General features: G+C 32.3%; 13 protein-coding genes, 2 long non-coding RNA genes and 2 pseudogenes across 29 annotated transcripts; 7 read left to right on the forward strand and 10 right to left on the reverse strand.

Moving 5' to 3' along the window:
• Positions 1-1,795: 1,795 nt before the first annotated feature.
• Positions 1,796-7,888, forward strand: LOC122592761. The gene is made up of 4 exons (XM_043765059.1): positions 1,796-2,058; positions 5,317-5,675; positions 6,604-6,926; positions 7,318-7,888. Exons 1-4 carry the CDS (start codon positions 1,953-1,955, stop codon positions 7,430-7,432), a joined length of 903 nt encoding a protein of 300 aa, XP_043620994.1. The 5' UTR covers positions 1,796-1,952; the 3' UTR covers positions 7,433-7,888.
• Positions 7,889-12,322: 4,434 nt separating this feature from the next.
• On the forward strand, positions 12,323-18,867 carry LOC122593266 (malignant T-cell-amplified sequence 1-A). Its single transcript, XM_043765654.1, has 8 exons — positions 12,323-12,471; positions 12,913-12,994; positions 13,085-13,152; positions 13,268-13,365; positions 15,833-15,969; positions 16,119-16,186; positions 18,000-18,063; positions 18,394-18,867. The coding sequence occupies exons 1-8, from the start codon at positions 12,461-12,463 to the stop codon at positions 18,409-18,411; spliced, it is 546 nt and encodes a 181-aa protein (XP_043621589.1). The 5' UTR covers positions 12,323-12,460; the 3' UTR covers positions 18,412-18,867.
• A 4,702-nt stretch (positions 18,868-23,569) lies between these two features.
• LOC122592445 (epoxide hydrolase A-like) lies at positions 23,570-27,425 on the reverse strand. Its single transcript, XM_043764672.1, has 3 exons — positions 26,865-27,425; positions 24,778-25,022; positions 23,570-24,000 (listed from the first exon to the last, which is right to left on the reverse strand). The coding sequence occupies exons 1-3, from the start codon at positions 27,330-27,332 to the stop codon at positions 23,754-23,756; spliced, it is 960 nt and encodes a 319-aa protein (XP_043620607.1). The 5' UTR covers positions 27,333-27,425; the 3' UTR covers positions 23,570-23,753.
• A 7,081-nt stretch (positions 27,426-34,506) lies between these two features.
• On the reverse strand, positions 34,507-38,212 carry LOC122592522 (protein SREK1IP1). 2 transcript variants are annotated; one of them, XM_043764772.1, is made up of 6 exons: positions 37,918-38,212; positions 36,083-36,152; positions 35,932-35,997; positions 35,541-35,582; positions 35,253-35,309; positions 34,507-34,865 (listed from the first exon to the last, which is right to left on the reverse strand). In XM_043764772.1, exons 1-6 carry the CDS (start codon positions 38,100-38,102, stop codon positions 34,773-34,775), a joined length of 513 nt encoding a protein of 170 aa, XP_043620707.1. In that variant the 5' UTR covers positions 38,103-38,212; the 3' UTR covers positions 34,507-34,772. The 2 variants fall into 2 exon arrangements, with proteins under 2 accessions (XP_043620707.1, XP_043620708.1); XM_043764773.1 differs by having other exon boundaries at positions 35,932-35,994; positions 37,918-38,211.
• Positions 38,213-39,888: 1,676 nt separating this feature from the next.
• Positions 39,889-41,804, reverse strand: LOC122591752 (pectinesterase-like; the record flags this gene model as incomplete). The annotated part of the gene is made up of 2 exons (XM_043763998.1): positions 40,737-41,804; positions 39,889-40,652 (listed from the first exon to the last, which is right to left on the reverse strand). Coding segments are annotated over exons 1-2 (1,767 nt in total), but the record flags the coding sequence as incomplete, so codon positions are not given.
• Positions 41,805-43,712: 1,908 nt separating this feature from the next.
• Positions 43,713-45,917, reverse strand: LOC122593515 (putative pectinesterase/pectinesterase inhibitor 22). Its single transcript, XM_043765934.1, has 2 exons — positions 44,946-45,917; positions 43,713-44,645 (listed from the first exon to the last, which is right to left on the reverse strand). Exons 1-2 carry the CDS (start codon positions 45,889-45,891, stop codon positions 43,975-43,977), a joined length of 1,617 nt encoding a protein of 538 aa, XP_043621869.1. The 5' UTR covers positions 45,892-45,917; the 3' UTR covers positions 43,713-43,974.
• A 1,476-nt stretch (positions 45,918-47,393) lies between these two features.
• Positions 47,394-49,116, reverse strand: LOC122593820 (F-box protein PP2-B15-like). Its single transcript, XM_043766271.1, has 3 exons — positions 48,788-49,116; positions 48,541-48,659; positions 47,394-47,993 (listed from the first exon to the last, which is right to left on the reverse strand). Exons 1-3 carry the CDS (start codon positions 49,049-49,051, stop codon positions 47,531-47,533), a joined length of 846 nt encoding a protein of 281 aa, XP_043622206.1. The 5' UTR covers positions 49,052-49,116; the 3' UTR covers positions 47,394-47,530.
• Positions 49,117-53,511: 4,395 nt separating this feature from the next.
• Positions 53,512-55,447, reverse strand: LOC122594024 (F-box protein PP2-B13-like). The gene is made up of 3 exons (XM_043766500.1): positions 55,092-55,447; positions 54,843-54,961; positions 53,512-54,308 (listed from the first exon to the last, which is right to left on the reverse strand). Exons 1-3 carry the CDS (start codon positions 55,353-55,355, stop codon positions 53,846-53,848), a joined length of 846 nt encoding a protein of 281 aa, XP_043622435.1. The 5' UTR covers positions 55,356-55,447; the 3' UTR covers positions 53,512-53,845.
• A 16,437-nt stretch (positions 55,448-71,884) lies between these two features.
• On the forward strand, positions 71,885-73,790 carry LOC122590498. The gene is made up of 3 exons (XR_006322521.1): positions 71,885-71,988; positions 73,106-73,164; positions 73,752-73,790. It is a non-coding gene; the product is annotated as an uncharacterized LOC122590498 (long non-coding RNA).
• Positions 73,791-75,800: 2,010 nt separating this feature from the next.
• On the forward strand, positions 75,801-77,111 carry LOC122592645 (endochitinase). The gene is made up of 3 exons (XM_043764927.1): positions 75,801-76,255; positions 76,358-76,502; positions 76,602-77,111. The coding sequence occupies exons 1-3, from the start codon at positions 75,838-75,840 to the stop codon at positions 76,969-76,971; spliced, it is 933 nt and encodes a 310-aa protein (XP_043620862.1). The 5' UTR covers positions 75,801-75,837; the 3' UTR covers positions 76,972-77,111.
• A 127-nt stretch (positions 77,112-77,238) lies between these two features.
• LOC122591754 lies at positions 77,239-80,314 on the forward strand (annotated as a pseudogene).
• Positions 80,315-86,351: 6,037 nt separating this feature from the next.
• LOC122591756 lies at positions 86,352-88,675 on the forward strand (annotated as a pseudogene).
• A 476-nt stretch (positions 88,676-89,151) lies between these two features.
• Positions 89,152-91,968, reverse strand: LOC122592715. 12 transcript variants are annotated; one of them, XR_006322756.1, is made up of 7 exons: positions 91,806-91,968; positions 91,481-91,565; positions 91,051-91,099; positions 90,602-90,783; positions 90,045-90,123; positions 89,469-89,537; positions 89,152-89,381 (listed from the first exon to the last, which is right to left on the reverse strand). It is a non-coding gene; the product is annotated as an uncharacterized LOC122592715 (long non-coding RNA). The 12 variants fall into 12 exon arrangements; XR_006322759.1 differs by having other exon boundaries at positions 90,602-90,793; XR_006322754.1 differs by having other exon boundaries at positions 91,051-91,102.
• Positions 91,969-93,255: 1,287 nt separating this feature from the next.
• On the forward strand, positions 93,256-95,827 carry LOC122590755. Its single transcript, XM_043762931.1, has 9 exons — positions 93,256-93,417; positions 93,982-94,054; positions 94,177-94,243; positions 94,341-94,380; positions 94,454-94,586; positions 94,667-94,738; positions 94,833-94,913; positions 95,386-95,447; positions 95,555-95,827. The coding sequence occupies exons 1-9, from the start codon at positions 93,341-93,343 to the stop codon at positions 95,619-95,621; spliced, it is 672 nt and encodes a 223-aa protein (XP_043618866.1). The 5' UTR covers positions 93,256-93,340; the 3' UTR covers positions 95,622-95,827.
• Positions 95,707-98,451, reverse strand: LOC122590754 (probable protein phosphatase 2C 34). 3 transcript variants are annotated; one of them, XM_043762928.1, is made up of 6 exons: positions 98,311-98,451; positions 97,431-97,685; positions 97,051-97,347; positions 96,848-96,965; positions 96,251-96,474; positions 95,707-95,942 (listed from the first exon to the last, which is right to left on the reverse strand). In XM_043762928.1, the coding sequence occupies exons 2-6, from the start codon at positions 97,674-97,676 to the stop codon at positions 95,727-95,729; spliced, it is 1,101 nt and encodes a 366-aa protein (XP_043618863.1). In that variant the 5' UTR covers positions 97,677-97,685; positions 98,311-98,451; the 3' UTR covers positions 95,707-95,726. The 3 variants fall into 3 exon arrangements, with proteins under 3 accessions (XP_043618863.1, XP_043618865.1, XP_043618864.1); XM_043762930.1 differs by lacking the exon at positions 98,311-98,451 and adding an exon at positions 98,164-98,225; XM_043762929.1 differs by lacking the exon at positions 98,311-98,451 and adding an exon at positions 98,051-98,148.
• Positions 98,452-114,008: 15,557 nt separating this feature from the next.
• On the reverse strand, positions 114,009-114,518 carry LOC122591757 (zinc finger protein ZAT18-like). Its single transcript, XM_043764001.1, has one exon. The coding sequence runs from the start codon at positions 114,516-114,518 to the stop codon at positions 114,009-114,011; it is 510 nt and encodes a 169-aa protein (XP_043619936.1).
• Positions 114,519-116,677: 2,159 nt separating this feature from the next.
• LOC122591758 (zinc finger protein ZAT12-like) lies at positions 116,678-117,232 on the reverse strand. Its single transcript, XM_043764002.1, has one exon. It carries the CDS (start codon positions 117,230-117,232, stop codon positions 116,678-116,680), a length of 555 nt encoding a protein of 184 aa, XP_043619937.1.
• Positions 117,233-141,492: the final 24,260 nt, after the last annotated feature.

Genomic DNA, 141,492 nt, shown 5'->3' on the forward strand with positions numbered 1-141,492 from the left:
TTTAGGTCTCAAATTCAAGTCGTATATTAGGCATATTAGGGTTGGATATAAGTATTTAATTTCCAGTTATGGTGTTATGACTTATGAGTGGTTTTTACTTCTAAATCTCTAAATAGTATAATAAGAGTTCATAAGGTTGGGGATCTATTCTATAATGAACTTTTCTAACACAAACTCAATCAAGACAACATATGTCGGATCTGACGTCAATTGCGAATAATTCACAATTAAGATAAAAAGAAGATCATATTAACCAGATATAAAATCATGACTCTAACAATTAGGGGTGAGCTTGAATCGGTTTTGGTCGATTTTGGCCTAAAACCGAAACCCAAACTGAAACATTCAGTTTTTGAAAGCCAGAAACCATTGGATCAGTTTTTGTTCGGTTTGGTTTCTCTATTTCGCAGTTCGGTGTATGTTGGATTTTGGTTTCGTTTTGATTTTTTCTTTAGTCATTTTTCTTTTTATTTTTTTTCCATGAAAATTCAAAGGATATATGTGTCAACTAAGACTTAAAAAAAAGCAATGCACATAGCACTAAAAAGGTTTTTTAATTGGTGAAAAGAGCTACAAGCTCTATGCAGTGCAATTTGTAGCATAAACACTATGAATAGATAATAGCCACATCTATTGTATGTTTTATTATTATTATGTTAGAACAAGACCTTGTTTCATATATAAATATGTTTATTTAGAATCTTGTGACATTATATATATATACTAAAAAATAAAGTTGGAATGTGAAGGGAGTTACTGTAGCTAAAAGTACTCCCCTAGCATAAGGTACAAGCCTTTAAAGCATCTAATATAATTAATGAACTTAACGACGGTTAGGTAACAGACTTAACGACTGTTTAGGTGACGGACTTAACGACCCTTATTTTCTTTTTTTATTGTAGCTAAAAGCACTCCCCCTTTAGCATAAGGTACAAGCCTTTAAAGCATCCAACATAATTAACGGACTTAATGACGGTTAGGAAATAGACCTAACGACTGTTAGGTGACGGACTTAACGACCCTTATTTTCTTTTTTTTTTACTACATAACTTTTACTTTTTAAACTTTCCACCAATTTTTTTTTTTTTACATTTCCCCTTTTACCTTTCGTCACATAGCTATTTCTTTTTAAACTTTCAACATACAAACTTTGTTTTTAGGTATAAAGTTTATTAACTTTTGTACTTTTTTTCATATAACTTTGTTTTTAAACTTTGCTCTGAAAGTTTTCTTTTATTTTCTTTTACGATATAACTTTTGATTTCTAAATTTTATTACCAAAGTTTCATTTTCTTTACTTTGAACAACAACTTTTATTTTCTTAACTTTTGTCACGTAAATTTTGTTTTTCGGCTTAATGTTTTTGTAACTTTTATCACCAGAGTTATGTTTTTCTACAGGGGCAACACCCGGGTAGAAATACTAGTTATAAACAAACATAAAGTGTTGCAACAACTTCGTATAGAAAACAAAATTCTTATCTTTTAATATCATAAACTGACGACCATACCTCTATAAATATAGTGCTACAAAACTACAAAATATCCAATAAATCAAAGTATACATGGTTTTGGTTTGGTTCGGTTTTATCGGTCGGTTTTTGCGATACCTAAACCGATCCGTTCGGTTTTAAAAAACTAATGAGTTTGGTTTGGTTTTCGGTTTGGTTGGTTCGGTTTTATATATATATATTTTTTCCATTTTTCGGTTCAGTTTTTCTCCCAGCCACTAACAATTGAGGATCTAAAATTCTAAAACTTAATAAAAGAAGTTGGTCTTGTAATAAAAAATTTTTTGATGAGAAAATATTTTTATAGTTTCTTTCGCACACACCCAGTGAGACTTCCACACAACAAAGACTTTAATTAATGAAACCCTAAATTTTTATCATCGAAAATGAGATATTTTTCTTCATAAATTAACGCTTGAAAATAATCAGTATCAAATCAAATATGGATTTAATTTCACGAAAAAGGAGAAGAATTATAAAGTTGGATTCGTATGGAGTATTATTTCTTCTGTTACAGATCGTTTCTTTTTTAAATCCTTTTGCAGCTGGTACTTACTTCTTACTTATTTCATTATGTATATATAGATATACATATATGTCATCATTTTGATTGTTGGGTTTTGTTTATATATATATTTTTTGTATTATGGTTATGTAGTAAGCTGATGAGCTCCCTTAGTTAGTTAAGCGAAATACCCCGTTAGCTAGCGATGAATACGGGCCGGTTTGAGCCAGTTTTCAGCTCCATCAGTCCCTCTTTTTCAAAAAAAAGTTCTGTTAGGAAGGGAATTACGAGTAATACATACACATCCATAAGTATTTTTACGAGGAGTATAGTATGGGAGTATCGTATTTACAGTGTAGGATGTCGTTGAAAACATGAATTACGTGTATGCTTGAAAGCTCTATATAGTTGTTTATGTAGATATCTAGTTTGTACGTTTATATGTGATGCTTACCTTCGACATCTTGTCCAACATTCATTATTTGCTTCACCTTCTCGCTAACCCACTACCGAGGTGGCATAGTGGTCAATCATCTGGATGTTCTCATAAGTGGTCTGAGGTTCAAACCTTCCTAGGTGACATCATAGGGGTGGCTAAACGGTCACAGGGATACCCTGGTTAGGGCGCGTACATCTGAGTCAAAAACTCGCTCTCCTTAGGAAATTCTCATTTTACATGCTTATCTTCTTGCTACTTCCTTGTTTGCTTTTTTCATTGAAACTTGGCAATACAAATGGTTTTTTAAATCTCCACTCAATGTCAAACATCTCAATTTTCTCCCATATTCCCAATTTGTTACACCTTTATGTGTATATGTCCATGATCTCTTCATTTCACTTGTTGTAACTCTTTATACCAAGTCTTTGTATCGCCATATGACATAGAGATTTCCTCGTTAGTGATTCTAATTGACCATCGAACAAAACCATATGAAGCCCAACCCTGTATCTGTATGCCAGCCTTATAACACTTAAAAACTGTGAATTGTCATTAAAAAAGTATGTAGGAAGAAACTAAAGAGGATACTTGACATCATCATGCGGTGTTTTACTCTTTTGTCAAAGTATTTCGGGACGCTGTGACATTCATCATGATTTAAGCAGATAAAGGCCTTTCCTTCTCTAATTTATCTATCTATATGAAAATTTTCTACTAAAGAAATTTCTAGCTCTTCATCTGCTTTAGAACGACCCTTGTAAAGTATACCATTAACAATTCAATTAACTCCTTAGTGACGCGTCAAGTTCTCTGACTCATACCCTTCCTTATACAATGAATGAAGGTTAATATTCGTGTATCAAGACCTTTTGGTTAAAGGTGTGATTAACATAATTAGTCTTTTATCTCGTGCAAAATGAATTTAGCTTCTCATCTGCATGTATAGAATATGACTCTTGTATGTTTCTTTTGGACCTTCTACGTATTGGTGGTTATCAGTGTTGACATATGCCAAGATTCTGCTCCAGTGGACTTGTTTTTTGAACTCTCTCGCAGGCATTTTTAATGTTAGTATTTTTGAGTAGTTTCATGTGAATCAGGTTCTGACGTTATAAATTGTGATAGTTTCAACCTAATGTTTTAGCTCCCCTGGTGCCTTTTCTACTTCTATTTGACAGAAAAGTTTTATTTCTTCATGGATCATCTAGTAGTACTATGCCGTTCAAGGGTCTCTTTACTCCATAATGTCCATTTATCTTATGTATCTTTGAATCACTCTAGACCCTTGTGCTTTCAGAGTCTTGGCTTGCTGAACTCCATATATATGAATGTGGAAGCAAATGTATATTTGTAAATGCCGCTAAATATAAGATTCGTACATACTAGAGAAGAAACATATAAGTGACCGAGAAATCTTTAGCACAAGTTACAGCTTGTTATGATGTTTTTCCCTATGTCAATTCATCACAAGCTTTTCTTTCCTGAAAAGTCAAGTTGTGTGTCGTGCCATTTGGTAGCTCTTCTAATAGTGACATTTCTCTAAAGTCACAGCTAAGCAGTGAGTGTCTGTACCATTGGCATTGCAGTATTGGTATTACACCATTTGATACCTATATGAAACTCTCGGTGCACAGATGTAGTATATATGGGAAAAATGGCATGTGTTGGTAGTACAATTTTCATCCTATCACCCTGGTACCTACTTTCTAAAAGAACACTGGAAACTGAGGTACATTTTAGTGACAAGAGTTATCCTTTTAGTTTTATGCAAACTTATTAAGTTCCATGAATGGGATGTTAGGTATATCTCATGCATTTGACTTATAATAATTCCAGCATATTGATGTTCTTGAAAGAGGAGCTGATGCACAATGGTTTTAGGAGAAGTCTGTTTGGCAACTCGCCCTGGCTCTAGGAGAAATTTATATGGCAACCTGCTGGAGCCATTGTAAAACTTGGTCATCACCCAATTCAACCCAGAGAACCATAGTTTTACACAGATTGACCAGAATTCTAGGGATCCGGTTGACATTCCTAGGCCTAGCAGTGAGCTTATATCTTTGTGTAGTTGTACTAGTCAGTTATTTGCTAGATATAATTTTCTCCTTGATAGCATTCTTTTACTATTTAGCCAAAAACATAGTGCCCAAGTTTATATCTCGCAGTTGTGACCCATTTTTCTAATAAATGGGTTGATTCACATCATGTTAGATCTCTAACCAGCCTAGATGGTGAAATTAGAAGAGTAGCTTAAAATCAAACATGTCAAATGGGTAGAAAAGTCGCTCCAGCATAAAACCCCCTAAATCGTTCTATTCCATTGAAAAGGTTATGGGATATTATTGAATATAATTGTTGAGCCATATGTAACAGTTTAATTAATTATTCCCTACATCCCAAGTAATTATCCTAGACAAAAACAAACATTTCAAATAGAATAAATATTATTGGCATTATCAGTGTTACCCTTTTTCCAATTATTAAATGCTTTCTTTGAGTTTTTTGATGGTAATTTTAGTTAGGGATTATATAAGAAACTTAATCAAGTATTACCTATTTTTTAGAAGTGGATATATTTTGCAGCAAAATGAAATAGTGAGGTTGACAATAGTTTTGGGATGGAGGGAAGGAAAAGGCGTTTTGGGTCAACCAATCTGATTCGTACCTAAAGTTAACCCACTTGATCTGAACCTGTTTAACTTGTTACCGAACATTTCCAAACCCCGTCCCAATTTTGTTTTGTTGAGCTGTTGTGTACCTTATTGATTGATTGGTTTAAACATATTATGCTAGTCGGTTCTTGGTGTAAGTCATACTAGACTATACTAGAAGTATTTATTAACCGGCTCTTTGTTGGTGCAGCGAAATCTGGTGGAGTTTGTGTTTCTCCTGGTGGCCGGTTTCCCCCTTATTCTATCAATGGGAAACCTCCAAGAAGAGTTAGCAAGGGGCCCAACGATTTGACTCTTTGTAGGTTGTTCCGCAAAAAGACATGTTGTGATGTCACCCAGACTCATCCTGCTTTATTGGCAATTAGAAGATTGGCTTCAACTGGAGAGGCCAGTGATGAATGCTTACATTTATGGGAGCTTCTAGAATGTTCTATTTGTGATCCACAAGTTGGCATACAATCAGGCTCTCCAATCATATGTGCCTCTCTTTGTGATAGGATTTATGATGCTTGCTCTAATGCCTACTTCGCTATGGATGCAAAGAACCAGGTTTGCAATATCAGATACCATACATATGCTCCTACTTAGGCAATTTCAGCTTTTGGTTACTTTTTACCTCTGAGTTGTTGAATGGGTTAATCTAAAAAGAAAATAAATTGGTTACATGGAAAATTGTTGAATGTGTCGGTGAGAGTCAAAATGATCACAAGTCACCTTAAATATATTTAAAATGCTTAAAAATTCTTAAATTTATTTAAATCATTGTGATAGCAGTCTTTTAATCAGATTTAAAAGGGAATGTTGCACAAAAAGGTAATGGCATTGTTAGATTTCCATCTGGGAAAGTAAAGTTTGTTTGCACCCGCAAAAGAGATTGAACTTTCAAAAAGTTTTCATGTAGGGTCATCTTGTAAATTAATCAGTTCCAAATAGTCACATGGTCAATTTACTAAGATACATCGTCATTTTGACCGGGTCAGCTTCCCTTTCATCTAATCTGAAAGTTTTAAGCCTTGAAATTTCTCAAAAACTTATTCCCCCATAGAAAATTTTTTGACCAAAGTTTGTTACCTTGTATAGCAATTACCCTATTTAAAGCATCAGTTATCGGAATTTTAAGAAAAGAAACAACAAAATAAGGGTTGCAGCCTTGCAGGTTTGATAAATTCAATCTGACATGTTTTAAACAGTTTACTCATTTTGATTAGTATCCAATCCGCTCTACCTGCCCATTTAAGCACACTATTTAGAAGTGTGAACATAGAAACTAGTTTCCATTAGTAGAAGATGTTGATAGCTTCCTGACGTAGATTAGATAAATTTGATAATTTGCAAATGTGCTAAGACTACCTTTTTGTTCCAATAGAGTACATGACATGTGCTTGTGGAAATCTTTATATTGAGTACTTATTTTAACCTTACCTAAAGTTGTGCCAAACTTTGGTTGCTCATATTAATAGATCATATGATATGGTAGGTGCTTGCTCCTTGTGGAATCAGTGACACTGTTTGTGGTAGAGCCTCTGAATGGGTCTCAAATGGCACAGAGCTATGTAAAGCATCTGGCTTTTCTGTGAAGCTATCTACTGATTTTAAAGAAACATTTTGCTATGGTGGTAAAGCTAGTCTAGATTCTGTGGTGGATTCATGGAGGACTACACATTCTGGTGTTCCACGCAATGTTGAGAGTTCAGGATTTCTTATTGATTTTCAGCAGTGGGTGAGGGAAATGTCAATTAATGAGCAAGTGTCGTGGGCTGTTGGGGGATTGGTTCTTACAGCAGGGCTTCTCTTTGTAAGGTTCGAATTTCTGCTATTATCTGTAAGATCTGAATTAGAAATAGATAATCTTGCTGGTCATCTAATACCCTCTCAAAGATTTTCTCTCGAAAGTCCAATGGTCAAGCTAAACGCCTTAGCTAAAAAGGAAACAGATTGAATGGGTCAAATGTTATTTAAAGTGTATTCAAATAGATTACCTCCAAACCTGCCTTAATAATAATAAAGTAAAAAGTTTGACTGTTGCTGTTATGTTAGAACTGTAATTTTTGATAAAACAATGTTTATAATTGGATAAAAGGAAGCTTCTTTGGACTTTGGTTAGGCCTGTCCTAACTCGTTTTGACCCATTACCAACCCACAGGTAAAAAAGATATATAATTAGCTATACTCTCCCTTTAAATGCATGCAGCAAAAGGAAGAGCCATAATAAGCGGCAACGAGAAGTAGCAATACAACGTACTGCAAGGAAGCTAGGAGGAAAAATGAGCCCAAAGTATCCTGCTAGTCAAGCAAATAGAAAATGAAACTCGACACATTGTAGATGAAGATTTGATATACCCCTTAGTAATGCTAGTTTTGTATTATCAGTAGGAGCACAAGTTCAGATCTTATAATTATGGTCGTCTCAGTTTGTCCAAAGTATCCTTCTATTTGAGATCGGATACAAACTCTTTGAAACGTAGATTTTGAGAATCTATTGGGTTTTTATATTTGTATGGTATGTCTGAGTTTTAGGTTTCCTTAAAGCTCTTCCATATTGTGGCAAATTGCACTCAGATCTCATTTTTTTCATTTTCCAGAATGATTTTTGTGGCAGTTTGATAGAGATCATCAAGTTATCATGGCAACCCTGAAATGGCTATGCTGTTTTGAGGTTGTCAGGTTGTGCATTTAAGTTTGCTTTCTGAACTTATCTTCATAATATTGATACATTTATGTATAGATTATATATGATGTTTGCAAATTGCACTGTTGTGGTCTTTTGTTTCTTTTATTTTTCTTTCGAGTACTTTCAACCTTTTCCAGATCAAAACCTTGATGTATTAAACATAAATCAACACATGCATTGATCTTCATAACCATTTAACAAATAAAAACAAGAGAAATTATCACAAATCGTCCCCGTGGTTTGCTCGATTCGCATTTTCATCCCTGTGCTTTTTTTTTTTTTTTATCATTAGGTGTCCCTGTACTTTTCATTTTCATTGTCAATCGTCCCTAAGCTAATAGCTATTAGTTTTGCTCCGTTAATCCCCTATTGCACATGAGGGTATAATAGTCAAGTTCGTAACCACAAAGACTATTAGTAATGAAAATATTGGATTAAAAAAAAATCTTTGGATTCCTTCTCCCACACAACTCCGACCACCACTTCTGACCGGCCGGCCACCACCTGCCACCGTCGGAAAAGTTCACCGAGAACCACCACCCCACTATGGTTACCAAAACCGAAGAGAAAAACATAATAATCGAGCATGGTCAGATCTATAATGACCTGCATTGAAGCTTGAACGTCTCTTCTTCTTTCTAAACCGTCGTGAGGTGATGGTAGTTCGGTGGTGCGTGTTGCGAGAGAGAGAGAGAGAGAGAGAGAGAGAGATAGAAAAAAAAAGATTAGGGTTTTTAGAGAGAGGGACGAAATGGGTTTGTTTAGAAGATCGATACTTACGTTTCATACTTTACTCGGATGTTATGGAGTCATGTAGTGGTGGCTGGAAAACGAAACAACAACAACAGCGGCGGTAGAGTGGCGGAGCAGCAGCAACGACGACGGTTCTGTGGTTGTGTTTAAAGATGAAACCCTAATTGTTGTTGGGGATGATAGATGATAGCCGGAGTTTTTTATGGTCAAAAAGAGTGGCGGCAGGAGGCTGTGAGGGTGGCCAGAAGTTTGGGTAGTGGTGGCTGGAAGATGTTTTATCACAAATAGTCCCTATGGTTACAAACTGGACTTTGCACATGAGGGGTTTAACGGATGAAAACTAACGGTTGTTAGTGGCAGAGACGACTAGCAATAAAAATTAAAAGTATAGGGACACCTAATGATAAAAAAAAAGCACAAGGATGAAAATGCGAATCGAGCAAACCACAAGACTATTTGTGACAATTTCTCTAAAAACAATGAGGTTTTTCTAGTTCATGTTGTCCATGGAGGGTGAGTCTTTGACTTAGATGTATGTGACTTATCAGGGTATCCCGCTTTCTATACCCTTTCATGGCCTGTTTCATGAAGTTAAAAACCGGGAATTCTAACATTAGGTCACCTTGGTTGTGGTTAGCCATGTAACATATAAGTTCATATATAATCTCAAACCCTTAAATGAACTATATATTCGACACCTTCCTTATACAGTTGTGATTCAAAATTACATTTCCTTGCTATTGTCTGCAGAATTAACTTTCTACTGCAAATGATACATAAACGTCTAATTTATCGAAATGTACTATGATAGCAGGTTTTACGACGTGTATTTATGTTGTTTGATAGGCGGTTATCAAAATTTATCATAGTCATTATCACAAGAGTGGAAATTAAAGACGAAACTTATAAATAGATTGTCCGGGTATGTTGTTATTCTTATTTCCATCTTGAAGGCTTTCTTTTGTCTTTATTAGCGATTGTTTGTTGTCTAACCAGTCCCTATTTCGCAATGAACTTTGGAGAAAACCAATATTTAACTTCCACCTATTGCGAACCTAGGTTAGTTTTCCTCTCCAGATTTCAGGGTGATATAGTTTCTCATCGAAATATCCAGATGTTTAAATTGGGGATCTATACTACGAAAGACTCTTTAGCGCGGATCTGGTTAAGACAACGTATATTAGACTCCCGATATTTGTGAGTAGTTCAAACCATTTTTATATATAAAAGAAACGTAAGCATCACCCAATGCATTTTTCACGGGTTTTGGGTCCTAATACCTTGATAGTGTATAGGAAGGTTGAGATGTAAACAGTTTTACCACTATTGAGGTAGAGAGTCTGTTCCGAGGTTCTATCTAAATGATTATAAAGTACCTTCGACCTTTGCATGGGGTGAGGAATGTACCCTTTATCTCTATCTCTAGAAACAAGGGTGTTAACCATTTGATCCCATGCTATTTCACAAAAAGAAAAAAAAACCTTTTATCACAAATTTATTAAAACATAAATACTAATAAGTTATCAAAACAAAATATCAACATATGCAAAACACAAAACACAATAAGAAAATAGGTTCATATTGTTTACCCAAAATAATAGGTTTGTTCATATTCGTTCATTACGTTCGCCAACTAATCTATATTACTATATAAAAATTATAACCATGGGTTGAAAGTTTAGAAAATGTGAGACATGCGAATTAACCAAATTACCCTTAATGAATTAATTACCACCAACCATTAATATTAAATTACACCATTAGTATTCACTTATATTATAAAATATCTCTACTACCCCTTTATATTATAAAACATTTTGACATCAATTACTTACACCATTTGACACGGTCACCACCATCACCATCCATCGCTTCCATCACACCACCATCATCGTCGCAGATACCATGCTCGTATAAACGTATAGCTAAATGCATCATGATTCACATTCAACTTTATAGAGCATTCATCTTTTAAAAATAATTCTCCAACATTATTAATCATGATTTTAATATTAGAAACTCAACTATTTAGTTAATTTAAAAGAGTCAATACACTATTATTCCCAAATCTTCTCCAAAATACAAAACTATATGTTTTATTTGTAGCTTAAAACTTTTATTTTATATAGACTACAACTAAATATGATTAATTTTAGAGAAATTATCGCAAATCGTCCTTGTGGTTTGCTCGATTTGCATTTTTATCCATGTGTTTTTTTTCATTAGGTGTCCCTATATTTTTCATTTTTATTGACATTCGTCCCTGGCCACTAACAGTAGTTAGGTTTCATTCGTTAACCTCCTCATGTGCGGGCATTTTCGTCCAGTTTGTAACCACAAAGACCATTTGCGATAATATATCTTTGAGGTTTACACACTTCATCATCTTCCCCCACAATTTCGACCACCATCCCTGACTGTCCGGTCACTGCCTGCCACCCCAGGAAAAGTCCTCGAAAGCCGAGAACCACCACCAATGTAATTAACAAATAAAATCATATAAAAATTAACATAAGCCAATATAATTGGCTACTTATTGGTAAGGTTTTTGAATTTGTGATTTATCATCAGGGTTCGTTTCCCACTTAGTACATTTATAGAAGTGGATTATTAGGGGGAGGGTTTCGAAAGTACTGGCATGCATTTGTGTAATTTAGGTCGTAAGAATAGATTAATTTGTCGTTCAAAAAGAAAAGTTATACAAATAAACATAAATGAATGAACGTTTTTACGAACATAAATGTTCATATAACTAGACAAACAGATTAGTTTGTTCATCTTTTTTCAAATGTTCAGTCGGTATAATGGTGAAACCTTACATGCACCCTAGACAACGAGACGTTGACCATGAGCCGTTACAAGTATTCAGAAGGAAAAACTCCAAGATTTTGTCATCCCTAAGATCGAACTCAAGACATTGGGTAAACCAGGAATACCAAACTCAGATTAGTTTGTTCATATTCATTCAATTAACTAAATGAATAAACATAAACGTATTTCTCATCAAACACTTCATAAACAATTCATCAAACGTTCAATACGTTTACAACCCTAATTATATATACTATCATAAAAACAGAAATATGAGACTGCGTGCAACTTTTTTTTTTTACTTTTCTAATCCGATGGTATAATATATATATATGTCCGCATTTATAAACAAGAGGATGTCCAGTTGAGTTGGTTTGGTGTCTAAACTTTAAATTAATAGGTCCTTGGTTTGATTCTCCCTTTTTTTAATATTTCTTTTAGGTTTTTAATTAGACACATGTAGCTCCCATTCTACTCTTCCTACACATTTTCTTATACTTATACTATATAGGCTAAAGATATTTAACAATAATTTTTTTAATTTTTCACTTTTAAATACATGATATATATATGTTTAACTTTCTAATTTTTTTAATGATATTGGACATTTTATGTTTTGGTTTGTTTCTACTAAATTTATTTTAATTTTCTACTTACTAATTTATTATTCATCAAGATTTATATTAACTGTTATAAAGTTATTATATCTCAAAAATTTCTTTAACGTATAGTTACTTTTTCATTTAAAAAAAATAATGTCAATTCATTTTCGGAACCGTATTCGTAACAAATTTTATATGTTATTATCGCACACAATTAATGTAATATTTTTCGGGGCAACGCTCGGGTGACATACCTCGTTTTTTTTAATCTCAATAAAATATTTTCTATCTATGGAAATTAAAGGTTTATTTGGACCCGAATCAGTTCGAATAAAAAAAAAAAAGAAAACCTATCCGGATCCATTAGTACTTGTATTTGTGAAAAAAATTACCCGTGTGAGATAGATCAAACTGTCTCCATCCCTTCTTCTCCTTCTTCTGCTTAAACCCTACATAAAAACCCATTTTTATATATAATTTCTTCTAATTTAATTGAAATGTTCAAAAAGTAAGTCTCCTTACCCTTTTCTTCATATTTATTTTAATTTTATTTAATTTTAATTTCCGTTAGGCTTAATTGATTATTGATCTTATTATTTGATTGATTGTATAAGATGCAAATTTCTTCATTTATCTGAATCTATATATATATATATATATACTGTATATGTATTTCATCTAAAGTAACTTGCTTTTTTAACAAATATGTTTGTTTATTCGTTATATAAGCCCATTTGAGCTCAGTTATCGGGTATTCGAGATTTGTAAGTAATGACCATAGAAAGAAATGTTACTAAAAAGTAGTCGAAAATCGAAATTAGGTCATTTAAGAGGTCGTCTCGGCTTGACGGGACTGTGTTGTTACAAACTAATATAATGTGGGTTTATGTTCGAGAGTCGGAAAAAGTTTTTTAATCTTTGTATCGTTTTGCGTTGTTGTTACCCTTAGGTTTACCTCGGAAGATGTATCCGGGCAAAATCAAGTTAAAGCTTCTGTGCAAAGAAGAATTCGACAAAGTATTGCTGATGAGGTTCTTGGAAGCAATTTCGTTTTGTTCTTTTATAAAGTTTTTGTATCTATGCTTACTTGAACTGACATTGGTTGCCCGTGACTTGTGCAGTATCCAGGACTAGAACTAGTTTTGGACGATTTGCTTCCGAAGAAATCACCTCTCATTGTTGTTAAATGGTTATTCCTTTTCTACTGTATTAATTTGCTTCTTGATATGCACCTGTTTAATGGCAGTCTTATGGTCTTTAAATAGTCTTTAACGCTCCTTTTTGTTCTGATTGGATGTTGTTAGTCAAAATCATCTGAATCTGGTTGTCGTGAACAACGTGCCGCTGTTTTTTAACATACGTGATGGCCCATATATGCCTACTCTACGACTCCTTCATCAGTGTGAGTACATAATGGTTTTCTAATATATACTTTTACTTTTTATCTTGTACCTTTCGTCATGTATGTGTGTTTTTTATTCTGTTTTCACTTAGTTTGTAGTGTAATATCGTGTGTTTGTGTTATCAGAAGTGTGCATAAACATGTATTGTATTTAAGAAACATATTCAAGAGGAATGCACATAATTGGAATAGGCAGTTACAGAAATTCAATATTGATCATTATAGTTCTCTTGTTTACATATAAAGAACTTAGTGGTGTTAAATAATTAGTGGATTGAGATGCCAAATGGTCTTCATCTCTTTTGTTTACATTCTCGTTGCTTTGACGTTGATCCTTATGCAACAACTATCTATAGGTTTCCTTTGGTAGAGTCTTCAAAGCTCTTGCTTGTGCATCTTTCATCTAGGTTTCAATATGAATATCGGTTTACTTTATATCAGTCTAAGATTCTGATATGATCCCACATCGGCCAAGTATGGGATTGGCTGGTGGTTTATAAGCCTAGGTGTCCCTTCCTCCTTTGAGCTAGCTTTTGGGAGTAAGTTCTACACCTAGCTTGTGGCATGATACGAGCCTATAATGGGATGGGTTCGTATCAGATTCTTCCTTTGGCTTTATAAGAGTTCGCAGAAACTTCTTTTCTTTTTATTTTCTCTCTGTTTGTTAAACACAGTATTTGGTTTGGCATCTTGTATTTTGGGGTCCTTAATTGCAGTTCTGTCAAATATAGTCGGTGAATGATAAAGTTTTACATAATTCCATTTGTATTATAGGAACCACAATTATTTATATCTTTTCTTAGTAGGAAGTTACTCATTTCATCTCACTTGTCATGTTTACCAAATTACTATGATGTCTATGTACATTTTGCGCATTATCTTAGGAAGACATGTTGATGTGGCCTTGTGATCCCCACACACTGTAGGCAGTTTTTGGTGGTCCTGGTACTTAGCTTACCAAATTTTTGCCACATGGATGGGTATGCAAACTGTGAAATATAAGGTCAAGTCTGATATATCAACCGTCTAGTCATTATCCTTGTACGAGACAACAGAATTATTACATGTCATATAACCATGAAATAGCACAAGTTTGTGAATTGATTGAGGTGTAGAGTTCACTTTCCACTAGCAATTGAGATACAATACTGAGTTTAGTTCATGTTTCATAGCAAGTCTACATTAGTTTGAGTTACAAGGAACGTAATTAGAAGTTGAACTAATTCTTCTGATAACTTCCCACCAACTCATAGCCTACTGACAGTCTGAGACCAACTAATGGTGCACAATAGACCGTTCATTTTTTTAATTTACAAAAAAACTAGTAGGCTACCACAGAAACCTAAGATCATCTAGCAAGACTCATAGCTTTCAAAAAAATAAAGTAGCACGCTTCTAAGCATATTGTGTATAACTAGAAGATGATTAGAAAAAAATTACTACAGACATGATAAGTCATTAAGGGTGTGTTTGGTTTATAGGCATGGGATTATGGGAATGAAGAAATATCTTTCATTCCAATTGAAAGTGTTTGGTTGATAGTCTTGGATTACAAATAATATCAAACCCATTAAAATAGCCATAATTTAAACCCACCTGGGTGGTGGGTTTCAAAATCTATTCCCATTTAAACTCAAACCCATAATAATTCCATATTTACAATCAAATACCTACTAAGTTTTTTCTGCCTGTAACCATAGAAATTTTAGATGTACTTGTGGAACAAACAGACTTATTATTAAATATTTAAATTACAACTACGTCATCAATGACTAAAACAGTTAGTTTACGTGTAGTAGGCTAGTAGGATGTGAGAAGTTTAATTATGGTTAAAACAACTGATGTGCTTTGAATAGCTGCACTTGATTTCAGTAACTTATTTTTGTTTACAAGATTTCAAGTATTATCTTATTACTTATAATTAATATAGTCTGCTCATGAAGCTTCAGCTTTTATTGTCAGTTTTACCTTTATTCACCCAAGCTATAGAGTTCCTTATTCTTTTTCCTAGTAAGGTGTACTACAATAATTGATTATTTCACAACTAGAACTAGTGATCATATGATCTCAAAGGGATAACATATGGACTGTTTTTCTCCTTCCCAAAATGAGATAATTTCCTACTTCAGACTAATTGGTGACATGACATGTTTCATATTGAAACGTCTAAACCACCATCTAGTAGCTCGCAGAAAATAATTGTTGATCAACTTAGTTGCATGGTGGGATGTTATTTTTTGTATTTGCTGTTTTTACTATCTTGAATAATTAATTGGTAGGTGATGGAAGATCTTTTATGTGTGATTACATTAATACTGGCTTTTAGATCATGGCAATTAACACTCAACCTTGCTTGAAATACTATATCATCAACGCAACATGATAAACATCCATCGTCATATTACTTCAATTTTGTCCACTTAATCTCATAATAAATCTAATTTTGATTTTTTTTATTTGCATACAGATCCAACCATAATGAAGAAACTACAAGTAGATAGGGGTGCAATAAAATTTGTCCTTGCTGGTGCAAATATCATGTGTCCTGGTCTTACATCACCTGGAGGCATCTTAGATGAGGAAGTCGGTGCAGAAACTCCAGTGGTATGTGAATTAGAATCCTATTACAGTTGTTGCTCCATCTACCAAAATGTTAAACTTTTTTTAGTAACTGTTATTTTTTCTAATTTCTGAATTTAATTTTTTTAATTAGTTTTAATTCTAAAGGTTTTGTTGTTCATCTACTGTGTCAGGCAATAATGGCTGAGGGAAAGGAACATGCTCTTGCCATTGGCTTTACGAAAATGTCAGCAAAAGATATGTAAGTATATATTTTTGTCTAGTCAAATGTTAAGCATCCTTTTGGTTGAAAATTCATATGACTTGCAAAACTATTGAGCTGGTTTTTGTCTTTATATGACATGAAGGGCCCTTATGGTCTATTTCAATCAAAGAATGCTAGCTAATTGGGATCATTTTATATTGAGTCATATGTATCACACTGATCTTGAAAAGTAACTCTAATCTTAGCAAGGTTACTTAATCTTGAATCTCCAACGATTGAGAAACTGTGTAAACCATCAACTTAGTACTAGTTTATGTAGGATGAAAGCCTGGTAAATGAACTTTTGGAATTGAGAAGAAATGAACTAGGCTGCCGAAGAAGTCCTTGAGTCTTATGAAGCAGACAATCTGTATAATACTACGTATTGTTTAATAAGCATGGTAGAGAAATATTCTTCATGAAAAGCACAATAGCCTTGGCTTGTAACCCTATATGAAGCCAATTTTTAGTCTACAGTTATAAACAAGAAATGCGACAAAAGTTTAAACAACTACCAGTTTCTTTAAACTCAATAAAGTCTAGACAGTTTGGGTTTAAAATTTGTTCAGTCTCATACCGGACCTTATACTGAGTACAAACTTAGGGTTTTCATGATATGAATAATATATATAATGACGTTGTTTTAAGTTTGATAAATAGAAGTTATTATAAAAAACCTGGTTATGTACAGGATTGGAACAGACGTATTTATGTTCCGTAACGGGCGGGACCAAACTTATATACCAAATTGTGAACCAAATCGTGAAGCAGCCTTTTGAGTTAGTCAAAACCCAGAACAAAATTAAACATCTTCAGTACTGGCATTGTAGGTCCAATTCCATCTGATTCTTTTGTGTGATTGGTCTGTATTCTGTTGATACCCTTAGTAGTTACGATACACTTGTTAACCAACACAGACGAACGTAAATGAACACAACCAAACTGCAAGTTAAGTAGTTAACTAATATATAACCACTAACTAGAATCTTTACGTTGTAAATTGAACTTTACAGAGTATCCAAATTCCTAGGAAATTTTATAACAATTAAACAGTGCAAAAAAGAAAGTAGATGTCGTTTGGTTAAATGAACAAACATGAATCTTGCTCTCATTCGTTCATTTATGTGTTCATGTTCGTTCGTTTAAGAGTTGTTCATGAACGGTTTGTCGGACGTTCTCTGTCATCTACTGAAATGCATGTTAGCTTTCAAATCTTCACTTAAATCCTAAATATATGGGACGAGAAAGGAATAAAAGAATGTGGAGACAAGTTGTTAGTTTCTCCCCTAGATCAAGTTCAGCTGTCTTTAACTCTTTATATACCTTTATGAACAATGTATTATCCCTATATGTAGTAATATTAGCTGACAGAAATACTTGAAAGCAATAGTTTTCTAAGTTTATGTCTGTACACAGTATATCGTAATCGCTGATATGCATTTGATATTTGCAATTTGTGACATCTATCTATCTTGATATTGCATATCATATTAAAGAATCATATAACTAAAATGTAACGGAAGTATGGGGGACATGAATCACATGACTACCAGGATTGAAGGGTAAGGGTTTTACTAACGATAGCCCTAATGACTATGGTGTAAAAATTTAATAAGTAATAAACAATATCTATCCATATAACCATAACTTATTTGACATAAAACTCTGTAAATACTGTTAATAGGTTATAACTCCTGTCCTCCTACAATTTGAAAGTTTTTTGCTATCTCGAATGAATAAATGCCTTTCTCGATCCCATTTAAGATGTGTACATATTCATTTGCTGTTTTGTATTTTCTTACTTTTGCAGAAAGGCAATTAACAAGGGCATTGGTGTGGATAATATGCATTATCTTAATGATGGCCTCTGGAAGGTAATGCCATGTATCTTTTCATATCTGGACATCTTCTCTTATAGAATGCATGTCTGTAGAGAGAAGTTACCCCTTGAGCTAACAAATACTTGATCCTCTTATTCCATTTCCCCAAAATTACCAAGTGAAAAGTTGGACTTAAATGAAGCTTTTGACTTGTATCATAATCAGTTCACTAAGCGACTTTAGGTTAAAAAGTTGTAGTTAACGAGCCCGAATGTATTTATTTCTTATTCAAAAGGTTACTCCGACACTAATATATGTAGTTCTGGTTGACAAGACGAAATTGCAACGAATATGATCTAATAAAAGTATACGTTCTGTGTGCAGATGGAGCGTCTTGATTGAGCTCGAGCTGGAGCATCTGATGTGAAACAGTATTTCAACATTAAGACAAGCTGCATTCCTTGTCGCAAATACACCATGTCCTTTGATATCCTTTTGGGATTTTTTACTCCTTTCATGTAAGTTTATAGCAAAGCCTAAAAGAGGGTTGCCCGTATACGATTTGGTTTTTGAATTGCATGATTGTTTCTAATTCTCCCCTTTGTTATTGTGTGACATTGTGTCTCACTACGGCAAATTGCAACTGAGCCCTTCAAGCCTTTGGTATTGGGTTATAGATCATTTGGTAGTTATTTGATTTGTCTGGTAGTATAAGCATATAATTTTGCAACTTTGATTTTGTATCTAGAGTTCAAATGTTACAAATGGTATGATAGTAATCCTTGGATGCCTAATGTCCTGTAACGAGATGGTTAGCCGTGCTTTGCTGCTTGTATTGAAACATTGGGTTTTCATTCACCTAAATGAGTTAGTTTGCTGATTAAAATATAATACACAAAGTATTAGATGGTTTACAACTTATACATTATAACACGTTAAAACCAAAAAGTTATCAGAAAGTTGATGTTAATGGAAACACAAAGACAAGAGCAGTAAAATTGTATCTGAAATATTCGGTGTGATTATTTGTGACTTTAATCAAGAGTATAAATGGCAGCTTCAGTCAGAAACTTCGTTGGTATAATGTATTTGGTGAAGTAGCTTATAATTAGCCAGAGGACATCTAGGTGATTTGCATTTTATATAGTTTACATTTTTTTAAACTAATAGCTTATGGTTATGGCGATTATTGAATCATAAGTTACAATAATTTTTGGTACCCAAACTTATAAAATCATAAATTCAAGCTTCTATAAAATTCTTATATACAAACTGTCACATTTATACTAAATCATTTATAGTTTGAAATACGAGGAACCATATATAATGAAATTATAGTACTTATCATGTTTTACTACTTAATGTAAATGACATCTATCGTGCACGTCAAATTTTCAATTCATACTTATTATACTATACATTTATATGCATCCAATCTTCAACGGGTAACAAATTATGATACTTACGTGACAAATTTAATACATTTTTATGCACTTATCTCTATTTTTATGCAAGGGCTTCGTCCATGTTCTTGTTTTGCTATGTCATATTTTAGATTTAAAAAGAGTTTGGTGACAACTTCATGTAGAAAAACAAAAACTTTTAATTTAACTTTTGAAGAGTCTTTCGATTTAGCTAAAACGAAGGAGGTTTTTCTTATTCGGGATATTTAGAGATGACGGGTCATCATTTTTTGATTCGGATGAAGCAAACTTAATGGGGTTTTTTTTTTTTTTTTTTTTCGTGCCCTTTTCGAACCTTTTCCTTGTCACCATCAAGTAATTTGTCCAAAACAAGATTCAAACTAGTTATTGACCACGCATATTACTACGGGTATGTTTTTTATATAATAAAGTTTTGGCAAATTTATGTGAAATATTCGTACTCAAACTTTAAAAATGACAATTTACCATCTAGCAATAACATTAAAATTATTATAAAGGAATAATAAGTCGTATAAAAACACAAACAATAACTATTAATGCTTTAAATGTTTCATGAATATAAGACCTAAGTATGATGAAAATTATTATATATTAAAAACGTTATATATATGTATAAAAACAGAAGAAAATAATCAAAAACCAAATCTTTAAAAGTAAAACCATAACTGTGTGCAAATTGTATGATGAAAACCTGATAACCCAAAAGTTAACTAGTCAATAATAATGAAAATGAATTTTTTTTTTTTCGGGATACAAGTTAAAAGATGAAAATTTAATTAAAAGGAACAACTAAACGTGTAGCAATACAATAAAAATAATATAAAAGAATATTAAGATGTATAAAAACAACATGAACGTAAGACGTAACGATGATAAAAGTTATTATATATATACTAAAAACCTATAAATATACAAGTACTTTATACGTGGAATGTACAAGCTTTTAAAGTACATACTAATTTTAACTAAATTTCGTTCCAACCTCCTAAATTTTAACCAAATTTTGTTTTAACCCCCTAAAATTTCTATTTTTTAACATTTATTCCACATCAAAGTTTTTGCTTTCATTTTCGTGACACTAAACTTTTAGGTTCTCAAGTTTTCATCAAACAGCTTTCACACAGTTACGGTTTTACTTTAAACATTTGGTCTTTGATTATTTTCATTTGTTTTTTTCTACATATAACGTTTTCATTATACCATTATGATAAAAAGATATTGTATAATGAAAACGTTATATATATAAAAAAAACACATGAAAATAATCAAAGACCAAATGTTTAAAAGTAAAACCGTAACTATGTGAAAGTTGTTTGATGAAAACATGAGAACCTAAAAGTTTAGTGTCACGAAAATGAAAGCGAAAACTTTGATGTGGGGTAAATGTTAAAAAAAATTGAAGTTTTAGGGGGTTAAAACAAAATTTGGTTAAAATTTAGGAAGTTAGAATGAAATTTAATTAAAATTAGTATATACTTTAAAAGCTTGTACATTTTATGTATAAAGTATTTGTACATTTACAAAAGTTTTTAGTATATATATAATTTGAGAGCTCTGTCAAAAACAAGACATTTTACCGTCACTAGACCACTTGATGATTGTTGGCCTTTTTAATTTAGCTGATCAATTAAAAATAATAGCTCTTTTGTTCAATAATCTGTTATTTTGTTGTTGGGATCTATAAATATAAATGGGTTTTGATAAATAAAGCTTTAATGATTTTCGTTAAAATGCATTAAATAGTTATACATTTAATATAAAATTTAGGGATGAACTTTTAATATAAAAAGATATAACCTTTTTACGCACATTAACTAAAATGCGTGTTTAATTCAACATTTTTCATATAAATGTTACTTTTATTGCTGACATATTTCAAGCATTTTCGGTGTGTTGGTTGCTGATGACAACCGCATCTGCGTGAGTGTCATATTTGGTAGGCAATGAATATGATATCACGCACCTACTCCGTTACTCGTATAATTATGGACAAATGTACAACACCTATAATTATGGACATGTTGGTAGTTGCTTAATTATTTTTCTCATAATCATACTTGTATTTGGAAAGGAAGTAACATAGGTGGTTGCTACCTATAGCTAGTTTTTCTCATAATCATATTTAATTAAGCTTTAGGAGTGACAGATCAAAGATTTTTAAAAGACGGGCCTGAATTTTTTTTACCTTACACTAACTTAGGACATAGTATTTTAGTCGGGGCTTAATGCAGAAAAAAAAGAAGAAAAAATTATTAAGAAAATCTTGGTTAATGGGGTGGTGACTACCCTTATTGTTCATTGCATCCGTGAATGTGGGTGAGCATGTTTGACAACTAATGTAGATGGCCACACATTCATAAAACTCTTACTCTTATTTTATTTTTATTTTTTTCTTTCCATGAGGCTCGAACTCTAAACCTCCATAGAAAACCAGGTCGACAACCCACCCAAGTTTTGTTGGCAATAGATTGAAGTCTCTTCATTGATAATACAGTTTGAGTTTACTTTTCGGAACGGTGCTAAATTTAATGTCATAAATATAAGTAAAGACATTTTTCAAGGGGGGTAGTTGTGGTGGTGCTTGTTTGGCACTCATGGAGTCACTAATGTAATGGTTCAGCATATGTACAGGTCTAACTTAATGGTTTGGCTGACTTGAATTACACTTGAATGCAAATGAGTCATACATTCATATATACCTCTATGGGATTAGCAGCACATGTGCATTTGAACTGGTACAGCTCATTTTACTCCATATTTCTAGCTACACCACTAAATTTTAGGGGGAAAAAATTATCTTCATTATACTCCAAACTAAGGTGAATTGGGGTATTTTTGACAATTTGATCGCACACGAATGATCCTTGGTTGCAGTCATGAACAATGCTAATTAGTTATTGCCTTATTGGTACTTAATTAAGCTCACGAGCGCGTTGTTTCATAAAACGATAGGTGATTATGAATTAATCGCTAATTAAACCAACCTTGGATATTTTCAGTTACTAGTAAAATGTACAACAACAACAACATGGCTCAATCTTTGTAGCGGAATATAAGGAGGTGAGATGTAGTCAGTCTTGCTTCTACCCAGAGGTAGAAAGACTCAAATGAGACAAAAGCATGAGAGTGTAAAGAGTTTAATAACCATACTTGTCAGCCGACTATCACCTGACTACATTAAGAGCAGAGAAGAATATCAAACATACAATATAACATATTTTAGCGCAAATTCAACAATAATAGTAAATAGAATACTTGAACTTATTAAATGTCGATATAAAAACATAATATACATAAAACCAAGCATGTAGCTAGGATGAGAGTAACAATTATCATTACATGGTCACATATCTTTTGTCCAAGATTTCAAATCTGTATCGACTAAACTCTGAAGAAATGAATGTGCATAATTGAGGCTTTTTGAGCCTTTGATGTTGGCTCATTTTGGTACTTTGGATGATGATGTTTTACGTTCTTAAATTACATATCGTACTTTTTGTAGCACTTAAACTTGCGAAAAGAGACAACAAACTTTAAGAGTATGTACAACCTAATAAAGATATGAGGTCAAAAGATACAAGTTGGTTTTATAAAGTTGATGTCAGGCATATTGATTGGATGAGAAAAGCAATAGTACTCACTATTATGTTTCAATTCACCCCACCAACTGAAATAAATGTTACACACTTGTCAAAGTACCATGGAACCATAAGGATTTTTAGTACCCTTTTTAAGGTGATTGCCTTCCCATATAATGTCACACTTAGGATTTGACATGTCTTGAAGTCATATAGTAGATTTGTAAGATAATGACATTTATAATACTTAAATGATGCTAAATTTTATAACTTCTAAGTTATGTAGAGATTTTGACATGTCCTGCCACATATGTTAAACAAGTAACACACTTTTTTGTAAATTTTGAATTTGATGAAGAAAGAAGTTTTTTTTTATATGCCCCATTTCTAATTCTAGAAAAAACCCCGATTATGTTTGAAAAAGTCTATGTTTTCAGTTCGGTGAGCATTTTTAAAGTCTCAAATTCCTCAAAAACGTAGCAAGTAGTAACTAGTAAGTATTGAATTTTGGCATGTTTACCTTACTGTAAATTGAGATGGAAAATGAAATATATGACATAAATATCATCCTCAAGATAGTTGATCATAGGAACATTAATGTTCTATGAAATTACTAATACTTCTAGCTAATTAATTAAGTTTACAGATTTAACAAAGTTACAGAACCATTGACTTCATTCCCAACCATAGTTATGGAACTTCATAAGTTGTTGGTTGGTGATTAATACTTCTTGATGAAATCATGAATGATAGCAGTTGCTTCTTCAGGCTTCTCCTGGTTAAGAAAGTGACCAACACCTTCCAAAACCACAATTTTATCAAGCAATGGCACATCTTTCTTAAAACCGCCACCGTGCACATACTCTTTTAAGCCCGGTGTTGTGTATACCATGTCCTCGTTCCCTACTACGTAGATCACGGGTAAGTTCACCTGGGCTCCGGTCCATGCTGCCGTGAGCTCCCAATTCCTGTTTCAGATATGAAAATGTTTAGTACATATAGCAACATACACACAAAAACCAACTGGTCAAACCATTTTTAAGTCCAACTCTTTATCGAACCTTGTCCTGTTAGACGCTGTTGGACCAATGTTGAAACAGAAACCATGACCCACACGTTTTTTTTTAACGGCAATAAAACTTTATTAATACAAGATCCCCTAGCAAGATGCTAGAAATCACAATAATAAGTCTAGAGATACAAGAAATTATACAAACTGGAACCTACTCGGAACTTTAACTGCTAGTGTTGCAAAATAATGGTTAAACAAAGATGATTTCAAATAGTATTAAGGCTCATCTCATGTTTTCCTTCCAAGGTCCCACATAAGATCAACCCATAAAGACATCATGATCCTCAAAGTCAAGTAGCCAGCTTGACTTACATATTCCTAACATCCATCTAACCTATGAAATTATTTCTATACGTAAACAATAATAATATCTGTCTTTGGACAAATTTGGATAAAGATGTAGGTCCTATGTATGACCAGCCTTGACACAAAATTCAGAGACTTAATCATATGAGCCAACCTGGACCACTAAATTACCAAGGCAAAGGGACGTATGGTCAGGAGTTGGGTTTGGCATGGCCAAGATGGCGCCGACTGGGCTTGGCTAGTCTAGTTTTGACTTGCCTTGTATCTTCCTTCGTCCCAACGCTTTAGGTCCCCGTATACTATAAACAAACCATTTCAGATAAATAACAGGACTCGACTAGCTAGCTAGGATGTAAAGTATACGTACAAATCCAAAGCACGATAATAGTTCAGCCCGCCAGTGAATCCCGTTTGGTCAAACTTGTCAACGTTATACTTGATATCCTCTTCGGATAACCAACTTGGTAACGGTATTGGTCCATTCAGAGCTTTTAGCCCAAACGGGTCGGATTTAGGCAAACAAGGGGGTCCTGGAGTCCTATCAGTTAGAATTTTCTTAAGCACTTCAGCTGTTTCACAACTTTTAAATTCAGCTTCCATAACTCCAACTTCCTGAAAAACAAAATAAGCAATATATCATATATTATTTTATGTCTACTGTTTTTGATAGCTGTCCATGTTACATTTAAGTCACTCGCATGATATTGCTGGTTTCTCTGTTTTTCTTCTTTTAAATGCATTCATACCATTAATTCCTATATCTATGCTAACAGTTTCTAATTTGTTTTTTCTATAGACGAGGGCTTAAAACCCGTCCGGGATGAAGGAAAATTTTTTTCATGATTAAATTGATTGGTTTTGTTGAATAGTTAAATTATACCAAGTAAATGTTTAGTTTGTCTACCTAACACAAAATGGTATAAACAAAGGTTCACTATACTTTCTTTCAACTTTTGCTACCTTTCTCATTGATGAAGTTAGTTTTTTAAGACTGGGATCGCAAGGTCATAATGGGGAAAGTTTTGGTGTGTTGACTTATTTATAGACTCCATCAAATACACAAACCTTAGGATATACACATGAAAACATTTCAAAAACTGTCATTATCATCAATTCTCATTAATAAGTTATTTTATATAATCAACAACTCACGTACTCACATTCCCTCCAATGATTAAGCAACCCAAACACTATCTCTATTAATATTTTCAACTAACTAAAAATATAATATGCATACACATATTATGATATATCTGATAATAAATAAAGTATTGAATAAAAGGACCTATCGAATTTCAAAGAAAATAAATCTATAACAATACATATATATATATATATATATGTATGTATGTATATATATAAATATAGATACAGATGCATGCTAATATGATAACTTTAGGAATAAAGATTAATACTCTTGGTTTTTCAAAACGTTTTTTGCAAGTCATTAACTTTCCTATACACATATATTTCCTTTGCATTGCAAGTAATCAACTTTCATGCATATAGGTAATTAACTTCCCTCCATACATAATTAACTTTTAAGATTTAGGAAGAAAGATTAATACTTTTGGTTTTCTAAAACAACTTTTGCAAATCATTAAAATTTCCTACCAATATAATTTTCATTTTGCATTTCAAGAACTAATTAGCTTTCTTGTACACATGTATTATAGGCTTTTCAAATTCATTTAACACATAACTATCATTAAGTATTTTCATAATTAACTTTAATATTAATCATAATTATTATGAAGAGAGAAATTAAAGTTTTAGAATTGATTTCAAAACTCAACTTTTATATTATATATATAAAGTCCAAAGTGTATATTATCTCATAAAACATTTCTGACCATTTATATCTATCACCTTATATAGAATGTGTGATACATATTTACAAACTCATTAGAAAAGTTGAAATGGACAACTGCACACAATTAGGACCACCATAACTTAAAAAATCAGAAAACCAAAAAAAACAAAACACATGTTATCATTAATATATTAACATATATATAGATATAGATATATATCTCAGTATTTTGCCTATCTTTTACTTGTGTACTGGTCCATCTACTGTCAATCTCTCATTATATTGACTAACACATATTAAAATTTAAAAAAAAAAAAAAAACCCCGGTGAATCGACCTTCATGGTGGGGTTTTTTCTTATATTTTGGATTAACTGACATAAATTTTTTTAACCTTTTGCAATCTTAACAGTTTAAGTTCTAAGATGGGTAGTCTAGACTCTTTATAGTGTTGTATTTCTAGATCTTGTGCATTCCAACACTAGTATCTTGCTAGAGTATTAAGTTTATTTTGTAATTGTAATTGTAGATATATACAACTCAAAATAGAACACATAACAGGACAAACAAAGTTAAATATAGCAAAAACGGTATTTCGATTCTGAAGAAGATAATTTAGATAATAGACAAGAGAAATGAATACCTGAAATCTGCACATGTAATAATCTTCACCAAAAAAAGTTCTCATAGTTTCAACAGGTTTCATTTTTGGAATTCTAGGCCGGTAAGGAACCGACATGCATGCGTATGCCTTCACTTTTTCCGGCCTAAACATACACAAGTACCATCCAATCATGGCTCCCCAATCATGAGCCACAAGGTACACTGGCTCACCACCCAACGAGTCAATAAGTGCAACCAAGTCACCAACAACATGGAAGCAAGTATAACTCGTTTCAGAGGGTGGTGCGTCAGTGTCACCATATCCACGTAGGTCTGGGGCTACGCAGTGGTAGCCCTGGGCTGCTAAGGCGTGGATTTGGTGACGCCATGTGTACCACAACTCAGGAAAACCATGCAAAAAAAGGATTGTTGGGCCTTCACCTTTTTCAGCAATATGCATGTTGATTCCATTCACTCTAATTGTTCTATGCTCAATGGGTTCTTCCATGATGTTGAAGTTAGTTGAGATATTGTGATGCAAAGTTGGGGCAAATTATGTAGAAGTGAAGTTGGCCTTGTATTTATAGAGGCTATATATAGAGTCTAGCTAATCCAAAAAATATATATTGTGTGGATCTTGAATTCATGATGTTGTATAACTATTTTTACCTTTAATTTATTTTATCAACATATATGGAGTTTTTGTATTTATAGTTTGAGACAAAAATGGAAGTTACTTAGTGTCGATGGTTTTAGCATTTTCTTTATTAAAAGTATACTACTTAATAAGTAATAATAAAAATTGGAGTTGAAGAAGATCGGGAACATTAAAATCAAGGTTAGACCATATTAGAGAAACAAGCCAAACCTATCATGAATATTTATATATAAGTCAAATTTCTAAATCAATTGATGTAACTTTTATAATGTGTTACTCATATATAATGTGTACGTATAATTGTATAAAGATGATAACATTTTTTTTATTATTCACATTTAAACATGCTATCGTACATTTCTTTAATTAAAGCATAGACAAAAATCTTTTTAGACGTACATATATTAAAGATTAATAAGTATATTTAATAAATTTTGATACACGTATTTCATTAATAAATGGATACATACTTCGACTAAATGTTTGTTTATCACTTCTCAAATAAGTTTGATCTTAATATGTTTTCTCTTGTCAACATGATTGGAAGATGATAGTATGTTCAGCAAAACTTATATATTATATGAAAAGGACTTGATAGCTAGGTTAGGTTGTCTAAGAATTAAATATTGTCATTTGGTGAATAATGGCATGAGAAACTTCTATGGAGGTAGACATTTCGTGTTAATATTTTTATGAGTATTTTTTTTTCTTTTGTCAAGTTATAAGTTTTGCAATCAATAACTAACCACTGATCGATATATGCACACTACTCGTGTATATAAATCGTCTCAAATTAACTAGTATTTATCGATGATGGTAATGTGCTTTATCTATAAAAACATGACTAAGTTTTCTTTCTAGCAGGGAAACACATGTTTAATTAAGTCTATAACAACGTGAAGGGTGAGCTAATGGTGTGAGGCTGCCACTAGTTGATCCAACTAATCTTACAATGCCAAAAGCCCAAAATACAGTTACATTGATTCCAAAATTTTTTTTTTTCAGAAACTCCGTCTTGTTAGTAAAATCTAAATATTTTTACCATGCAAACCATAGATCATTCACCATGATTAGGGCTCATTCTTTCCTTTAGTAATTATGTGCTGAATATATTAAATGAGTGAATGTATAAATAATGTCTGTATATATTAAATAAAAAACAGGTAATTGACAGTTAATTTTGCTTATTAAATTAAAAAAACCATAAAATTCAACACAGTGAATTAAATTTTTAATTATTAAGTAAAAAGAAACAAAGTTGTACAAAAGTCAAGATATGAGATATTCAATCACCACTAATAGTTCATTCTAGCAAATAAATTTTTTAACCCTTCAAAAATTCTATTATTATTATTATTATTATTATTATTATTATTATTATTATTATTATTATTATTATTATTATTATTATTATTATTATTATCTCTTGGGACCATGATGTATCTAAAGAATCACCGAAATACAAGTGCAGGTGACATCTATTTCTGATGAGTTATTAAATGTTTACAATTTACGGTCAAAACTCTAACTTTGCCACCACACTAGGGTAGTTGAAGGGAGTAAATACCTCTACACCTTATAAATCCAATTTAATTTTCTGTATAATCCTTTAAAATATATATTTACGGTATATTAATTTTAAAAACCAAATACTACGAGTTGTACGATAGTATTACGAGTGGAAAGTGGATGTTATTTTAGTCGTACCAAAATTTTCTATCTTCTTAGTGCTAATTTGGGTCAGATATTAAAAAAAAAAATGATTAATCAACCTAACTCATATGCCTAAAAATCTACTTAAAATCTTAAGAATTTGACATATGGATTCCACTAATTCTCTTTTCTAATCTTATCCTCTGATTTTTCTACATGTCATCATCTTACTATTAAACATATCTTTAGACACACCAATTAGGTTGATTTATCATTATAAAAAAAAACAATTTTTTTTTATAACTTAGATAGTATATATTCTAGTGAGTATATATAAAAGTCGAGCAAAATAATGCAATGGGTTAAATACTCAATTTAATAGCTTGATTTATTACTTAAATTAAGAAATCAAATTTTGTCATCTTCTATACACTATTACATTATTACATGCAATGGTTATATACTTAATTATCTTGTTTAGTTTAAGTCCTTTTAGGACAAGACATTGATGATATCTCTTGCCCATTATGCCTATATCAGGTTGAATCAATCCAACATTTCCTTTCGTTTTGTATGTTTTTTAATGAACTGGTACAACTCATAAGCGACTGAACACCGATTGACATTGTTATTGCTAACCCAAAATCGACACTAGAATGGATTCATGGCTCTCTTTTCCCGTCCAAGTTTAAAAGAATTTTGGAATCTATTTGTTACGCGTGGTGGTGGCCGTTGTGGAAACACCAAAATCATGTGATTCACCGGGAGATTGACGACTCAAGTATTGTTGTATTTCACTCTATTGTTTCTATTTCATATTGTTGGATCTCTAACTGTGATAAGAAATCTAGTATCCCATGGTCAGTATGGGTGACGAGTCCTTCATTTTTATTGTAATTTGTAGTAGCTGATTTATTGCCTAGGCGTCTTGCAGAAGCAATTTATTATTAATAAACTTAATGTTGTTCAAAAAAAAAAGTCCTTTTAGCTATTTAAAAAAATGGAATTAGAGAGGTAACCACATAATTTGACGATAATATTAGGCTAAAGATAGCTTGTGGTGTAGCTAATTATACAAAGGAGATAGTGTGTGTAGTTTAAGAGTTAATTAGAAGATAATTAATATAAATAAATAAGAGGGCACACTGGTTAATTATTTCATATATCCACAAAATTTAACTTTTCAACATGAAAGGTATATATATAAATTATTTGTTATGTAACTTTGGGTTAAGTTATATATATGTATTAGTGTATTACCAGTATAATATAAATAATCTTGATAAATTATCACCAAATGGTTAAATACTTAAATGATATGTTTTCTTACAAGAGATTTTTGGTTCGACTTATATGCAAGACATATTTGACGACTGACGTGACCACATATCTTTAATTTTCATATATGGTTAGCCTAGGTTAGTTTTCCACTTTTCCTCCACGGATCTTTACGATTTTTCATAAAAAAAATTTTAATCAAATATTTATTTTATGAGGGAGCTCTCTATAACAAACTAAGGTTAAACAACATTTATTAAACACTTTGATATTTACAACTAACTGACGCCGCTAATGAAATCGCAGTAATGCAAGCCTGCTAATTAACCCTATCAAATATCATAGCCCAATGCAATGTGTGAGAGAAGAAAATCTTGTGTATTCATTTAAGTACACAACGGTTATAGCCCGGTTGGGCCCCATTTGACTTCGCGAAAGTTATATACTGATCGTATATATATTTTTATCACATTAATTAGCAGTATTTTAAACTTATAATATTAATATTTAGAAAGGAAAAAACACGTAACCATGTCCGTAGAATTTCTCCCATTTGGCCACCTAAGTTGGAAGTCTAACGTTAGTATCAATAAGTTATGGTTTGTCATGTTTGTATGTTGAAACGCCCGGTTTTATAAGTTGAGAGTTGATATCCTACGACACAAATTATTCATTCACAATATACGTATATATTATACTACACAGTATACAACTGTGTAAAACATTGATGGTACGTTGTGGATGGCTAGTTAATGGTATCAATGAATGTTAAAAAAAAAAAAAGTTAATGGTATCAATGGACAACTTAATGGAGTAGTTACATATATTTACGAGTAGTTAATATTCAAAAGAATATTTAAAGCCCACCTCTTGCTACAGTCGAGCAGTTATTTTTCTTTACATAAAGGGAAACATTATAACATAGGAATTCAACTACACAAAAAGACTTCTTTAAATAATGCCGAATACGATCCTACGAATCATGGAAATTAGGTACTCCCGCCAACCTTAACATGCCATTTATAATCATGTCACCTAAATTGGTATAACACACAAATATATCGATCATAATTATGTGATTCAAAGAAAAAAGATACGAGTAGGTTTTTAAAGTAAGATATTACATGTGTTATAACTTGGTGATAGAATATCATTTAGCAATTATCATTAGTTGTATCGATTACCATATTGAAGAAGCTAGTTTCTATGATACCAAAAGTATTTATATATATTATTGTTTTTTTTAGTGATAGGCCTTTTTCACAAAATCTAATTATAGTATTAGATGTGGTTAAGAAGAGGTTCGTCAAAAATGGTCACAAGATAAACAAAAAGAACTATATACCTCCAAGTAAAAAAACCCGACTTCCTCAAAAAGTGGATAGGAAAAACTTCAACAAAAAAATAATATTAAATAGAGTTAATTACTGAAATGGTACCTAACGTTTGCGCCATATTACTGGTTTCATACATTTCCTTTTGAAATTACGCTAATCATACCCAACGTATGCGAATCTCCACTTAGACCATACTGGAGGCTAAGGCTAAGGCTAAGTGGCTAACGTCGTCACGTAGCCGTTAAAAACCCCTCCATGTGACTTGCACGTGAGGGGTAAATATGTAATATCGTGTTTCTTAATTACTTAAATGGTACCTAACGTTTGCACGATATTGCTGGTTTCATACCTAATGTTTCCTAATTACTTAAATGGTATGAAAATATTTCATACCATTTAAGTAATTAGGAAACATTAGGTATGAAACCAGCAATATCGTGCAAACGTTAGGTATCATTTAAGTAATTAAGATACACGATATTACATATTTACCCCTCACGTGCAAGTCACGTGGGGGAGGTTTTAACGGTCACCTGACGGCGTTGGCCTCCAGTATGGTTCTAGTGGAGATTTGCATACGTTGGGTATGATCATCGTAATTTCGAAAAGAAAGGTGTGAAACAAGTAATATGGCGCAAACGTTAGATATCATTTTAGTAATTAACTCTATTAAATATTTTACATAATTGTTTGACCATACGTAGCATATATTGTGTTACTTTCTACATGTCGTATATTGATAAATATTAATTGTGTGTAAAGAAGAATAAAGTCATTGAGTTAGGTATGACAAGACTTCAAGACTTTGTTAGAAAAACTGTTTTTTATAGATGGTTTATCTTATTTTGGCTAGAGATCCTTATAAAAATAATCTTTCTATCTCTGGGTAATATGTAATTATGCAAGTTTTGGTGTGGATATATCATATATGCAATTAGTGAGAATCCACATTGAATCCGTACGTGTAACCCGAATAGGCAATCCGAAGTTTGAATTCCTAATACAGATAAAGTTAACCCATTGCCAACTGAATCGGGAAGATTACTCAGTTTTGGATTCGATAGTTTCCCGTTTCCTAATAGCAGCAATTATTTGTTACATAGAATAGGGATCGATGTGGGTGAAGGCAAGATATGCAAACTACTCCCTCCATCTTAATTTAAATGTTTTGGTTTGAGTTTTTGAGTCTTTTACTTTCAAATTTGACCGTAAATATTTTTGTTTGTGTTATATAACACTTGATATAACATATATGAATTGATTGAGTTTTAAATGTACTTTTCATTGGTATAACTTTCATTAACTAATCTATAACACAAACAAAGATATTTACGGTCAAAGTCGTATGAAAAAGACTTGATCAGTCAAAATATGCCAATTAAGATGGGACGGATAGAGTATATGATAATACGTATTATTATTCGAGAACGTTACCCGCGTGATGCGACGGTGTAATGGGAGTGGTGGTGGTGGGGTGCGGTGGTAGCAGCGGTGGTGGAAGTGGTGGCGGCGAGTAGTAGAGGTTATTAACTTAACGTGATTTAGATGTATTGTACATTATGCATTAACATGTGTACATTGATGAAAGTTGAATGTTAGAGAGTTGAAAACCCTATTTACTTTATAATATAAACATCGGTAGAAAGTATAGATAAATATAGATAGTTATACATCGGTGACCTCGTACGTTACGAGGGCGAGAAGAACACTTCATTCAATATGGACAGTTAATACCAATGGGCAATGGTGACTAGTTGTTATAATATAATATGGGGTTTTTTCTTCTTTAAAAGGGTAAAGTACGAAATAAAGAGCAAATTTAAAAGCGTCAAAAGGTGGTGAGAAATTAAGATATACTAGTAGAGTAGACAATTGACCACATATCGTCTTACTGAATCTTGTTTTCAAGTCCTAACTCCTAACGATTGTAAGTAAAAAAATATAGGATTTTTTTTAGTGATAAATTCACAGCAAACTTTTGCCATATAGGAGGCCAGTAAAATATACGAGTATATTCTTACGTAGAAACTTTAAGAGATAGGAAGATACAGGGATAAGTGGATAACTAAGCACATATTTAGCTGAATCAACAATTATTCTTTTTGAACAATAGTTAGCGATTGGACTCAGCGACATTGTCTTTTCATCATCCGGTAAAGATCGACCACGTCACTAGCACAGTCAATCCAAGGGCGTAACTGACGGTAAAAGTCCGACTACTAATATACATACAATGTTTAAAAATATTTGATAAAGTTGAAGATATGGGTTGAGGAAAACACCATATATAGTTCTCATAAATTGGTGATAGAGCTAATATTTATATCCAATGTTTATAATATGCATTGTGATTCTTGAGAAATCAAGTCAGTTTTAATTTTCCAAATAAAAGTAGATAACAGATAAAATGAAATAGGGGATAACTAACCAAGGACCAAGGTCAATGAACTAAATCCTGGAGAAAAACAGTTGATCACCACGCTGATGGTCCATATCGGGGCTTGACTGGAGACGGTGGCAAAAAAAAAGTCACATTACGGTTATTAGAATCGGTGCATCCAGGACTAATTATTTTGCAAATCACTATCATGGTACATACAAGATAACCTAGCTAAGATAGGAGCCTTGTTGATTACAGATTTACAGAAACACAAATGACAAAACTGTATAGGCCTAAACAAGCATAACATGCCAAATAACAACAAAGGATGGCCTATCAAGAAAATAAAAAAAAATGGATATGACACCACTTAAGATTACAATGAAAGACTAGGCTTAAAAAGATCAAATGTCATAACAATCCACCAGTATCAAACTTCTACCAAATATAACCAAAATCCAGTTCTGAGAAGATCCAACAAAATGAGAAAACCGAAATGTGCAAACAAACAAATAGGTTGTAGCAAGGGTATAGGCCAACAACAAACATACATTTTGCCCATTACAAAAAGGAAAAATAATATAAGCCAAATGGGCAGATCAAAATCTTTGATAGATAATGTGGAGCAAATTCACCATGGAATCAGTCATAACTGGCATTCAAGAATTTCAGCAGCTGGTTCCGATTATTTTCCGCCTCCTTATCCTTCTTTGTCTTTTCGAGCTTTAATAAAATCTACGGATCAAAAGACAAAGAAGATGCGTCAAGTGCACTCTTTTCAAGCAATTAACTTGTAAATGGGTCCATTTGGTCTACATTTTCTACTCGAATTGCTAAAAGTCACCCGATATATTAAAATGCATGAAGCCTCCTCTCCGATAACGTACAGATTATGGTTAAAAAATTAAAATCACAAGTTTTGTAGTAATATTTGGCTAACTATATTCTTGTAAAAACTTCTAGAAAATACTAGCTGTACAATGAGTTCTGTTGTCAAGCTGGTCCAATGCCTAAATAATATGTTCAATCAAATCCAATTAGACCAGTAACCCAACCCGCCCATTTTGCCATTTTTACTGGATAAAAAAACACATGCCAAGTAGAAAGTTAATAAAAATTTACCTTTTTACCAGATACAGCACTGCGACGAACACCATCATCTTTATCACGGCCAAGAAACTGCAGAAGGTGGATGATTCAGATAAATGCAATACAATAACATGTGTCTGTGTGGCCTTTTACACAAGGACCATACCTTTTTCTTTTCTTTCTGTTTTTTCTATTCGTATAATTTTCTAGCAGAGAAAACTTTCAGAGCACAGTTACCAATGGATCAAAGTTTATTAGGTGTTTCGCTCGGATATCTATCAGTTCACGAGATGATTTAGAGAATATGATCAGAAGACTTACCTTTGAGAGTTGGACAGGGCCACTGCTTCCATCCTCTTGGTTCTGTTAAATCTCCCATTGCCAGAACACAAATCCGAGCCAGAACAACATCCAGACATGCCAAATTAGCAATCATTCATCATGTCAGCCAGCTCCAATTTCAAAGAGCCAATTCATGGAAAAAGGCAGAAAATATTATAAGCACCTTATATATCCAATTTACACTTGATTAAACTAGATACAAAGATCATAAGTAACGTATCAATATTCACAGCACTATGACTTGAACAGCAGAATAGTCAATAAAACCAAAAAAAATGCCTAGTAGTTATATTTGAATGCGATAACATTGAATCTACTATCATATGTTAAATCAACTTTCTATGCGGCTAATATTAACGCAATGGCCTACCTCCTTTTCTTTTCGTTTATCCCGTTTCTTGTGATGCTTAGCCTTCCCCTTTTCTTTATCCTTCTGCTGAGGGGAAAAAGAACATCAGACAAAATGACACAATGATTAACCATAACTGTGGCGAGTAATTCAATGCTTGTAAAAATCCAACCTTTTTGTGTCGATTTTCGTGCTTATGTTTCTTTGAGCGATTGGATGGCCCATCTTCACTGCTGGATGAACTGCGGTATGAATATATACACTTATTTAAAAGTACTTGGATAAGAAAATTTGTAAAGAGTGTCATTATCATGCTTCTCACAAGTGTTTAGCACCTTAAAGCATAGTTGCAAAAAGCATGACTGAAACGCACCACGCACCAAAGCCCCGAGAACCATGGTGCACGAGGCCCAAGCAGTTGGGCTTAATATTAAGTGGAGCAAGACACATGTGAGGCCCATCTAGGCGCCATGCCTAGAGAAAAGTTTAGGTCTTTGGTAATATTTCGGTGACAGAATATGGGCCTTTCCATCAAACTAGATTTCCCAACCAGAATGTAACAATCGTCTATGTAATCAAGTATGCAATGTGTAGTTCTCTCTTTCGTTTTCATCATTGTTAAGTCTATTCATGCAATACACCTATGGATGAATTTTTTTGGACAAGTATGCAATGTGTATGCAGCTGCTGTGTATGCAATGTGTTTTCATCATTGTTACGTCTATTCATCTAGGCGCCATGTGTATGCAGCTGCTGTCCATACTACAGATTTGATAAGCTCCAGATGATTATCTAAAATCCAAAATAAACTACATTGTAAAGTGATAGGTATGTAGTCACTATATCAATCTCCATAACTACGACCAGTACGCATTATATGTAAATGTATGTGTGTACGTACTTGGTTCAAGACCAATGTTTAACAATGTCAAACCTGATCGGAACTCACGAGTTACTCGAGAATCAAGATTGATTCGAAATTAGTCAAGTCAAGCTTCAGCCAGTCGGGTACAATTCCAGGTTGAGCTATTTTATAATGTTATCCTTTGTATGTTATATATTCTTGGATAATTATCTTACCACTTAATGGAGTCAAGCTCAAAGTATTGAGTCCATTAACCCTAACATTAAGTCATGCTAAGTTTGATCAAACTAATACTTTAATGATGATAACTGAGTCTAGTGGAGTTGAGCTTAGCGCAAAAGTATATGTAAACTAATCGAGCTTGAGCTTGAAAATAAAAGCTCGTTCGAGCTAAAGTCAAGTCAAATAATATAACCTATACATGCCAACCAGAAGAAAAAATAACCACAAACACCCTTTATATCCTAACATAATGTGCAAAACACATCATATTTCAACTAAGCAAATGAAAAAAATAAGTTTTCCTGCATAAATAAGCTATGATAACACAAACCATACACCTTTACTCGCAAAAGTATTTCCTAACATGTTATAATATTTATTTTTAGAAGATTCTCACTATATAACATACGAAGGAGCTTATGACCGCTTATTTATCTTCTGATCATAGCTATTAAAGCAATGATTAATAGGTTCATACTCAGAGCGATGGTAAATATGGTCGCGACTCACAAGCTACTCGAGAGTCGATATTGGTTCACAATTAGTATCATCAAGTTAAGCTTCAACTACTCGGGGTTACAGTTTCAGGTCGAGATAGAGTGTTAAAGATACTCAACTCATAGAGCTCACAACGCTATTTTAAAACTTTATCCTTCGTATATTATATATTCTCGCATAAACTGAGTCAACTCGAGTCGAGCTTGAGCTTAAAAATAAACGTTCAAGTTTCAAGCTTTAATTCACTACATCGAACTGAGTCGGTTTGATCATGCCTCTAAATATGGAACTTAATATCATTATTTTCATATCTAGATCTATTGTATATTTGTATTTCTATAATAAAATAATAAGTAAAAAAAAAAAAAGAACAGATAATATATAAAGATAATTGATGAATATATAAAAATAAATAAGAATACCTGTAGCCATCAGATGATGAAGAAGAAGGGCTACGTCTACGACGTCGTTTTGTATGTGGGCGGCTTTTTTTGTTGATTTTGAGAGAATCTTTTTTGTGGGATTTATTACGTCGACGAGAACGACGGTCACGATCTGAAGATGAAGATGAGGATACATCTGATGACGAAGATGATGAGGCGGCCATTGTTGTGTTGGAAAAAACACAGATATCTCAAAATCAAACCCGTATAACAAGCCCAGATGTTGGTTTCGAGAGCTTTACCTCAATTTTGTTTTATTTAAGCCAAAAGTGTTACGACAGTTGTGTCTCTCGGGCTAATTTTTAGTACCGGTGGTCCGGTTCGGGCTCAACTTGGAATGGCCCGACTTGAAAATGGGCTATGTGGATAGTACTTGAATTTGAATTAATGTTAGGAAAACTGAATTTTATTTTAAGATGTTGAAAAGTATATGGTTTCTCTTGTTTAAGTTATGTTAGAAAACTGAATTTTATTTTAAGATGTACTTTTTTTTAAAACATTCGGTAGGATATCATCTCTTAGATTACAGGAAAAAGCCCGGAATAACTCGTTAAACGACACAACAACTAATTGAGATAAAACTTATGCCCTCTTCAAATTCGAACCTATGTCTCCCTATGCCAAGCCTTCGTAGAAGGGCTTTGGATGACATGAAACCATTGGCTAAGATCTACGGAGTATTTGGTTATAGAGATATTTTCAAATTAATTTTATATGCTCATTTTAAGATGTTTATAAAATGGGTTGAAATTTGAGATACTATACCAAACGGACCGGTAACAAAGGTCACTTTTGTGATTTTATGATAACAAATGTTTTAATAACGGATATTAAACCAGTCAAACACATTTTACTTGTCAGACCGGTTGACTAGTCACATTGGTATACTGAAACTTGTAAACATCATAAAGTTCAACACTTTTAAGCTTTATACTCAATCATAAACATGTAGAACTAAATAAGAAATTGCAAGTTTATGTCAATTGTTATACAAAGTATAAGTTGTGTATGCATAACAGGGAAAAACACGTATCCCGTTGCTTTCTGGTGAGTTGCTATCGCTCCTCTCCTTTCAGTTGATTCGGTTCGTGTTCAGTGTGCCCTTCGCCCTTAGCTAGTTGCCTTCTTAGCCTCTAGCCCTTCGCACCATATATACTAGAGAGATAACAGATTGAGTACGTTTAAGGGGAACAAGTAGACAGTAGAATCTCAAGTTGCAAACTATGAAAGCTTTCTGTTTGAGATTCTTTTCCCGAATCAGTGATCAAAAGAGTGATCTGCCAGTTCCGGTTCAGATACATGTATTCAGGATTGTACCAATTTATATGTGCACAACAACTTATTTTTATATATACATGTTAGTATAAGATCACATGAATAACTTTTAATCTACAAATGTAAATCAACGTAACTTTCTAATCACAATCCACGGGTGGCACCACCGTCGTTTGAGCTAATAAGAACTAATACACACTAATTCTGCATCTAGTGACTAGGTATAAAAATTTTTCCAAAATATTTCTTAAAAATAGATTTTCTTTTGGCTTTTAGGGATACTTCTGGAAATGGCGATAGGCTTGAAGCTGGTGCACTTATTACGCTCTCAGGTATATGGTTAGGTATAATACCAGGACTTTCAGCTGGGGCTTCCGGTTTATTAAGATCTGGACTTATAGCTGGAGCTTCTGCTTTATTAGAATCTGGACTTTTAGTTGGGGCTTCTAGTTTATTAGAATCTGGACTTTTAGCTGGGGCTTCTGGTTTATTAGAATCTGGACTTTCAGCGGGGGCGTCTGGTTTATTAGAATCTGATTCGGGTCCATCTTTGTCTTCCTTAGGTTTCTTCTTTTTCTTTTCGTTGTCGTCTTTGTTTTTCTCTTTAGATTTCTCCTTGTCATCTTTCTTGGATTTGTCTTTCTCCTTTTTCTTTGATTTGTCTTTCTTCTTTTCTTTCTCCTTTTCTTTCTCTTTATCTTTAGATTTCTCATCGTCGTGGTCTTTAGAATCATCTTTTGGCGGTTCAAACATGAAACTTGAAGTGTAAGGCACACCGGTTTGTGGGATCCATGAATCACCGATGATGAATTTTCCTGGTGTGAAACGACTTACTCGTTTCTCTGTTAGCTCCTTGATACCGGGCCATTTTACACGTTCTAACTTAGAAGATCCCGGGCCATGGTTATTAAACTCACTATAAAAAAGTGTATCAAAAGCAAAAGATTCATTCCATGGCAACCACCCTTGAGGTTGAATCAAATCATCAATGAAGGATTCCATTATAATTGTTCTTGAATACTGTTTCCATGGACGCCCAAGATAAGATTTCAATTGCATTCTCACGGGAAAGTAAACAGGATCAGCCATAATGCTGCAGTTTTGCAGTACAAGCCCAGTTGGCTGTCGAATTTCCTTTCTACCTTGAGCCGTGACAATGCAATTCTGGTTATCCATTGGTTTTCGGACAACCATGATGCAGTTTTGGAACACGGCTGCACTATCACCAAATACAAAGTCAATGGTGCCAGAGATGGTGCATTCACGATAAAACTGGCGGTAGGTGTGTGCATAAAGGGTATCTTGGTAACCGTCCATGCAACAACGGTAGAAAATTGCTCTATCTGCACTAACCCGCAATGCCACAGCTTGGTGCTTTTCAGGACCTGCTGTGTTCTCAAACCCAATGTCCCTGGCCATGAAAAAATCTCCAGCCACAGCTGCATAAAGTGTTTTAGACCCTGTTATTTATCACATTTACATAACTTATCATAAATTTTCATACTTTAATGGTTATTACTTACCAACAGTAGCGGTGTGGTAAGTGCTAACGCCATCTATAAAGTTCAAGCTTCCGGTGATTCTTGTTTTATCTTGGCCATCTCCGATTACCAGTATATGAGTTAAGTTTTTCGGAATACGGACTATCTCATTGTATATGCCCTCTTTAATGTACATCACAAACGTCTTCTCCCCTTTGACAGGAACTAGTTTCAAAGCTTCATTAATTGATACGAAGTTTCCACTCCCATCTTGCGCAATAGTGACATCTGGTTTGATGTTCGTGGGTGCTTCCTTCAGAAATCTCCGGTCTCTAGAATCCACCCATTCGGGAATATTGTGGTCATTATTGAATAGGGAGAGCAAACGACGGTTAGCAGCAGCCTGTGGTGCGCCAAATGATTGAAACATTTGTGAAAAATCTGTGACCAAGGCAAGGCAGTTGCTAGTTAACTCCATAGACTCGTTTAACAACTTTTCCATTTTCTCACCCGAATCTCCTTCTGTTTTTTCAAACCCATCTAGGCATGTTTGTTCATAGGTTATAGCGCCGCTCATCCATATCTTCAATTGTGTGAGAGCTTGGCCAATATCATTAAGATTGAAAATATTGATATCCTCAAAAGATCTCTTCAAATCGCTAACAGCAAGGCCTGCAAGTTCCGTGCAACTCTCGAGAGCATCATTTGTTCTTGGGTCTGCATGGATTTCTTTAACGAGCGAGGAATTTTTAACCGCAGCCTCAAGTTGCTGAATGGTGACCTCAAAGATAGTTTTTACATGGTCATAAGGATCGGTTGATTGGGTGTGTGCTTTTGTAAGACTATTAATGCAAGTTTTCTGGTAATCAGTATTCTCACAAACCGCTTTAATGGAGGCTTTAACATCATCATCGTGTTGCGCTTTTTCATCTTTTGGCTCATCAGAGTATCTGTGTGTCATGACAATCAATGCAACCGCAACGGCAAGAAGCACCACAAAAGCCATCGTGAGTATGGCAAGTTTTGTCCTTCCTTTGCCATCCATCTTTAATCCTTGCCCCCTCAAAAATATTGTTAGTTTTGGCTCCTATCTCATCTATATATATATCCCCTATAATTTGTCTATTTATATTATTAAATTTTGTATTGATCGATATTATGAAAATGCTAATGATTGAGAGAGGGCCTATAATGTAAGATTGACCCTCTCCCTTGTTGAATCTATGAGACGAAGGCCGCCTTCTTGCGTTTTTGTTAGAGTTTAAGGAGACCTTTAATATTTTTTGTTAAAGGTAGGAACAAAATATTGTTTGACTAGAGATGTATATAGGTTGGTTCCTTTTTCTGGTAGAGAAGCTGAGGTTTGGAGAAAAATAGGAGTTCTGTGCTTTCTATTTTTAGAAGAAAATCACAATTTTTCTAATTTTCAAAACAGTTTACATGTATGATTTTTGAGGTTGTACCAAATGTTTCATGAATTACTACACAATGATGTTTATCGCGCGAGAGCCTCATTTCTAGGGCAAGCAAAATTAGCTATTTTACAGCCATTACTTTTCTTTGTTTTGTTGTGTTTTGTGTGATTATCGAGTTTCAAATTATTTAGAGTTAATTTACCTGCATTCCTTTCTAAGTTTGCCAAAGTATGAATTACAATAGGATGATCTTTTTTTTTTGAGCAAATTGCGTGCACAATACATCTAGAAGTGTTTCACATTGGTCATGTCATTGTATAATTTTTAGGGAATATTTTAGATTAGCCTTATATATATTAAAAGTGTTTGTAGTGTACCTATGGTCAAGAGAATAATCTGTAAACACAGTACACCAGGAGCTGCCAAATCCAAACTATGCCAATTGCCAAAAAAACAAAGGCCGGAATTCCCAATTTCGGGTTATGCCTACATGTCACAAAGATTCATGATGTACATTTGTTGCATAACATCCAGTTCTGAGAAGACCAAAAGAAATGAGAAAACTGAAACAAACAAGTAGCTTGTAGCGACTAGCAAGGGTATAGACCAACAACAAACATACATTTTGCCCATCACAAAAAAAGGAAAAACAATGTAAGCCATATGGGCAGTTCTAAATCTTGGATAGATAATGTAGAGCTGATTCACCATGGCATCAGTCATAACTGCAGTCAAGAAATTCAGCAGCTAGTTTTGATTATTTTTTGCATCCTTATCCTTCTTTGTCTTGTCGAGCTTTAATAAAATAAACCGATCATAAGACAAAGATGTGTGAAGTGCACTAGTTTCGAGCAATTTACTTGTATATGGTTTCATTTGGTCTATGTTTTCTATCTAATTCACTAAAAGTTACCCAGATCATATACTTAATGCGTAATACCGCCCCTGCCATAACTCACAAATTATCGTTGAAACTTGAAATCACAAGTTTTGTAGTAATATTTGGCACACTATGTTTTTGTAAAATTTTCTGAAAAACAATAGTTGGACAAAAAGAGTTATAAGGTCAAGCCGGCCCAATGCCTAAATAATGTTTGTGTTCAATTAAATTCAGTTAGACCAGTAACCCAACCCACCTATTTTGCCTTTTTTACTGGATGAAATAACACATGTCAAGTAGAAAGTTAGAAACAATTTACCTTCTTACCAGATACAGCAGTGCGACGGAGACCACCATCTTAATCATGGCCTAGAAACTGCAGAAAGTGGATGCTTCAGATTACTGCAATAAAGTAACATGTGTCTGCGTGGTCTTTTCGATAGTCTTTTTTTTTTTCCTTTCTGTTATTCTTATTCCAATGATTTGTGAGCAGAGCAAAATTTCAAAGAAGAGTTACCAATAGATCAAAGTTTATGGAGTGATTTGCTAGAATATCTATCAATTTACGAGATGATTTAGAGAATAAGAGGGAGGGGGTCACTGCCTCCTTCGTCTTGGTTCTGAACTACAAACGCATTTAAAATATGTACATATAATCCTAAAAATTCAATTTCTTGGACATACCATATTAGTAATGACACTTCATATGGTACGCGAATAAAGAATATCAATCCCCAACCCTATAATTGAAACATATGCAATCACACATTGTACATTGTTGTATATACGTAAAGGATCTCCATTATTTTTCCTTGTATACATAGAACATATTTTAAATCATGTATGTGTAGTACATAATTAATACAATATGTCAATATGACTAAATTAAATCTGAATTGGAACAATTATATAACACCAACTCAAGGATAAAATGATGGCATTGGCTAGAAACTAGCCATGTTTCAAGAAATCAATCAATATCAATCTAATTAGATAAACCAGCTGAAAATGTTACTCCAGTTGCTGGTAACCATGCTAACCCATCAATAAAACGTCGAACAGTAAAAGAATCAGCCGTTGATGCATCCATAGCCATGTGGTAACCAGGCCATCGAACCCGACCTGACAATGCTGCCCCAGGACCATAATTCCTATACTCACCATACCACAATGTGCTCAATGCAAAGTTCCCATACCATTCTAGCCACCCTTGTGGCTGGACCATTGAACTCATGTATGTGTTCATGAACACGGTCCTAGAGTATTCTTTCCATGGCCTTCCTAAATAAGTCGGCTTTGTTGCATAAACAAAGCTATCTTGGATTGAAAACCCGGTATTCTGATTGGGGTTCTTACGGCCTTGAGCCGTGATGGTTACCTTTTGTAGTGGCAGAGGCTCCCTGGTGTAGATTTTGCAGTTTTGAAGGACAGCTGCACCATTTCCAAAGATGAAGTCTATAGTTCCAGAAATGCTGCATTCACGATAGAATTGACGGAGAGAATGTGCATAAAGAGTGTCTTGGTAGCCTTCCATGCTGCACCGATAGAATGCAGACTGATCCGAATCCACACGCAGTGCAACACCTTGGTGGCTCTGCGGACCAGCAGTATTCCGGAATGTAATGTCTCTAGCTATAAATCCCTTACCCGAGACAGCTATAAACCATAAAAAATAAGGAATCCGGTCATATATATTGTAGCAAGATATGTATATATAATACTATAATTGTGTATTAGAAAGACTATATACAGGGGCGGTACCAGAGAAGGCCAAGAGGGGCCAATGTCCTAATGAAAATTTAACTTTTGCCATGACTTTTAAAATTTTCTTGTGGATTTTTAACTTTTGTCCTCTTTTGGAAACAAATTTCATGGATTTTATAAGTTTACCTCTTTTTAGATTATTTTTTTTTCTAGTACTGTCTCTCTCTATATATATGGGATAGAGTTTCTTACCAACGGTGGCTGTACGAAATGTAGTCCATCCTTGCATGAAATTTCGATCTCCTGTTATAACCGTGGCTCCAATGCCATCACCTATGAGCATTATGTTGGTCTTTTTCTTCTTCATATCTATATTCTCTTTATAAACTCCTCTTTTAGCATATATCACATATCTACGTATACTATGATCCGGTGCATCATTGATGGCTTCAGAAATGGAACGAAAACGTCCAGACCCATCCAACGCCACCACCACGTCTACGTGCATCCCTTCTGGACTTGCAAGCATCAGTTCTTTGTCGCCTTTCGTCATCCACTTTGGAAAGAAGGTATTAGTTTGACCCCCATAATTTCTAGGTGGTTTGAAGGGTAGGATATGTAGTTGAGTATATAAAGCCAATACATTACTAATTAGTTGTGTGACTTGTGTTAAGCTTCCTTTTATGAAGGTCTCAAGGTGTCTATTTGTCCCCTCAAAACCTTCAAGACATGTATCTTGATTGCTTAAAGCAGCACTTAGCCATGCTTTTAGATTTCCTTGGGAATGAGGGTTTTGAGACCCGGCTCGAATCTCCTTCATTTCGGCTAAGGACCATGCAAGCTCAGAAACCGAGAAATCTAGGAGTTCCTTGCAGTCCTCAATCGCGATTTGCTCTCGTGAAGTTGAGGATAATGAGGCAAACTTGGTAAACTTTTGCATGGCTAATTGTGTCTCATTAATTGTTGCCTTAAGGGCGGCTCTCAGGATCGAGTCAGGCTTTTGGTTAACCACGTTATGGTTGTCGAGAAATGATTTGAGATTCGCGAGACACGCGTTTCTATCTCTAATATTGCTGCATGCTTGAAGAATCAATGGGTTTTCTATGGTTTGTTCCTGATGGCTTAAGGTTTGAGATGATACAAGTATGATAAAGGGTAAGAAAATAAGAGAACAAACAAAACTATGAAGTGGTGTCATAGTTACAAATGAATTGGGAAATAGTTACAAATGAATTGGGAAAGTTTTAATTTATGAAAAATATTTAGATAGAAACTCATTTATATTGTCATGAAATGAACATTAGTTTATTGGAATGTCTATTGTTGAAGAAAAGGTATGATGTCTTCAAATAGAAATATATTCTTTAATTTATGCCAAGAGAAAGTTGAAAGTTATGCTTTTTGGTAGAGTAACTTGCTATTATTCTTGGGTATGTTCCAACTCCAAGGCAGAACTTATTTGCCAAAATCTCTCTCTCAAAAGTGCTCCTATAGTACTATGTATAGCTTTCACACTGTTTGGTATATACAATAAATAAAAGGAGAAAAGTTAAGTAAAGTATGCAATCCCTATCTTAGGTAAAGCAGGGAGATTATGTAAAATTTAGGGGGTTATGTAAAATTCATGGGGGTTGTGTATGTTTATCAAATTCAAATGTTTAATTTGTAACTTTTTTTAAGTGGTAATACATAAGGTTAGATAAAGCTTGCGGTACGAATCATTTTTCCTAAATAAAAATGAGTAAATAAATAAAATGTGCACACACTAAAAAGTAAAAAGTACTTAGTAATTATTTATCCGGGCCTGCAGTTAAACCCAACTCATTCAGGAATTGTTCTACTAGACTACTACTACTACCATTTAGGCTTCTCCAAGGTCGGGCCTGAGATGGCCCATTAAATTCAACAAGTGGGACTCAGCCTGGCGACAATGTTGGAGTCTTTGTTGGATTGTGCAATTATTTTTCAGTTCATATCAAAGGTCAAACAACCTTGTATATTCATTTTTATTTAATGTGCACTATTTTATTTTTATTTTTTTTTTTTCTAGTTTTACACTATCAAACGATCTTTTGTATCCATTTTTTAGGATAATAGAACACTATATAATAAGGTGAAACACATGTACGGATTATCGCTTTTAAATTTAATTATCCCAAATCAAATGTCTAACCAGAGACTTGAAAAAACAATGTCAATAAATATTGACTTTTCGAAACTCTTTTCACACTATTCATAATACGCGTAATAGTACTAGGATTTGAATATACAGGAGTATTTTTATAATTCGTTCAATGTTCCTTCCCCGAGTTGATTTGTATATTTGTTGAACCTTTGGTTTAGTTATTTTCTTAGAAGGAGCCTAACACTACAAGAAAATAGTCTTTTAGCAGCTCTCTAACGTTCAAAAATGGCTTGAAATGCAGATTAGGACACATGGTAGCGAGCTACCATCGTCAAAAAAATGATGTTTTTGCGACATTTTAAATCAATCATTTGCAAATGACCTCGCGAACCTTTTCATTTCCAAAATGCATTTTGATTTTCTTTAATCATGTTTTACAAGTACAAGTAGTAAAGTACATTACAAGTTTACAACAATCGAAGAATCTTTTACTAGGACGTAATTGCAATATGCTCACGCTTTATGAGTTGTAAATTTACAAAACAAATAAAGAATCATTACTTTTCCACAACGAATCAACAATATTTGATATGCTTTTATAATTTGTTAACAAACAATGTTTGAGTTAGTTTAAAGAATAAAGTTTTTTTGAATAAAAGTTTAAAGAATAAAGATTATGAATACTGGTATTTAATTAGTAAACTAATTGTTTTTAGTGTTTAGGCCTAACTTCAATTCCTTCAATGATAAGTCCTCCTTTTAGTTGATGACCCTTAACTTCCATTAAACTCATTTTAACCTCTTCACTTTTATTTCCAACAAAGAATTCACCAAGTTCAATTTCGATCCATCCATCCTCTCTCTTGCTCGGACGACGGCCTTCTCCCTCGACCACCACCCGTTTCTCCATCATTCTCCTCCGGTTCATAAAAAACAATGATTCAAATTGTTGCTTTTTGTTATCTAGAGGGGTTAAATAAGCCGTGTTTTTAGTTGAGCATTCGTTCTTTGAGACTGATATCTCACATGCGATAGAATCCAACCCGAATGCACGATTAGAAACGTTGATAATGAGATAAGAACCATATGTCGTGTTTGGAGATAAATCATTGGTGTTTATTCTTCCTTCGATTTCTATGTTAGATGCAGATTTAAGCTCGATCACATTGGAAAATCTGTAAAGAATTTAAGCAAAAATTACTTCAAATATTCAAATGTAACGTAGCTACTAATATTCCAACTAAAAATAGTAATTGTACAAGATTATTAAAAGGGAAAAAAAATGTAACTTAACTTTAAATTTAATAATCTAAATGTTGTATTATATATATATATATATATATATATATATTTAAACAGCAAAATCAAAATATTATTGATATGAAAATCTAACGAAGTTCCTAGAGAATACATATTGAGGTTCAAAGAGTTACAAAAGAGAGCAAAAAATTAAAACATCACCTGGTCCCAGCCAATGGAGTAGTTTTAATTTTTAAATGCTGTACTTTTAGTTGTTCAAATTCCAACATTGATATTGATATAAATTATAAAATATGTTCATAACAGGAAGTTTTGAAGAGTCGTAGATGATGATGTTAATTAAAAATAATATTATACGGATTTAATATTAATCAACGAGGTTATTATTTATAGTAAACTTGAAATGAAAAAAAAATATATATATATTTGACTAGAAGGAAATTAAGTAAAACTTTAACTAACCTTGATGTAGAATGGGTAGTCCATGTCCAATGATTTGGTTCATTGCTTAAGGATATGGAAAGTGTCTTTGCTGATAAAACACAACATTTTTTCCCACTAACTTTGTTTAGTGAAAAACTCTGCATGGATAATAATTAAACAAAACTTAATTAAATCATTACTTGCTTAAATACAATGCTAATTAGTTATATGAACTTTTAATTCTCCAAAGGGGAATAAAAGTAAAGATGGAATGTAATTCACTTACCCTAAGCCCACCATCAATGAGAATGGAATCACAAAGCTGAAAATACAATTCTTTTCTAGAAGAAAAGTTGATTAATTGAGTTTGTGATCTTTCAAGAATCCGAGAAAGATCCGATGGCAAGAATCGTGCCCAAACTAAATCGGATTCAATAGACGAATGCAACGTAGAAGAAGCAAGCATTAATCTACATGCATCCGGTGGAGATGTTAAAGATACAATTGTTGAAACACAATCTTCTGGTAGCATGTTCAATGTCATGGCCATATTTCTTAATATTTCAAGCTAGCTAGATTTCTAGTGTTTTTTTTTTTTTTTGGGGAAAGAAATGAAAAATAGATAGGATAGGATGATCGAGTTAATGGAAATGCGAATGGTGTAATTAATGGGTTAGATTGCGTGGGTTATATATGAAGGGTTTTTGGAAATGGGCATTTCTGGGAAGGTAGCTAGCAAGCCCAGTGGTGCAAATGGGTTGACTACCTTAGGTGTGGTCATTAAGTCTTATACCAAGTGGTGTGTTTTAATAACGCCGTATTTGGTTGATCAGTTTTTGAATGAGATTCAAATTTAATATGTGGGTCATATATGTGCTCGGCTTGGTATAGTACTTAATTTTGTCAAATAGTAAAAAGTCACAACAACGAATACTCCGAAAGTCCGAATAGAAAAGAGGATACAATTAATTAATATAAAGGTCTTGTTCTAGATAAAGTTATTTTGGCTAATATTATTTTACGCTTGTTAAAGACTAATTAAACACACGTGTGATTCTTATCCAGATATTTGGTTCATTGCTTTAAAATCCTGGTATACCAAATCGAACCTGTAGTTTTGATACTATATGTTAGACCCGTGACACAGGGTTTACGATACTATCAATATTAGATTTTTATACATTTAAATTATAAAAACTTATAATTTTAAAGGTATACGGTTCCAAGTGTCATACTTTGCAAGTTATAGGACAATAATCACATGTTCGTCAATGTCATTATTAGCTGAGACAAATTGATGGAATTATTTGTCGTAGTCATTTTACAAAACACATGCTACATTAATTCCTTTATTATACAATTTTTTGAAATCAGTGTTACTCATTATGTTATATTATTATAAAAGATAACTAAGAATTAAAATATAAACAAACTTGTAATCATGTACTTGACATTCAAGTATATGTCTTTGATATGATGCAGACCCATAACACGAATATGTTTATTTTCAATCACTTATCTTATGATAATTAGATTGTTTTCATATTCTTTTGATTGTCATTAATACTCTTGATTTGATTGAAAATTATAACTTTAAACATTAATACGCAAAACTAAAATATTAAAAGGAAGAAAATTTTGTATCTTTTTTGATTGAGAGATAAATGTATCTTGAATGAATTTTATATTGATTTGGATTTAGTATTCAAGGAACTCTCTGTTGTAAATCGTGCTTTGTTCTGTAATCGTCCCAAGATCGTCTCATGTTTAGTATTCAAGTAACCATCCGTCATTATGTTTGGAATAGGTATTTATAGTTCATTTTGTGTTTATGCTAAATATTAAATTAAACATTAATATTTATAATTATAAAAATCTAATCTAATATATTTTTAAATTAGACGACATTATCAATATTGTAATGGGATACCAATGTACAACATTAATAGGTATCAATTTATAATATTTTATAATATTTTCTTATAAGTTTATATTTTATCTTTAGTCATGTAGTCGATATTGATATTTATATGTGTAAATCTATATTTGTTTATATAATGAAAAGTCAAGAAAAGTTAAAACTAAAAAAATTAAAAATTGTTTCAAGTTGATGGGTAAAATTAAATATTCAAGGCTAAAAAGTGTAAATTATATTAATGGAAAACATAAAAGGGTAAATTAATGAGATTTTTTCACAAATATTAGATTGAGTGATTTGATTTGTTAATAAGTGATTAGTTCAACTGTCTTATAGTATATATTAAAATAAGATTAAAATTCACGATATTTTAAATACTGGGATCTAAAATCTTGTATTGCAAAAACAAATTAAAAGAAATAAAGTTCTCTTCAATTATTCAAAAAAAAAAAAAAAAAAAATATATATATATATATATATATATATATATATATATATATATATGCATGTTTTTTTATTGAAAAATTAAAACTACAATTCATTTTTTTATTGGTTAAACAATTTTATTATAAAATTTGTAATTTTAAGTATATACGATAATAATAATCTCTATCTCTATAATAAATAAATAAGTTATACTGTACAAGTATTTTTAGAAAAGTTTTAATGTGGTAAACACTTTTGTCTTAAAAGGTTGTTTTTTTTTTTAATTATTATGTCATATAGACTTTATAATACTTTTAAACATAGCTTCTTAAATATTTAATAAAAATACCAATTATTTATTGAAATGAGAAAGTTTAACAAACTTTACATATATTGTTTTGTTAAAAATTATCATCATGTCCGAGTTAAATCCGGATAGATTAACCAATATTCTTTTTTAAAAATATAATATGCCAAAAAAAATTCACATATAAATACAAAATAAACTTTGCCGTTAAAATAAATAAATAAACAAAATAAAATAGGCCGTGAAGATTAATCATAATTCACTTGAGCCGATTAATTAATCATGATCGAACAACACAAGTACTAAGATGAATGTTATACAAAAAATAAAAATGGAAATGATTATAACTTTACCAAAAGATGGTTATATTTTTAAAAGCTCTTTAGCTAATAAGCAATTGAAATTTCTCCAACGCCAAAAAATTTCAAAGTCGGGTAGAATTATATATATTTTTTTACACTTAGTCGGTATTCGACATCAGGGGACACCTCACTGTATAATGGTGAAGCCTTATACGTACCCTAAACTACGAGATGTAGACCATAAGCCGTTACATGTTATTTAAGGAAAAATACCTCCAAGATATGTCAATATAAAGAGTCGAACCATGACTTAAAGTAAATCAAGTATAATTTCAGCTAGTTGATCTAGCCTTCATTGTCGAACCAGGGTAGAAATTATCTGAAGCAATTTTCCCACTTATTAAAGGAAGTTTAACTAAATACATTGCTCAAACTTTCAACTATGTTTAATTATCATCAATCAAAAAATATTTCTTAACACTTAAAATATTAAAGGAACCATATCCTAACAATCCAACCGTAATCAAAATAAAATTTAATTCTCTTATTCCAATATATCTCCATTTGTACGTTGATGTTATCGATTCATAAACATACTAACAACACTTTAACATAAAAATAAAATATGATATAGACATTATACAAAAATAAATATTATCTAATGACCAAATATATTAAGGAAAGTGGACCATTTATTCAAATATTACCGAAACTGGACATTTATACAAATACTTGGGCCACTTAATATCTATATATTCGACACGAGAATGAGTTAGGTGGTTTACGTTTACCGTCGTTGGAGCTTCAAATTAAGAAAGAATCCAATTAATTTTAATCGGGCTGAAGAAAACACTATTCAAATGTTAGGATTTCGATTTTCTTTTTTAAAGTTCAACTCGGTTTTTTGATTTAGTTACCGAGTTGATCAGAGGAGTCTTGATTGCACCTGATGATGTTGACCGAGGACAAGTAGGTGTGAACAATAAAACACTTTAACAAACCTCTGATTTCCAAGTACTAGGCCGAGTCAAACACCTTAATTTATGACATCAGGTGTCAAAATACTAACTTGTTTTTTATTACTATCGAGGCAACAAATAATTTTTAAACTTTCTCAATTGAGATATTAATTAAAAAAAAAAATTGTGCTAACCAATCCTTCTAATAACCTTCTTAATATTTTAAAATCATGACATGTGTAATCAATTACTTTTCTTTCCTATTTTCATCCTTTGATTGTATCATGTGGCATGATCATACTATTAGGAGGATGTATTAGGAAGATTAATCATTTTCAAAAAAAAATAAAAATGTGCAAATGTGATGCTTATTGTCCTTAAGTATTAGCCCAGTGATTGAAATGACATATTTCTATTTAAAAGGTCTTGTTTTCAAGTCTTGAAGTGAACATAAAAAGTCCCTCTATGATAGTTTGGTTTGAGTATACTCAGGTTTAAGCCTGAGGGGTCAAGGTCTACTCATATTATTTAATCGTCATGCTTTGAGGCAAACTAGTAGGGTTTTTCCCCACGGGTATTTAAAATAGACATTTCTATTTTGAGGATCTCTCTAACACAGATTCGGTTAAGACAGCGCATGTTAGACCTTCTACTGTCGAATTATGACACAAAATTTCAAGCGTAATTTATCTTTAATTTTTTTTTAAAAAAATATTGTGATGCTTATTTTTGTGTTGTCATTTATTACTTTGACTTTGTCTACATTAAAATTAAAATCATAAAATAAGTGACAGATGAAAATATTTTATCAGGCTATTGGTTGGAGGAAGACACTTAGAGCGCGTTTGGTTTACGGAATGTTTTTGTAAGGAATGGAATTTGTCAAAGGATTTAGACTTCGATGGAATGAAATTTGATGGAATGAAATTCCATCCAATAATCCCAAACAATGTTGTCCAAACAATGTAGATTTTCATCAAATAATGGAATGTTTACATTACAATAGAATGAAATTTAATTATTTTTTGACAACCAAACATATTATGGAACAAAATTAAATTCCAATCCATTGAATTAAATCAAAATCTGTGAACCAATACAACTTGAACGTAACTTAGACCTCTTATAAAACGATTGAAAATGTTAACCACTAAGTCACCTTAAAGATGGCTTGCTTTATATTTGAATCATGCGTTTTTCTTATTTTACCTCTCAGTCAATCAAGAGAACATTTTCAAGAACAATACATTATTTCTCTTCATAAAATGAATTGTACGTCGTCTATAATACATTATAGAAGAAAAGAAAGAAAGAATGAGGTATGACTTTCCCGATAGAATAACAAATGGTTAATTACTACTTATATGTTTTTATCTAATAAACTAAGTTAGCTTAAAGATTTTGAATAATATATGGTTTGAATTATAATTTATCAACATTTTGGCCTGATTTCAATTCCTTCAATGATAAGTCCCCCTTTTAGTTGATGACCCTTAACTTCCATTAAACTCATTTTAACCTCTTCACTTTTCTCTCCAACAAAGAATTCACCAAGTTCAATTTCTATCCATCCATCCTCCCTCTTGCTCGGACGACGACCTTCTCCCTCGACCATCACCCGTTTCTCCATCATTCTCCTCCGGTTCATAAAAAACAACGACTCAAGTCGTTCTTTTTTGTCATCTAGAGGGCATAAATAAACCGTGTTGGTAACAGGGCGTTCATTCTTTGAGATTGATATCTCACATGGAATAGAATCCAACCCGAATGCACAAGCAGAAACCTTGATTATGAGATAAGCACCATATTTCGTGTTAGGAGATAAATCATCGGTTTTTATATTTCCTTCGATTTCTAAGTTGGTTATTGTTTTAAGCTCGATCACCTCGGAAAATCTGTACAAAATAATAGCAAATGTTAGTAATGTTCATTCAAAGTATTTCATATGCAACATACTAATCTTTTAAGGAGAAAAGTTAGTTAAAGCATGCAGTACCTATCTAAATCAAGGGGATTATGTAAAATTCAGGAGGTTATGTATGTTTATCAAATTTAAAGGTTTAATCTGGAACTTTTTTTAATGTGACAGTACCTAAGCATAGATAAATTCTGCCGTTTGGATCATTTTCTCATCTTTTAATAGGAAATGGATAGTAACACGTGTAAGATTGTGAATAAAATAACTTATCACATTTGACTTTGATTAGTCAAATGGGGTACTTCAAATATATTCTTTTTCTCCAACATACTTTAAATACATTCAAATTCTAATTAACATATATTATCCAAACAATATACGAGTACTTAATTATAACAGTGAAAAAAAAAGACTATTTACAACGTCAAGGTTATTATTTAAATTCAATTAAAGGTAAAATTGAGAACCGGCTAGTAATTTGACTAGAAATTTAAGTAAAACTTTAACTAACCGTGATGAAGAATTAGTAGTCCATGTCCAATGATTTGGTTCATTGCTTAAGGATATGGAAAGTGCCTTTGCTGATAAAACACAACACTTTTTTCCACTAAGTTTGTTTAGTGAAAAATTCTGCATTGGATTAAACAAAACCAAAATTAATACTATAATCAAACAAAGATGAGGATAGTCAGTTGTTTTAACTGAATTCGCTCTCTCTAAATAGAGAAGGCGTTCAACAAAAAATCTCATATAAGCTTACCCTAAGCCCACCATCAATGAAAATGGAATCACAAAGCTGGAAATACAATTCTTTCCTAGAAGAAAAGTTGAGCAATTGAGTGTGTGATCTTTCAAGAATACGAGGGAGATCGGATGGCAAGAATCGTGCCCAAACTATATCGGATTCAAGAGCCGAATGTAACGAAGAAGATACAAGCATTAATCTACATGCATCCGGTGGAGATGTTAAAGATACAATTGTTGAAACACAATCTTCTGGTAACATGCTCAATGTCATTGCCATATTTAGATTTCAAATCTTTTTTGTTTTTTGTGTGTTGGGTTCTTCTACTTATAATGTTTATGATACAATAGTGGTTGTTAAAATTTGTGAATATGTATATTGTATGTAAGGAATGGATTTTATATCAAAGGAGAGCAAGCTAGTATGTATAAGCAATAGGTGGTTTCTATGAAACTTGGGGTTAGTTGACTGAAGTGTTATCAAAGTCATTGGCATATTGTTTTTTTGAAAGAATAGTTTTTTATTGAACGCTGTATTGGTTTGAGTTTGAATAGTGTTGTGGGTCATTTTCTTTCAAAGAATGTTGCTTTTGTCTAATGGGAAGAAGTCACCTAGAATAACAACCTTGAGAGGATATGATTAAGTTATCTAGATAAAGGCTTTCTTGAAATATATTTTATTGGCAACGGCAAAAGACATGTGATGGTTTCTAATTTTATGAATTAAAATACTTAAAAGCTAATGTTTAATTTAATCGAATTCCGCAATATACATTATAAAATTTAAAAGTCTATATTTTATATTTTAAATTTTATAATACGAAGTTATTAATTAATAATAATTAACATAAGAATAAATTTAAAGTCTTAAACTATATAGCGAAATTTTATCAACACGTCAACATAAAATATTTATTTCTGTTGCATTATTTTTTCTTTTTCCTTTTTAAATCGGCATTTTAATCTATTCTTACTCCTAAATTACCCACATGCCTGAGATGAAAATCAGGACTCTCGAAAAATTCCCTATTATCCACCCCACAAATATGGGAAATGGAACCACCGTCCATCAACCTCATTGGCTATTTATGTTGCATTGTACGGGATAATGATAACTTAATATTTTTTCCATCTCAACTAGGGTTGTGCATGGTTTGGTCCAAACCGGCTAAACCATTTAAACCGAGGTAATTGGATAGATTAGTCGGTTTGAAATTAAATTTTTAAACCGTCGGTTTGTTTTTTTCGTAAACCATTCGTAAGGTTTGGTTTTGGTTTTAGATACTATACAATCCGGAAAAACCAAACCGGACCATTTAATTATAATAGTTGTAAGATAATATTTATGTTAATAGTTGATAATGTAAATTATATATACTTATTATTTGTTAAAGATGTAGACATTATATAAAATCTTAAATTGTTATGTTTGTTTTGCTTAATAAGACTTATAAATATTTTATTATGTCATGATATCGAATCTTAAATGATACGTATTATTATTTATTATATGCTTTTATACATTTATTTTTTTTTTAAATAAAAAACCATTTAGCCGTCCAAACCAAACCGATTTAATTGGTTTTGGTTGGTTTGGTTTGACATAACAATTTGGATGGATTGGTTTGAAAAATGATTAAACCATATGTGTTGGTTTGGTTGAGAATTTAGGCTAAAACCGTCCAAACCGGACCATGCACATCCCTAATCTCAACCCACAAAAAAAAAGTTTACTTAACTGATTTTTAAATATTACGCCTCCGCCTTGTTTTTAAAATAAAAATATTGAACTTTTGAAATTTTAGAATAGAACTTTGTTTTTAACTTTTTAACCTAAATTTCATCATGTTTTATATATGGTGGATTTAAATGTAAGTTATTAATTATGTATAGAATATGTAAACAATATTCAGATACACTATTAGTTAAGTTATACATATTACCTATCTTTGTCAACAGTTTTTATATCTTTTATATTGAGTTTTTTAACTTATGTGAAAAATACAAACGTTAGAACGAATTTACAGAAGCTAGCTCCCCCTCTTGAGTCTTGAAATAGAAACTTAAAAGGGCCTGGTTTCATTTTGTTGGCTAGAGGTTTTGCAAAGCCCAATAGTGAGCTGTTTTCTTTTGTTCCTATTTGGCTATTTCTGGACCTGGACACAAATATACCACCAGGTCCCACTTTATATGATGGTTATTGCTTTCTTTTGACTTCATTGACTATGCCCAGTTGCCACTGATAGTCCGATAGTAACGTTTACAAATCCAATTTCTTCTGCTTATTTTTGGTGGATGCTCCTTGTCTTTGACTTCCTTGGACATTTAGGAGGCTTACTGTGACTCAAACCCATTGGTTGGTTTCTTTTGGTTTGTGCTCGCCATGGACCGTAACCATCTTTATTATGAGAACTCGTATTCCCGGCCTCTAACACTATATACTACAATATACAGTTTAATTTATATAAATTAGCGTCCATACCAATATATTACATAGTTGTGGTAAATATATTATCTATATCTATATCTATATCTATAGGGAGATGATATTAGTACCTTTGAATTTGATAGATTTATTATATACATGCATTATTTACTTGTACAGTGTTTTGTATAGTGCGGTAACTTAATCAAAATCAAGGGTACGAATGTCAATTCTCGTATCTATATCTATATCTATATTTATATTTATATTTATATTTATATTTATATCTATATCTATATCTATACTATATTATAAAGCAAAAAGCCTCTAAATTTTCAACATTGAACTTAAATTTTCAATATTGATTTTAAAAACTTCCCCCAAATGTCTCTCCTATCTATTCTATAATTACCTAAAATAACTATAATACCATTTCTCTCTACTCAAATCTTAACCAATCATTTTTTTTTATCTCTCTCCCATAAATCATTTATTCCTGCAATTCATTCAAAATCTTTTATCTTGAAAACCGTACATCGATAAGTTATAAAAATTGTATGGGCGTTCTTAAAATTTCATGCTCTTTCATTAGAGATGTCATTGGATATACTTTCGACGAATTTTTAAATCCGAGGCGAAGCCTGTACGGCTAAGGCATCTGACTATCATACTCTATGACTTATCAACTCCTATGACCTATTACACTCTATGACATATCACACTCTATGACCTAGCTATCACCCCCACCATCTCACCGCTGCAACGCGCGGGTATTTACTCTCGTATATTAAAAGAGCAATGCTATACTGACAAGCAAATTTTCATAAACAAGGTTTATAAATTGACGTATGTATATTAGTTTATATCCTTGTCCATCAAGTTATGTCTTAGATTTAGTATTGTTTTCATATTCATGTATTGTACATTAGATATATTAAGTCATTCATTCATTTAATAATATTAAAGTGGTGTTTGTTTGGGACTAAGTCATGACTTAATCAAAAATACTTAATCCATTAAGTTATTAAAAGTGTTTGTTTTCTTGACTTAATAAACAAAAAACAACTGTATTGACTTAATCCATACTGACATTATTTATCCATTTAGTCATTTAATCAATTCAGTCAGTTTATAAACATTGTTTGTAAAAATTTATTTGCAAATCCCTTTTTCAGTGGTGGATATTTAATTTGTTTGGAAGACTAGAGGCACACTACAGCAGTAAAGCCATCACGAAAGATTGTGCCTTGAAGAATGAACGACTGAGAGACTAAACTCCAATGCAAGGGAACTTCCGAGACTAGAGCTTCCATATCACAAGTATTTTTCACAGAAATATACATTTGGGTTGGTATTTAAAAATAGATAAGACACATACGAGTAAGACAACAAGAAAAGTATTTTTGCTACACACGCACTCAGGCACACAGCCATATGGCCCACCCTAACCAACCAGTCCATTTTGAAACAATACGTTTTGGGCCCATTAAATATCATTGGCCCACTTATTAAAGGCTTAAAGCATCCAAAATGCAAAATTCTTAAAAACCCGCATCAGTCATCATTATCTACGAGTATAAAACTTTTAAATGCAAGAGAACGAGATGATAGGGATGCAATCCAGCTGACTTCTCCTATAAGACATTAGGCATACATACCCATAAAAACTGAGAGAATTATTTCTCTGTTTTTTTATAAAAACTCAGAAAACTTTTAAATTATATATCAAATTACATGTAAATAAACTTTGATGTTCAATTAAGTTGATTAAGTTCTTGGGTTGATATTGAAAAAGTCAAGCTTTTGGCTCATGTACAATGCATAACTAACATTCTAGTTACTGTTTTGAGACTTCAGACTCGTCAATAGCTAGGTCACACGAAAATGATTACACATAAATGTTCAAATATACGTTTCTTTGCAAAGGAAAAAAAGAAAACTTCTTTCAAATAAATGAGCAGTATGATTATCTAGATGGATTTCTTGCATATGCGGGGATATTATCACTTACTGATCAATGTCATTTGACTGATCAAAAATATAAACTAAATACCTATAACTAGTATGAGTAAGTCGAGTATCGTATCTTCAGGGAATCATGAGAAAATGCTAAATAATTTACAAAGTTAATTAAACTAGACATAAATGTAAAACCGATTGATTGATTGATTTTGATTGAGTCAATTAAACTACAATTACTGGTGAACTTAACAAAATAATGCAATAATAAAAAAGGATCATTCTCATGCTTCAAATTATGTTTTCAAAAGTATAACCTAACTTATATTCATTGGAATATCATAGACGTGATTCTTTATAAGCTTGGATTGAATGAATGTTAAGAATTAATCAATTAAGTTGTGATGATTCACGATAACGAAAACCATGGAATTAACACAATTAAATTATCCTTTTATTAATAAGATTACAAGTTCATAAGAGATTCTTTCAATAATCCATGATAAACAAGAATTTGAAATCAAAAGATAGATGAAATTCATTCAAAGTTATAAACAAGTAATCATTCATTCAATTCCAAACAACATTAGATGCAAAACACAATTAAGAGTTAAACATCTAATCCAACTTGAATATAAGAAAGGTTGAATACAATTGTCGTACATAACTGTTCACATGAGAATGATCAAAAGAGAATTAGCCTAACGTCCTCCTCATTGAATCTTCAATTCGGATTGTCATCTCCATGAATTTGTGATTTGATGATGAAATTGGGGTCTTGAGAATGTTAGGAACTGCTCATGGTATGAGAAAATATGAGTGGTTACTTCCTCAAGTCGTGAATGGAATGATATAAACTGAACTTGAATTAAAACCAACAATTTCGGATTTTGGTTCAAGTGCCTGGCGTAAGGTACGACCCCTTTGGGTGTAACCTACGCCCTCTGGATTTTCACCTAGCGTAACCTACGTAAAAGACTGGCGTATGGTACGCACATCTGTTTCAGATTTCCAGTTTTCTTCTTCTTAACTTGATTCTCGACTTTGCTTGACTTGTTTATGATTCATTTAGCTCCAAATTGTCACCAATGACCTGAAACACTTAAACAAACATAAAAACGACCTAATCGTCTATTAACTTTCACAACACATGTCATTTTCATATCTTAAAGCTGTACGAATTAGGCGTTTGTCATTTACATGTGCTATACATAGGAATCTAAAAAGTTCGATGTCTCAATGAAGATCAAATTCCATTTAATTAACTAATGCAGTTACAAAAATGTCGGTTTGAGTAAATATGCAAAGATTTGAAGTATGCCATGCTATTGGAAGAAACATGTTTTACAAATTAAAGGATATTGGTTGGATTAAGTGGTTAATATATTTGTCTCTTGAGGTCAAATGTTCAATGTTCACCCTTTGCAAAATATGGACGTCATTTTCTATCATTTAGATAGAACCTGGAAGCGGCCTTTTTACCAGAGCCGTCTTCGAAAATTTTTTTATAAAATCAAGGCCGAGGCAAAAGAAAATAAATGGCCCCTAAAATACTATTTATTGAATTCTGATGAACCAATAGAGTCATAATACAAAATATAGTAATGGAAATTTCCTTAATAGCATCTTGTTTTATAGTAAACTCAGAAGCATCTATTCTTTTGAAGTACTCTTCGGTTAGAGTGCAGAGTTGATTACATTGTCACATGTTGAAAAAAATATGAATACATATAAAGTAATTATGTATATGTTATATATTTTGGGCCCCTTAAAAGTTTGGGCCCTAGTCTTGGGCCATCGTTGCCTTGCCTAGGAGCCGGTCATGCTATTTATCTAGGTAGAGGTAAGATGTCTACATCTTAACCTCCCTATACATCGTCGAGGTATTGAGGCCCAAAACCCGTAAAAAACGGTATTGGGTATTATTTACTTTTGTGAAAAAAGTATCAATCGAAGAACATCAAAGGATCTGACAACAAATTTCCCATTGACATCTATCCTGGTGGTCTTTATCTTTATGGTCAACAAATAAACTTTCTCCTCCCTCCAGATTCACCTCCAAAGTGGTATAGCCGCAATTTACATGGATATCTTAAGGTCGTGGAAGACGAAGAGTGTATCAACAACAACGATGATGGATATTGTAACACCCATCGTTTAAAAACTTGGATTTTTAAAAACTTTGCCAAACGGCGTTTAAAATAAGAGGAAAGGATAACTTTTGAAATCCGTCCCATCCGTAACGGATGGTACCTTTAATATCGGTGTTACTAATAAGCATCATCAAAACAATAAAAGTAAATCCAAGTATGACACCAACATAAATGCCCATTATTACAAGTCTTAAACATAATCAAAATAGCCGAAAACATAAGGCTATAAGGAAGTTTATGCATTAAATGTCTTTGCTAAGCTTCTTTATTCTTTCTACCAAAGTCTCACCAAGCTAACCTTCGCCTAGCTCAATCTTGAATATCCTGAAGGTACAACATTTTCAAAGAACAAGTGTTAGCTAATAAAATTAGGTAAGTAAGAAGACATAGATTTGAAAACATTTGCCAATTTAATATATTAACAAAATCTGCGTTTTAAGTTAATATCACATGCATACATAATAACATAACATACTTTTTAGGTTCATCATGTCCTAAAATGTGCCTACACTTTCTTTCTTTATCTTTCTTTCTTTATTTCTTTGCCAAGACGTAGGCTAAGTGACTTACACCACTTACATAGGGATGTGGGGTTGTGTGGGGTTGTGTGTAGGCGGTCATAGACCATACATGGAGTCCTCACACCCGACATGATGGGTAAACCATAAGGTGGTCCATCGGCGTCGTTAAGGAATGACAAAGTCAATCCAACTGAATAAACCGTTTATGCCTTCATGCAATGGTGGTTAGTTAGTCCACCTGGAATACTCAAACGTAACTATGTCACGGGAGGTATCATGATTCCCATACCACGTGACCACGTGCGCACCAACTCCGAGGAGTTAGCACGGGTTAAGCTTAACACAAGACTTTACATATTGCTCGAGACTTTAATCTTTATATTAGTTTAGGTTACACTTTCACCTAAGCTAACCACATATCATCTTTTACTTTAGGGCCCTTAACGTGCACGTGACATGGCAATCTTATCATAAGTCTAGTGACTAGGTGTTCAAGCCATGTATACAAACATATAGCATTATCACTTTATCTTTTCATGATCACATAACATAAACATTTCATCATTTCATAACATGTATACTTACCTCATACCTTTGCAACCTGCATAAGTATGTCATACATCATAAAGAGTAAGTATAATATCCCTTAGTAACCTCCCATAGTCACCCATAAACATAAAACGTGCATACGTATCCAATTGGAAGGTTTAACTTATGAAAACGTGTTTTGTTGTACCATCAGGTAACAAAAGAAGTTATCTTACCTCGTAGAAGCGCACACAAACGATAACTAAGGTTATCGTGCAAAGCAAGTATTCCCGGCTACCTATAATATACATAGGACCGATTAACGAGCATGAATGAAGCTAAACCGGCCTATAGTCTATATACACGTCGTATAAGAGTCTTTGTTGACTACTTTCACCTATTGTAGACTACTATACCATTCTGTAGACTACTTGACTCTTTTTGTAGACTACTTTCATATCTTGTAGACTACTTTCATATTTTGACTACTTTCAGTTTTGTAGACTACTTTTGGCATACAAGACAACCAAATGAGAGAAAACTCAGTTCTTAACAAATGTAGGGGACTCAAAGAAGTTTTCAAAAATGTAAGATTCATCTTTTAATACGTTCATATAAAGAAGATATGATTTTTGCAATACAACTGAATTTTCAGACCTAATAAACCCTTTGTTTTGTAAACAATTTCCACCATCAAATATCCATGTCAAGCCACCATGACCTCTATAGTTCATATACATCAAATTAAGGCTTAATTATAATTATCAAATCATCAATTGATTCATGGATTCATCATACGTATTTTACAATCGATTTGACATCCGAATGACCTAAATTGACTAACAAACGCAATCGAATCCAAATCAAACCTCAAGACCAGATGTGACACTCATATGAAATACATAATATCATCAAAAATCATCAATATCATGTTCATACCTGTAGGAATCACGAAACCTCAATTGATCGAAATAAGGGTTATCGAACGACCCGAAATCACCGATTCTAGCAACGAAACACAAATAACCGATCAAGTTCAAGTATGAACGAGATGAACACTTAGGAATGACCTAAAATCAGTGGAGAATACAATCCTTCCCTTGAAGATGATTACCGGATCGATATACAAGTGATTAATTGCTCCTAATGGACCCGAAATCGATAGAAAATCAAATAGAGGATTGATATAGGCTAGGGGGTGGTTTAGGGTTCAAAGAGATGATTAATTTTCTGCAATTAGGGGCAAATAAGCTGATATAAAACCCTTAATCCCGTTTTTAGGTTTCCACCTATGCCAAAACTAGTTCCTGAACTTCCATAGAGCTCATATTTGGCTCAAAACTCCTATTGGGAATACTTACAACACATTAAACACTTTAAGCACCTTTAAAGGCATTAAAATATACCTTTATACACTTATAACATCAATCATTAAGGCATTAAAGCCTTACACATATAGCACATTAAACACATATAATCATCAAATCTCTTAGAGACTTGACGGACACGCGATGTTGACTTAACGACTCAAGTCAACCGTTAATTAAAAGTTTGGGATGTTACAATTACCCACCCCTTAAGAGGATTCCGTCCTCGGAATCTCCTCAGAAATGAATAGATCTAGATACTTCTCCTTCATCACGGACTCGGTCTCCCAAGTTAAGCTTTCTCCATGATTATGCTTCCATTTAATCAACACGAGGTCAATCACCTTCCGGCGAAGTTTCTTTTGCTTTCTTCCAAGTATTGCTACTGGTTTGTCAACTATTCTTCTTTGCGGATCAATACTCACATCCTCAATCGGAATAACACTAGACTCCTCAGCCAAGCACTTCCTCAAATATGAAACATGAAATGTGCTGTGAATTCCATCCAATTCTGGAGGCAATTCCAACTGATATGCTACATCCTTGATACGCTTCAAAACCTTGAAAGGTCCAATGAAACGTGGACTTAGCTTTCCTTTCTTTCCAAAACGAATCACTCCTTTCCATGGGGAAACTTTCAGCATCACCAAATCACTAACTTTAAACTCAATCGGCTTCCTTTTCTTGTCGGCATAAGTCTTTTGTCGTTCTCTTGCTACACGAAGTGCTTCCATCGCAACATTAACTTTTTTAGCTGAGATTTCAATGATTTCAGGACCCGTAAACTGTTTTTCACCGGGTTCCATCCAACAACTTGGAGTCCTACATCTCCTACCATAAAGCATTTCAAATGGTGGCATTCCAATGCTTGCATGATAGCTGTTATTATAAGTGAATTCAATCAATTTCAAGTGTTCATCCCATGCTCCACCATATTCTAAAACACAAGCTCTTAACATGTCTTCCAATGTTTGAATAGTCCTCTCGCTTTGCCCATCAGTTTGAGGATGATAGGCGGTGCTTAAGTTAACTCTAGTACCCTAATCTCGTTGAAGACCCTTCCAAAAGCTAGACACAAACCTTATGTCTCGATCGGAAACAATGGATAAAGGAACACCATGCTTTGAAACGATCTCATTTACATACATCTTTGCCATCGTGGTTAGTGGTACATCTTTTCGTGTGGCCAAGAAATGAGCACTCTTCGTCAACCTATCCACAATAACCCATACCATGTCGTTTCCCTTTGGTGTTCTTGGTAGCTTGGTCACAAAATCCATGGTGATATGATCCCATTTCCATTCCGGAATCTCCAACTGCTATAACAAACCATATGGCTTTTTGTGATCAGCTTTCACACGTGCATATGTCAAACATCTTTCAACAAAATGAGCAACTTCTCCCTTTATGTTTGGCCACCAATAGATAGACTTCAAATCTGCATACATCTTTTTAATACCGGGGTAAACCGAATATCTTGACCTATGGGCTTCTTCAAGGATCAACTTTCGGTTACCACTAAGCAATGGTACCCAAATTCGACCCTTATAGGTTTGCAATTCACGGCTGTTCATTTCCATGACAAGGCGCTTCTTCTTCTTACCGATACTTTTTTTGTCAACATTCTCTTTCAGAAGAGCCTTAGCCTGGGCTTCCTTGATGCGCTCAAGCAAACTAGACTTGGCTTGGACAACCATACTCATCAATTTGCAAGAAGAATTCTGAACCTTCCGACTTAAGGCATCTGCAACAACATTAGCTTTACCGGGATGATATTTAATCTCACAATCATAATCCTCCAGAAGTTCCATCTATCTTCGTTGTCTTACATTCATATCCTTTTGAGTGAACACATATTGCAAACTTTTATGATCAGTGTACAATGTACACTTAGTGCCATATAAGTAGTGTCTCCATAGCTTCAATGCAAACACCACGACAGCTAACTCTAAATCATGTGTCGGGTAGTTCTTTTCATGAGGCTTCAACTGACGTGAAGCATAAGTAATTACTTGGTCCCTTTGCATAAGAACACAACCCAAACCTGAAATAGAAACATCACTATAGACAACAAGATCATCAGTACCTTCAGGTAAGGCGAAGACAGAAGCTTCACATAACTTTTTCTTTAACATTTGGAAGGCCTTTTCTTGTGCTTCAGTCCACACATACTTCACTCCTTTCTTTGTCAATTCGGTCATCAGTTTAGCTATACGAGAGAAATCTTGTATGAACCTTCGATAATAGCCCGCTAAACCAAGAAAACTCTTGATTTCCGTGGGTGTCTTTGACTGTTCCCATTTGGAGACAACTTCAATCTTTGCGGGATCAACTTTAATACCTTCAGATGATATGACATGCCCGAGAAACTGAACTTCTCAAAGCCAAAATTCACACTTTGAGAACTTTGCATATAACTTTTTCTCCCTAAGAACCTCAAGAACGGCTCTTAAGTGCTCATGGTGCTCAGCTTCAGACTTTGAATAGATAAGAATATCGTCAATGAAGACAATCACAAAATGATCTAAGAATGGACGACATACCCGATTCATTAGATCCATAAAAGCGGCAGGAGTATTTGTCAACCCAAACGGCATGACAAGGAACTCATAGTGCCCATAACGTGTACGAAAAGCTGTCTTGGCTACATCACCCTTTTTGACTTTTAATTGACGATAGCCAGACCGCAAATCAATCTTTGAGAAGTAAAGAACTCATAGTGCCCATACTCGCGTACTCGTTATCTGAGTTAAGACCTCAACATTTATTGGTGAGGAGTTTGTTCGCAGTCGAACGTCACATGCAAAATAAAAAAGAAAAAAAAAATATTAATTATTAAAATTAGAAAAATGCTAAATAAAACTCTTAGGGTTTCACTTAATGTGCATAAAAAGATTGTACATTTTCATATTAAAAGTCCACCCCTGAATTTTATGGTAAATGTAAAACTAATTAATGCACCTTAATGAAAGTCCCTAAGACTTTATTTAACAAAACCCTTAAAATTATAATGTGACATATATAGGGAATAAGTCTTTAAAATACTAGGTGATTTTGAGATCCCCTTTGCTTAAAATAGCTTTTCAACCTTTTTTTAGAAAATATGGAATACTAAATGTAGTCTCTAAGTTTGCATTTAACATACATAAAAAAATTATTTTTTTCACATCAAAAACTTACCTTTAAATTTTAAAGTAATTGCATCACTAGCTATTTACTGAATCTTAACTCTGGAGCCTTGAAAATTACGTTTAACGAAACTCACTTTCTATATTTGATTTTTGTGATGTACGTGTATAAGTGTATAACTGTGTGTTACTCAAAATAGTATATCGTATCGCCTGTGAAATCTGTGTATGACTTTTCGTATAATAGAAATTAAATATACACGTGATCCACATCCATTGCATCATGGAGAAAATCATATCCTATCTACCAAATGTGGATTATTTGCATGAAGAAAATATCATTTCTCGATCACAACCCACGAACGTAAATCCATCATATTGTGGTGTTGGCAATTGGCATGCATAATAAAAAACATAAATTACATAATCTTAACCTTTAATTGTATTCGAGATCCACATAGTTTTATTGGCTTAATGTGACCAATTTATTTTAAAAGGGCAATTACAATTTTTTGATAAAGTCAAAGTTCAATCAATTATATAAACGAATTCTTTTTCTACATTAAGATTCATGTTCTATATAATGCTTATTTGTAAATGAAAATTTGGTGCCGGGAGTGGAGTGATGAAGCTAAAACTTTGAGTCTCGGGTGGTCAAACAATTCACAAGATATTAACCAACTAGATTAAACTCGTATGTTGTGCGGGACTAACTAATAACATAAGTAAAAAATACAATTACAGATAGTTACATTATTATTCATAATATTAAAATATGTCTGATTACAACTGATTCAAACAATAAAATTATAGTTTATGAATATATGATATACGTCAAATATGTTTTTTTTTGAACGACAAATATACACTACTAAATTACACCATTGTCAAGGATTGAACATTGATCTACAATTCAAAAGGCAAGACTCTCTACCACCCCACCTAAATGGTAATAACTACGTCAAATATGTAGTATAACTATATCAACAAATTAAACAAATTACAAACAAAACTATACAAACTTAGGTGTCACCAATAGAACATGGAGAGAAAAAATAAAAAAGAAAAAAAGGAATGAATTTAGTTGGTGCATCTCATATGACAAGTAAGTTTGTATAATTTTGTTTGTCAATTTAGAATTTCCCATTTATAAATCATAAAAAATTGTATATCTTTGTGAAAAAGAAATCCATCCATTAAATTTTAAGAAATATACATGAAATAAAATTAAAATTAAAAAATTAAAATTAAATTAGAAAAACAATGTTTAGCCGATTCTGAATATATATACTTACTATAACTTTAATATAACATAATTATTATAAACATAAATAAAAAAATCTAGAAGAAATCCATCCTTGAATTTAGCCGATATACATTAATATAACATAAGAAATCTATCCCTTCATTCCATTAAGATATACTTTGCTTCCATTAAAATATATTTTGCCGTCTTATTTTTTTTTTAACTTTTTTTTTTATTATTACTTAATTAATGATGATGATTAGGCTAAAGTATAATTTTTAAATTGTGCTTTATTGATGATTAGGCTAAAGTATAATTTTTTTAAAGTATGCTTAAAATTAGGAATTTAATGTAAGTATGACAACTAGGAAAAAATACTAAATGGCATGATTTCATAATTTTCATATAATCAAAAACATATTTTCTCTTAATTATATATTAAGATGTATATAAAACAAAGGTAACTTTAAATTAGACGAGCGTAAAAAAGTAAGTTTAAATTAGATAAAATAAATTAAATTTAAAAAATAAAAATACAAGTTATTACACCAAACTGTTATCTAAAACCACGGCACGTTTCATCCGCCCGAAAAAGATCCAAGTGCATGCATCCATATAATACACGAATTTCACAAGAAATCTTATTAAAGAGAATATAAATGACGGGTTTCTAGAAAAGTAAATAAATATATATTACATTATTGACTATTTATGTGAGAAATTAATGGTAATAAAAATAATCAACCTCTTAAATGTGGGCCAAAAAAAATGAGTCTTATATGAAACAGGGCCGAAGAAGAAGTCATTCGTGAACATTATTTGTATACATGTGATTAAGTAGTCAAAAGTCAAAAACATCCTATTTTTATCGATCTTTGAACAAGTACTCTCAGACAATAATTGGATAGCATTCAACTTCTTATAGTCATATAGATGAGTATAAGTTTATAAAATATAGATATAACGACCAATGAGTTTTCGTCTAATGATCCAACAAGAAGAATGTAGGACTTAGGGGTGTTTAAAAAACCGAAAAAAACCAAACCGTTTTTGAATTTGGTTTTGGGTTTGGTTTGTAACCGAAACCGAATTATATATTCAAATTTTGATTTGGTTATGGGTAAAGGATAATGAATTTGGTTAAACCGAAATAACCGAATAACTTATATTACTATTATGTATTAATATTTATTTTGTATCTTTTTTTATGGACAATTATTAATGTATTTTTTACTTTATATGTATATTTGTTTATCATATTAACTTTTTTATGAAATTAGATAAATTCAATTTTGATGAATAATTTTTAATAATGATAACAAACAAGAGTTTAGTTGTTTCACTTATGTTATTTGTTTATCCATATGATTTAAATTTATTACTTTGGTGAAACTTGAAATTATGAACCTATTTTGGTTAATCATAATTTAGACAAAAAGAAATGATAAATTTGTGTTTTTCATATTTGGTTTTTTCGGTTTTAAACCGAAATCGAACCGAAATCTAATTTGGTTTTCGGTTTGGTTTTTCTATTTCGAATTAGGTTTTGGTTCGGTTTTGGTTTTGAAAAATAAAAATAAAAAACCGAAAAACCCGAACCAAATAACCGAAAACCGAACCGATGAACACCCTAGTAGGACTCATTGATTATCATTTTAGGTGGTCAGGTTCTAATTACTGATCAGCATTGGGATTTCCAACTTTAGATGTCACTTTGTAAATTTTTAATTGACTTATTAAATTTTGTCGCTAAAAAATTGGGAAAACTATAACAACCGACATTTCATATTTGATTTTCTTCCAGCTAGCTACAATCATGCATATTGAGATTTTCTAATCTTCTATTTTTGTTCCGTACTTACGTAAATGTAAATGTAAATGGTATTTTGCAAGAGAGCGGATGTTATTTGTAAACTTAATCGTATATATATTGGCCGATTAAGAAACGAATGCTAGTAACCTAGCTAGCTAGCTTCTTCTGCTCTTCACTAATCGATTATTGGTTAGTTATACATTAAAAACACTTAAAACAGGTATTGGCCCATAAATAGACACCTACATAAATACTCGTAAATTTTTAAGTTCATAATTCAATATACATATGTACGGGCACTACAATAAAAATGTTACTTGCTCATACTTATTTCTTTTCGTTTCTAAAAAGTGTAAGAATATATGTTAAGTTGTTCACACTTAAAATTGTATTAAAAAATTACACTTAAAATTGTATTAAAAAAATTACACTTAAAAATGCGAAAAAAAATTAAAAAATCATACTTTTTAACAACTATAAATATATAAACAAAATGTTCACACTTAAAAGTGTGAAAAAACCTCAAACATTTTCACACTTGAAAACATGAAGGCTAATTTGTCACACTTACTTTCCTCGTACTTCCTCTTGTGTGAGGAAATTTAGTGTCACAAATTACTTTCACACTTTTAAGTGTAAATAATTATATTGTTTTAAACATTTGAAGATGTGAACTTTTTGTTTCTATATATATAAGTGTGAAAAAATTTTGATTCTTTAAATTTATTCATACTTTTAAATGTGAGTTCTTTTTACACACTAATAAACGTTAACAAATTAATAATTTTTCTAACTTTTTTAGAAGTACGAAGAAAGGAATGTTAACAAATGAACAGTGGTCGGAAAATTCAAGCTTTGAACATTCCGAGATCTAGAACGTTGGATTACAACTAACACAAATATAATATAATAAAATTATAATTGTACATTATTTGTACGTAGTGATCATTCATCAAATTCTTTACTTGCATCAACATCTAAACTTAATGAGATCGAGTGTCTAAAAGACACACCTATATAATCATTAGTTAACTAATTATGTCATTAAATATCTTTTAGATTTATTTATTTAATATGCTATTTATTATCTTTATTTTTTTTTCTAACCATACATGTGACAACCGTTATCTGAGCGTAATTTCTCGAAGTACTTTTCCGGTCGTCTTTAATTCATTACGTTCATGTACGCGACTTTATAATTAGAATATGTACTTTAAGGGAGTGAAAGTCATTATTCTATGAGGCTTTATCATGGAATCAATGAATTTTTATTTTATTCGGGCTTTATGAGTGTTTAGTCATTATTCATTACTAGTTGTCTTGTAGAAATGTCAAATTAAGTCAAAAACCTTTTTTAAAACAGTTAAAGACTTAATTATCAAATATGGTTATATATATAGTCGTTTAAAAGCTATTTAAAAGTCACATGCAAATGTGGTGACAAAATAAATAAACGAGTCTCGACTTTTCTTAAATTGTTTAGTCAAACGAATTTTGTTTAACGTCAAGAGATTCTTTTTAGTGACTTATGTTTAATCTCAAAGGAAAAATTAACCTCAATGAGTTTTAAACTCAAAGGATTTACCTCAAAGAGGTTTACTTTATAGAAACGTCAGAGATACAAAACCCTAGTGTCCTAATTTCCTCCCTCACTTTCACTCTTTTATCTTTCTCTCTTTTCCCTCTCTTAGCTGCCGTAATCTCCGTCTCCCCTCTCAAAAGATCGGTTCTCATCATCTAACAACAAATCTTCACTTGTTTCATCGGATCTAGGTAAGACATGTATAGATCTAAACATATAAAAGGTTATTTATTTTGTTTTGAACCGAAAAATCATGTATTTACGTGTGTATAATCGACCTTGAGCAAGAAAATCTTATGGGTTTGTATAAAAGTGCTTGAAACCGAAAACTATTAAGCAAAAACGTATAGATTTGTTGTCTGTGGGTTTAGATCACATCTTCTGGTCATCTTGTAGTCAATCGTTCCTTTGTTTTCTATAAAACTAGCGTTAGGGTTTCTGATTTTTGGGTCCTTGTTGCCTTGATGTTATTCCGTTTCTATCCATATTCTTCTTCTGTTGCTCCTTAACTTCGACCATATATGATTAGTTCAATGGAACTAAACTCAAAAGATTTGTTTTCAAACTTTTCTTGTTCCTGGTTTCGATCAGATATTGTTAAACTCAAAGAAGTTTTTAGGTTCAAAAGAATTAAGGTCAAAGAATTTAAGTCCAAAATATTTTTAGTCGACCTACTGCCCAGAACGTTTAACCTCAAAGGAAAGTTTAAGTCCAAAGGATTTTAAGCTCAAAGAAAACTTTAAGCTCAAAGGATTTAAGGTCAAGAGAAATTCTTAAGTTGTCGACCATTTAAATTTAACTTCAAAGAGTCTTAAGTTCAATCAAATTTAAGTTCAATGGAAATCAAGTTCAATGAAATTAAGTTCAAAGACATTTAAGTTCAATAAACAGATGTCGAAACTTTTAAGCTCAAAGGATTTTAATATCAAAGATTTTTAAGTTCAATGAAAGTTTAACTTCAAAGCTTTAACCTCAATGACTTTTAACCTTAAAGCTTTAACTTCAATAAGATTAAGTTCAATGAATTTAAGGTCAATGCAATATTAAGGTCAAAGAAATTTAACCACAATTTCTATTCTTTCATTGTCGAGTGAATAAGAGAAATCTTAACACTCTAAACAATTAAATTAAGATTTAAAGTCGGTCTTGGACATTAAAAGTGTTATTCAAGTAAACGTAATACGACATGGCATAATGACATTTCTTAAGACACTAGTATAGAACATAGACGTATACAATTAAGTAAGTACTTACTCGGTTACTTGTAGACAGTGTAGGACTCTTGGACTGATAGTGTTCTTGTTTTAGGTGTACTTGACTATTCGTGTTCTTATTGGTTGATTCTAGGGTGCTTGTGCTGCTTTCAGGTGAGTTTCGTAGCCCCCTTTTTCTAGAAGTTTCGGGGTGGAAAGTATACTTATTTTTTAAACAGTTTTGTCAATTTCTGTTTATGCTCAATATTGAGCCGGAACGTATAGAGTTACTTATGTCATATGACGTGCTTTATCTTGTTTGTATGTGTGTGATTATGTGCTTGTTGGTTGTGTTTTATGACGTGCTTGTTGAGACGTGCTTGGACTAAGGCATGTACCGTAAGACTAGACTTTGAGACTTTGATGTGCTTGTACTAAGGCAGGTAGCATAAGACTAGACTTTGAGACTTTGACGTTCTTATTATGTGTTTGTACTAAGGCAGGTACTGTAAGACCAGACTTTGAGTACTTTGGGTACATTGAGTACCTTGGACTTTGAGACTTGTGACTTTGAGACTTTGAAACTTGGACTTGAGACTTGAGTACTTTGACTTATATGGCATAACTCTGCTCATTATATATTGAACAAATACTTATTTTTGACTTACAAGCGACAAAAGACTTTTCATTGACTAGACTTTTTGACAGAAACCTACGAACTCACCAACTTTTGTGTTGACACGATTTAGTATACTTTTCAGGTACTCAGGCTAATCAGGGATAAAGACTACTATACTAAGATTGGACTTCGGAGATTTACGCTCCATTGCTTATTGTCAGACTTTAAGGCTACATGCCTTGGACTATCTTGTTTATAGACTAATTGTATTAAGTTGTTCTAGCATGACTTTGAACTCATGTTTTTGAGAATATATTTATATATTCTATTTCATTTTAGCAGTTTCTATGTAATTCCATGTCGTGCTGTACTTTTCATGGCACCTCATGTTTTCGCCAACGGTGAGGTGTTACAATAGATTAAATGTTTTTTTTACTAACACGGTATATTTTTTACTAAAATTTATTTATATTTATCTTTAAATACTGTTGTTAAATAATATTGACAAAAAAAACTTATGTATTATATATATAAAAGTCAAAAAATAACATAATTAATGAAAATATATTCTAAAAACAATGATTAATATAATGACATTAAAAATATTAATAAAAAAAGTTTAACAACAAAAGTTTTTTTTTTAAAATAAAGTAATGTTAAAAAAAAATTAACAACACAAGTTTAAAAAAAAAGTAAAAATATTAACAATAACTGTAAAAGAAAATGATGTCTTAAAAAAAAGCTTAATAAAAATTTTAAAAATTTAACAATTAATAGTAATAAAATATGAATATAAAATGATGTCTTAAAAATCATATATCGACTTACTTGTAAAAAAAAGCTTAAAATTTCAACAGGTAAAATTTTTAAATATTAAAATATTAAGAAGACAACTATAAAACCATTCATCAAAATTTAAAATTAAAAAAAAAACAAAAAAGCATATAGGCAAGCTGTTGGACCAAATGCCAGCCAACTAGGTTTAAAACTTTTTATATAGGTTATAATTAGCAAAAAGTAAGCGTTATACTTTATTAGCAAAAATATATTTAATAGTAATAATAATAATATTAATATAATAATAATAATAAGCAAAAATAATAATAATAGATGTGTAAAAATATATGATGTAATATTTATATTTAAAAACCTAACAATAATAATAAAACGTATAACTTTTAATAATATAACACATCTATACGTTTTAATATAACAAATAATAATAAAACGTATAACTTTGCATGAGGTCTTGTGTTCAAACTTTAGGAGACATTGCAATTAAGTCCCTTTATGATGATTTGACTTGGGTATGCCCATGTTCAAGTCTGAGAGAGCAAAGTTCACACCTATTAATCATCGTGCTTTCGTGCGAATTAGTAGAGGGTTTTTTTTATCGGGTATTCGAAATAGACATTTTTACTTCGAGATATTTCTTTAGCGTGGACCCGACCGTTAAGACAAGGTATACTTGACCTATTGCTGTCGAATCGTGATACGAAGTTTTTAGCGATATTAAGATAACACAAATATATTAAAATTATAATTGTATCGATCATTCATCAAATTCTTTATTTGCATTAATATATAAACTTAATGACGGTGATAGACAATAAAAAGATAGCAACACGTCACCAAGGGGTTAGTTCATTTATAGAAACTCTTGCGTCTTACAGTGAAGTTTGGAGTTCAATATGTGTCATGACATACTTTAGAAATTATTTGGGATATTTTATAACACTATAAATAATATTGCATTTGTTCATACTTTTGATGAGTGTGAATAAATTAAAAATTTTGTTACGCCTTTTATAGAATTTAAAAGTGTGTAAAATTAAACGTTCAAGTTCTACACAGTTTTTTAGTGTGGAGAAATTTATACACACTTTCATTTTTATATATTTATACACACAAAAAAACGTGATAAAAATTTTAATTTATTTATACTCACTAAAAATATGAACAAATGTAATATTATTTATAGTGGAAGTAGTATGGATTTGACGTTACGGAAAAAAAAAAGAAAGAATAGTTAACAACATAATTGACTCATTCACATCCGTGCTAAAGATTATTTGCTCACGTATATAAACTTTGAAATATAAAAATGACACACTAGAATTTTTATTTGACTATACGTGCGGTAAACAAATGTGACAAACACCAGGTCTCAAACTATAAATATACCAATTGCCATCCTTAATTCTATATATCTCAAATAACAAATTACCATGAATACCTTTCTTCTTCTAACATGTCTCTTTCTCTTAACAAGTGTCTCCGCTGCTCAAAACTGTGGGAGACAGGGCGGTAACGCTCCATGCACGAACGGAAACTGTTGTAGTCAATACGGTTTCTGTGGAAACACTCCCGCTCACTGCTCACCTGCACAAAACTGTCAGAGTCAGTGCAGCGGGGGTGGAGCACCATCAGGCGGGAACGATGTTGCCTCAATCGTCACACAATCAGTGTTTGATGAAATGTTAAAATACCGTAACGACCCTAGATGCCGTGCAAACGGATTTTATAGCTACACTGCTTTTCTAAATGCCGCAAGTGCTTACCCTGGATTTGGCACGACCGGAACCGCTGATGACCGAAAAAGAGAGCTCGCGGCTTTCTTTGGTCAAACATCCCATGAAACTACAGGTATATATATATTTAAACTTTATATTACTTCTTCAAAATATCTACTAGCTAGCTATTTGGAACTCTAGTGGTTGAATTGATTTAATTTTGATGTACGTATAGGTGGATGGGCAACCGCACCAGACGGTCAATTTGCGTGGGGATATTGCTTTGTTAGGGAACAAGACCAATCAAATAGATATTGTGACTCTCCTGATTGGCCTTGTCCCCAAAGCTATTATGGCAGAGGACCTATCCAACTCTCTCAGTAATTAAGTTCATTCCTACTATTTCATTAATTAGTTCTTGAAACACTCTTAATGGTTGCGTTAATTAGTTCTCATCCAACATTTTTACGTACGTACAGCAACTACAACTACGGACTATTTGGAAGGTCGATACAAAGGGACTTGATCAACTCTCCTGACCTCTTAGCAACAGACCCAACGATATCCTTTCAGTCAGCGATATGGTATTGGATGACTCCACAAGGTAACAAGCCATCAAGCCATGATGTCATCACTGGAAGGTGGACCCCGTCGGCTGCAGACAACGCAGCCGGTCGTGTCCCGGGTTATGGAGTGATCACCAACATTATTAACGGTGGCCTAGAATGTGGCCAAGGCCAGAATTCGAAGGTGGAGGATAGAATTGGGTTCTATAGAAGGTATTGCAGTATTATTGGAGTTACTACTGGAAACAATCTTGATTGCTACAATCAAAGACCTTTTGCATAAATCAGAGACTTTAATTAGTTGTATACTGGATGATGTTACTTGCAATAAAGAACTTATTATTATGTAATTGGTGTTTAACAGTTATTTGTCAACTTTATAATTGATAACAATAATACCGTAATAATAATTTTCAACTTCAACTTCAGGCAATATATATATGGTCGTACGTGTTTATTGACAAATTAATACTATAAGTAGTGCTTTTTGCTTTTAGTAAGGGACAGTTGTTTGACCATAAAAGTCAAAATGACCTTTTGAGCTTGATCTATGAGTCAAAATGACATGCTTGCATTTGGTTTTGATTTTCCAAAATTAAAAGATCTTGCGCGCGTAATAATTTCAATCCACAAAGATTGCCAAATACAAATAAATTGTTGTAATTCACATATAAGGGAAAGAAAGAAAATATATTTCAAATAATCGGCTACTTCTCATATGTTAGATGGCAGAGAGTGGTGAGATTCTTACTTTCACCTCTTATTAATAGAATTGTTTCATGCCAAATAGAATTACATGATCAACACGTTTTTTAATTTTGGTTTGCCTTGTTGTTGTTGTTACCGTTTCGGCCACTCCCTCCTTTCTTATATTGTTACGGATAACTAACATTTAAGTAACATTAATTAAAGAGAGCCAACTGTATATTTGAATCAAGACTATGTTTTTGGAGTCATCCCGTCATCCCGTGTTTGAATTTATTTTTTTTTCTTATATGCTATTGGGGTTTTAGGTAAAATAAAAGAAGTATTAATATAAAACAATATGTTTCTCTTTATTGAAAATCACACTGCATCTTAAAAATCATCGTGTATCAATTGATTCGTGAATCTTCATGCATAAATTTAACCAAAATCTAAGGGTCAAGTGTCATGGTATTTGTTTTACTTTAATACTTGTTTTACAATTCTCGACCTCTTTATAATTGTTTCCTCTTATTACTGGGTAGATGTTAATTAATTTAAGCAATTTGGGACCAATTGGTCAACTTTTTGGCCAAAATGTATATGGTTTTTTTCCAATCTCTTTTTTGGCCAAACGTTACATCTTTAAAATTGCTGTCATACCCGATTATCCGTAAAGTACTTGTTCCCAAATATATTTGAACCACGTTTTATATCAATTCATTTGTGAATCTTTATGCATCAATTTAACTATGATTTAAGGGTCAATATCTTATCTTATTTGTTTTACTAATTTAATAGTTTTTTTACAATACTCAACCTATATATATATATATATATATATATAGAAAAGTGAGTATGAGGTTGTTCCCCATCTAAGCTTAGATGAGATATTTGTTTGAAATTAAAACAAATGCATGGCCCTCCATGATTTTCATGATTATAAAACCAAATGTGAGAGATTCCCCATCTAAGCTTAGATGGATGACAACCCCATACTCACTTCCCCCATATATATATATATATATGAAAAAGTTTATGTGATGATAACAATCTATTTGAAGAACCATGAAAACCAGTGACAATGTGAACAAATTCATGAACTTATCAACTTGTACTTGATATTGCCTATTTTAATATGCAAATGGTTATCGCATGAACCTCACCTTATATATGTATATACATATATGTATTGAACGACCAACGAATAAAACTTGACTGCCTAAGGTGACATGCGACCATGTACATTAGCAAACACAAATAGCACTAGATAGGTCAAGCCACCAAGTAACTCCTTTTCAGGCCGATCTCCAAGAAATCTCCGATTTGTGAGTAAAGCCTGAATGCTTCAGTCAAGATTAAAACCTATCTATAATCTATGCTACTATATAAAGCGAACTATTTATCCCCATTTAAATAATTAAAACTTTGAAATGACTATATTACCTTTTTTTTATTTACTAATTTAAACATCTTCACTTATATACCAATAATACCTTTTAACAAAATAATTTATAACATAGATCTTCCAACTCTTAAATAATCATATCAACCCTTCTTACATTAATTAATTTACAATCACGCCACCACCACCATCACCGCCACCGCCACACATTGGCGCCACCACTGTCGCGGTCACCACACCGTTGTCGCTACCACCATCACCGCTGCATTGCGCGGACATCCGTCTATACCTTATAAAACAAACTCATCCCTCTTCCTTAGTTAATTAAGATTTTGAAATACCAAAATTACCCCCACCGATATTAAACATTCTTTTCATTCATCCATTAAATATACCCAAAATAACCCTAACAATTTCAACCCACACAAATCTACGGCGAACCTTAATCTAATTAACTATATACGTCCATGTTATATTCAACAACAAATCTCATTTTGTTGAATTCTAAGTTTCAATATTTCACAATTCATCGAAATCATACATTACATCAATAACTTACAGTAGTTGTCGCCACCACGAACACCGTCGCCACCGCCACCGTCGACGCTACCGCCACATGCCAACATTCGTTACTGCCACCGTCGACGCTACCGCCACATGCCAACATTCGTTACTGCCACCATCGTCGCCATTACATCGCTATCACCACTGTCAGCTCAACCACTGACGCATCGCGGGTACCCTACTAGTATATCGATCTATAACTATTATAGATATGACATTTTAAATCTTGAATTTTGAAGAAACTTCTATAAATAATTACAAACTAAATGATCTAAGGTTAAATATTATAGTATTTCTCCATTTTCATGTGAGTTTCTAGTTCTAATTAAACCAATAATGTTTCTGTGATTAGATCATATTATCGACCGGGACTGAAACTTCTGCGGGAACCATGGAATGGGCATTGTGTCTTCTGTTGAACAACCCACAAGTTCTGAGGAAAGCACAAACTGAGATCGACAATCATGTGGGAAAGGATCGTCTTATTGAAGAATCCGATATACAAAGTTTACCTTATCTTCGTTGTATCCTAAACGAAACTTTGTGATTATACCCCGCAGGCCCGCTATTAACTCCTCGCTATTCATCAGAGGATTGTGTGGTTGGCGGTTATCACATTCCCCATGGAACGATGTTGCTTGTGAATCAATGGGCCATACATCATGACCCTAAATTGTGGATTAACCCCGAGAAATTCAATCCAGAAAGGTTTGAGGAGCTAGAAGACACGAGAGATGGTTTTAAGCTAATGCCATTTGGGTCTGGAAGGAGGAATGGTCCAGGTGAAGGTCTGGCATTGCGTCTAGTTGGATCGACTTTGGGGTTACTTATTCAGTGCTTTGATTGGGAAAGGATGAGCGACGATATGGTTGACATGACCGAAGGTACCGGGCTAACCTTGCCAAAGGTTGAACCCTTGGTAGCTAAATGTTGTCCTCGTGTATTGATGCAGGATTTGCTCATCCAACTATGACTCAATTTATATATAATTGGACATAAGTTGACGAAGGTTAGAGCCGGCAATTTCCGACACGGACCTGTTAGCACGACACGACACGACCTGGTTTTTTCGTGTTTGGCCTTAACGTGTTTCGTGTCTTAACAGGTCCGGACATATTAAAACACGATAAGACAAGATAAGATAAGTAGTATATATACGAACATGTTAAGACACGTTAAAGACCCGTTAAGGACACGTTAAGACACGATAAGACACATTAAGACACGATAAGACACGTTAAAACACTATAAGATACGTTATCAGGTCCCTTAACAGGTCCCTTATCGTGTAACTTTTAACAAGTCCCTTAACAGATCCCTTATCGTGTAACCTGTTAAAAATTGTGTCGTGTTTGTGTTTGGAAAAACTGACACTATTAGTTATCGTGTCGTGTTCGTGTTTAACCCTATCGTGTTCGTGTCTTATCGTGTCGTGTCGGACACGATATGCCAGCTCTAATGAAGGTGCATGTAGTGATTTTTATATCTTTAATTTCTTGTTTAGTATGGTAATTCTATTGTGAACTAATTATGTATCATATTATATGTACCATACTTTTCTTTGATTCAATTTCATTGGACGCTATATATGTTGATGGCACTCGTCAGTGTCATCTCTGGGGATTTATAGATTTCGGTAGAGAAAAAAAAGACCCGAAGGATAGGTGCAACGATTATAACTATATAAACTAAAATATAAAAACGACGACAAATGTTATACGAGGTAAAAAATGGTAATGATTGTCATTAATGATGTTTGGTTTGTTAGCCTCAACGTGCTCTTCAACTGGCTATCCATGGATAAACTTATCCAAAGCACCGGCTTGAGACTTTATCATTTGTTAATCTAGTTTTTTCTTTTTACGTTTTTATATCCGGACGGTGGTTTACGAGGCATATTTTCTGTAACTTAAATCCTAACAACATCAACAATTTAAAAATACAAATAAAACAAGATAAAATTTAATACCTAAAAAATAAAAAACTTTTATGGATAATAGATTATGAAGTTAAATACTCGTAATAAAATAGTCCATTCATATAATAGTATATATATTCATAGTTTGACCAAGGATATAATGGTATTGCTTGTTACCTTTCGTTGAATTGAACCTGTGACAAGATATAATGGCTTTGACAGTGCAAGACACAGCAGCCAAGATAAGTTTTTCTTCTAAGAGTCGTAATACTATTTTCGTTATAGATAAAAGATATGTAAGTGGATTTTTTTATTCTAGGTTAAGCACTATAGTGTAATTTTGGATAATTGTTAAGATTTGTAACGAGCTTAGTTGAAAACATATAAATTTTCTATATATATATTTAAAAAATTTTAAAAATCGGGCCCCATAAAATTTCAGATCTCGGCTGGTCGTCCACCCCGTCCCATGTCTAGGCTGGCCCTGCCACTCGTACATTCTAGTATATGCTTGTAATAAAGGCTTGTTGGGCGTTTTGTTTAGTATGTTCTAATGTGCTGATGTATTTTATATATGTTTTGTTACCTTATTACTCTGCCTAGGTATGGTCAACTTTTTTTTTATTTTTTCTATTGTGTCTTTGAACTTTTCAAGTAATAATACTCTGCTAATAGGTATGCTTCTATGTTTTATATTTTGTATGTTATCTTCTTGTTATTTTATTCAGGTAATACTCTGTCGTTAGGTGTGGTAAAATGTTTTTTTTCACGTCCACAAACAAATATTGAGTCTCCTAAGTTATGAAAAACGATATTTGATCTTATATTACTTTTTTCTCAAGATAACAAAATCCTTCAACTTAACCATATTTTGCATGCATGGCTTTCAGAATATTAAGCACATAACACATAAATTAAGATTGACTACTATAATAGTTAAAAGAGTTAATTGCAAAATTGATCCCTGTGGAGTGTGGACTGTCCATTTTTACAATGGGGATTCCATTTCGAGTATCATTGCAATAAGGGTCCGTATTTTGGTAATTTGTTGCAAGATTGGTCCCCTTTTAACAGGACCGTTAGTGGATAACGGCAAGTCTGCATGTAGCCATCACGTGCAAGAGCAATGTCATCTTTTTATACAACAAAGAAGGGACCTCCATTGCTAATGAACTCAAAAAGGAACCTTTATTGCTAAGATGAACAAACCACAAAAACCAATCTTGCAATTAACTTTTGACATATCATTATTTATCTTTATCTTTTCTTATTTTAAAACTGTTCTTATTTGATTGTCTATATATATATATATATATGAGAAAAGTGAGTATGAGACTGTTATGCACACAACTTGGGTGTGTGAGGGGTTTTTCACCCAACTTGGTGTCTAACAACCTCATATTCCCTTCCCCACTATATATATAGTTTCCTTATTTTGAGAACCATTTTTTTTCCAAGAACCATGAGAACTCTTCAATTAAATATGTGTTCAAATGATTTTTTTGTTCATTCATATGTAAAATGATACAAAAATATATGTTGTAGAAGAAACTTTTTTTTCAAAACCTTATATATAGCTCTTTGTGAACTTGTGAATGACTTTGTTCACGTTTTTTGTTCACATATTACAAACGACTATATATAAGGTTTTGGAAAAAAAAATTCTTCTGCAATGTATATTTTTATAATAAAAAAAACATGTGATCCAATATAAAATCTAGGAGTTTTCATGATTTTTACGAAAAATGGGTTTTCAAAATAAGGGTCCCATATATATATATATATATTAAAATAGAATCAACTAAAAAACTTAATTAACCTCGCAATAATGTCGAGCTGGGTTGAAATTGCAACCCATATATATATAGAACGTTAGAGAAGTAAGACCCGTATTATACAACATATTTTCATTCTAAAGTGTGTGTTGCAGACTAGAAATGATCTACTACTTCGTTGATAATTTGAAGGCTTTTTTCTTAAACGTTGTGCATCTTTGAGCTATAGTGAGGGATTTTTTTATCTCAAAATAATTGTACTAATCTATTAACAATGCGTTTCAGGGAATTACATATACATGGACTCGCAACATATTTATAAAAGGTACATCTCCATAATTAAATTTTTAAAGTATCCATAAATTTATTGATAAAGAACCTGACACACAGACAATTGTATGTTCACTTGAATTAAAAAAAAAAAAACCTCAAGGTGTTAATTGCAAGATCGGTCCTTATAATTTTTTCAATTTAAAAATGAGAGTTCATTTTCAAGTTTACTAGTCATGGTTTTCCCTATATGGCTATATCTATACTTCTATACTATATTATTATTATTATACTATAAAAAAAATAGTCTCTATGTTGAAAGTTACATGAGAACATATCTAAATTACCCTTAATCATATATTACACTATTAGTTCTTATTCTTTTAAAATATCTCAATTAACTCTTTACATCAATTACTTTTACATCAATTATTTATACCACTTGACGCCGCATTTACCACCAAAAGTCGTCTCTCACCAACACACCGTCACCGGCCCGAACACAGCCGCATAGCGCGGGTATCATGTTAGTTTTATATCATAAAATAGTAACATGTAAATATTAATTCTAATATTTTTAAATCTTATTTATTTAGTTTTATAGTTTGTCATCATTTTATCTAAAGAATTGATAATCATACCACAACTTTTGATCGATCTACCAATCATGTGCATATTATGTTTGTACAGTCTGCTATTAAAGTTGTACCAAATGGTACATGGACAAAAAAAGCATGTTACTAATATGGGTTCCCTTTTATTAGGGGGCGGAGTGGTGAAAGGGTAGAAGTATGGTTTTATGTGGTTAAATCGGGTTACACCATCACCTCCAATGTGTACACCCACAAAAATGCAATTTACGGCTATGTTAGCCTCACACAAACCGGTAAATATGTCTCTCTCTTACTTTATAGCTTCTCCTCATTGGTTGCTTTAATTTAAGAATATTGTAGTGAAAAATTCCAACCCTCTCAAATTTCACTAATTACATTTTATTAACTCATTTTTCTTTTTCAACTCTCTCAACCATTTTCCATAGTATTTATCATTTTCTCAACCCTTCCAAATTATTTTTTTTCTTTTTCATTTAATTTAATCAAACAATTTTTAAACAAAACAATAAAAACAAAACATAAACCATATATACTATAAACAAGTTTCGTTATATAGTTAAACAAATAAAAATAACAAACGTTGGACACATGCTTAAGAAAATAAATGATAACTAAGTAGATAGATTGAAAACATAAAAATCACTCATCAAATTCCCATCCATACTTCGCCGCAAATCGAACGTTTTTGCTCAAGTGCCCACGCTAACATTTTTTGATTGGTGATGTGTGCATGTGGGGTGGTGTTGAAAAACTTGAAATCACTCCTCATGCTCTTGTTAGTTTGATGCTCGAGTTGTAAGTACAACAGTGCTTGCTCCTCCGTATTGGCTTCCTCCATATTTTGGTTTTTCTTTTCCGCATACTCCTCTGCAAAAGCCGTAAAACCATCTCCCTTTGACGACGACGCACGCCCAATATTTTTTCAGCCCTTTCTTGGCCGAATACTAGGAGGGCTTGACTCGTTCAAATCCAGCAATACAGTGGCATCATCGTTGTTACTAGACGACTCATAATTGCCTCCATCTAACGACTTTCTTCATCGTGCATCCATTTTGTTTTATCCGCCCACTTTGGAAACATAGTTTTATACCGAATTGATCTTCTTGTGTATCGGGAATCGCCTCATCCGCATCGTCGGTGGGAAGGGGAGTCGATGCTCGGAAGCTATCAAACGGATTGAAGGACTCTAAATCAATCTCGGTCGTTAGGTACCACTCATAATCTCGGCCGTGGGGAGGGGGAGGAAGATTCATTGCATGAGAGGGAGGATGACTCATTGCGCGAGGGGGATGAGGATTCATTGCGCGAGAGGGAGGAGGAAAATATGCCGTATGAGATTGTGAGGTGTAATTATATTAAGGTTGAGTAGTCGGTGGTGGCTCGGGAATATAGTATTGCGATGGGTCGACTTGTTGAGGTTGATATTGAGGCGGTGCTACTTTTCACGGTAGACGAAAGGTGTCTCGTCCAAGTTCTCGTGAGCCGCTAACATTTTCCCCCCTGCTTGGATCCATGGATGATTGTATGAAATGTGTTTGATGTATAAAATGATATAATTTTTTTGTGGATTGTTTGAGAAATAGGAGGTATCTATAGATAAAAGTAGGAGGTATTTTTTTATATGGGTTTTGCTAAACAAAGCCATAAGGGCTTTCGTTAAGGTGCATTAATTAGTTGTACACTTACCATAAAATTCAAGGGGCCAACATTTAATATGGACATGTACAACCTTTTTATGCACGTTTAGTGAAGCCCTAAGGGCTTCCTTTATTATTTTCCTTTATATATATATATAATGCAACGGCTACTTTACAAGAATAGGGGGAAAAAATTTTATTTTTTTTTAAATTGGCTACAACGGTCTATTTAGAGGCTGGACCCCACCTCCCTACACGTTCCCAACGGTCAAAAGCTGTCAACCCTCAACCAGCTTAAAGCCTGACAAACTTCAACCTGTCTTCAAGTTGCATAAATGGCGGCAGTGTGGCTCAGCGGGCTCATGCAACCCGTGCCCAACCCGCCCACTACTCTCAGGGTACTACTTCCTATAAAGCTTGGATTTGAAGGTAAAAAAGGTAAATTGACATGGCTTTTTATGATGGGGTTTTCTAATATGTGCCTTAAATGCACATGTAACTAGCATTTAATATATGACATATTCTTATTGGAATTACCATTTCACATTAACTAAATTAATTTTATTCTCTCTTCCAAATTTACCCTCTTGTCATTCTCTCTTAATCTTTCCCTCCACTCATAACTAATAATTATATCTGTATTTTTTAAACCTATTCAAATTCTCTGTAACATTGCCGCCAAACTACGTGCCGCCAAACTATCTTTTTATTGAAGTATTTAACTCAATATAATATAAACAAATTTGCTGTCACTTTCACACTAAATAAATACGTACACCCATCCAATTTTTAAATGATGAATGAACAGTTTCCTTTCGATCTCAATGAGCTTCCTGTTGATGAAAACTTTGAAGAACAGAGTCAAAACAAGAACACAATTTGTGAAGAACCATTTGTTGGTCAATGTTTTCTAAGTGAAGAAGAGGCTCTTGTTTTTTATAAAAATTATGCGAGAAAGAATGGGTTTTCTGTTCGAAAAGGGAGGTTCGTGAACAAGAAAGGTGAAAGAAAAAGACGTGATTTTTTTTGTCATCGTGAAGGAATAACGTAGTCTAAAAAAGACTACACAAAAATACCAAGAAACAGAGGATACACAAGATGTGAGTGCAAGGCCCACATGCGTATAACATTCAGAAGATTCAACGAAATTTTTCCCGAAGAATGGCAAGTAACTAAGTTTGTTGCGGAGCATAATCATGTTTTGTTGTCTACACAAGAGGTTCGTTTTTTGCCATCTTACTGTAATATTACATTAGAAGATGAGAAATGTATACTTTTGCTAAAAAAAGCGGGCTTGTCGGTTAGAGAAATTATGCGGGTGATAGAGGTTGAAAGGGATGTGAGACAAGTAGAACTTTCTTTTCTTAAAAAAGATGTTCATAACCTTTTTACAAAATATCATAAACTACACTCAGAGAATGATGCTAGGGGGCTTTTGGAATATTGTAAAAATTCTAAAAATGAAATCTCAATTTCCAGTATGCGTTTACAGTAGATGGTAAAAATAGGCTAGAACATATCTTTTGGTGTCACGCTCAATGTTTTGATTTGTATCAAAAATATGGAGATGTTGTGGTATTTGATACTACATATAAGGTGAATTCATATGACATGCCTTTTGGCATATTTGTTGGTATGGACAATCATGGAAGAACTATATTGTTTGGGTGTGAACTACTACGTAACGAGAAACTAAACACATTCGAATGGATCTTTAAGGTAACTATATTTTTGTTTGGTTTTTCAAACTAATTGGTATCAGTACGTGACTAACCATTTCTTAAACTTACTTTATTGCCAGAATTTTATTCTCTTGATGAAAAAGTCACCAAAAACGATATTAACCGATCAAGATCCATGGATGAAACAAGCGATTGAAACGGAGATGCCTTATACTAAACATGCACTTTGCATATGGCATATCACCACTAAGTTTAGTAGCTGGTTTAATTCAGTGTTAAGAAGTGAGTATTCAAGTTGGTGCACCGAGTTTTACAACTTATATAAGTTAGATTCGGTTGAAGAATTTGAGCAACAGTGGCCATTAGTGATTGCAAAATACAATCTTAAAGAGAATAAGCATGTGGTAGCGTTATACCAAATTAAAACATTTTGGGTTCCAAGCTATCTTCATGGCTTTTTTTTGGTGCTATGACGACTACCGGAAGATCTAAGAGTATAAACTCATTTATAAAAATGTTCATATCTACTCGTACATATTTAAGTGATTTCATTAGACAAGTAAGTACATTTTTTTGCTACATGTTTTTAGTAAAAACCATTTTTTACTAATCTTTTTACTAATGTTTATATAGGTTGACCTTGCCATTGAAGATGTTGGGCAAAAACAAATGCATGATAGTATGCTGGCGAAATATAAAGAGTGTCATTTGAGATCATTATCGCCATTGGAAAAACAAGGTTACAAAGTTTTGACGCCATTTGCATTCAAAAAGTTTCAAGATCAGTTTGCTCAAGCGATTCAATATTCCGCTTCGAATGATGAAGATGTCGCGAGTTTTATTGACAAACATTGCAGAGCGGGTCGATGTCATAAGGTGGTTTGGGATGGTAACATGGCTAAGTGCAGTTGCAAAAACTTCGAATTTGTCGGGATACTTTGTCATCATGTCTTGAGTGTTCTTCTTCATACGGGTTGCTTTAAAATTCCTTCGATTTATTGGCTATCACGATGGAGTCGAGAAGAGCCTCAACTTGATGAAGTTTCTCACTTACACGATGAAGAGCCTCAACTTAATGATCCTAGCTATGACTAATGCAATTGAATCGGTTCAATGCCCGGTTATTTCAAAAACCAAGGGAAGACCTAAGCAAAAACGATTGAAAACCGGAAAAGAATTAACGAAACAAATAAAACGTTGAAGATTGTGTAAATCTTCTAGTCACAACTTCAGCACATGTCCAGACCGACATGCTTCCGATGATGTTAGTAATGCGCAACAAGTGACCAAAAAAGGAAGAGTTGATACGCATAAGCCAGTAGATTGTAACCCTGTCTTTCATTATAAGTGTTAGTTAGTTGTTTCTTTTATATCGTCATATAAGAATATATGTGTTGTTTTCTTTGGGTTTTAATATTTCACTTTATTTTTGTAGTAAGTACACCTTCTGTTCAATAGGATTTGAAATGGAAAATGAATGTCAACGACCATTTAGTTTAGGCGTGTGAAATAGGAATGTGAACATAGTTTGGCGGCAATGTTGTATCACAAACAGAGAATTTGAATAGGTTTATCAACAGCATGGTTGGATCAGTGGCAAACACTTTTGCCTTTGGGGACAGAGGTCATGAGTTCGATCCTCATCCCATGCAAAGGTTGGAGGGCCTTTTCTACCATTTAGGTAAAAACTGGAAGCAGCCTCTCTACTTAGGTAGAGGTAAGGTCTGCCTACATCTTAACCTCCCCTATACACTGTCGAGGTATTGAGGCTCAAAACCCGCGGAAGGCGGCACTGAGCAGTTACTTACTATATATAATTATTAGTTATGAGTGGAGGGAAAGATTAAGAGGAAATAACAAGAGGGTAAATTTGGAAGAGAGAATAAAATTAATTTAGTTAATGTGAAATGGTAATTCCAATAAGAACTAGATCTAGACCCGGTCGTTGACCGGGTTAAACATAATAATTATTTACTTCAAAGTACACGAAACATTTTTGTTTAGCTATAGAGATACAATAATATAAAGAAAGTATAAATATCCAACTTTTATTTATAAGGCTTAACATAAAACATTGCAAATTCAAACATAAGGTAGTTGAAAGATACAACAAAAAAGTTGCAGCACTGCTATCATACAGCTACCTGCAGATTTAGATTTAACATATACGATAAGAACATAGATAAAATATTTCATGAAAAAAAAACATATACAATATAGAAATAGCATACTTCTTGGCAACTTTGGCAGCAAGCTCTTACCAGATTTGAAATCTTTGTTAGGTATGTGTCTTTGCTTGCCTGTTTGGAAAACTTCAGCTAAAATATTAATGTCATAAGAGTTGAAGATATAAGATTAAAATCACATATAGCACAACATAAAAATGTCAGCTTAATGCACATTAATGTGAATTATATACCAAAATGTGAACATTATATACCAAACTACCTCATTTAGATGAAAGAAAATTGTAACTAAATCTAATTGCATAAAGTAACAAATACTGATCACTTTGAAAAATAAAATAATAAGTTAGTCAAGATCAACTTTAGAAATAACAATTAATCAAGATTTGTTACTAATCCATCACATGCATTTCATATATTCCATCCTCACTTCCATGGACCTTTCCTTTTTTCGTTTCGCATTTCTCATCAAATAAATAGGGGAATTCTAGCAGACCCCAAGTAACGCGAAAAATGTCAACAATTTCGATGTGAAAAATGAAATTGCTAACAGCAAAAAATATACAAGTTGTAGGCTTGTAGCAATAATTATCGAGGGAAAAAATCAGTATTTAGAAGTACCTATTGAAGGACGACCAGGAAAAAGATAAGTAACTCCTTGATTTTTAGCTATGTAAATGCCCTGTAGAGTCTGCAACACCTGAACCAAAGTATTACAATCTGCTAAATCACTCTAGTCATAAAATATTTGATTGTAACTATAGTCATTTTATAAAGTATGTTAAGCAAGTATTTTAGTCACCCTGCTTCTACGGGCACCAATTACCTAAGCTACCTACTTTTTCAGCTTCTAACATAGTTATTCAAACACGTATAATTGACTAAATCCTATATAGAAAGCTTCAATTGCACTCTAGTAGATCTCTCAGACCTATTTTGTAGAGTAACCCCCCCCCCCCCCCCCCCCCCCCCAACAAAAAAAACCATCTTTCTAAGATAAATCTACAACCAGATCTTGTAGGTGTAGTATAATAACGTTCTATTATTGGATTTATTTCGCTGTAGACATGAGAATTTCTACCATTCTACTTGAGTTTCTCAATAATCTCACTTTCTTTACAATCAGATAATCATATCCATAAATCAAATAGAGAAGAGAAATAGTTAAGAGTTATTACCACCTAGCTATCCACACCTTCTGTGCTTCATCCTCATACTTGTAATGCATGACCGCAACACGCGAATCACTCGTCCAAATGCAAGTATATAATAAAAACACACATTTTTAAGCGGGGTTACTTTCCTACCTGGATGGCTGGATCCTGTGGAATGGTTGAGCAAAGTTGACAGTATCTTGTGCCTGCATAATTCTATGAACATTATATTTGATTACGAATAACAATTATCACAACCCATGCCTTTATTAAAACAATTACTATCTGATCCACAAACCAGCCTCACATACACAACATTTAGTAAATGGCCCTTTTACCCATTAACTCATTTAGTCTCCATATCTGCACCGAAATGGTCCAACTCGAACGTGTAAATGAACCCGAACAATCATGATTAAACCCACATATATGCATGATAGAAAAGACGGTTGAGAGTGTGTTAGTATACTTACAATATCCTTTTTCTTTCTCGCTGAATCAACTCTCTAACGGGTCGATAAGCTGCTGTTGTACACAAGTTATGTATTTTTAGCAAAGACATTTGTGAGTAGTTAGTTACGATAATAACCAAGGAAGAAAAAGAAAAGAAATACTACCTTCAAAACACTTCCATTAAAACTCCGTGTGATTCAATAGTTATTACATATGCATAGTATCATGGTCCAACATGAACCAAAAACAGTACTCAAACTACTTCTTAATCACCATAACATATGTGATATTTTGATTGACAAATAATTATCTTGAGCCAATTAATGTAGACATATGCTCATAAAGTTTTTGACGTAATATTTTAGTGATATTATTATGGAGATGATAATAATAAGAAAAAAAATACACAGTTAACAATCAATTATACAATTTTGATTTGGAAAAACTTACTTGAATAATGTTGTTGAACTTCTCTGGTCTCATCATCCATGCATCATGAACCATATAATAGATTGTATTTGCAAGACAACATTATCTGGTAAGTACAATAATGAATAAATCATATTGGAAATCTAACTATTTATATATATTAAAACAAAAATAAGAATTCATATAAAAGACGATAGCTCTGAGATAATGTACATATCAGTTTTATCATCCAAAAATATAAAATTAAACTATGTGAAAGATCCTTGATTTTAATTCTAATTAATTGATCTAAGTCAAAGATTGAAAAAATTTTCATATAAAATAATAAAAAGAGAATGAGTAATACATTGGGATAATGGGGTCGGATTCAGGCTACATATGCCTTTCTTGAATCAAAATTAGATGGAGAATATGAGTGGTGCTGGCGGCGCAGAGAAGAGAGGGGAAGAGGAGAGATTGGTGGTCTTCGGCGCAAAGGTTTAGATATGTGTGTGAAGTTTTGAATTAGAGAGAATAGACTTGTTACATTTACAATTTTAGTTTGAAGGGGTAGGATCGATTTTAGTTATTATTTTTGATGGTCCAGATTAAAAACTCAATTTTTTTTTTCTCAGTAGTAGGAGCCATATATATATAATATGTTATATATTAAATGCTAGTTACATGTGGCCTTAAAGGCACATATTAGAAAACCTCTTTTATGATTGTTGAGATTATTTAAAGGGAAATGATATTGGTACCATTTGTTTTGATCAATGTACCACACATGTGTAATACTGGCTTGCACAGTCAGCTGTAAAGCTTGTATTTTGTGGTACATTAATCAAAAACAATGATACGAATATCACAATGCTTATTTAAAGGAGCATTAACTTATAGGATTAATCATTACTCCAATTAAAAATGTTGGAAGGTTTTACACTAAAAAAGAAAGTGGATCACCGGCCAAAAAAAAAAATACATTTGGGGCAGTTAAAAGTGTTAAAATTGCAAGGTACACAATTTTGCGCGCCCGGCCTTGAGCAAGTGCAGGCGGCACAATTAAACAGGGCCTCAAAATTTTAGGGGCACCAAATTTTGCAAGATTCCTTAATATATATATATGTGGGTTATGCATGTATTATTACTCCACCGTCTAAGACTAGTGGATAGTAAAGCCCAACTTTGGTCAAAGAGTAAAAGTCCAATACTTTTTATTCTATAGAATTGTATTGTATTGAATATATATATATATATATATTAAACGAACCCATCTATTTTTGTTTTTTTTTTTTTGACGTTTTCGACTTTTCTGAACAAATTGCATAGATCCAAACGCAAACTGTAAGTTAAAATCAAACATAATTGCATAGAACGTATCGATTATGAAGAGTTGATCAATAACTTTGCTTCCAAAAATGCTAGAAGAATGGCACTATTCAAAGCATAATTTTTAATACATTTATCGATTAAGTTATAGAACTTTGTTAAATTGTTTTTTTTTTAAAATATTATTGTTATAATTGTTTTAAATGTTTATAAATATTTATTATCTTTTTTGTTTTTATTTTTTTTTAATATTGAGTGGGCACCTTTTATATTGTCGAGCGGTTACCTAAAATTCATGAATCGGCCTGAATTTTGTGTTTGGCGCTCGGTTTCATCTCCCACCCATCACTTAATTACCCTTATCTTCTTTCATTCTCATACACCCATCAATGGCAGTCTCCCGGAGCATTACGCCAGCGATTTCCACTACGGCTGCCACCCCTTTTCGCTACTCATCTTGTTCACCCGCAATATTCTCAAAAACCCCTTATTTTTTTGGGACTATATCTATTTCAACAACTTACATTTCACCAAGAAATTCAAAACTTCCAACTTCAGTTTCAGGAATCTGGGATGCGATTACAGGAGGTTCGGGTTCTTCACGTGAAGCCCTGGTCGCTATTCGACGTGGAATGGTCCTCTTCCGTCAGGTTTTTAGACATTTCATATATTTTTTTTTTTGAAAGGTGAATTTCACTTTGGAACTTCGTGTCGCGATTCGACAACGGGAGGTCTAACATACGTTGTCTTAACCGGGTCCGTGTTAGAGAGCTCCCTCGAAGTAGAAATACCTATTTCAAATACCCGATGGGGAACCCCTACTAATCCGCCCGAGGCACGAAAATCAATAGGGGTAAACCCTGGCTCCTCAGACTTGAGCTGGGTATACCCAAGCCAAGCCTTCATAGAAAGACTTCCTATGTACTTCCCAAGCCTTAGAACCCAAGACCTAAGCATGTGCTCAACCACTTGAGCTAACTAGGAATGCTTTCAATATTTGTCTTGCTTTTTTATAATAAAATTTATGTTCTTGTCTGATGACATTTGCTAGGACCAATGTACGTACTTTCACGAGTGTCCTTAGTTTTATATGTATGTAGTTATTAAAAATGTGGAACACTGTCTATTACCCTATAAGCTGTTATATATTGGAAACAGTTTGTTAAAAAAAAAAAACAGTTACTAACAACTAACATTTGTCGTTCAAAAAATAGTCAGAAGAGGTCTAGTGGTGACACATGTTTGATGCGCTTATATTATGGTCGGTGTATCGAGGTGCAAAAAGAGGTATATTAATTAAGCATACTAAAAGTGTACCTGAGGCCTGTATTTCTCAGTTTTATTGATATTACCTTCAATTCCTATTGTGATTGTGTTTATGATATGTTTATGTTATAATTTTGATGAAGGGTGATGTAGCTGGATCTGTAAGAGAGTTTGATAACGCAATCAAGCTTGATCCTCGTCAAAAGGCATGTAAGTCCCCTTCTAATTTGAGATTACTTTTCCTTTTTTATTGATTAGCAATATCGAAGATAGCAATTGACTGTTTGTTACTGAATATTGATTCTAGATCTTTGGCAGAGGGGGCTCTCACTGTATTACCTAGATAGGTATTTCATAAAAGGATTTCATTTTTATTGATTGTTGTCAACTTTTGTGCAATATTGTCGTTAATTTGGTTAGGTTTGAAGAAGGAGCAGAGCAATTTCGGATAGATGTAGCTCAGAATCCGAACGACACTGAAGAGTCAATCTGGTGTTTTCTTTGTGAAGCTCAACAATATGGAGCTTCTGAAGCTAGAAAACGATTTCTTGAGGTCTATATCTGATTTTCATGGATTGGTCTTTTGATTCTGTTACATGATCCGTACAACAGGTTTAATTCATTTTTTTCCAGGTTGGAAGAGATCCTAGACCGGTAATGAGAGAAGCTTATAACATGTTCAAAGATGGCGGTGATCCTGAAAAGGTATATATAATATAAATTGTGTATAAGTGTCTGCACTTTATGTATCTTCTTTAACAGATGAAAAATGACTAAGCAGTTGAATTTTTATGGACAGCTTGTTTCTATGTTTACTCAAGGACGAGAAAGCGACTATTTTTATGCTTCCTTATACGCTGGCCTTTATTATGAATCTCAGGTCTGCACGCAATTGATTTTACCGATGTTGTTTTCAGATTCTTGATGGTAGATGTAGCAAAATGTACGGGTTTTGGCAACCAATTTTTCATTAAGTGACGGGTAGACCAAGATACTCTTTTTCCTAACAGTTGTATTATTCAATTAAGATTTTCACAAAGTGTTGTGTCAAAGATTTTTACAAAGATATATTATTCAATTAAGATTCTGGTTCTCTGATGAACATGGATTCACATGATATATATAATGTATGCTGTAACCATACACTTTGGGCGACTTTTGACCCATTTGTCTAATTTAATTTCGAGGTAGTTCCCAATACCCTTTGGGCGACTTTTGACCCATTTCTCTAATTTTCTTTTAAGGTAGTTCCTAATGTAATCTGTTAGAGATAAACATAACTGTGATCGATCCAATTATAGGGAATTGAAATGTGCCTTAATCATAATGTTTCTTGTTGTATGCTACTGCAGAATGAAGCGGAAAAGGCAAAAGTTCACTTGGTCAATTCATGTAAATCGCCTTATGGGGAAAGGTCTACCCTCGAACTATTTTGCTTGTTCCTTCACTTTTAAAGTAAAAAAGTTCATCTTAAATGAGACTGTGTTGATCTTGCATTAATTGCTCTGTTTTACGCTGTAGGTCTGATGATTATATGGCTTCTCTTGCCAAGGTTCATTGCATATGTCGAAATTGGGAACTGTCATAGATTCATAACTCTGTAATCTCAAGGAAACTACGTGAAATACATACATATGAAAAGCGTAAAATAATATTATGAACTAGAAAAGGTGTAAGAGAACTTTGAAGATTTTTATTTTGGAGTAGCTACAGAATGAATTTGGTGAGACGAGGGACCATTATTATGAAAAAAGATACAAACAGCTGACATATCATCTGCTGCAATTGTTTTCCTCTTGCGTTTCCATGCTCGGACTGCATAGTCCACTAACCGTTTGGCCGCTTTGGCCTGGTCTGCTGTCGATGACACAATCTCTACTGCTTCTTCATTTGAAACAACATCCCACACCTACACAGATATCAACTGGTCAGATATTTTGCGCAAAGTTCATCTCCAACAAATTAAATCCGCAAAATATATGATCTTGTTGTCATCATTTGTAAATGTTTTCTTTTTCAAGATTATGATAAACAAGTGATTGTCTACTTTTATAGGCTAAAAATTTCTGGGGTTTTTCTTTAAATGTATATAAAGAAGCTATAAGCATGAATCTCAGATTGTATAACAAGAATATCTGACAAAATGAGTGACATTTTCCCCCAAAAGTCTCTAAGTTTGTCGATGCTAAATTTATAACTATTCTGCATTCGACGTACCCCATCAGAAGCAAGAACCATAAAATGGTCTCTGCTAGTTATATGCCGTTGTATAACTTCAGGAACAGAGATTAGCCCAAAATTTTTTAAACAATAATCCCCAAATGCTCGTGACATAGCCAGACCAGGTGATTCCTCATTTGGCAGCCATATACGGTGCAAACCAGGCTCGTCCTCTAAGCAAAACACGCGCCCATTGCACTCCATTATCCGTTCAGCCTCCTCTGGAGACAAAATAACTAAATTTAATAACACCCATGAAACTCTGATGGAAAAATACCAAATGAGTCAGTTTCGACTCTCCTACATATGGATTTGTCAATTTAAGTTGTGCTTTATCTCAAACGGGTCCAGATAAAATATTTACCAATAGGGAAACATATCAGATGGGTTGTAGTGTGTTGGAAATCTAGATTTTGGATCATACAACTCCAAAATCCTTTTGATCAACAGTTTAATAAGGGGTTGATTTACAAGTCTATCCAAAGCAACCCACTCCGTTATGATTGGTATCGATATGACCCTTTTTACCCGTTACCAATAGACCACCCCGACAAACTTGCCACCTACAAAAGTTATGATCATAGAGCCACTCACCAGGTAGATTTGGCTTAAAATCAACGGTAAGTTGTACCGGTACCAAACAACCATCATCAGTAACCGTAGCTAGAACTGCACGAGAATCTCCAACATTTGCTACCACAAGATGATCACCCTAGAAAATATAGTAATATACATTACATTCAAACATCTAGCAAAAAAATTCATCAAAACTCATTAATCAATCTTGAATTAACTACCTGTCTAATGGCTGTCAATGCAGTGGTTCCACTATGAACAGAATCAATTTTGCGGTATCTCACTAAATCTTGATCAACATCAGCACAAGTCTTTATAAAAGAATGCTGCCATAGACTAAATCTATCAACCTTTTCATTAACCTCATCAACTGAAGAACCTTTAACTAGCATCTCTTGCCAATTACAAAGCAACGATGATGCCATTGAGTTACAAACTCGCTTAGCAACGTAATGTCCCCATGGACCATGACCATCAAAAACCCCACAAAACATTAAGTCCTCTTGGCACCCAAATTCCTATATATATATTGAATGTCATTCTAATTACTATAAATGTAGCTACAAATTAACAAAAAGTAAAAGAAAGCTGATTTTAGTACCTCCCAAACAATGCAACAATCTTGATTCACACCTTTTTCGCCTTTTTTGGAGCAAACAGAAGCAAAATTATTCGATCCGTTCACACTAACTGTACCAGAAGATCTTAAGAGCATTTCATTCTTCTTTGCATCTTTTGCCATGGCTTCTGCAGCTTCTTTTCCTCCACATTGACTAGAATTTGTCCGTCTTTTTGACGTCGTAAACGTCCTTGCTAGTCCATCTAACATGGACGAAAAATGCCCCATTATTCACTCCTAAATCACACACAAAAAAAGTGCAACACTCTATAACATGATTATGTGATCCATCAACAAATAAATGAAATCCAACTTTATATAAAAAATAATACTCTAATAACAAGAAAAGCCAACTTTTCTTGATATCTTAATCTAGAAAAATGAAATCCAAGACATATATATTATTCTGCAATATGTTTGTACACTTGTACTAAAAGATAAATTAGAGAATTTTATTTTTTTTATTTATATAACCCAAAAGATAAACTAGAAAAAAGTTTTCATTTCTATAAAAGAAAACAGCCAAACCTACTAAATATTAAATGTACTAAACGGATGACGTTTTTCATGTTCAGGTTATCCGTATTATTCGAGAAGGTTACCTTTTACGTACTAGCAACTCTTGAAATATTTTATTTAATAAAAACTTGAACTTAAGATCTCGTGTGATGATATTGTACCAATAAAGTGTGGTGTCTCGAATGGGAATACTAACCGTTAACTCGTTGTTAAAAAAATTATATTAAAGTTTAAATAAAATATATAATCAGAGAATATTCAGTATCCCACGTGGATATCCAAATTGTGATGCATACTTTAAAAAGAAAGAAACCCCATGAATCTAATGAGAAAAATGGAAGACCTTAATTGGTGTAGTGATAGTATGCAAGAAATAGAGGGGGTGGCCGGAAAGATGAGATAGTTCCGGTGAGTGGGTTGAAATGTGTAATGCATCAATCATATGGGTTTGTTTTGTGGGTTAAAGAGAAAAAAAGATGTACATGATAGAGATGTATGGAAAATGAGAGATAGATATAGAAATACACAGTGTGTGTGTGTTTCGTGTGTGGGGTGGCCCATGAAATGTAAATGCCAGCTTTTTGAACAGTTTTGTGGCAGTAAAATATCTATGCCTTCTGTCGATGAGAAATAGATAGATAGTATGCTTTGTTAAACGTTAATACATATTTGTTTAGAGAAATTTTACCGCCCGAAAGTTTATTGCGGTAAAATCCGTATGGATCGGATTTGATCTCTAACATGAACACATGTAAGTATGTAACAAGATTTAAGTTAGAGATGAAAAAGAAAATATTTTAAAAATGGATAAAATTAGTGGGACGGAGAGAGTACGATCTATGTCAAGTTTGAATACTAGTCATACTTTGGCTTATGAGTTATGAATTATATATAAACATACACATCCGATTACTTTTTTTTTTTAAATGAGAGCAAATATATGTGCGTTATGGCGGTAAGATGGTGAGAGTGATCGGTCATACAATGTGATAGATCATATAAGGTGATATGTCATAGAGTATCATAGTCAAATGCCTTAGCCGTACGGGTTCCGTCCTCGGATTTAAAAATTCGTCGAAAGTATATCGAATGACATCTATAATGAAAGAGCATGGAATTTTAAGAACACCAATATAATTTTCATAATTTATCGATGTATGGTTTTTGAGATAAAAGATTTTGAAAAAATTAGAAAAATAAAATGATTTATTAAGAAAATGAAAAGTTGTAAGCATTGATGTATGATACGTCATGCATTATCATATGTACATTATTGGAATTGAAAGTTGAAACTCTATCTATTTTATAATATAGTATAAATACTAACTATTATAGCATGCAACATAGTCTATACCTTAAGTTATTAACTACCATAACATTGTCACGTTAACTATTATCTTTTTAAACATGCAACATTACAACTTAAAAATAATAAAAATAAAATAGAATAAAAGATACTTAGATGAAAACCCTCTGATCTCATGTATCATTTGGTACCAACTAATCCTTCAGTCATGCTAGTGTTCAAGTAAATTTCAACCAATTAATAATTCTCTGATTATCTCAAATTTGCCATTGGCAATACTTGAACCCATGACCTCTCCTGAAAAGTGGCGGTTGATGGCTAGCAACATTCCAACTTATACTAAAACACTATTCTTAATCTCCTGAAAATAACCTTCCCGTTATTCTTTAAGGTTAACTGCGGAAAATAGAAAGAACCTTTCGAACAATTCATGAAAACAGCAGTGACCTTTAAAAGTTCTACTTATAGCAATGAACTTTCATTTATTCCCGGAAATAGTAAAATTTGACACGCGTACATGGTGACATGGACATTTTTTTGATTACGTGACATTTTTTAATGACGTGACATTCTTTATAACTACAAAAAAAATAAAAAAGACTTTCTGACCAGTTTACGAAAATAGCAAGGACCCAGAAAAGTTTTACTTTTTAGCAATAAACTCTCATTTATTGTTTGATTACTCCAACACCGACGACGGCGGTGTTGAAGGTAGAGCCGGGGAGGTGGTCTCTTCTCGATTTCTTCAACTAATTCAGAGACTGCCGGCAATTTGTTCGAGTTTGACCGATCCCGTGGACCTCCGGTATCTGGATCTATGTCATCCGTCGACAAACTATTCTTAAACAGACTAGATCTGACCTATGAAACTCTCGTTTCACCTTGAACATCCTTAGGATCTCCCTCCGGCTAAAATGACGACATTTTGGCATCTAATTTTATAGATTTTTAATCTCAATATAGACGAAGAAGAGCTAGATCTATGTATCCTTTAAGAACTTCATATATAGCTTTTCAATGCTTGAAAATTAAAGAGATGCAACAAAAATCAATGAATTCAAGCTGAAATTAGCTTCAGAAGAAAACGATAAGAAGAAATACCCAGCTTGCTGGAACCGAAACTGAAACGGAGCCATGTCATTTTTAGAAGGAAATGACACGGCTGATTAATATTACATAATAAATAATTAAAGAGTAATGTCATGTCATTAAAAAATGTCACGTAATCAAAAAAATGTCCACGTCATCATGTACATGTGTTAAATGTTACTATTTCCCGGAATAAATGAAAGTTCATTGCTAAAAAGAAAAACTTTTAAAGATCACTGCTATTTTCGTGAATTGGTCGAAAGATGTTTTCTATTTTGTATCATTATCTTTATTCTTTGTTCATATAAGCACCTCCAATATGTAAATTTTCAAACCCCTGAAATCTACTGGATCTAGTAACCACTATTGTAAAGCTCGGTCCATTCGATAGGGTACTCGGTCTCGGTGGATATAAGGGTCGAATCAGCTCGACTCCCCCTAATCTCGGTCAACATTTCAAAATCGGGTCAACACAGGTAAGCAGTAAGCTTGGCCAGCTCAGGCCAAAGTTGGTCAAACTTTTTACTTTGGCTTTCTTAAATATTACTCAGGCCAAAGTTGGTCAAACTTTTTACTTTGGCTTTCTTAAATATTACTCGTATGTTCATATGTCTAAACAATTAAGACTGGACTTTGAAATGTAATGTTAATGTTTTTACACAATTTAGCTAATTTCTAATTTAATAATCTCAATTAAAAAATTATAATTTTTCTAGATATAATCTCAATCCATGTGCCCCAAGTCGAGTCCAAGTTTTCAAAACTCGTGACTCCCTTTTCACCGAGTCGAAAGTTTCCTAACCTTGATAATAACACATACGTATATATCTCTTGCTATTGGAGATGTTCTTATACTTTTAATCTCTCGTATAGCTATTTAACTGCTTCTATATATGTTTAAAATGAATCGTTAGAACTTATAATTCTTACCTTTTGAATCCATGAAATTATTTTATGTATCAAATCGTCGATCGAATATTGGTTCTGAAAAATGATAGACAGGGAATCAGCGATTGGTGATAGGTGAGTGTGTGTAGTAGTGTATAGCTAAAGTAATATCTTGTATATTCTGAACCCAACACCGGCTATAAAGTATTTTCCAACATAAAATATTCGAATTAATATAAGTTTTTTTATAAGAACAGCTGAAATTAATATAAATGAATGCGAGGTCCTACCTAGTAAACTTCAATAAAAAAAAACTTGACCACCCACTAGACTAATCCTAGATTCCTAGGTCGGGTGCATGCCAATGGGACAATGGGTTTCGGGCAAATTTTAACATTGTTGAACACTTGAACATCAAGAGAAACGAGCAAGTTTTTGTGTTACAGTCGATTGTTGTGTTTTTGTTAACTATTAACAGTTGATAAGTTAATAATTATTTATATGTTTAAAAATGATATAAAAAAATAATAATAATAAAAAATAAAAACAAAAAACACTTGAATTTGCATACGTATATCTAAAATCAAGGAATCACAATATCTAAATAAGCTGAGAAAAAATATGCATATAACCATTTACTTTTTATTTTAACGGCAGAAATAGAAGTATATTAAGTAATAATGTCGACTAGCAAGGTGCTAATGCCAATTACAACAATCTTGAAATACAACAATTACACAATCTAGATTCATCTCGAAACTTTAACTGCAAAGGTTGCAAAAGGGTTGAAAAAAACTCTCGCCAATTACAGGAAAGCAACACAAGAGAAAAACTCCATCAACGAAGACCGAGTGAGCCACCGGTTTTCACTCCATGATGCTTTTGATGCCAGCCTATACAAGTTTCGAGGTCAAATAAATACATGAAAACTGAGTTATAATGTAAAATATAACTGAGGTCAAATATAACCATTAAAAAATGAGGTCAAATATAACCATTTACTTAGTTTATAATGTCAAATATACGTGGATAAAATTTTGACTTATAATATTATTATAAAGTTTATTGCAACAATAACGACGCAAAACCATTTACTTAGTTTATAATGTCAAATATACCTATATAAAATTTTGACTTATAATATTATTATAAAGTTTATTGCAACAATAACAATGCAAAATTACAAGGTAACAAAATATGCCTTATTGATAATGATAGGACGGATAGAGGCATAGAGCCAAGAAATTTATCTGGATAAGTAACATTTTAAAACATTAGGTCTACATTTTGTATATATTCATTATATTATATTATTGATTTATTATATGGGTAATTTTTTAAATACCTTTAAAGTTAAAAATAAATAAATAAATACTCCCTGTATAACGCATAACATAATCATTTTCTTCTCTTTGAATTTTTATCATTGGATTGTCAGGCGTTAGTAATTAAATTTTAATCCCTTTTTTATATTTATCAATTTAAGTTTAGTTATTGCCGTTCTTGTAAAAATACATAGGGAAATATTTTAGGAATTTGCTAACTAGTGCCCCAGTACACTAGTTAATAAGCATTTAATGAACTAATTATTTATTTATTAATCAAAAATTATATTTAATATGTATTAATTGAACCTAGCAATTTCTATTTTTATATGAATAGTTAATACATATTTTTATATTTTAGGAAAGTTGAACTTCATTAAATATTTTATTAAATGCTTCTTAACTAGTTAGCAAATCCCAATATTTTATCTGGTTGTTTTGATTTGTATTTGGAAACTTCAAATCAGTTTCAGTTTCACTTTGTTCAAACCGAAATTCTATTCGTTTTGACCAATTAGGTTTATATCAAACTGATACAACCAAAATAATATTGCTTGAAAAGAATAGTTAGTTTTTTATGTCTTGCTAAATATAGTCTATTAATATTAAGGGTTACGAGTTGTAATTAAAGTGTTTAAAATAATTATAAAATTAATATAAAATTTAAAGATAATTTTTTAATATGAAATGTATAATATTTTTTGTGTACATTGATCTAGTCTTAAAGACTGTATTTTAAGTGTAATTTATATGTGACTTAGAAAAAAATTTAAAATTTTAGTATATACTAGTTGTTGATCCCGTGCGTTACTGCGGGCTACGTTTTGGCGAGCATCTGATTAAGTTGAGTGAGAAAGTGAGGGCCCTGAAAAAGCGGAGGGTATACAATAAAGTTTTGGCAAATTTATGTCAAATATTCGAACCCAAACTTGATGAAAATTATTATATATTAAAAACGTTATATATATATAAATACGAAAGAAAATAATAAAAAAACTAACTCTCTACAAGTAAAACCATAACTGTGTACAAATTGTAAGATAAAAACCTAAGAACTCAAAAGTTAAATGTCAATAAAAATGAAAACAAAAATTTTCACGTGGAAGTTAAAAGATGAAAACTTTTATTAAAAAAATAACTAAACATATAGCAATACAATAAAAATAATGTAAAGAGTATTAAGATGTAAAAAAACATGAACAATAACTATATTAATGTTTTAAATGTAACATGAACGTAAGAAGTAACGATAATCAAAGTTATCGTATAACGAAAACGCTATATATATAAAAAAGACAAATGAAAATAATCAAAAACTAAATGTTTAAAAGTAAAATCATAACTGTGTGAAAGTTGTTTAATGAAAACATGAGAATTTAAAAGTTTAGTGTCACGAAAATGAAAACGAAAACTTTGATGTGGGGTAAAGTTAAAAAAATAAAAATTTTAGGGGGTTTAAAACGAAATTTGGTTATAATTGAGTATGTGTTTTAAAAGCTTGTACATTTTACGCATAAAGTATTTATTTAGTATATATATATAATGTCTTTCTTAATATTAAAAGAAAAATAAAAAGTGTTACTCCAGACCGTGTGAACCTACTATTTTGTCATGCAAATTCCATGTTAATAAAGCTGGAAATGTTACAGATGGATTCATATGATGATTTGATACCATAACACACACAAAGCTTCGATTTGATACAGATATTGACTTATAGTCAAAGTTTTGTGCTCAAATTATAATGAATGATGTGTTAAGTGCATATTTGAGTTGGGATCGAATGGTGACGAAAGTGGACACGTCAATACCGACACAAATATTCACATGTGGGACGGCGCACTGGATAAGGACACGCGAATGTTCTTAGCCTGTGATGGTTTTTCATGATTTTTTATTACCAAGGATTTTTGTGTAACAAGAATATCTTCCCTTTCGGCAATAATTCTAGTCCTTGTCAAATATTCATTCCGTGTTGCATGGGTTCCATTTATGTCTTATAAACTTATTAATATGTTAGTAGGTTAACCACATATAACGGTGGAAATGTGGAACAATAACAAAACGTTTGAATCTTTGGAATTAGGGGATGGAAGAAAAATGAAGATATAAAGGAACTAAAAACGATGGATCAATGGGAAGTGATTTTATTGATAAAAGTAATGCATGTCTTATACATTTTAACTATTTAATTGTTTTAATGATATAATCTAAATCTTTGAAATAATAATCGTTTCAAACATTTGACTTTAGTTTTGGAAGATTTAATCAACTAACTTCGAAACATAATTCATATTAATCATTTAACATTTATTTAAAATGACAAAAGCATTTAATTTTAACCGAGTTATGGTTTTACCCCTTAGGCCACAATCAACCCTGCAGTTTTTTCTGACTTTTCCTCACTGTCACATCATATTTTCTCTCTTCTTCAATCACGTCTTCCTACTCATTACCAACCCTACCTCTTCATCATCTCTTTCTTCACTTTTATTTATCTATATTTTATATTTATCTTAAAATAAAATTAACTTACTTTTATTATTAAAAAAAAATTACATTAATAAAATTAAAACATATTACATCTAAAGAAAAAAAAACGTGATACATAAATAAAATAGGGAAGGTTTTACATTATTATTAAAAAAACAAACTTCAATGTTGACGATGGTGTTCCGGCAAGTTCCAAATGTAATTGACTAGAGCGCCTCGAAGACGGCTGTGAGTCGCTCGGTCACGTAACTCCCCCATCATACGTAACTGTGTTCCAACTCGTTCGTCCTACGTACGAACTAGTCTCTCGGGTGGAATTAACTCCTAATCCAGCGGGCTAATTGCACGACCGTTATAATTAACGACTATGTTGTGCAAAATCACACAAGTGTACATCGTACGTTTAATTTTGTTGATGCTCAATGGACGCGCTCCATGACTGAGGATTTGAAAACGACCTTGAAGCACCCCGAATGCACGCTCTACGTCTTTCCTTGCAGCTTCTTGATAGCGTTTGAACTTTGTGGTTTTGGGGTCCATGGGACACTTAAATTCACAAGTGTCGACCATTCAGGATAAATATCGTCAGCTAGATAATATCCCTTTGTAAACTGTTCGCCGTTAGCGGTAAAGTTGACCACAGGAGCTCTATCTTCAAGGAGCTGGTCGAACAAGTCAGATTCATTGAGTACGTTGATGTCATTGTTCGAATCGGCGGGTCCAAAGTAAGCATGCCAAATCCACAAATCATATGAAGCAACCGCTTCAAGCATAATCGTGGGGGGTCCTTTGTCGCCACGAGTGTATTGGCCTTGCCATGCAGTGGGGTAGTTTCTCCATGGCCAGTGCATACAATCAATGCTTCCGAGCATACCCGGAAAACCATGCACCCTACTTAAGTAATTAACCTCATTAAGTACCCTAATTAACCCTATTAAGTACATATCGATAAAGCGTCAAGAATGCGCTAATTTTTCCACTACCATGGTAGAACTTTTAATTATATATAGATAGCCAACCCGTTCAAATGACCTCATTATATGCAATTTAGGATAGTTATGGCTATACATTAACCGATTTCATTTAAGTAATGGATAATATTAATTGCTGCATAATTCACTCTTTCTATTACATAAAGTCATCATCAAATATATGTAGTATAGTTAACAAAAGTAATTAACTCTACTAATTAACCCTATTAACTACACACGATGAAACGTTAAAAATGCGCTAAATTGTGTCAAGAATGCGCTAAATTTTTTCACCATGATAGAACTTTTATATATATATATATATATATATATATATATATAGATTCCACACTTGGTTTTAGTGTTGGTCAAACATTTTTGTTTTCTAACCTTTAAATGTTCAATGGTCACAAGAATTTCTCCAACCCATTGTTGGTTCCTAAACCATGAAATATCAATCACGCCCAAAACACAATGTTCTCTCATGGATCTGAGTATCTGATGTAATGTAACCAATGCTGCGACCCACACTTAATGTCAACACCCTTATAGATACATAAAAAATTAAATTATTTGGTTGCATACTTATTAATTTTCATTATTAACACACGAAATTTAAAAGTTTCTTTTATTAACTCTATTAGGGGTTAAACAAGATCAACTTAATTTTTCTAGAAGTCTAGAACCCATCATTTGGTTGCATACTTTTCTTTAACACTACGAGATTTAGTAATAGGTGCAAACTCCACTTAAATGCCTTTAATAAATAAAACATTTATTTATGTAGAAAATTCCCTCAACTGTTATGTATGCATGACAATTTACTAGTTTTGCATCAATATGTTCAAATCATTTTTTCAAGAGATATCCAGTTCGAATTAAAAGTGTATTTTTTTAATGTAAAAGTATAAAAATGTAACTTGTAATACCGATATTAAACCGTTACACTATTTACTGTAAATCCACACTAAATCTTCTTTAGATTTATATTTGAAATCATGAAACAGCACCAGTGCACCACTTATCATACATAAGTAATTGACAAAGTTCTTTTATTTTTATTTCAAACGACAACGAATAAAGTCTAGCTACTCGAAGTAATTAAATGGTGAAAGGTGACCCTGTACACCTACAAATCGCAAACAGTGTTGGGTAGCCCAAACCCACCTTCTCCGATTTTAAAGACACCCGCCGGCTGCCGTAAAAAAGCTTCATGCAATAAAACCAATGGCGGCTTAAGATTTTTAGAGGTCTCAAACGAGATTAATTTTGGGGCCCAGTTCATTACCATATAAACTAAAGTAAAAAAAAAGTAGCCCGTCTTTTGTTATTGAACTACAAGTAATAAAAAAAAATATGCAGATGTTGATGCAAAAATCAAAAAGGCGTTACTGCAATGCAAATTATATAATGATACTTAATCCAAAATTCAAACGATCGCCTAATCCCATAGTACTGTTGAGCCACCTCTGAATAAAACCTAGTGTGACTCAGATTTAAACCGTTGGACCTATGACCAACCAAGGTATTTTCATCATTATCTGATGCAATACATCAAATTGGTGGTGTTCAAATGACAAGGTGCTACTTTGTCTTCATTCTCACAAAAGACGTACAAATTGCTATATATAGGTTCTACTCTGTACGCCCAAGATATTTTGCAATCTCTTCGCTCGTTTTAGTCAAAAGGATATGCTCGCACGCTCAAGCAGTTAATGAAACTATGTTCTACTTTATTTTCACAAAAGAATTACAAAGTATAATACAGAGCAGTTGTGCATATAAGGAGCAACAAATGTTAAATATTATCTTTATAACAAAGTGGTAATTAAAGAATCCATTTGACCCATTTCAAAGATAAATTGGCAAAAATGTCCTTTATAATCATTTCAATTCAATTCTAAATTAGTTGGGTGGATTTGGAGGCTAATCATTTGTTTCGTTTTTCTTCTCGTCATTTATCATTGCCTACGCACCAAATAGTAGGTAAAACTTAAACAAATAGTTATATAAAGATGATGATAAATTCATAGCAATTTTTGTCATATATTAACAATCATTCTTTTTCAAATGAAGTCACCTTATTCATCTCTGTTTTTTTTTTTTTTTACAAGATTTAGATTTGATTTTTTGGAGTTAAAAGTATATGAATTTTTTACCTAAATACCAGTAACAATGCCTAAACCTCCAGGTAGTTAGAAATTTTGTAAGGATTAGAGGAACATAGTAAAGTAAATCACTTTTGAGTTTGAAAACATAGGCTCCGTTTACTTTTTACTTAATAAATTTAATAATTAAGTTAAATTTTATTTTTTTTCTTGCTTAATAAACAAAAATAACCGCCAATTTCATATATTTTACTTAATACATACAGACATTACTTATAAGTTTAGCCACTTAATAAATTTAGCACTTAATAGAAAGAAAAAAAAAAGGCTCATAGACATGTTGTAAGGATGTTAAGTGAAAATTTTTGAAAGAATGCATTCCTTAAGTAATGGATCCTTCGCTTACAAAGGGTTAAATAAACACATTTTCTTCATTGTATTTGAATGAGTATTCTCATTTTCATTTCAATCTACCAAACGTAGCTTTTTATGGGTTTAACAATATATTAACTTGAAACACAAATTTAATAATAATTTTTCACCTTCTTTCATATTCCGTTTTTTGACAAGATTAAGTATTGTTGTTATTGTTGTTGTAGCCTCAACATAATCGGCATTGTTCTTATGGAGGTGATTCTTCCACAAACAACTTCACCCATCACAACAGTACGATTGCATTAATATGATTGAAAGTCGACTTTGATTGTTGTTCATTGTTGTGTATGCGATAGTATAGCTCTTGAACCTCACGCTACGTCACGCACGGAAAAGAAGCTGACTCAACTGTGGTGTACGATATTTCTTACTAAGTTGATTTTATGTCTAGCAAAGTATATTATCTCAGACAAAATAAATAGGATAGGGAAAAAAAAATCCATAAAAAGGTAACATTTTTAGGAATTTCAGGTAAAAAAGTTATTAGGATTTCAAATCATTTTTATGGATTTTTCAGGTATAAGAAGTTTATTAGAAATTTCAGGTAAAAAGGTTATTTTTTTAAGGATTTTTCCTGGAAAAAAAAAAAAGAAAAAAAAAAGAAGTTTAAAGTGCAAAGACTTTTCAAATCATTTAGAGCAAGCCCATTGAGTAGATTTTTATATGGGCTTTTATTTAACAATGTGAAGCCCATAAGTGGTCAAATGGAGGAAAAACAATGGAATTTAAAATCAAAGTCTTGGTAAGGACCCCCTCTATCTTGACGGCTTGACCACATGTCCACATCAGCTTTATTGCGTTTGTTTCCATCAACCACGTGAAATTCACATGCTTCTCAATAACATGAGTTTTTGAAGTAGAGTTGCGGTTCTTCATTTATTTTACCATGATATACTAACTAGATTTAGAACTCGTGTTAACCCATACAGATATTGTTATTCCATTATATATTTGACAAGTATACATGGATAACCTTATAACGACTCGATAGTTAGCAATGTCATTTAAACAGATAAACACGTTCACCCATTTTCATATAAATGGTTACCAATGACTTATAGAGCATATCAGTATTCGTCGTAACAATGGAGACATTAACTGAAATTTGTCAAAACATTTTATCTTAATTTGAGAAAAACGGGGGCGTGGCATGATGTGTTTATCGTAAGTTCAATCATAAAGAGTTCATTGATCATTCCTTCAAAAATGGTGCTATCATCATGCTGGGCTGTGTTTAAACTATTTTGATAGAGCATCATGGTTAAGCAATTAGATACGTACTTTTACACCCACATAAAGAACAGTTCCTTTGTTATGGAACACAAACTTAGCCTACAAGGCAACTTGCTCTTAGCGAGTGTAACCTACATTGTATTAATTAACGGTTACAAGAAATTTCAAGTTTCAACCAGAGGCTGCACGAATCTTGGAAAACATGTAAAAGATAGATTTAAGCTTAATTACTAATATATGATGGATCTAGATTTAGTATGTGTTTGTGTGTATTGAGAGAAAAGATGTATTTTTATGTAAATAGATTTTGTATATATGAAAGCATTAGTTACAAAATGGGGGTGGAAGGGGATATTTATACATAAGTCTAATTAACACTAATGCCCCTTCCACTAATGGAAATTTACAATTCAACAACATAATTTATATAGCTAACAAAACATACGATCAACAATACTCTGAACATGAATAGGTAGATTGTATCGTTATATCTCTTGATTGACTCAAACATTAAAACAAAAAGAAGGTAAAAGGAAATGGGTCAAATGGTACTAAAGTCGCCCAAAGTGGCAAAGTGTCTACTTTGAAGGGTTAATGAAACCTCCCAAGTCATTTTAGACTATCTTTCCGTATATCAAATATTTTGGATGAATCAGGTTCACTCCCCCGAATTGTTCATATTTACCCGAACCTATTTGGTTATTTACCGTTTTCCAACCCGTTGGATCTTCCATTTTGCCACCTCTGAGTCAAGTGAGTGTAGTTGAAATTTCCATTGTAGGTCCATGCTAGCGGCTTTTTTTTCTGCTCTTTTGTTAAATTATGAAATGCAAGTCATGTTCGCACTGCATTTTGGGGTTGCAAACTGTTTCTGTATTGATGTTTTCACAATTTTCTATAACCATGAAACCTGTTCTAACTACTGTTTTCTGTACATGGGTGCAAAAGGTCGATCTACTTTTTCTTGCAAAAGATTAAACGTCGTTTGTGTGTTTTATCTGCAAAGCATTTGTTCTACTAATTGGCATGTATACCACTATACCAACTTGTTATATTTTTAACCCATTATGCCTAAATGCTCAGTTCATATAGTAAAAACGTATGGGAAGAAATGATCGAACTTTATTAACTTGTTTTTGACTTTTCTTCAGCATTGTGAATACACTTTGGGTAACTTTTGACCCGTTCGACCCTTCAAGCAGTTCCTAAAAGTTATTTGACCATTAGAGGCAACATATAGCCAAATTGACCCGTTTAACCACAAATGGGTCAACATTAGCATATCTGATATGTGGTTTAGTTAAGTTGACTAAATTTCCTCTATAGAAGTTCACCTAAGCTGTAACCACATATACTGATATACACCAAAAAAAGGAACATTTTTATAGATTCATGGCTTCTGAACATTATGACAATATTTCTCAGCCCGCTAGTTGAACCGGGTGCAAAGTAGAGCAGGTCAAGGTAATGGGATGGAAAATGAAAAGAATAAGATGGATTCATGTTGTACAAAACTACTACAAGTCATGTATCTGTATTCTTATAAAATATCACTTGCTCTCAATGCATATTCTTTTTATATTGATGTTTATGTGCTGAACTTAGAATAAGAAACCAAACTAACCCAAAAAGTTTTTGTGGCAACTAAAGACAAAATTTTATTGTCATGTTGGATTAGTGAAACTTTGAAAGAGGGTGATCCAATAGCTAAAATTGGCCAATTCATTTCTAGTGAGCCCATGACCCAAAACATGAAACTGCAGTACTGTTTAAGAACAGTAAAGCCCAATGATTTCAACAGCAAAGAAATTGGTAATTTGGGTAAATTAGGAATTTTTTGTACGGATACTACATTTTTCGAGGCCTTTGGTGTAACTACGAATTTTTTTTTTTGAATTTGTAAACCTACGAAAACCCTTGTGATTTAAGGCTGAAAGCCGGTGTCTGACACCGGTCTTGTGTACTTTATCATACAAAGTACTATGTAGCTGAAACAATTTACTTTCAAAGTCGGTATCTACGAGGCCGGCTTCTTGTTTTATTTGTACTTACTGCCAACGCCGGTGTCTAAGACACCGGTTTTAAACTCATTTTTTTTTTTATAAAAAATACTTATGCGAGGATGTGTTTCTTGCGCAGAAACCATTTACACTGATGAGTTTTGTATATATAAATTGAAGAGGATGAAACATTTATACATTTTACTCGTATTATGTTCATGCTATATATTTTCTATACCGATGATCGAGTTTTGTAAGCATATAACATTTGAACATTAATACCACAGAAACATTTATATAATAAAAACATAAAAATTAAACATTTCATTTAAAAACATAGAAATCATACTCGTACTTTCTAAAACTTACTCGTCGATCAGCTGGAAATTTATTTAAAGTTTTACATTCGAGACATTGTTCGTAAACTTCGATCTCAATCTGCATAAAATCCGTACGTTAAAATTTCGTTCTAAAAGTTGTTATAATTAAGCTCGTTTATGATCCATTAAGTAGTGTGTTAAGTTTCGTGAAGTTTCGTTACAGTTCTCATGCTCGCATGAAAAATACTTACGAGTATTTTTCGGGATTTTTGATATAGTTTACGAGTTAATTGTGGAGGACTCAAGTTCATTCGAGTGGCATTATAGTTAGACTAAGGTATAGTCTATCCATGTTAAGAAGTAGAGTAGTTATCGGGTACTGTAGTAGCTGGTTCTAGGGAGACGAAGTAGCTCGTTTGGTGCAAATTTTAACTTGGTTTCTTTGACTTCAAAAGTCAATAGATGGTTCAAAAATCATGTTTCATACCTGGTAGTTTTAGAGTTGACATTATTGATTTCTTAGTTCATTCAATAAGCAGAACTTTTCGGTCGGGAGGCATATTAAAATACAAACATAATATGGCCAAAATTGGTCAGTAACTTTTGAACTTCATTTACAAGTGTAACACAAAGTGAATTATTGTAGGACACGTCATGGAGATCGGTGACCAAGATACCGACTTTACTCAGCACAGAAGACCGGTGTCCCGGTCACCGGATTTAGACAAAAACAAAGAAAACTGGTGTTTCAAATAACGGCTTTTCTCCACGTAATACAAGACCGATGTCTTAGACACCGGCTTTCACCCTTAAAACATAAGACCGGTGTCTTGAACAGCGGTTTTCGTAGCTTTACAAATTTAAAAGCAAAAGTTCGTAATTACACCATAGACCTCGAAAAATGCCTTATCCGTACAAAAAATTCGTAAAATAGACATCATTTTTAACTTCTTTATGTTTCTGCAGGAAAACATGGTGCGTGTATAATATCGAAATCTCCTAGCAACAGTATCAAGTGTCTAACAATTTGCATAACAAAATACTGAACAATAAACAATCTCAAACTGATTTCATTTCATTTAAGAGTCAACTCTATAAACTTTGTAAGTCAACGCTCTGTCATTTTCTGTTCGAGAAGCAACAAAGTGCGCGAAAAAATAGGTTCAAAAGGCCAACATAAGGTTTTAAGTTGAAGACGAAAATTCAAAAGGCTTTAAACATCATTTGTGATATTGAACCTTTTTATTGATTAATCAATCAAGAAGTAACAAAAATCAACAGGGAAAAAAAAGTTCAATTCAACATCAAGAACTAAAATGTTGTTGCATTACATCTGCAATAACCATCAACAAAGAAGTAGACTCTTTTCGTTCCCAATTCGATATCAGAAACAAAGAAAGATTCTGCAAACTTCATCACTAACTAAGACAAACACGAAATTCGTTATATCTAAACTGTATATCCTAATACTGCCAAATGGTCATGGGTTCATCCTACTTTCAGTAACTAGTCTAGTATTTTGACCTCATAAAACGCACAAAATCCGTTATATCTAAAACTTTAAAAGGAATCAATCACAGGGGTACCAAAAACTTACAATAAACATCAACGAAGAAGTAGACTCTTTTCATGTCTTTCGTTCTCAATTTGATATCAGAAACAGAGAAAAATTCTGAAAACTTCATCGCTAACTAAGAAAAACCCGAAATTCGTTATGGGTATCAACAGTATATCCTAATACTACCAAATGGTCATGGGTTCAATCCGAGTAGTATTCCTAATTATAGTAACTAGTCTAAATTCCCGATTTCATAAAACCCGACATGATATCTAGAATCTAGAATGAATCTTAATCACAGGGGTATGAAAGAATTCAAGAATCTTGCTCCAACCTGTTAACATCATTTTTCGACTCATTCTCTTCAGGCGTAAAATTCAAATCAAATTTCAAAACTTTCTTCAAACTAGTTCCCACATTCTCAATCTTTGAACAAGAAACAGAATCAAGATGCCCAAAAGACTCAATCTTGGCAGAATTCCCGACTTTACGACGACATATTTTCTTCGAAAAATGGATCCTCATGTGACCACCCAATGCCTGCCCAATAAGAAACCCTTTCCCACAAACGTTACAGTAATGCAGTTTGCGATTGGAAAAGATTTTTAAAGACGGGCCCGCCTCGCCCGTCTCTAGTAAAGTACCAAACTTGTGGGCGGCCGCACGATGGCCGCCTAACGCCTGAAATGTATCATACTCATTGGTGCAGTCTTTACACTTCCAACTACCCTTTTCGGGTTTCGGGTTTTGTTGGGCAGCAAGGAATGTGGCATTTTTTCTTGCGAAATTCTCAATGTTATCAAGTTGGCGTTTGGTTCCTGGCATGATGATCAGAAATGGTGATGTGAAATAATGCTGATAATTTTTTCGTGAAGGGATGTTTAAACGGTGTCGTTTTGGTAGAGTAGGATATTCGGTGGAAATTTTTTTTGTAGTTCGACTGATGAAAATGGATTGTTTCGTGTGTTGCAAGTTTTGACTAATATTGTGTGGATATTTGAATGGGTGTGGCGGTGTTTGGAAACGGATTTAATTTGAGTTAACCAATATTCTAATTTGGTACTCGCTACTTGTGACGGGTAAAAAAATGTTTACCATTATCTAGGGCTACACATGGGTCTTTGACCCAGAACCAAAACCCCGAACCAGTTCGTTGAGTTTTTAGAAAACCAAAAAAACACCAATTGGTTTGTTCCGTTTTAAAATTCGACGATTTGGTATTTTCTGTTGTTTTCGGGTTTTTATTTTTTGGTTCAGTTTTTGCTCATCTCTACCATAAACGGATTGATACCTCTATTAGACTTGAACCTATCCAGAAAACGTTTGATAAATTTATTTGTTTTTTTGCCAATCATGGTCTTCAGAAAACGGCCCAAAAAATCTTGTGCCAATTTTCATCAATTTCATTTCAATAACGAAAAATATTATTTCTTGAAGTATGTTCGCAATTTGTTGCTTCTTTTTGCTTGATATTGTTGTTTTAGAACAAAGATCAGTCCGGTGTCACTATGTTTTTTAATTTTACTTTGGTCTATTTTTGTTAATTTTGTGTTTGTAGTTTATTGTATGTCACCAAGCTTTATAAGGTAAAGTATGTGTGAAACTATAGTGGCCAAAACAGTGAATGGTCAATTCTTTAAAAATTGCTTACTTTTATAGCTTAATTGGTTCATGATTTGGGTACCTTTTTACCTCTGTATACTATTAACTTAGCCATCTTATCTTTTTCCATTAATGTCATGTGAGGACTTCTTTACAGTTCATTGCTCAATCCTTGAGCAGCCTATAAGAAATTTGTATAGTTTGGTTGTAAAAAAAAGCCACTAAAAGGTCATAAGTTATAGCTTGGCGGTCTAAACGTAAAAGTAATAGTTTGGTGGTTAAAAAGTAAAAGCCACTAAAGGGTCATTAGTCAATTTTGCTAAGGTTATTGTTAATGAGCCTGACTGCTTAGGTACATAAAATTGCTTATTTGTATCATAAAATTTAATAGCATACTTAAAATGTACAAATATTTTAAAATAATTATTTTGCTAATTATAGCTTGTAATCGATCTTGGCACCTCTAAATAATAAATTCAGAATTTTTCTATCGCCAATCACTACATCCAAAAATTGTATGCTTCGTATCAAAATGTAGTCTTTTTAATTTTATGGAAAAACTACAACTATTTGAATCATGTCAATAACTGCCGTCCCTTTAATTACAAAGTAAATAAACGGAAATAACGTATTGACGGCCATTAACAAGTGTATATGATTGTATGGCGATCGAATACAATTAAATAGTTATTTAAGTGAATCGGTTTGTAGCCAAGTGAATTGGTTTGTGACAAAGTTTGATGGTTCGAGTTCTCGAACCTTTTTTTCCAAAATTGTATGCTAACAGATTTCATATACACATTATTCAATTCTCACTTACATAACTACTACAAAGCTCTGTTTGCAAAATACAATCATAAACTGCTAAAAATTACCAACACAAATTATAAAGGCAAACTCATCCAATAAACAACTCCAATAAAGAAAACAATTTAACAAAACCACATATAAAGACACCCGTTATCACTATTTGATGACGGTTATAACTAATTAGAAGTTTAGAACCCATAATTAACGAATTGAAAAGATAAGCATAAGTCGATCGAATAGGTCACGAATATGAACAATTAACTAATTAATATGTAACATCAATTGACAATATAAAATAGGGTGTTTTCTATTATATTAACTCATCGAAATAGTGATAAAAGAACAGATCGAAGCTAAATTGACAATTCAATATATAATCCGATGAAGAAAAAGTTCGACAGTAACATATATATCACAAAATATTATACTATACAAGTTTGTATCTTGACACATTCCAAAATCAATACAAACCCAAAGATACTAATTAATCCACTAAGGTTATATATAAACCTAATTACTAGATTAATGAATTGATTAAACTCCAAACTCAATCACAAGTGCTAGCTAGCTAGCTAAGAAGAATTAACCTGTAATTGAAGACCAAGATTTACTGATTCATTCTCATAAGGTGTCAAGTTTAGATCGAATTCAAAAACTTCCTTGCTCTTCGAATTACTTGCAATCGTTGAAGAAGAAGAAGAATCCGAGGGATTATTATATGGCACAATCGCTTTACTATCAACTCCTTCCTCGCTCAATTCAACCTTGTCATGATCATCAGTATTTTTCCGATTATAATGCATCCGCTTGTGTCCTCCTAATGCTTGTCCAATCGGAAACCCCTTCCCACAAACATTACAGTAATGCAGTTTAATTTTGGAACGGTTTTCTAGAGACAGGATACCATCTAGCCCTGTCTCTATTCTAATATTCTTGTGGGCGGCTCTGTGTCCGCCCAATGCTTGAAAGCTATTATACTCCTTATTGCAATCTTTACACTTGTAGATACTTCGATACCTCTTGGCCGCATTAGGGTTCTCTTCAGCGTGTTTTGCCATCATGCTTGCGTTGTTTCTAACGAAATTCTCAATGTTATCGTGTTGCCGTTTGTTTCCGGTAATCTTCATCATTGTAGATATATGATGGGAGTATAGAGCTTTTTTTCGACTTGAAAAAAAAATTACTTAGTAGCAAAGGGATACGAATTCGGTTTGTGGACGAATGTGAGCTTTGGGGTTTTAGAGAAGTAGGGTTTTGCTAAATATTTATACGTATAGGGATCTCGATATACCCCACAATTAAATATATATGTTTTTGCGAAAACTTCTCTAGTGTAATTATTGTAAAAGGTTTGTTTCGTGTGGAGCAAGAGTTAAAGTCGTAATCTAAGATCTACTAATAAGAGGATATACATAACTCTCTACAAATTCTACTATTTATATTTATACTGTAAAAATTCGTAAAGCGTGTTTTTTAAGTCAAGTTTTTTAAGATATGTTTCTATATTTCAAATAAGGAAATACTACACAAGAACGTAATTAAGGTAACTGTGGACCGACCTACGGTAAAATAATAATAATAATAATAATAATAATAATAATAATAATAATAATAAACTATTACGGTAATTGGAGTACTATTTCTTTTAATCTATACTATAAAGGTAACAAGATTTTATGAAACTTTGAAAGGTAACATTAACATATTTAATTTATGTCAATAATTCACAAAAATAAGTAACATATAGAGTGAATTTCATATTTCCTCTTATTAAACTTTACAAATATCAAATATACTCATCTCACTTTAAATATATCAAATTTATCCAATCTAATTACTGAAATATCAAATTTCTCCATATCATAAATTTAAGGGTAAATTACAAAAATCATACCTGAGGTTTGTTAGAAAATACACTGGTCATATCTACAATTTAAAAATTACACGAGACATACCTATCGTTGTCAAAAACTTACACTGACCATACCTATCGCTGACAGTCGTCTATTTGACCCTTAAGTCAAGTCACGTGTCTTGCATGTGAGGTATCAAAATCGTAATTTCGCGTATACTTCAGGTATCATCTGTGTAATTTACTCTAATAAAACATTATTAAGATATTTATATTTATATTTCAATTATTAAAGCAGGTAGATATTCTATATTAAATTTCATATATATAGGGTAACACTCCGACAAGAATACTTTTAAAATAAGAACGGTCAGAACACTTAAATACATAATTTTGATGCATCAAAAGTCCATAAGACTAACATAGTGCATAACTAATTATCATTATTTAAGTGTTTAACAACACATTGATCCGTCAAAATCAGAAAGGTCACGTTTTTTATTGGATGCATCATTTTAAAGAATATGCATCCAAGATAGATGCACAAAATAAAAAACATGTTTTTCTCTGGAACTCCAAACCCAAAATGCTACAGAATGCTAATTTGAGAAATATTTTAAAACCGTAACGAGTCTTCAATTTTGCTTTACCCCTCTAATCTCAGGGGATGACAAAAACCATATGAAAAAGTTATATTGTTTTTTTTAAAAAAAATTAAAAATTTGTATCTTTTTATATATAGGTTTATATCAAAAAGAATAAATCATAAAAAATAAAATAATAATAATAATATAATAGTAAAACTTTAATGGTTTTTATGGTTATCATCCTTGTTATATTCACTATACAAAATAATAATGATATATATAATAATAAATGCATTCTTGTATCAATTATTTTTATCGATACATTTTTCATTAAAAAAAAAACTTTTTTTTCATAATTAAATTATATTCTTTTTTTCATATCTACCCAACTTAATAATTGAAGTATAAATAAAATCTAAAAATCTTAATAATTTTTTATTAGGGTAAATTACACAAATGATATCTGAAGTAAACTAGAAATTACAATTTTGATACCTCACATACACGACACGTGACTTGACTTAACGGTCAAATAGACGACCGTCAGCGATAGGTATGGTCAGTGTAAGTTTTTGACAACGTTGGGTATGCCTCGCGTAATTTTTAAATTGTAGGTATGACCAGTATAGTTTCGAACAAACCTTAGGTTTGATTTTTGTAATTTACCCTAAATTTAATTACAACTAAAGCTAAAAAATCAATAATAATTATCTCCGAATCATAAAATTACTACAATACTCTCTCAAAAGCGTTAAACATTCTTGTTTATTTTCATTCTAGTAGCTTACCTGATCAAATCACCAATTATATTCACAATTATGTTAATACTTTTCTTTATAGCTTAGTTAATTATTTTTTTTAATTATTATTTTCATTAGAATAATTGATAAATTCTGAATTTACCATTACATTGTCGACCACTGATCTATAGTATATTGTCACAAACATATTTGTTAAAGATGTACAAGATAATTAATTTAGTAGTTTATAAAAGTTTGGGTGTAGTCGTGTAGATTTCATGATTAGGCCAACAAGCTTTTTTTTCAATCACATAAACCAAGTATGTTCTCGTATTTGGCATTTCCATAATTATGGATTTTAGAATTCTTTGTATATATACATGGAGCCATTGAATATAAAGAAGTTGCAGATTCATTATGTTGAGTGTTTCTTTTCTTTCAAAATAAGCAGATCGCTTGACTTTTAAGAAGACATGGTAGTCATTTCATGATTAAAAGATAAATATTATGGATTTTTTATATATAAATCTAATTAAATTAGTGATTTGGGGAAATTTGATATTTCAATATTTAGGTTGGATAAATTTGATATTTCTAATGTTGAATGGATATATTTGATATTTGTAAAGTTTAATAAGGGGAAATATGAAATTCACTCTAATATATATATATATATATATATATATAGGTTTTAGGTAAAATAAAACAAGTATTAAAGTAAAACATGTAAAACAATAAATTTTCCTTTACTAGAAATCACCGTGCATCATGAAAATCATCGTACATCAATATATATGTGAATCTCCGTGCATCAATTTTATCATGATCTAAGGGTCAAAATCTTGTCTTATTTGTTTTATCTTAATACTTGTTTTTATTTTTATAATTAGGTTTTTTATATTATTTCTATAGAAGACATAGAAACTGCAATATACCCAAAACAAATATTATTTAATTGATATAATCACATAAATATGTAAGTACAGCTTTTTTTATTGCAGAAAGATGTACGTATTTAATATTAACAAAGTGATTTTGGCACTGGAAGTTCAAACTTTGTTACTTTTCTTAGCAGTATAAATTTTAAATATTGGTTTGGACATTTTGAAGCGTATAGTACTACACTTTCAACGGTTCTTGATCAAATTGTTTTAAAAACTAGATGAAAGTGATAACTCATTTAAAAGTTAAAGTCCATAGAAATTTTGGTATTCATAAGGCTATGAGGAGTGGGGGCAAAGGGGGCATCTCACATGGGAGGAATTCCGCCATGTGGTTGAGGCTCTCTTCAAAAGTTGTCCTCCCCTTATTTTATTGATTTTTCTTTTTAGTTTTATAAATTTTATATGTAAAAAACATATACAAAAAACACATCAAACACTTTATTTCAAATAAAAAACAAACAACACAATTAAAAATTATTCCAAACATCACACAATAAAACATAAAAACACACACAACACAACTAAACGACTAATTATTTCTAAAATTTGGATTGTCTCGGATTAATTCTCACTCCTCCAAGTATTGAAAACCGTTGAGTCAAGACACCGCATTGTACTCGGTCGAAACCCTTGCAACCATTGCATCGTGTCCATCGTCGTGAACTTGGTTCACACGGTTGAACATCACATCGAATACGTAAATGCTTGTGCGCATGTGGCGCCATTTAGCGTCCACCAAGTCGAAATCTCGATATGTCGATGGTTGGTTTTCATATGTGAGAAAAAGACGGGTTACTTTCGCTCAGAACGTAAGATCCTTTTGATAGTTCCCCCACAACGGGTCGTTTGACACCTCAACCCAAGCTCGTGCCAAACTTATTTCTTCGGATCGGATCCAAACTCGTGCCATTTGAATTTGGAGTAGAAAATATAAAAAAGTGTATAGAGAGAAATATAGGAAGAGAGGGTTTTAGTTTGTATAAAATGAATGAGGAGTATGTGTGTGTGTATATATATATATATAAAGATTTAAAAAAAAAAGAAAAATTTAAAATGGGTCAAAAAGAGCCGTTAATATTGAGAAGAGGAGGGCGATGAATATTGATCGGCCAAGCAATTTTTTGACGAAAGTCGCCCTTCGGGGTGGTGTAGCTGGCGGCAAAGGGGCGGCGTCGGGTGCAAAAGCCCCCTGCTCCGAACAGCCTAAGTTTAATTATAACATTGTTAAGCATTTACATAATTACATAGAGGCCAAAGGTGGCCCCCAAACAATATAATTTCGATATTATTTTACGGTAATATATTAAGGAAAATGATAATGACAGCCCTAAGGATTGTTATCAACAGCTTATTACATGTATAAAAAGTAGTACATTATATACCAATAACCGCCCCTCTGAATTTTCGCAAGACAAAGTACAAAATTTAATGCATCAAACTAATTAATACTGACAGCCTTAAGGGTTGTCATTAACAAATTAAAACTCATATAGAGTATTAATTAGTTTAGTTAAAATTTAAATGGTCCCCAACAAAATATACATTTGAATTCCATATATCCATTGTAGCTCAATTTAAAGAACAAATATATTTTAAACACTTGTTAATATTTTGCAAACTGCTTGATCACTACCTAAAATTTGAAGTTCTAGCTTGGTCACTATTGTTAGGATGTGGGATTGGCCATGTCCTATTCCAAAAACTTAAAAGGTTACTAGCTACAAGCTACCGGCTCCTTCTATGAGTTACTTTCGTCAAACATACATGTTATGTTAATATCGTTTATAAAGATTATAAGAAGATTCCAAACAGAAATAGTATCTAGAATCATAATATTATAGCGTAAGCTCTGCATAATGCATCGAGAGTAAGTTTTTCATTTGATGGTGTGAACAATTTCTAATAGTGGTTGTGTATGTACTTTAATAGTGAGAAAGATAACATAAACTTAGAAAAGTTATAAAAGAATAATAGTAACAAATGAAGTTAGCTCAACTGGCAGATGCATATCTGGATTTTCCTACAAAATTTGGGTCTCTTAGGAGTGACAAGTCTGTGAGATTTTTTTTTTAAATTACCTTTAACGGCTTATGGTCTACATCTCGTAATTTAGAGTACGTGCAGGGCTTCACCGTTATACGGTGAGATGTACCCCTGATGTCGAATACCGACTAACTGTTCAAAATTTAAAAATAAAAAAAAACAATGATAGTATTATATATGTTTTAAATTTCATGAGCATGTTTTTATGTGATTTTTAAATTTAAATAAATAATGGAATAAATAAATTCATAATTAAATTAGTTAATTATAGATTTAAAAAGGTTTTAATTAATAAAAGTAGAAGACTAGCAGGAATCTTGGGGCTTCTTTAGTAAGCCCACCTCAATTGATCCAGCTTTCTCTATTTATCCTTTTTAAAAGCCGTTCTTTACTAAATCGATGGGCCTCCTATAGTCCTATGTGACACAGTACAGTATCTAAAGTAAATGTCATTTTTCTTATGAGAAAATAGAAAACCATTCTCTTTTTACAACGATGGAAAAACATGGGCATTAAATGTATCACAATCACTCAAACATAACATTATAGCTACAGTTAAATGACGTTGTCTTCTGTAGCGGTTAAATTAGTGGGTTTTTCCTTCCTTGTGGTTCGTGACTTCGTGGATCGGTCGCTAGTGACTGTCTACCCGTGTGAATGTAGTGGCTAGCCGTCCCATAACACGAACGTTCAAAAACAAAATGAAAAATATAAGATTTAAACTTCAAAAACCAATCCAAACATATGACAATTAATCATATTAAACAATTGAACAGTAATACCATTTAGTTTTAACAATATAAACAATAATAATTAAATACTCAAAAATATCTATATAAAACACTCAACATAAATTACATCACACAAAGGTTTCTCGCCGCTTCGGGTAACAGGTAAATACAAAAACCTATCAAAACCGGCAAGTTTAATGATTGCCTAGTAATACTAAAAACCGCTTAAAGTTAAATTCGGTAATCCACCAAATACAACAGTAGTCAAATTCGTACGAGTCACGTGTTAGACTCGTACTAGTCAAGTCAAAACCAAATAAAATGAGTCGACTCGGTGGATGACTCGGTTTTTATCCAGACTCGTAGCATGACTCGTGTTTTGTTGGACGAGTTGGTCCGAGTCATGTTCCGAGTCACGAGTTGAGTCACGAGTCAAAAATTATTTTTTCATTTTTAAATTTTTTCAAACATAACTCTTTTACATATGCTTTTAAATTTTGTTTTATTTTAATACTTCATCCGTCTCATTTTAAGTATCTTAGTTTGACCGTAAATGTTTTCCGTTGTGTTATATAATACTTGATATAAAATATATAAACAGATTGAGCTTTTAATTTACTTTCCAATGATATAAGTTTGAGCAACTAAATTAAAATACATACAAAAATATTTACGGTAAAAAAACAAAAAAAAATTAAATTAAAACACTTAAGATGGTACAGATAGAGTAATGTTTTCTATTTTTAGCTTTATATAACAATACAATACCATATTCTTACCATAAAATTTATATATAATTATAAAATTAAATATTATCAGATATTCTGACTCTTAAGATTCGAGTCACGTTTCGAATCACAAGTCAAAAAATCAAATTTTGATTCGAGTCAAAAATACCAAGTGGATAACTATGCTAAAAAAGGATTCAGCTAGTCTAATTGATACGTTCTGAGTTAGTTTTCAAAAATATCAAAAGTTTTTTAAGGATGCAAATTGAATTAATCATCGGTAGAAAATTACTAGATCAATAACCAGTCGGTGACTGGGTTACTAAGTAAATTTAAAAGTGTTTTATCCAACAATAAATTGTATTATGACACTGAGTATAATGTTAAAATAAATTCTTAAATCTTGTACACTTTTTAATATAACATATATAAAGTTGGTTTGACATATAATAAGATTATCAATTATCGAGCTCACCTGAAGTTTAAGTTGAAATCGACTCAAAAAATTTAGGTTAAGGTTGTGAGATCTTAACTTGTTAACTTGTCAACTTGATTTTTTTTTGTCAGGGCCTGGTTGACCTTTTGGGTTATTACGTCAACCTGCTTGTCTAAAAATATTTAAATTTATATTATGGTTTTTAATATGTTGACCCACCAATTCATTTGATCCGACAATTTACACCTTTTAGAATTGAAATCAACCTGTTAAACCATTTAGATCGAGAGTCACCCCATTTAGGTCTCGTATCTTTAGAAAAGTTGTAAGGTAATAACATCACCCGTTTTTAACTATATAATTTAAGATAAATCAATCACAACAAATTTACTATAAACCTACTTGACCTCGAAATATGAGCAAAAACTTACCCATTTTAGGTATAGTATCTTTAGAAAAATGCAAAGACAAATTAACTTTAAACCTACTTGATCCAAAACAAACTCATATGAGCAAAAACTGACCCGCCAACTTACCATGAGGTCTAACATGTTATTAATAAGTTCAAGCGAGTGTAACCTGTCGGTGACCCGAATACAAAATAAATCTATACTTGTATCGCACATTGCAAGAAATATACATCTTATTATATAACAAAATTAGCTTATAACCCGCGTGAAACACGAGAAAACCATCAATAGTTAAATTTTTACATATAAAAAACTTGCTAAAAAGTATAAAAAACTGAGAAAAGAAAAAATATACCGTAATGAGGAAAAATATTTTCTTTGATAATCATATATATCTTGTATTTTGGATTTGGAAAATGATTTATCATCCTAAAAAACTAGTCTTAAAATCCTCTTAATAACTTTAGCTTGTGACATGTGGATACCACTAATCTTCTTTTCTAATCTCACCTCCTGATTTTTTTACATGTCCTCATCTAAAAATTAGAAGGATCTTTAGGCTAATTTATTAGGAGGATTAATCATTTCCATTTAGATTTATCTTGTATTTTAATCATCTTGTAAAAAAAAAACCCTAATTAGAATGTGAAAGATCGATCATAATCATCATACTAAAAAATCAAGAATTTGTAAATAAGAACCCTTATTAAAATATGGATCGGAGTTAAAAAAAAAATATCCGTTTAAAAGAGCGTTTCTGATATTGTTTTGTTATTAAAACATCGGACATGATTTTTTGCAAAATTTCGTTTGAGCGCACTTAAAAGAGCGTTTTTCGGATTGCTTCCAATCTATAAGTGATCTATAATGCTTGCAATCTATATTATGAAAACAATAGTGGAGAGTTGCAAAAGGTTGAAATGTATGAGTGTTCAAGTTGGAGGACTAAAAACGTATTTAATTAAAAGTTCAATCAATGATGATGTAAGCCTTTTAATCTAAGGGTGAAAAATAAAGATGAATTTTAATGTAAGGAATAGATTTTTTCATTTTACTATTTAAAGGTTCTCTTTTAATATATATAAGAGACAAAGTTTCATATCAAATCATACATAATATTAAGATAAATTATTTACAAAATGTGTTAAGATTTTAGAATGTATACTTGTAATGTTGAGCACTTCACATTCAAACAACCGGTTGAATTTAGCATGGATTTTTTAAGTTCATATATATAGTATCTATATAAACAAACTAACCCTCTAAAATTTAACACTCTATCTTTAAAATATCTAATTTACCCTTTTAATATATACTATCATCAAACACTTTATCCTTGAAATTCCAAAAATACCCTTAAAAAAAGATCTTACGCGTGCCCCTTCCCTTCCCTGCTCACATAGTATACCAAAAAAACTTACATGCGTTATTGGATTTAATAATCAATCAACATAAAAAACGCTCACTCGAAAACAACAACGACGGTTTGCACTTTTAGCCGGACTAAGAAACACTTGAATTGAATCATATATTCATGTAATAACACGTTACCACTACTTAACTAGCTTTTTTTTCCTATGTCCCGCCGCATCGCACGGGTACAATGCTAGTCTTATATACAAATGAAAAAAAATTGTATCTTTTAGAAAGCATTTATTTGATTATCACTCCTATCTCTTTTTAACTAAAAAGATTTTACGCCAAACTTAAAAAGAACTTTATCAAAATTCTCTAATTTATTTTCTCTTATACTGTATTTACTTCCTCTTTTAACATGAAAATTTTGATAACCATAATATACACTAATCTATACTAGATAATTAACCCGGATTCAATCCGGACATATTAATAAAAGTGTTATAAAAACCTATCTTCGTCACTTAAGTTGCGACAGTCTAATGGTATTCATAACCTCAAAATAATAGTCTCTATAATTGGTTTACTAACCCACATAATATACGGATAATTTATAAATATATTATGAGAAAATTATTTAGACGATGAAAATTAAAAGACCATGTATAAATTATTAGAGTTTTGGAAAGAAAATAAAAACATTTTGTTTAAAAAAATAACATCATAAAATAACAAAAATAAAAATGAAATAAATTTTAAGAAGAAAAATATTTGTGACATCATAAATAAATTAAATAAAAAAGAACTAAGCTTTAATCAAAATTTTAAAAGTGACAAATAAGCAAGTTTTATTAAATGATGATGTCACAACAATGTTCTTTTATTTAGTATAAAGATTACATATATATCTTTAGTCCCTTATAAAGAAAATGATCCTTTTTATTTTAGGTTATTCTACCTTTGAATTACCAGAATTATCCGTGACTTTTTATGTTATGCCTTTAATTAATTATAATTTACACTCTAAACATTTATTTTAACAATTAACAGCTATCACAATCACATCAACCTACATCACTTGACACCGCCACCACCACCAATAGTACCATCACTGACACCACTAGACCGTCTTCCCCACCACCGCCGTCGCATTGCGTGGGTACCATGCTCGTTATTTAATAAAGAGAATAGACCCCCTGTTAAAAGTTATACAGGGGGGAATATCCAAAATACCCTTTCCACAAATATTGCAACCATCCATACAAATCCACGTTACAACCATTCACACACAAACCGTTATTGCAGTCACCAATCGTTTTCCCTATTGCAACCATCCATACAAATCCACGTCACAGCCATTCACACACAAACCGTTATTGCAGTCACCAATTGTTTTCCCCATTCTTTTTTTTGCACACGGTTTCTGACAATTGTACATGCTACAACGTGCAGGTACCATACTAGTGCTATATTAAATATTGTAGGCATCGTGATGTAAAAATTCAATACTTGCGTTCTAGACCAAAACTTTTCTACCAAACATAAAACGTAATAAATATCCTCCCACACATATGCCGATATATATATATATTTTTTACTAATATTATTTTGAACATGGAGATAGTTGTTGGGCCACCAACAACTTGACAAACACACACTGCACATACCCATATATGTCACATTCGTCGTTACTATCATCATCAGCACCTATGTTATTAATTTCGGTGAAATTTCGGTGAAATTTTCGGTGATTGGCCATATTTTCGGTTTTGAATTTCGGTTTAGATTTCGTTTCCGAAATTTTCGGTGGTTTTGACCGAAATTCATCTATCTAAATTTCGGTTGATTCAGTGGTTTTTTCGGTTGATTTTTTCTCTATTTTTTTTTTTAGGTTAACTTAATAAAATAAATGGGTTTCTTTTTGGGCTCATATGTCAATTAAACACATGAGTAAAAAACCCACCAAATATAAAACAACAAAAGAAACCTAATTTCCAATAACCACCAATCGGATCAAGATTCAACTATTTAAGCAGCAGTAGTAGCGCAAGTAGACTTCAAGCAGCAACACCATAAACAACAATTAGGTATGATCTCTATCTTATTTTTTATCTTAATTTCTATTTTTTAAAGTAGCAGCAACATAAACAACATCTATTTTTCTTTCTTATTTTCTATCTTAATTTCTATTTTTTATTTTCTATCTTAATTTCTACTTTATAAAGTAGCTTCTGAACTCTGCTTTTCTGTTTAATGTGATCGTCTGAATTATGTTTTCTGCTTTGCTTTTTGGATTCTATTTTCTGTTTTCTAGTTCTCTGCTTTTGAAGTCTGTTTTCAAGCAATCCGAATTCTGTTTTTCTATTTTCAGTAATCTGGATTTGTTTTCTGTTTTCAACAATCTGCAATCCGTTTTCCGTATTCAGATTGTGTTTTCAGCAATCTGTTTTTGTTTTCAGCAATGTATATTCTATTTCAGCACTTTCAGGTTTCATCTTTTACTCTTATTTATGTATATATATAAATATATATGTAATATTAGAATTACCGAAATACCACCGAAAAAAACGATATTTCGTATATCGGTCCTTAACCGAAACACCGAAATTTATGTCCTTAAATACTTAGATCAGGACCACCAATCATCGTCACCACCACCATAACTACTGCATTACACAAGTATCTATCCATTTCATTTCAATGGTTGTCATATTTCTATTATTCAATATTTTTATGATAAAAAAATTTATTCAAAGTAATGAAATTACTTTTAAGTGCCTGTCTCATATTATAAAATCAGTATATCACATTTTTTATATTATGATGTTATATAATTTCAATTTTTTAAATTTTTTATAAAACCCGTAGTCTTTCATTATATATGCCCCTATAAAAATTAATTACTACTTGTTTACATTCGCATAATGAAACATTTCATACATATAGGGAGGCCATTCAAACATTAACTATGGCATGCATGATACATAGTACTGACTACATATCACAAATTTTACATTAAAACTCGATAAGATATTTAAATAGAAATAAATAAATAATGCCTTTTAAATAATCTTAAAAAGGTATCATGTTTAAATAGCTTAGTTGACTTTTAATTTGAAGGACTAAGATTGCATTGTTTTTGAATTTGAATGGCCTAGATTAATAGTTAAATATCTTTTTTTTCTCTTAGTTGTGGTAACCATATATAACTAGATCTATACCCGGTCGTTGACCAGGTTCGAAACTATATATATGAAGTGAATATCATCATCAATCTCAATTAAAAATCATCCTACAAAAGAAATTGAGATAATAGAGAATTAGATACATTTTAGATAAACATATTAATAAGCAAATTTATAACATATTAGATGTATGTAATGATTTTGATTTGAATATATGCTTGATCTTTCATTATATAGATGTCATTTTTTAGCAACTTAGCATCATCTAAAAGCTTATCACCATCAACCTCATCCTTCAATGAAAAAAGGGTAAAAATAAATAGTTACAAATTATTCTTTTTTACAAAAAGTATTAGTTTACATGATGTTACTTTTTCATCGCCTAGATCATTAACATTGATAGTCTTATGCAATTTCATTGATTTGAGGTTTGCCTCACCCTCGGTTTCTTGTTTAGAATTATCGTTCTTCAAAAAGTTGTTGTCAACATTCAAGATGTACTCATTAAAGTCAAATGCATTTTTATTTTATTTTTTGTCACTTTGTTGGTTCACTACAAATCATATTGCATTTGTTCACACTTTTAGGTGAGTGTGAACAAATTAAAAATTTTGTCACGTTTTTTAGTGTGTAGAATTATATTGAATTAAAAGTGTGTGGAAATTTCTCCACGCTAAAAAGTGTGTAGAAATAAAAGTTCACACTTTTTAGTGTGAACTTTCATAATTATTTTGTCACACTTCATTTGTCAACGGTAACTAAAAAACTTACCGTGAACAAATGAGGTGTGACAAAATAACTATGAAAGTTCACACTAAAAAGTGTGAACTTTTATTTATACACACTTTTTAGTATGGAGAAATTTCCATACACTTTTAATTCAACTAGATGAATGCCCGCACGATGCGGCGGCGATGATGATAGCGGTGTGACGGTAGAGGCAACGGGTGATGGTGACGACGAATAAGATGGGTTATCAATATCAATATGTAAACACAACAATCAAAAATCACCCACTTTTTTTTATTTATCAACATGTAAACAAACTTGTCTACCCGTATTTCAAAAAAAAAATGAATTGTAAGTTATTATATACAAAGCTAAATAATCAACCAACTATCGATAATCTTATTTTGGTTTAGTTGCATCATCATGGAACCTCGCTTTCATTTCTGTATATCTATTGACAGCCTCTTTATATCCATTGGTATCTTACCGAGAAAAGCAAAGTTACTTTTAAACATTTTAGATATTTTTGAATATACAATTGTGGAAATAAGTAGTTCTACAGAGGGTTTTTTTTTCCAGTATTAGCCAGGGCATATTTGTCTAAGCAGTTCGTAACAGTTCTTAATGGAAGTATACATGTAATAAGTTGGAGGGTAGATTGGACATTTCAGGTTCTTACTCCCTTAAAGCCAGTTTGCTTTATAAGGGAGTATAGATATATTTCTACACACTAAAAAGCGTGACAAAATTTTTAATTTGCTTACACTCACTTGAAAGTGTGAACAAATGCAATATTGTTTGTAGTAGTTGGAAAACATGAATGTTGTAACTAAAAATATACTTGCCTTATATTAATAAGAAGCCATTTGACCGTATGTTGTAAACGACTCATTCACGTTTAATTTTGCAATCATGTTTAATGTATTTGTATATAACTTCTAAATTTCCTTATTTATAAAACTTTGACTTTAACTTTGTATTTTAATGGTTTAGATTGATTTTTGTTATATTTTCAATGGTTTAGATGAAAACTTAATATGTTTTTTTCTCTTGGCTATGGTAGCCATTAATATATATAATATATATAATATAATATATATTATATAATATATTATATAATTTTTGGCCATTGAAAATGAGAACAAGAACAATTTTTGGTCATTGGATGAAAAAAATTAAAGGCTAAGATGATTGAGGGTGTTTTAGAAATATTTAATGAAATTAATAGTAAATATATTTTTTTACATATATATATTTTAAAAGACATAAAGGTAATTGAATTAAAAGGAAAAAAAAAACATAAAAAGAAAACATGCATGCGAAATTACACCACGTTCATGGGCACATGGCAGTTTTCCAATTAGTAAAAGTAGTTATATCACGTTCATATAGTATAGGAGGTTCCCATCCATATTTCTGTAAGAGTTCTGCACCTATTTTTCAATATAAATAATTGTGCATCCACTTTGGAATTATGCATCCATATTTTAGAAAAGCTTTGCATCCTCATTTATATCAAGGGGTTATGCATCCACATTTAAAAAAAGTTTTGCATCCTTTAATTTTTATAAGAGTTGTGTATCTTTTTATTTAATATGTCTTATGCATCCAAGGAACTATGCATCCAAATTACAGAGGACAATTGAATGTATTCAAATTCATGCAATTGAACACTCTACTGTGAAGAAAATAAAATCGAACGGGGCAAAAAATAATGCTTAAACGTACACTTATTACACCTAATGTTAAGAAGAACAAGATCGAATGGGACAAAAATATATATATATATATATATATATATACGCCCTCATAGTCTGAGATGGTTGTAGTAGTCAATTTTTACTTTAATGGCATATTTGAAAAGGCGTTACAGAAGTCGTTCTATTGTTCTAATTGATATCAAGTTAAATTTGAAAAGGCACTTTATATTAATAACTATATTAAATCCGCACGTTGTACAAGACTGACCGAGAACGTAATAATTTATGATAATATAAAAAATAGTCAATTTACAACTGATGCAAATAATAAAATTATAATTTATAAATATATATATATATATATACTTATCAAATATGTTAAAACATGACTAATGAAACGTAAATATTTATAAATCATAAAATCTTTTTCTATGATCTAGATATATTAAATATAATATAAAAAACAATCTCACTTAAAACAATAATCATTATTTTTTTAATTTTTTTTAGAACGACACAATGATAAGTATCATTGAATTAATAAAAAGACGTGGTTTAAAGAATATATAAACATCTTTGCGCTCATATATTATCAAAACACAGAATCTTAGTTATATGAAGATAAGTTACAAATATAGATTTAAATATCAAAAATATATGTGTAAAAATGATAAAGTAAATATCTAATTTAACATTGATAATATAATCGGTTAGTAAAATATTAGATGTAATTATCAATATAATCTAGTCTTATATTATATTAAACTATATTATATTCCACGTATAAAGATAATTAATACAAAGGAAGATAGAAAGAGATAAGTTACAAAGATCGACAATATATTATCAATATGTTTTAATTAGTTTTAAAATTCAATGAATATCTACCGTAGTTTGCAAAATATAAATAAATATTAAGTTAGATCAAGTGATTTGTGCATAATATTAAAATTTAGAGGTCATGAGTTCTAATCTTGTATTTGACTTTTTTTATTTGTTGTTTAAGATTAATTAAAAAAAACAAATGTCCACGTAGGTAAATGATGACATGGCAAATGAAGTGTCACATGAGCATTAAAAAATATATATCTAAATGTAAATATATAAAAAAAAACTTTAAAATTATTTGAAAATGACACCTAGGAAAAAAGCCTAATTGGCATAAAAAGAGAAGTGTCACCTAAAAAAAAAACATATCATCTCTTAGTTTTTTTTTTTGAAAGTTATCTCTTAGTTATATAGAGAGACTACTCCGTATTTGATAAAAAAAATTATAAATTAAATAATATTTTGCAATTATCTTAATTACCCTTTTTAAAATCTGATGATTTGGTAGTCTTCTATTGGTTCTTACATGTTCTTATTTTTATATTGTTCTTATTGGATAACCCCTATATATATATGTGTGTGTATGTGTGAAAGTTATTTTAGTACCACTCATTCTTTTAGGACCAAGTAGGACATTTGTTTTTTGTAACTTAGACACCACTATCATCATCTCCGACCATCACCATGATTTTCCGGTGACAGGGACCACCGGAAAATCATTTTTAAGTCAACTTACACATGTGTTAATTATCTGAAACATGATTTTCCGGCGACGACGGTAGGAGCCTGAGCTGGAGGACCATTGTTATGGGTGAAATTTCAGGTTTCATTATCTTGGGACCTCATGATCATGGACCTTCAGGATCTTGACACGCCTTGACGAATTACTAACGATAAACTTCAAGTATTGTTTATATGAGAATATTATGCAGGTAACTTGATATTTATCACAAGGGAAATATCTCTAACGGTACAAAAGAGATTCAACACATGTCTTATTTGATCAACACGCAAAGAAGACTTAGCCCAGCATCACAATCGGACTTTAAAAGGAATTCAGCATGAGGAGAATATCTTCAAACGGCTACAATATCAGTCAAGATATGCTCCAACGTTCACCAGATGAAGACCAGGAAGATCCCTGTAATTTCGAAAAATTAGTTACTAGGCTACTTTATATAAACGAGGACCTGATCGATCATAGGATATACAACATTACACACACTCACATATTTACTTGCTTATTTTCTCTGCTCATACTTGTAAACAACCAACACACTTTTCTTTACTTAGAAAGATCGATCAAGTAGCTTTATCATTGTAACCAATTTACACCATTAATAAAAGAACAAGGCAGGGACGATTGCTTCTTCCCGGGGTTTTTATGCCGGCAATCCATAAAGGATTAAGGGCTTTTCCTCGATAACAAATCTAGGTGTTCTTTGTCCTTTCTCTTTATTTTCCGCATTTATTTACGTTTATCTTTCTTTATCTTGCTTAATCTATCTTATATTTGATTATATAGTTATTTGCGAAATCTTTTGACTACCTTCTTTTGTTTAAGTCGACATAATCTTGATTTATCATACTTATTTTAAACGCATCTTTGAATCTAAACCAATTTTATAAGCCCTTAACCTCACGAACGAAAGTTTGGTTACATAATTGATCCAAGTCTTCAAGGTTGATTATCTTGGATAATTTTTGACCAAAACAACCATATTTTTGGTCGGAGATGATCATGGTGGTGGTGGCCGGTGATGATGATTATGATGTAGTCCTAATTGGTCTTAAAATAAGGGGTGTTCCTAAAATAACTCACCCCGGCCTATATACATATATATATATATAATTTCAAAAGTTAACATATAAGCTTGATGTGCTACGCATAATTAGTTTTAAAAAAACAAAATTGGGCTTATGTGTTAGGACTTGCTCATATTTGTGTTGTAACCAATGTTTATAAACAAGTATTTTACTTTTGCTAGTGTGAAATTTTTTTTAGATATTATTGGTATTGTTGAAAATACCATTCGGTACGACGATTTCATATTATTTTGTTTTTTATTAAAATCTTACAAAAATTGTTACAATTTAACAAAAATAATTAAAATATAATTATAATCTACAAAAAAATAATACCAAATAGGTATTCACAACAAAATATAAGTTTTTTAGTTCACAAATAAAAAAAAACAACATTAAAGTATCATAAAAATAATTTTAAAAATAATTCATAACTAATAAATTGAAAATACTGGAAAAGTAATACCGGGAATACCAAATATATCGGGCGGTAGTGAATAGTGAAATACCGATTATAATATCGGAGTATCTTCTGATACCGGTAATACCAACCAGTATATACATGTATTTAAAACATTGGTTGTAACAATCACAACACTATACGTAAACTATAATTTCATTATTATTATTATTTTAACATTCGATAGTATTATTAATAGGGAAAAACAAATATGACGCTAGAAGCATGTATACTTCTTCATTCCTCCTCACAATCCCCCCCCCCCCCTCCTCCTGAAAATCACATGTGTAAATACAAAATCATCCCCCACACAAAATCATGCTAGAAGCATGCTTGTAGCAGCATACTTATTATCCCCTTACTAATTTAATATCTAGCGAAAAGCTAGTAAGTTACAACTTTACAAGCAAATGAAGGAAGATTCAGAGAAACATATAGCAAGGGGTTAGAAATTAAATCTAGTCCATTGAGGTCATCTTACGTCATAACAAGAAATTAAATCTAGTCCATTGAGGTCATCTTACGTCATAACAAGATAAAAGCTGTTACTTTTGATCCCTTTGTATGCAAACACAGGGAGGGGGACTTGTTTGAGAAGACACGTTCATTTTTGACTTCCAAATTACCGAACAGTATGATAAGATGATGAGATTTTTGAGTTTCTATTTCTCATAATTTGCGAGAAGTGATTTATGGATCTGTAAGAGGTCCTTTACACTATATGGTTTAGTAAGTGAGAGGTGACACCATATGAGTATAAAGATCCAAAGTGCATCTGCAAATGTGCAATGAATGAAGAGCCAAAGAGGTAGCTTGTTGTTTCAATATGTGAATTGCACATTGGACATGGCGAGATCGACAACGATTTTGGGTAAAAACTTATCCGATCGAGTTAGAATGTGATTTATTTTGAGTGTCTGTCGAAGTACATGCGCTTTGCACAACATTTATCAAAAAGAAAATTATTAGTGAAAATAGACAAAAAGAAACTCGTACTAAAAAATTTATATATACAACTATGCTTATATTTTTTATTTTAATGGTATTAACTCTAAGGTGACTATGTTTGATATATAATATATTAAAACAAAGTTATAAAACAATTATTAGAATTGTACCCATGCAATGAGACGATAATTTGGTAGTGGGGCGATTAGCGGTGCTGGCAGCAATTCATTGGTTGTGGTGGATGTAAGTATTTAATGTAAATGTAATTGATGTAAAAGGGTAGTTGAGATATTTTAAAAGAGAATGGATTGATGGTGTAAATTAATTTATTGAGATTAGAATGATAATTTTGTGTATAAAAATTTAATGAGAGAGAGTGTTGAAAATTAAGGTTAGAATGATAATTTTGTGTATATAAATAGATAATGGTAAATTAACCGAACTTATATGCTTAAAAATCAATTTAATTATAAGATGATAACGTGTAGAAGAATCAAATGATAAGGTTAGGAAAGATAATTAGTATAATCAACATGTCAACATTTAAAAATTTTAGGTTAATTTCTAGGTATACTAGCACGGTACCCGCGCGATGCGGCGTGTTGTGGCGGCAATGGTGTGGTGGTTGGGGCCATTGTTGGTGGTGGAGCGGCGTCGAGTGGTGTAGATAAGTGATATAAAGGTAAATGATAAAATGTTAATGGATATTTTTGGATAAATGACTGATATTATAATTCAATTATTAATGACATTTTAGATAATTCCTCCATAACTTTTAAAAAGATGGTTGTTATATTAATTAAATAGTAGGGATTAATCACGGGAAGACCAACGTACTTTCCCATTTGTACACGGTTGCCCATTATACTTTTTATTGATGAGGTTTACCCACATACTTTGTTTCTTTGTACACGGTTGACCAATATTACCGATTATCACAGGTAAACCGGTCAACTTTGGGTCAACCGTGTACAAAAAAAAATATGTGGGTAAACCTTATCAATAAAAAAGTATAATGGGCAACCGTGTACAAATGAGAAAATGCGTTGGTCTTCTCGTGATTAATCCAATTTTAATCAACGTTCGTAAACATGTAATTTTTAATCAACACAACTATATATTATATTGTCAGTTGTTTCCTTACATTCTATCTTTATATTATGTCCATATTATAACTATACTCTTACACACAACTCAACATCGTTCTAATATAGATCATTTTTAAACCGCACGTTAAAAATGAAAATAATATAATTCATCTCGGACGTACAACGCACGGGTCTTAAGACCTCGTTACAAAAAAAAATAAGTTTTGAGATCGGACACCAACATTCATTATTATTGGGTTGCAATGATATGCAACATCCACAACGTCAAAATGTTCAAAAAAATTTTATTTTGGGTTTCGTATGAAATATTTGGTTGTTAGTCCTTTTTTAGTAAGAAAGATTCGCATGTGTTAAGTATGCGGGATCATCCATAAGATATTTTTTTAGCCATACATCGCTACTTATTATTTTTTTGATTAATCACGAAAAGACCAACGTACTTTTCCATTTGTACACGGTTGCCCATCATACTTTTTATTGATGAGGTTTACCCACAAACTTTTTTTTTGTACACGGTTGACCCAAAGTTGACCGGTTTACCTGTGATAGTCGGTAATATTGGTCAACCATGTACAAAAAAAATATGTGGGTAAACCTCATCAATAAAAAAGTATAATGGGCAACCGTGTACAAATGGGAAAGTATGTTGGTCTTCCCGTGATTAATCCCTAAATAGTATAAAAGTATAGATTACGTGTATAGGAAATTAGGATTAAGAAATAAGGATATTTTGAGTATAAGGGGGGAGGGAGTCGACGGCGAGATGCCAAGAGAGATGGAGCGAGCTCGTGAGTTAGGGAATGGTTCGGTCGCCACTGCAGCGACTTGAGGAGGGAGATGGGGTTGGCGAGCTTCATTCTCGTGGAGGGTTGGGGTGTTGAAGCTTAAGGTGACCCTTAAGGGGGGGTTAAATGAAAATAATTCAAACGGTATAGTTACCGTTTTAGGGACCCATTTTGCCTCGTTTCAAAAGTTAAGGGTTGTTTTTGGGCTTAGAAAACCGGTTCCACCATTGATATATATACATACACACTACATATTTGATCACAAAACATATATACACCAACATATAAACCTAAATATAGATCCTAGAATGAAAAACTCAATGTCAAAGGTGCAAGGTGGTCGTGGACGGGCTCAACAAATGATTCGACCACAACAACCAAAATCGGGAGCCTCAACAAATGGTGTGACCACAACAACATCAAGTACCAGTTGATCCATTTCAGACGAGTAGGTCAACCTCGCAACAATACTATCGACCCGAACCAATTTCCCCTCTTCCACGACACGCTATTTCTCAACCAAATCAATCGTATTCTCTCGATGGCTTCGACTCCCTCCCGGGTGCAAATGAGTTTGACTGGTTGAACGATTTGGTTAATTAACCAAATCGTTCATATTCGCAAATGGAATACGATCAAGACGCCGTGCCCGAAACGCAATTGGAGCAGCCATAAGGTATACTTTCTGTTTTTGTGTTCTTGTTTTCGATTTGATTGATATAGGTATAGATATAGCTGATTGATATACGTATAGATTTCATTCTGTTTTTGTTTTCGATTTTAGTGATATAGGTATAGATATAGCCGATTGAAATACGTATAGATTTCATTCTGTTTTTGTTTTCGATTTTATTGATATAGGTATAGATATAGCCGATTGAAATATAGATTTGATTAATATAGGTATAGATATAGCCGAATTAAAATATAGATTTGATTAATATAGGTATAGATATAGCCGAATTGAAATATTTGTTCTTGATTTCTGTTTTGATTTCTGTTTTGATATATAGATATAATATAGGTATAGATATAGCCGAATTGTCTTCTGTTTTGATATATAGATATAGATAGAGCCGATTGAATTGTCTTCTGTTTTGATGCATTTTCTGTTTTGATGTAGATATACATATAGCCGATTGAATTATCTTCTATTTTGATGCATTTTCTGTTTTGATGTAGATATAGATATAGCCGATTGATATATAGATATAGATATGCATTTTCATATAGATTTGTGTTCATGTATAGATATAGATAAGCATTTTCTGTTATATAAATATAGATGATCGAATTGATATGCATTTGTTTTCTGTTTACATATATAGATCGAATTGATATGCATTTGTGTTCATGTATTTTCTAATTTAGATGGAATTGAAGTTCAAGAGGTTCAAAAACAAGATGTTGGTGTCCCAAAGCGAAAATACAAAAATAGAGCACCGAAACAAAATTGGTCGGCAAGTGAGGAGGAATCTTTGGCGCAAGCGTGGATACAAATCTCCACATGTAAACAAGTCGGGAATGAACAAAGTGCTAGTTGTTCTTGGAAAAGGGTTTCGGCACATTTCAACAAAACCGTGGGTAATGAAAACCGAAGCCATTATGCTCTAACAACAAAGTGGGAGGAATTGAATGCGGCTTTGGGTTTGTTTAACGGATTACACCACCAAGCGGTATAATTTGATTTGATTTTGTTGTTTCTAATTGTAATATTCTTGGATTGTTAAATTTGTTTAATGTTGTTGGATTTGTAATATTGTTGGATTGCTTAAGTTGTTTAATTTATAATGTTAAAGTTGTTTTTTTGTTATAATTGTAGACACGTCTTTGACAAAGCGGTTGTAACGATCTTGATGTCTACAACAACGCGTGCGAGTTGTATAAGAAAAAAAGTGGCAAAGATTTTACTCATATTCGTGCTTGGGAAGTGGTCAAAAAACATGCTAAGTGGTTGGAGCAAAAAAACATCCAAGATGAGCTTTCAAACGATGAGAAACGAAGGAAGTCAACCGAATCGGGCCAATATGAGTCGGCTAGCAATGATGACCCAATTTTACCGAATCTTAATGAAGACCCATCGCCTCCCATTGAAAACCGATCAAGAAAAGGAAAAAAACCCGTTGGTGAATCGTCATCCAAGTCAAGTGTCAACGATTTTGTTCAAGAGTACACGGCGAAGAAAGCTCAAATGTTAGACGAGAATGCATTGTTGCATCAACAAGCGTATGAAAAATACATTGAGGAAAAGGAGAAAAAAAACAAACTAATCGACACGAAGCAAGAAAATGAAGATTACAAGTTTTCAACAAATCACATCATCGAGCCACGGGTGCAATGTTGGAATGGGTACTCAATCGAAAGCATGCTATTGCCGAGAAGTATGGTTGGGATTGTACCTTTTAATTAATATTTGTGTTAGTTTTTAAGCGTATTTGTGTAACGAACTTATTAAATAATATTAATGTTAGTTTTTAATATAATTTGGTTAACTATATTCTTAAAGGGTTTAGAATGCAAAATTTTAAATGTTAAGGATAAGTATTGAAACTTTTAAAGAAAATGTTGGGAGTATCGGATGCTACTAAAAAAGGTTGAAAAAAAGGTTGGAGGGTTGAAATGAGGTGGAGTAATTTAATTGGATAATTGGAAGGAGATGAACCCTCCGGTTCCTTCCCTAAAAAGAGTGATGAATTTCCTAAAATAAAATTAATCAATTTAGTAATTAATCATATTAATTGAAGCATTAACTAAACAAGATGCATGGTAGGTGGAACGGCACATCCTGACTATGTCTAGCATAGTTTGGCCTCTTTGTGTATTTTTCATCAATTTCTCGTGATATGATAATATGAGATGCCAAAATATATTTTCGTGATATATATTACAAATATACTTTGTAGTACTCTTTTTTTTGAAAAGAAAAAGAAAGCTAGTCCACCTTTAATGGCCATATATGATAGCAATTGGTTACATTTTTTGGTTGGTGGGTTTCGATTAATAATTTTCTAATAGTACGCCAGCGGTTCATGTTCTGAATCGTAGATTCGTAAATGTTATTTTCAGACAACAAGACCGAAGATTATAATTTTATTTATTTTTGGACTCAAATGAAGATCGTAATATTAAAAAAAAAATTAATTAAGAATTTAAAAATATACTAAACTACATTTTAGACCCGTGTTAAATACATGGGGTTATAGTGTTATAAAGATTAAATAATTATTAAAGTTTAAGTATATGCAACTGAAAGTTTTACAATTTCAGAAGAAAAATTTTACCGAAAAAATATAATGGAAGTTCAGATTTTAATAAGGTAACTAATATTAAAGTTATGCAATAGTTTGAATATTGGAAGCATGCATCTTTCTTCATCTTTTGTTATACTTCGTTGTAGACGACATTCGTTGTAGTATTTTTTGTTTTCTCATTTTTGGCGTATATCAACACCTTGAAACCCTTTTTCGACTAAACTCGAAAGATCATAACATACAACTGTACGCGTGTGAAAACTGGACGTTGTAAATAGAAACCAATAGTCGAAAAAGTTTGGCATTGATTTTGTTAAATATCATGACGAAAGAAACGAACAATGGGAACTATCTTTTATAAAACCATCAATGATGAGTTGGTGTAGTGGTTTGGAGTTCCCTTAGTGACCTATAGGTCTCAGGTTCGAATCTCCATTCCATCAACTTTGAGATATAGGTAGTCCTTTTATGAAGGTCTGGCTTGGGTATACCCAGGTTCAAGTCTGAGGAGGCAGGGTTTACCTCTATTAATCGTTGTGCCTTCGGGCGGATTAGTAGAGGGTTTTCCCCCCATTGGGTATTTGAAATAAGCATTTCTACTTCGAAAGAGCTCTCTAGCGCAGACCTGGTTAAGATGACATATGTTAGACTTCTCGCTGTCGAATCGCGACTGGAAGTTTAAGCGAAATTCACCTTTCAAAAAAAAAAAAATCTTATGTAAAATCTGAACGGGGTTCTTTTGTTTAACAGTATTAACTT

This window comes from Erigeron canadensis, chromosome 3 (assembly GCF_010389155.1).
Source record: "Erigeron canadensis isolate Cc75 chromosome 3, C_canadensis_v1, whole genome shotgun sequence".
Classification (NCBI taxonomy): Eukaryota; Viridiplantae; Streptophyta; class Magnoliopsida; order Asterales; family Asteraceae; genus Erigeron; species Erigeron canadensis.

What these genes read in the sequence shown, in the direction of transcription:
- LOC122592761 (XM_043765059.1), top strand. Translation starts at nt 1,953, where the DNA reads ATGGATTTAATTTCACGAAAAAGGAGAAGAATTATAAAGTTGGATTCG. An exon ending in TTTAAATCCTTTTGCAGCTG is followed by an intron (nt 2,059 to 5,316) that starts GTACTTACTTCT and finishes TTGTTGGTGCAG; the next exon opens with CGAAATCTGGTGGAGTTTGT. An exon ending in CTATGGATGCAAAGAACCAG is followed by an intron (nt 5,676 to 6,603) that starts GTTTGCAATATC and finishes ATGATATGGTAG; the next exon opens with GTGCTTGCTCCTTGTGGAAT.
- LOC122593266 (XM_043765654.1), top strand. An exon ending in GACAAAGTATTGCTGATGAG is followed by an intron (nt 12,995 to 13,084) that starts GTTCTTGGAAGC and finishes TGACTTGTGCAG; the next exon opens with TATCCAGGACTAGAACTAGT. An exon ending in CCTCTCATTGTTGTTAAATG is followed by an intron (nt 13,153 to 13,267) that starts GTTATTCCTTTT and finishes GGATGTTGTTAG; the next exon opens with TCAAAATCATCTGAATCTGG.
- LOC122592445 (XM_043764672.1), bottom strand. Translation starts at nt 27,332, where the DNA reads ATGGAAGAACCCATTGAGCATAGAACAATTAGAGTGAATGGAATCAAC. An exon ending in ATTACATGTGCAGATTTCAG is followed by an intron (nt 25,023 to 26,864) that starts GTATTCATTTCT and finishes TTTGTTTTTCAG; the next exon opens with GAAGTTGGAGTTATGGAAGC. An exon ending in TATTATCGTGCTTTGGATTT is followed by an intron (nt 24,001 to 24,777) that starts GTACGTATACTT and finishes TATCTGAAACAG; the next exon opens with GAATTGGGAGCTCACGGCAG.
- LOC122592522 (XM_043764772.1), bottom strand. Translation starts at nt 38,102, where the DNA reads ATGGCCGCCTCATCATCTTCGTCATCAGATGTATCCTCATCTTCATCT. An exon ending in ACGAAAATCGACACAAAAAG is followed by an intron (nt 35,998 to 36,082) that starts GTTGGATTTTTA and finishes TTTTCCCCTCAG; the next exon opens with CAGAAGGATAAAGAAAAGGG. An exon ending in ATAAACGAAAAGAAAAGGAG is followed by an intron (nt 35,583 to 35,931) that starts GTAGGCCATTGC and finishes GAGATTTAACAG; the next exon opens with AACCAAGAGGATGGAAGCAG.
- LOC122593515 (XM_043765934.1), bottom strand. Translation starts at nt 45,891, where the DNA reads ATGACACCACTTCATAGTTTTGTTTGTTCTCTTATTTTCTTACCCTTT. An exon ending in ATTTCGTACAGCCACCGTTG is followed by an intron (nt 44,646 to 44,945) that starts GTAAGAAACTCT and finishes TATGGTTTATAG; the next exon opens with CTGTCTCGGGTAAGGGATTT.
- LOC122593820 (XM_043766271.1), bottom strand. Translation starts at nt 49,051, where the DNA reads ATGGCCATGACATTGAACATGCTACCAGAAGATTGTGTTTCAACAATT. An exon ending in TCATTGATGGTGGGCTTAGG is followed by an intron (nt 48,660 to 48,787) that starts GTAAGTGAATTA and finishes TTATCCATGCAG; the next exon opens with AGTTTTTCACTAAACAAAGT. An exon ending in ACTACCCATTCTACATCAAG is followed by an intron (nt 47,994 to 48,540) that starts GTTAGTTAAAGT and finishes AATTCTTTACAG; the next exon opens with ATTTTCCAATGTGATCGAGC.
- LOC122594024 (XM_043766500.1), bottom strand. Translation starts at nt 55,355, where the DNA reads ATGGCAATGACATTGAGCATGTTACCAGAAGATTGTGTTTCAACAATT. An exon ending in TCATTGATGGTGGGCTTAGG is followed by an intron (nt 54,962 to 55,091) that starts GTAAGCTTATAT and finishes AATCCAATGCAG; the next exon opens with AATTTTTCACTAAACAAACT. An exon ending in ACTACTAATTCTTCATCACG is followed by an intron (nt 54,309 to 54,842) that starts GTTAGTTAAAGT and finishes TATTTTGTACAG; the next exon opens with ATTTTCCGAGGTGATCGAGC.
- LOC122592645 (XM_043764927.1), top strand. Translation starts at nt 75,838, where the DNA reads ATGAATACCTTTCTTCTTCTAACATGTCTCTTTCTCTTAACAAGTGTC. An exon ending in AACATCCCATGAAACTACAG is followed by an intron (nt 76,256 to 76,357) that starts GTATATATATAT and finishes ATGTACGTATAG; the next exon opens with GTGGATGGGCAACCGCACCA. An exon ending in GGACCTATCCAACTCTCTCA is followed by an intron (nt 76,503 to 76,601) that starts GTAATTAAGTTC and finishes ACGTACGTACAG; the next exon opens with CAACTACAACTACGGACTAT.
- LOC122590755 (XM_043762931.1), top strand. Translation starts at nt 93,341, where the DNA reads ATGCGATTACAGGAGGTTCGGGTTCTTCACGTGAAGCCCTGGTCGCTA. An exon ending in GAATGGTCCTCTTCCGTCAG is followed by an intron (nt 93,418 to 93,981) that starts GTTTTTAGACAT and finishes TTCAAAAAATAG; the next exon opens with TCAGAAGAGGTCTAGTGGTG. An exon ending in GTATCGAGGTGCAAAAAGAG is followed by an intron (nt 94,055 to 94,176) that starts GTATATTAATTA and finishes ATTTTGATGAAG; the next exon opens with GGTGATGTAGCTGGATCTGT.
- LOC122590754 (XM_043762928.1), bottom strand. Translation starts at nt 97,676, where the DNA reads ATGGGGCATTTTTCGTCCATGTTAGATGGACTAGCAAGGACGTTTACG. An exon ending in ATTGTTGCATTGTTTGGGAG is followed by an intron (nt 97,348 to 97,430) that starts GTACTAAAATCA and finishes ATATATATATAG; the next exon opens with GAATTTGGGTGCCAAGAGGA. An exon ending in TTTTAAGCCAAATCTACCTG is followed by an intron (nt 96,475 to 96,847) that starts GTGAGTGGCTCT and finishes TTTTGTCTCCAG; the next exon opens with AGGAGGCTGAACGGATAATG.
- LOC122591757 (XM_043764001.1), bottom strand. Translation starts at nt 114,518, where the DNA reads ATGCCAGGAACCAAACGCCAACTTGATAACATTGAGAATTTCGCAAGA.
- LOC122591758 (XM_043764002.1), bottom strand. Translation starts at nt 117,232, where the DNA reads ATGAAGATTACCGGAAACAAACGGCAACACGATAACATTGAGAATTTC.